This window comes from Amblyraja radiata, chromosome 27 (assembly GCF_010909765.2).
Source record: "Amblyraja radiata isolate CabotCenter1 chromosome 27, sAmbRad1.1.pri, whole genome shotgun sequence".
Taxonomy (NCBI): Eukaryota; Metazoa; Chordata; class Chondrichthyes; order Rajiformes; family Rajidae; genus Amblyraja; species Amblyraja radiata.
This window is the reverse complement of record NC_045982.1, coordinates 8,955,268-9,099,446: the sequence shown is the minus strand read 5'-3', so window position 1 is coordinate 9,099,446 and position 144,179 is coordinate 8,955,268. Positions and strand designations below refer to the sequence as shown.

The following is a 144,179-nucleotide window of genomic DNA, read 5'->3' as shown; positions in this document are numbered from 1 at the left end:
CCCTTCGAGCCTGCACCGCCATTCAATATGATCATGGCTGATCATCCAACACAAGGGCCACATCTAACTCCCTCTTAAATATAGTCAATGAACTGGCCTCAACTACCTTCTGTGGCAGAGAATTCCACAGATGTTTATTAGCCAATGATGCCAATTAGGAAAGTTTGTTAGCCGGTGATGATTGGGGTGTGTATAGAGTTTTGCTCCTTCTAACCCACCAGTAATACTGGCAGAAGATCCATTCATTCCACCCTATGTTGCCTGTCGCCATTCAACACCTGAGTTGTCAAGGCCCAGGAAAGCTAGCTGACCAACTTTAAAGCTCGGACAAGAAAAGAATACGAGACAGAACACCTGACCAAAATATCTAATAAATTGACCCACCTCCTGAGAACCTATTCTCTAGTTGTTAAGATCTGGACACCGTGCCTGAATGCAAGGTACACTTGAGATTTTACTACGATATCCAGGTCGATGCCCAACCACAATTAGTAGTACGATTAACAATTCTGCCCAACTTCTCAATTAGTACAGGTGTCAGAGATTATGGGGAGAAGGCAGGTGAATGGGGTTAGGAGGGAGTGCTAGATCAGCCATGATTGAAGGCGGAATAGACTTGAAGGGCTGAATGGCTTAATTCTACTCCCATCCCTTATGACCTTATGACAATATTGATCTGGTAATGTACTGATTCAATGGACCTCTTTCAGATGAGATATCAATTGGCAGCCAACCTTATTCTGACAGGTGGTACGATTGCGGACAAAGATGAAGGATTTTCCTCGATGTTCCATACAATTTTTGCTACAAGTCGTGGGAGATACAACATCTTGTGCAATATCACTTGCTGTTTGTGTCCGTGCTTGCTGTGAACAAATAGACTGCCAGTAATTGCCATGTGACAACTTAATATCCAGAGGGAAATTAAAGTTGATGCTGATAATTATCTCACTTTAGTGCTCACAAGCAAATTCATACAGTTTGGTGATTATTCTATTTATTGCCATTTCATTTAAGTAAATTGTTTGAGACTAAGTGACAGTTTTTGGACATTTGTCTTATTAACTACCTACAGGCGCTGAATGATCATATCAGTAAGATGCACATTTACAGTGGATTCACTTTCTCTCTTTCCTCCCTAAGAAATCAGCAGGTTGAGCTTCTGCCTCACAGCTCCAGAGATCTGGTTATGATCCTGACATTAGGTGTTCTCTGTGTGGAGTTTTGCATGTACTCCCTGGATGGGTGATTGATGGTCGACATGGACTCGGTGGACACAAGGCCCTATTTTCCATGCTGTATCTCTAAACTAAACTAAATTAAACTTGTTCATATTTTTAGTTTAGTTTAGCTTATTGCCACGTGTGAAAAGCTTTTTGTTTTTCGTTGCGTGCCAACCAGTCACTTTGCTGCTTGTCACTTGTGTAATATCACTTATTGTGCAATAACTAAATATTACTCACTTATGTATCTGTGCATTAATAAAGGGGAGGTCATTTAAGACTGAGGTGAGAAAAAAACTTTTCTCCCAGAGAGTTGTGAATTTATGGAATTCCCTGCCACAGAGGGCAGTGGAGGCCAAATCACTGGATGGATTTAAGAGAGAGTTAGATAGAACTCTATGGGCTAGTGGAGTCAAGGGATATGGGGAGAAGGCAGGCACGGGTTATTGATAGGGGACGATCAGCCAGGATCACAATGAATGGCGGTGCTGGCTCGAAGGGCCGAATGGCCTCCTCCCGCACCTATTTTCTATGTTTTCTATGTTTTCTATGCACTGTAAATGGCTCGTTTGTAATCATGTATTATTTTTCTGCTGACTGGTTAGCCCACAGCAAAAGCTGTTCACTGCACCTTGGTACACATGACAATGAACTAACCTGAACTGAGCTTGCTGCTAGTGTTGGAAGAAACTGCAGATGCTGGTTTAAACCGAAGATAGACACAAAATGCTGGAGTAACAGCGGGACAGGCAGCATCTATGGAGAGAAGGAATGGGTGATGTTGCAGGTCGAGACCCTTCTGCTTGTGTATGTGTTTACGAAGGAACTGCAGATGCTGGAAAATCGAAGGTACACAAAAATGCTGGAGAAACTCAGCGGGTGCATCTATGGAGCGAAGGAAATAGGCAACGTTTCGGGCTTGTTGTGAACAAATTGACTGTCTCAGTTCCCACATCGATCCCTCAAAATAATACCATAATGCATGACTTAACCTCTATAAGAGCAATAATTTTATTTATTTTGTAATACATACTTTTAGCAAATTAAAGATGATTTTGTGGCCTGCACTCAGGAGCTAGAATGAAGTTAATTTCACCATGGGCCTTTCAACCATTAGGAGGTGAACAAAGACCCTGATTTGTCTATCAATGTGTGACCCAGACCAGTTCTTGATGAACCTTGGATTTCAATGAGAATAGTACTTTGTCTTTCACATGAGAGTGGAGAAGTGGATCAGCAAGTCTACCAGAAATTGCCATGTGGCAACTTCATATCCAGAGGGCAATTGAAGTTGATGCAAATAATGATCTCAGTTTAATCCTCCCAAACAACTTCACACAATTAGGTAATTATTCTATTAATCGCCTTCTCATTTGAGTGAATTATTTTGAAACGAAGTGATAGTTGTTGGTCATTTAGCCCTTTAACTACACACAGGTGCTGAATGATGATATGATAAGATGGGCATTCACAGTGGCTTCATTGAGACACAACTTTCTCTCTTTCCTCTCTCCAAGAATTATTTAGTTTAGTTTAGCTTATTGTCACATGCACCGAGGTACAGTGAAAAGCTTTTAGTTTTTCATTGCCTGCTGACCAGCCACGTTGCTGCTTGTCACTTGTGCAGTATCAGTTATTGTGCAACAACTAAACATCATTCACTTGTCATGTATCTGTACACTGTAAATGGCTCGATTGCAATTATGTATTGTGTTTTCCGCTGAATGGTTAGCACACAATAAAACCTTTTCTCAGAACCTCGGTGCACGTGACAATAAAGCTGGGGCCGTGGAACATTTTTGAAAGTGGGGGGGGGTTGAGCGATCACTGATCACCGGCCTCGGGGGTACCCGGTGAGGGAGCAGAGCGACCAAGCGGGGGGGGGGGAGGGTGGCACAATAATTATTTTTTGTTGTTGCTCGACCTCCAAATACTGGGGGATAATACAGGCCTTCCCCAAACTCAAAAAGTGGGGGGATATATCCCCCTTCCCTCCACCCCCCCCCCCCCCCTCTCTCTCTCTCTCTCTCTCTCTGGCTCACTCTCTCTCTCTCTCTCTCCCTCTCGGGGCTGACTCTCTCTCTCTCCCTCTCTCCCTCTTTCAGGGCAGACTCTCTCCCTCTCTCTCTCTCTCTCTCCATCTCCCTCTCTCTCCCTCTCTCTCCCCCTCTCTCTCCCTCTCTCCCTCTCTCTCTCCCTCCCTCTCTCTCCCCCCCCCTCTCCCCCCCCCCCCCCCCTCCCTCCCCCCCTCCCCCTCCCCCCCCCCCCACCCCCCCCCCCCCCCCCCTCCTCCCTCCCCCTCTCCCTCTCCCTCTCTCTCTCCCTCTCGGCCCACGGCCCCACCCTCCCTCCCTTCTGCTCGGCGGCCAATCACAGCACTTCGTTCACTGCCCCATATCTCGACTGTGAACCGCGTTGTGATTGGCCGTTGAGCGGAGGGGAGGGAGGGAGGGTTTTTCTGGGGCAGTCGGCTTCCGCCATGGCTGGTCGTGGTTTAGCCCAAGATCAATAGAAAATAATAGACAATAAACAATAGGTGCAGGAGTAGGCCGTTCGGCCCTTCGAGCCAGCACCGCCATTCAATGTGATCATGGCTGATCATCCCCAATCAGTACCCCGTTCCTGCCTTCTCCCCATATCCCCTGACTCCGCTATTTTTAAGAGCCCTATCTACTTCTCTCTTGAAAGCATCCAGAGAACCTGCCTCCACCGCCCTCTGAGGCAGAGAATTCCACAGACTCACCACTCTCTGGGAGAAAAAGTGTTTCCCCGTCTCCGTTCTAAATGGCTTGCCCCTTATTCTTAAACTGTGGCCCCTGGTTCTGGACTCCCCCCAACATCGGGAACATGTTTCCTGCCTCTAGCGTGTCCAAGCCCATAGAGCTCCGCTCTATGATCTTTCATTTTGCCCACTCACTGTGCGTTTGTTCTGAGATTCTGGATGTCGGAGGTCCTCAGAAGGAGAGAAAAATATGCCTGTGGGCCGGATAATTTCGGGTTCTGAAGCATGTCTCGCCAAAAAAGTGGAGGGGCTGCAGCCCCCCCCCCCCCCCCCCCCCCCCCCCCCCGGTTCCGCGGCCCATGTAAAGTAAACTGAACTTAACTGAACTTGCTGCTTGTGTATGTGCTTGTTGTGAACAAATTGTCTGTCACAGTTCCCACATAGATCCTTCAAAATAATGCCATAGTGCACGACTTAACCTCCATGTGCAATAATATTTTTGGCTCTACCCGAGCCGGCTGCCTGCCCCTTTTCCGGGGATACGTCCGCGCCCAGGTGCGGATAGAAAGGGAATACGCCCTGTCTACGGGCACCCTGAGGCAGTTCCGCGACCGCTGGGCACCGAGGGGGTTTGAATGTATCCTGGACAAGGATTGTAATATAGTTGTTTAGCAGTTGCTTAGCATATTTGTTCGTCTTGTATTATGGTGGTGTTTTGTTTTATTGTATTGTAAATACTATTTTAATATTTGAATAAATATTTTTGATTAAAAAAAATAAAATTAAAAAAAGTTCAATAATTTTATTTATTTAATAATGCATACTGTTGGCAAATTAAAGATGATTTTGTGCTCTGCACTACGTAGCTGGAATGAAGTTAATTTCACTACAAGCCTTTCAGAGAGGGGAACAAAGACACTGAGCTGTCCAGATCGTTGTGTAAACCAGACCGATCATTCACAAGGCAACAACCTTGGATTTAAATGAGAATAGATCTTTGTCTTTCACATGAGAATGGAGAAGAGGTTCGGCAAGTCTACCAGAAATTGCCATGTGACAACTTCATATCCAGAGGGCAATTGAAGTTGATGCAAATAATTATCTCAGTTTAATGCTCACAAGCAAATTCATACAATTTGGCAATTATTCTTTTCATCACCTTTTCATTTGGAATAAATTATTTGAGAGTAAGTGATAGGTCTTTGTCATTTGGCCCATTAACTATCTACAGGTGCTGAATGATCATATCAGTGGATTCACTGAGGTAGGACTTTCTTTCTTTCCTCTCTCTAGAGAAATCAGCTGGTAAACTGCTGTCTCAGAGCGCCAGAGATCCTGGTTCGATCCTGACCTCGGGTGCTCCCTGTGTGGCGTTTTGCATGTATTCTCTGTGACCATGTGGGTACTCTGGTTTCCTCCCAGATCCCAAAGAGATGCGGAATTTAGGTCAATTGGCCTCTGTAAATAGTCCTTAGTGTGTAGGGAGTGGATGAGAAGTTGAGATAACAAAGAACTAGTGTGTGCCGGTGATTAATGGTCGCCATGGTCTCGGTGGGCCGAAGGGCCTGTTTCCAAGCTGTATCTCTCATCTAAACTAAACTTGTTAATATTTTTAGTTTAGTTTAGTTTATAGTCACATGTACCGAGGGACAATGAATAGCATTTTGTTTTTTGTTGCCTGCTAACCAGTCACTTTGCTGCTTGTCACGTGTATAGTATCACCTTGCCGCTAGTGTATGTGCTTGCTGCGAACACATTGGCTGCCACAGTTCCTACATTGTACCACCAAAATAATGCCATAAGGCATGACATAACCTCTACACGTGCAATAATTTAATTATTTTTACAATGCATAGTCGTGACAGATTAAAGATGATGCTGCACTAAGGAGCTAGAATGAAGTTAATTTCACCACGGGCTTTACAACCAGTAGGAAGGTGAAAAAAAGACCCTGAGCTGTCTAGATCACCGTGTGACCCAGACCTATCTTTGATAAGGCATCAACATTAGATTTAAATGAAAATGAATCTTTCACATGAAGGCAGAGAAGTGGATCAGCAAGTCTACCAGAAATTGTCACGTGTCAACTTCATATCCAGAGGGAAATTGTAGTTGATGCAAATAATTATCTCAGTTTAATACTCGCAAGCAACTTCATCCAATTTGGCAATTATTCTATTCATTGCCTTTTCATTTGAGTGAATTATTTGAAACTAAGTGATAGTTGTTGGCCATTTGGCCCATTAACTACATACAGGTGCTGAAGATCATATTAGTAAGATGCATGTTTACAATGGAATCACTGAGGTAGCACTTTCCCTCTCTCTAAGAAATCAGCTGGTAGAGCTGCTGCCACACAGTGCCGGAGATCCGTGTTCGATCCTGACCTCGGGTCCTCCCTGTGTGGTGTTTTGCATGTTTTCCCTGTGACCATGTGGGTTTCATAGAAACATAGAAACATAGAAAATAGGTGCAGGAGGAGGCCATTCGGCCCTTCGAGCCAGCACCGCCATTTATTGTGATCAAGGCTGATCGTCCCCTATCAATAACCCTTGCCTGCCTTCTTCCCATATCCCTTGACTCCATTAGCCCCTAGAGCTCTATCTAACTCTCTCTTAAATCCATCCAGTGACTTGGCCTCCACTGCCCTCTGTGGCAGGGAATTCCATAAATTCACAACTCTCTGGGTGAAAAAGTTTTTTCTCACCTCAGTCTTAAATGGCCTCCCCTTTATTCTAAGACTGTGGCCCCTAGTTCTGGACTCGCCCCACATTGGGAACATTTTTCCTGCATCTAGCTTGTCCAGTCCTTTTATAATTGTATATGTTTCTATAAGATACCCCCTCATCCTTCTAAACTCCAGTGAATACAAGTTTCCTCCCAGATCCTAAAGACAAGCAGGTTTGTAGGTTCATTGGCCTCTGTAAATAGCTCCCAGTGTGCAGGGAGTGGACCAGAAAGTGAGATAACGCAGAACTAGTGTGAACTGATGGTCGGTGTGGATTCGGTGGGCTGAAGGACCTGTTTCCATGCAGTATCTGTGAACTAAACCAAATCGTAATTTTGCCAATTCAAACAAGATCACTTTCTAAGGGCCGTTAGACCCGCCTTAACTAAAGAACCCTGAATCACTTAGGGCCAACCAGGGTCAAAGTGCAACCACATTGTTGGGGAGGGGGAATGTAGACTGTGGTCTATTGTATTCAGATGAGGTGGGGCGGGATGGAAGGCAATTGAGTCAGAAAATCTAGTTTAACTGTACGTTAAAAAAATATACAACCGCGTTAGTTCAATCCGTTGCCAATAAATTTGCGTTTAAGCCCAAAGCCAATGTCCTGGGGACATTGTGCTGTTGAGCTATTTTTTTTCTGCCCTTCCCTCCCAGGGACTTCTATGCTCTCTGTCGAACTTCTCAGAAAGTAACTTTTTTTAAATGATGGGCTGAGAAGATGAGAGAGATGAACCTGCCCCTCTATTTCTCACTGTTTAAAAAAAAAAAGTAGTTACGCTTCAACTGAGTTCAAATTCATTGAATGGTCTGATTGAGATTTGAACGTGATGCCTATGAATTGTTAGCCCATGTTTAGATCAGTTTAGCGATACAGGTCCTTTAGCCCACACATTCCACGCTATACTTGTTCACACTAGTTCCCTACAAGCCCAGCGGCAATTAACACCAGCCAATTAACCTACGCACCTGCACGTCTCTGGGACGTGGGAAAAAAGCTGGCATACCCGGAGAACACCCATGTGATCGCAGGGGGAACGTGCAAACTTTACATAGAGAACATTCGAGGTCAGGATCGAACCCGGACTTGTGCCGTTGTGAGGTAGGAGTTCGGAGCTCTACCTGCTGCACCACTGTTCCGCCAATCCCATGTCTTGGGATTACGACCAAGGCAGACGCTGTAGGTGCTGGAAGTCTTCAGTATAAACACAAAATGGTGGAAGCATTCAACACGCAGCAGAACGAGTTAATGGGGAAAGAAACATAATCTGACCTTTCGTCTCTATAGACTTCAAACTGGAACACTTTCTCTCCACGCAGGCGCTACCTGACTTACAAGATAGGACATAAGAAAAGGGAGCAGGAGTAGTCTACTTGGGCCAGCCCCACCATTCAATATGGACATCACAGTGGCACAGCTGGTAGAGATGCTGCCTCACAGTGCCAAAGACTTGAGTCTGATTCTAATCAGACGGATGCTATCTGTATGGAGTTCCCGTGTTCTCCTTGTGACTGCCAGGGTTTCCTCCAGATGCACCGGTTTCCTCCCACATCCCAAAGGTGTCATAAGGTCATAAGTGATAGGAGTAGAATTAGGCCATTCGGTCCATCAAGTCTACTCCGCCATTCAATCATGGCTGATGTATCTCTCCCTCCTAACCCCATTTCTCCTGCCTTCTCCCCATAGCCTCTGACACCTGTACTAATCAATAATCTCTGCCTTAAATATATCCACTGATTTGGCTTCCTTAGGTCCCCTCCTTATCCTTCTAAACTCCAGCTAGTAAAGGCCCAGTGCTAACAAACGCTCATCATAGGTTAACCCACTCAATCCTGGGATCATTCTTGTAAACCTCCTCTGGACCCTCTCCAGAGCCAGCACATCCTTCCTCAGATATGGTGCCCAAAATTGCTCACAATATTCCAAATGCGGCTTTATAGATCCTCAACAGTCCTTCCCTGTTTTTGAATACACGCCCTCTTGAAATAAATGCTAGCATTGAGTTTGCTTTCTTTACTACCGATTTGACTTGCAGATTAACTTTTGGGAATCCTGCACCAGCACTCCTAAGTCCCTTTGCAACTCCGGTTTCTGGATTCTCACCCCATTTAGAGAATATTCTACGCCTTTAGTCTTACTATCAAAATGCATGACTGACTCCACACTTTGCTACACTATATTCCATCTGCCACTTCTCTACCCACTCTCCCAACCTGTCGAAATCCTCCTGCAGAGACCCTGCTTTCTCTGCTCTTCCACCTATTTCCATATCATCCACAAACTTGGCCACAAAGTCTTCAATCCCCTCGTCCAAATCATTAATATACAATGTGAAGAGTAGCGGCCCCAGCACCGACCCCTGCGGAACTCCACTAGTCACTGGCAGCCAACCAGAAAAAGCCCCCTTTATTGCCACTCTTTGGATTCTGCCATCCAGCCAACCTACTATCCATGCTAGTATCTGCCCTTTGATACCATGGGCTCTCATCTTCCTCAGCAGCCTAATGTGTGGCACACACGGTGTGCAGTTTTGTAGTTTATTTGGACTCTGTAAATTGGCCCTAGTGTGTAGGGAGTGGATGCGAATGTGGGATAACATAGAACTAGAGTGAACGGGTGATCAATGGCGGATATGGACTTGGTGGGCCAAAGGGTCTGTTTCCATGATGTATCTTTCAATCAGTTAATCATTGCTGATCTTCTACCTGAATCAAGGTTTGCTGCTCTGTCCCCACATGCCTTGATTCATCAAATTACCTGAAGTCTATCAGTATCTGTTCTGGGTCCAATCAATGCCTGAACCACCCAGGGTAGAGAATTCTAACAATTCACCATCATCTGAGTCTGAAATGACCTGCTCCTTATTTTGAGGCTGTGATCTTGAGTTCTGCACCATCTACTTCACTCCGACACTATTGAGCAGTCCAGCATGAATTCTGCTGTCAAGCCATCCTGTTGTGTATTTTATTACATGTCTCTGCTTTACATTTTAGCTGCCTGGGTCCATGGTGCATCCAAGCATCTGAGGATCAGATGTACGTTGAGTCTGCAGGTTCTGATCAATCAGTCAGAATACATGTTGACTGAGAATCTAATTCTGTCAGCTGTTGTATGTGAGAGGGGGCCAAAGAGAAGCAGAGTGTAAAGGTGGGCAGAAGTGCAGTTTGTCCTTTCCTTTTTAACCTGGCTGTTAAAGCTGTCAACTGCAATATTGGGAGTTCACTTAGATCTATTATACATATATAATGTATACACAGTGGCGGACTGGGTCTAAAAATATTGGTTGCCAGGAGACAAAGGGGGCCCACTTCATCAGGAGCCACTTGCTTTTGGGCAAGCTGACATCCTGGCCAGTCCGCCACTGTGTATACACATATATACATATACACACACACACATACATATAAAAACAAACAAACAATTATAGTTCTATATAATTATAATATATATATATAAAGAACTGCAGATGCTGGTTTAAATCGAAGGTAGACACTAAATAACAAATAACTCAGCGGGTCACAGTAACTGTGGAGAAAAGGATTAGGTGATGTTTCGGGTCGAGACCCTTCTTCAGGCCAATAGCTGTTATGATTCTTTACAATAAAGCTAATAGTACTCCTGAGATAGGAATACAAAAAATCAAGGCTGATCATCACATTGTATCAACGTGCTACACTTAAATTTGCTCATTTTCAATTTTCAATTAAATCAGTCTGAAGACGGGTCTCGACCCGAAATGTCACCTATTCCTTCCCTCCAGAGATGGTGCCTGTCCCGCTGAGTTACTCCAGCATTTTGTGTCTACCTATATATATATATATATATATATATATATATGTATGTATGTATGTATATATATATATATATATATATATATATATATATATATATACGGAACTTTGTTTTCATTTATTGTATTGTTTACAGAGTACAGGTACTATGTTTATTTGCTGCCGTGATTCCTAGCTCCAACAATGATGACAAATGAACTTCATTAACTATGAAGGGATTTAGAGAACAAGAGGTTGGGAGAGATGCTATATACATGCAAAAAATATATTTTCTGGGAAATTTTAACGTGGCATTTGTGTTTTGATAGTCAATGGTTTCGCTCATAAATAATTGGGGGGCTTCAAAGCCCTACCCACTTGAAGAAATAGGAATTTAGTTAAGACGTCCCAAAATCTTTACAAGTGGATATTCTTTTGCACGTTGGGTGGGCATATTATGAAGACGTTTAATAGGAAATAATTATTTTACGTACATGTAGGTAAGGAGTCAGCATCTATTTTGGAACTACTTATGCTTATGAATGACAGGAGAAGATGTGAAGCAGAGGGACTGCCTGAGACCATTCACTGATGTCGTAAAGAAGAGTTGACATTCTGCCGATAATGCTGTCGAGGTGTTATGGAGGTCATGAGGATGGTTGAAGGTTTGATTGATTCCACTACTTGAAATGCTGTGGTTTATGTAATTATTGTGTGGTGTTCCATTATTACACTGTTTTTCACTACTTCACATTGCATTGCAATTAATGCAACCTTTTGCTGTGTTGCACTCATTATTGTTGTATCTATCATTTCCATGCACTGTTTAATCTTAAGAACAAGGAATTTCAACGTCATCCATCCACGTTCCTTCCATCGAGGGGATCTATCGCAGTCGCTGCCTCAAAAAGGTTGACAGCATCATCAAGGACCTACACCATCCTGGCCACACACTCATCTCCCCACTACCTTTAGGTAGAAGGTACAGGAGCCTGAAGACTGCAACAACCAGGTTCAGGAATAGCTACTTCCCCACAGCCATCAGGCTATTAAACCTGGCTCGGACAAAACTCTGAACATTTATAGCCCATAATCTGTTTATTTGCACTTTATCAGCTTATTTATTCATGTGTGTGTATATATGTATATAATGGTATATGGACACACTGATCTGTTCTGTAGTCATGCCTACTATGTTCTGTTGTGTTGAAGCAAAGCAAGAATTATCAGGGACACGGTACAATAAACTCTCTTGAATCTTGAATCTTGCCAGCATCTCAAGATTCAAGATTCAAGATTCAAGAGAGTTTATTGTCATGAGATCAAATAATACAAATTGCTGGAGTAACAACAATATTTTTCTTGTAAACCATCTGTAGGTCCTGGTATCTATAACGGAAATGGAGGAGGAAAGGAAGTAGCAGAGGCTGCTCGTTAAATGGTTTTAACCTTGGTATTAAAGAAGTCCAAGATGTTTTTGGAGATGAAGAAGGAAGAGATTAGAAGAATGTCAGCCTGGATTCTGAGCAAAACCCTTTGGAGAATGGAGCACAAGTGTGCTCACTACTAGGGTGACACAATGGCACTGAGGTAAAGTTGCTGCCTTACACCATCAGAGTCCCGGGTTCGATCCTGACTACGGGTGCTGTCTGTACAGAGTTTGTACGTTCTCCCTGTGACCACGTGGGTTTTCTCCGGGTGCTCCAGTTTCCTCCCACATTCCAAAGACGTACAGGTTTGTGAACTAATTGGCTTCGGTGAAATTGTAATATTGCCCCTTGCGTGCAGGATAACGCTAATGTCCAGGGTGATCGTTAGTCGGCGAGGGCTCGGTATGCCAAAGGGCCTATTTCCACGCTACGTCCAAAGTCTAAAGTAAAGACTAAATTCAGAATGGTATTTACTATCAGCTGCCGATTCCTCACTGCATTTTTCAATCTCCAATCCCATAAGGGATTCCCATTGCCTGAGGAATTAATCCCATAAGGTCTCCGTGAAAGCACAACAAATCCCAGCTGAACCTTTCTCCTCCTGCGGATCACTCACTCTGTGGGCTGAGTGGAAGGAGATTGGGAAACAAAGAAGTTAAGGAAAACCTGAATCCCAGTTTTTTTGGGAGGAAGGCAGAATACCCTGTTTCCTTTATCTAGCTCCAGATGACAAACCTAATATTCCTCCAATACATCATAAACATTTAGACGACTCCCATCTCTGATATTGTAAAATAAACCAACTCCCCAGTAAAGGCCATGAGAAACATCTTGAACGAACATATCAGGTTTAGTTTAGTTCAGAGATATATCACGGAAACAGGCCCTTTGTCCCTTCGAGTCCACGCCAATCATCGATTATCCATTCATCTAGTTCTGTGTCATTCCCATTTTCACATCCACTCTCTCCACAAGGGGCAATTTACAGAAGCCAATTGACCTACAAACACGCATGTCTTTGGGTTGTGGGAGGAAATGGGAGCACCCAGAGGAAACCCACACGGTCGCAGGGAGAACGTGCAAACTCCACACAGTGAGCCGCTGAGGACGGGTTCAAACCCAGTTCCCTGGCACTGTGGGATAGCAGCTCTACCAGCTGTGCCAATGTATTTGCATGTAACACTCTGCAATATAATATTTGAATCTCTGGAAGGACAGGATTAGATAATATCTAAGTAAATCAGACAATGCCATGAATCACTACCTGACGGTTACTCCCTCGTCTTCCCAGCCTTTAATCTACATCACTGCAAAGCCACTTATTTTTTCTTCCGGCTTCTCTTAGCACTGACAACAAATGTTAGAGCCTTCAACCCCTCTGCAAGTGCACCTGCCCTGTGAATACTTTTGGTCCCAGGCAAACTGGCTGTCTGCCAAAGGAGGAACTGCAGTGAAAAATATCAACCTCTGAGCAAGGTCATGAGTTTTGAATCGCGCTCTTGAGACCTGAACACAAAATCTGGGCTGCCCGTCCATTACTGGGGGGGGACATGAAATGGCAGAAGGTGATTTATGCATCCGATCCAACATTATGCCCAGGCCTCCTTTATCATCTCAGCTGGGTGTACAGATCCAAGGCTGTTCATCCAGCCTCACATTGGCAAGTTATCAGCTTGCTATTTCAAATCTTTGTTTAGTTTAGTTTAGTTTAGTTTAGAGATACAGCGCGGAAACAGGCCCTTCGGCCCACCGAGTCCGCACTGACCAGCACATTAACACTGTCCTACACAAACGAGGGATAATTTACACATACACCAAGCCACTTAACCTACATACCTGTACATCTTTGGAGTGTGGGAGGAAAGCGAAGACCTCGGAGAAAACCCATGCAGGTCACGGGGAGAACGTTCAAACTCCATACAGACAGCACCCGTGGTCGGGATTGAAACCGGGTCTCCAGCGCTGTCATTGCTATAATAATGCCCCTGTCCCAATTAGGAAACCTGAACATAAACCTCTGGAGACTTTGCGCCCCACCCAAGGTTTCCGTGCGGTTCCCGGAGGTTGCAGGTAGTGGAAGCAGGTAGGGAGACTGACAAAAACCTCCGGGAACCTCCAGGAACCGCACGGAAACCTTGGGTGGGGCACAAAGTCTCCAGAGGTTTCCGTTCAGGTTTCCTAAGTGGGACAGGGAGGCAGCAACTACCACTGCTCCACCATGACCGCCCTTGTTGTGTACTAATCGATATCTGCATTCTCTGCATTTCAACAGCAACTGTACATCAGATGTAGTTCAAATGCAGGACAGATGGGATTAATTTAATTGGGCATCTTGTTCAGCACAGATAATGTGGGCTAAGGGCCTGCTCCTCCTCCGTACTGTTCCTTGTTCTATGTTCTTCATTCATTTAGCTCGGAATGATACAGAACTGAAGACAGCTCTTGCTATACTTCTGAAAGAGCTGTCCAATTAATTCCAATTCCTTGATTCCTTGATTACATTTGATACTAATTCTATTGAAGATTATTACATACACTCCGGGATATTTTGGATAACAATTTGCTGCAGAGAGATTTTTATTTCCTCATCTCACTCCAGGTTATTTTGCCATTTGTCAGAAAACTTCCATCTTCTATCTTCCATCTTCCAAAAATTGTCCATCTTTCTGTCACCAGAAAATGTATTTTCATTTGCTCTGTCAATCTATTCAATATTTTGAATTCCTACATTAAATTCCTCTTCCTGTATTTCTGTTGTGCAGAATGCCATCATCTTGACTCAATACAATTCAATTTATTGTCATTTGGACCCCTTGAGGTCCAAACGAAATGCCGTTTCTGCAGCCATACATTACAAACAAATAGACCTAAGACACAACATATTTTACATAAACATCCATCAGATTGCTGTGATGGAAGGCCAAAAAAACTTTTCTCTCCACTGCACTCCCCCCCCCCCCCCCCCGATGTCAGAGTCAAAGTCAAAGCCCCCGGCGGGCGATGGCGATTGTCCCGTGGCCATTTAAGCCACGCCGGGTGATGCAAGGCCGCACACCGGGTTCTTGATGTTAGAGCCCCCGGCGTGCGCTCGCAAACTCCCGCGGCCATTCCAAGCCGCGCGGGGCGGTGCTGTAAGGCCCCGCTCCAGGAGCTCTTCAACCCCGCAACTCGGGCGGGAGAAGTCGCCGTTGCGGGAGCCCTGAAAAGCGGTCTCCCTCCAGGGACCCGCGGGCTCCCGGTGCCGTCCGCCAAGACTCATCACCCAAGTGAAGTCTTGCCTAGTTCATAGCATGGGGATAAATCATTCCTGCACACCACAAGGACCTGACTCCAGCTGTGGACAAAGTTGTTCTTAATTGACCTTTCCTAAGGTCCGTGATGCCTGAAGGATTCTATAAACATTTTTGACAACCTTCTCAAGAGAGGGGAAACATTTTAAACGAGGTGCGCTGAGCAAGTTATTTACACAATGAATGGCGTGGGTGCCTGGAATGCACTGCCAGGGGTGGTGATGGAGGTAGGTACAATTGCAGCATTTAAGAGGCTTTTAGAAAGGCACAAGGATTTGGAGGAAATGGAGGGAATTTGGATCACCTGCAGCGAGAGGAGATTAGTTCAACCTGGCGTCATGTTTGGCATGGACATTGTGGGCCGAAGGGCCTGTTCCTGTCCTGTCCCGTTCTATGTTCCATGTTCTACTGCTGACACTCTGCATTGCTCATTTTTTTAAACTGTGTCACTTAAATAATATTTTTAATTTGTTTGATTTATTCAATTTTCACAATACAGGTGTCAAAATGACGGCCATCTTTGCTTACCCATGGGAAGGTGGCAGCAAGCCATTTTCTTGAAGCACCACATTCTGTCACCTGAAGTTCATCCCACAACGCTGGGGTGGGACCTACAAAACCCAGCGACTATATTCAGCAGGTAGACAATAAATGCTTGAGTAACTCAGCAGCTCAGACAGCGACTCTGGAGAAAAGGAATAGGTGACGTTTTGTATTCTGGTGTTTTTCTCTTTGTTCTGTCTTTTGTACTTGTGTTTGGCTTGATAGTATTCTATAGTATTATCTGATTTGAACGGAGAGCAGGCAAACAAACGTTTATTACTGTACTTCGGTACCGGCAACAATGATAATCATAGAAACATAGACAATAGGTGCAGGAGTAGGCCATTAGGCCCTTCGAACCTGCACCACCATTCAATGTGATCATGGCTGATCATCCAACTCAGTATCCTGTACTTGCCTTCTCTCCATACCCCCTGGTCCCTTTAGCCACAAGGGCCACATCTAACTCCCTCTTAAATATAGCCAATGAACTGGCCTCAACTGTCTTCTGTGGCAGAGAATTCCACAGATTCACCAGTCTCTGTGTGAAAAATGTTTTTCTCATCTCGGTCCTAAAAGATTTCCCCCTTATCCTTAAACTGTGACCCCTTGTTCTGGACTTCCCCATCATCGGGAACAACCTTCCTGCATCTAGCCTGTCCAACCCCTTAAGAATGTTGTAAGTTTCTATAAGATCCCCCCTCAATCTTCTAAATTCTAGCGAGTACAAGCCGAGTCTGTATAGAAACTTTCTTCATATCCTAACACTAATTCTAACAATGAACAATCTAACAGTGAGATAGTTCGAGGTCAGAGTGTGTGTGTCCATGATACTTCTGCCCTTATACTTCTTGCTGCTAAATATGTCGGCGAGGGAGAGGGCCGTTGGCGAGCAAGAGCGCCGTTGCCGAGAGTGGAGGGCCGAGAGTGATATTGGAGCGCCGTTGGCGAGAGTGGAGGGCCGAGAGCGATATTGGAGCGCCGTTGGCGAGAGTGGAGGCCGTCGGAAAGTTGTCACCCGTGTCGAAAACAGGCTCACGTGAGTCCTGGCGGTCGGTGGAGGACGCGCCACCAAGAAAAAGTAGCATTCAGGCATCGATAGAGTGGATGTGGAGACGATGTTTCCACTGGTGGGAGAGTCTAGGACCAGAGGTCAGAGTCTCAGAATTAAAGGGCCCTCTTTTAGAAAGGAGGCGAGGAGGAACGTCTTTAGTCAGAGGTTAGTTAATCTGTTGAACTCATTGCCACAGAAAACTGTGGAGGCCAAGTCGGCGAATATTTTTAAGGCAGAGATAGACAAATTCTGGATTAGAACGGGTGTCAAGGATTATGGGGAGAAGGCAGGAAAATGGGATTAGGAGGCAGAGATCAGTCATGATTGAATGGCGGAGTAGACTCAATGGGCTGAATGGCCTAATTCTACTATAACTTGTAAACGTGAACTTGTGTGAGGTGAGGGGGGGGGACACCGAGAACAAAGAGGGATTGGGGGGGGGGGGGGGGGTGGTGGAGGAGAGAGGGGGTTCGGGGGAGAAGAGGGATATATATTGAATTATTTTGAAACTTTTCCAGCGCGCTTTACGTGGCAATTCTTGCATACTTGTACTGTAAGCAAACAAAGAATCTCATTCTACCATGGGGTACATGTGACAATAATGTATCATCAATCATATGCAATCACATTACATTGTCATGGTGGCACAGCGGTAGAGTTGCTGCCTTACAGCGAATGCAGCGCCGGAGACCCGGGTTCGATCCCGACTACGGGTGCTGCCTGTACGGCGTTTGTACGTTGTCCCCGTGACCTGCATGGGTTTTCTCCGAGATCTTCGGTTTCCTCCCACACTCCAAAGATGTACAGGTTTGTAGGTTAATTGGCTTGGGAAATGTAAATGTAGTAATTGTCCATAGAGGGTGTAGGATAGTGTTAATGTGCGGGGATCACTGGTCGGCACGGACCCGGTGGGCCGAAGGGCCTGTTTCCGCGCTGTATCTCTGTATCTCTGTGTATATAAATTTCACCTGAGGTCATAATTCTTCAGGGAACTAAGCTTGTGTCACTGTTTTGGTCTTTAGCCAAGACATTTAGTTGATCTCTGCAAGGGATTTATTTACAGACTTTGGCTGAGGAAGAATAATAACACTCCTACATGATGAAAATCAATTGCCAACTTCTTAATACGTTAAGAAATAAACTGTTGTTGACAGGGAAGGTCAGGTGGAATAAAGGAAAGCAAAACTCAACAGGCCGACCAGCATTTGTGGGGGTAAAGAAATAGTAAGATTAAACGAGAACTTACCAGTTTGAAGTTTGATCGTTATTTTATGAGGAGTAACGTTGAGGGAATACGTGAAGAACCCCGCCAGGACGCATGCGTGTCATTCTTCAAAGCAGCGGTGTGAAATCACAGATAACTGTAATGACTAAACATAGTAAGATTAGAGAAGAGATACCAGTTGAGTATATGATCAAGGGTGGGAGCGGAGGGCACGTATTCCCTCAATGTTACTCCTCATAAAATAACGATCAAACTTCAAACTGGTAAGTTCTCGTTTAATCTTACTATTTTACTTCGGAGTCACGTGAGTGACTACGTGAAGATTTTAAAGCTCTGTGATTTCATGCCGTGGAAACGAGTCCATGCATCACATCTGCCTTGATTATGGGGAGAATAGTGTTAACATCATTAGACATCAATACGATATTGAAAAACAACGATAAATTTATTAACACCAAATTATAGCCCCTATTTATGGGGTAAATTATATTACAGAACTTTAAATTGTTTCTGCAAATGTTCCAGGTTCAATTACTGGTTTGTTATAAAATCGTTGGAAAGTTTTCTCCGTTGACCATCCTGCTGTCTTGAGGATTTGGTCCATTGGAACATCCAACTTCATAGCTGCCGATGTAGCTGCAGCCCTGGTGGAGTGAGATTTTAAAATGTTAGTGTCTACTCCAGCCTTTATTAGGACCTGTTTTAGCCATCTCGAGATGGTCTGGACTGTCACTTTTTTGTGTGGCTGTTTGTAGCTGATTAAAAGTGCCATTTCTTTGCCTCTGATGATCTTAGTATACTCCATATATAATAGTAAGTGTGTTACAATACAGAGACGATCATCTGTCGGGTAGGCCCTGAATTCTATTTTTAGGCCTGCTGACCCCTGTCTGTTCTGTTTGACTAATTCCTTGATGTGAAAAGTTAAATTTCCAGATGAAATAGTCATGTTGTCCAGCCTTAGTTCCTGTAGCGACTGAACCCTTTGTGCCGTGACCAAGGCCATCAGCATGACTGTTTTCATAGTCAGTTTCTGTAGGGACAGAGCTGTAGGTGGAGACCAGTTTCTTAACATGGTCAGTACAATACTCACATCCCATATTTGGGAGTACCTGGTTCTTGGGGGATTAACATTAAAAATGCCCCTCATGAGTTTGGTTACCAGGGGGTGTGTACCAACAGAATGCCGCTCTGTTCCTTGCCACAGGTATGTTGACAGAGCACTTCTGGCGCAGTTGATGGCACTATAACTGTGCCCCTCATCGTAATGGAGGCTTGCCAGAAATTCCAGAACAGACGGGATGTTCATAGATCTGTGGATGATGTTATTGTTGTGACAGTACTTTTCCCATTTCTTGATGTACACCAAGTACTGTTTTTTGGTGGACTGTCTGTGGGCCGCTGAAATAATATCCACTGTTCGGTCCGTCAGTCCCAGGTGTAGTAGAGGTGCTTTCAAACTCTACAAATTAATAGGTTTGTATAATTATGACATGGGTGACTTTCCCTTGTTGCGGGATGAACCAGTAAATTAGGTCTATGATGGATGGTGATGCATGGTTCTAATACCATGTCGAGTATCACCGGGAACCATGGTTGAGTAGGCCAATCGGGTACTATCAAAATACCAGATGCAGAGTCTTGCTGTATTTTCCTTAATACCCGACTGATGAGGCAGAAAGGAGGGAATGCATAAATAAACAATTTCCCCCAAATGCAGCGAAAATGCATCTGTTGCCGCTGCCCCAGGGTCTGGTTCCCATGAAACATAATTCGATAACTGGTGATTGTGCCTGGATGCGAATAGATCGATATCTGGTGTTCCATACCGTGCTGTAATTTCAGCAAATACATTTTTATCCAACATCCATTCAGTGTTTTCATTGAATTTGCGTGACCTGGTGTCTGCCACTAAATTTAGTTTACCTGGTAAGTAGGTAGCTGATATCCAAATTTCTCTCTGGATACACCATTGCCAAATTGTGTTGGCCAGATTGTCACATGATGTCGATTTGTTTCCACCCATATGGTTGATATATGGTACCACGGTGGTGTTGTCAATTTGTAGTCTAACATGCTGGTGATATAACCCAGAACAATATGACTTAAGGCCATGGAATGCACTTAACATCTCCAGGTAGTTTATGCCCAGTGTTTGTAATAATGATGCCTCCTGTGCATTCCATCTCCCTCCACAGCTGGAGATGGAATTGGTAGCACCCCAACCAAGTGCACTGGCATCAGTTTGTAGTACCATAGACGGGTTGCTGATAATGATTGGATTGGAACAATGCCTAATGTTATCTTCCCACCATTTTAGTTCCATTATGGCTTCTGTTGGTAGCTTCATTGGTCTGTCAAAATGACCACCATTAATTTTGAGTGCTCTTATTTTCGCCCTCTGTAAATTTCGATAATGTAAAGGTCCGAATTGTGTGGCTGGAAACGCAGCCACTATTTTGCCAATTATTCTTGCTACCAGTCTGATCGATGGTATAGTGATGTCAATGATTTTGCTGCAAGCCTCTATTAAGGCTGTAACCTTTTCTTTCGGCAAAGTTACTGACATGTGAACTGAGTTAATGGTGAACCCCAGATAATCCATTGTGGTTGAAGGCGTTAATTTAGATTTAACTGGATGGATGATAAACCCCAGTTTTTCAAATAATTGTTTTGTGGCTGTTACTGCTTGTTTAGCCAATTCCAAAGTTTTGCCCACAATAAGTATGTCATCTAGATATGCCATTACCATGTGTTTTTGTTTCCACAGAAACGCTAGGGCTGGTTTCAAAATTTTAGTGAACAGCCTGGGGGCTGATGTTAGACCATTAGGTAGTGCCCTGTACTGCCAGAGCTGACCCATCCAGTTGAATTTTAAATAACATCTGTGGTCACCTCTTATGGGTACTGTATAGTAAGCATCTTTTAAATCGATGCTTGCCATGTAGTAACCTTTGGAAATCAATTGCTTAGCAGTAACAAAGGTTTCCATCTTGAAATGAATATATTGTACGAAAGTATTAAAATTTGTCAAATCGATGATGATGCGGCAACCACCATCTTTCTTGTTTTTGATTAAAATGTTGGACACGAATTCCTGTGATTCGTGTTGGGTTTTCTCAATTACTCCTTTTTTATAAAGCCGCTGTAGTTCAGCATGTGCTTTTGATTTTTCTTTGCCTGTAAGCACGAACATTCGGTTCGGTACATGCTGAACTGGAGGGTTATGTTTTTGTATGAATTCTATGGTATAACCCTGGATACTGCTTAAAATATAAGTGTCGGTAGTTAACTTATTCCATACATCCAGATACAAGTGTAACCTCCCACCAACCTCCATGCTCCCTTCAATTCGTAAGGAACCAGACCCACCTACCTCCATGGTTACCAGTGGTAGGTTTGTTACTTTTTCGGCATCCTCCGTCGACGTTGAGGCGCCGGTGTCTGGGTCTGTAGTTGGGTTGGTGTTGCGCATTTTCCAGGAAGGCCGGTCTGGGCCATGGCCTAAAAAAGACCGATGTTGAGTGTTCCTGGCCTTTGAGCTCTCACCAGTTTGTCTTGGCCGAATGGTGGGTGCGTAGGGGTGCTGTTTCTGGCTGAAGTAGTTTTTGGTCGCTGCTTTAATGAGCCCCAGGGTTTTAGCCTCTTCGTCAAGTTATTTTACCTGTTTGGATAAGTCCCCTCCAAATAGTAGTATTGGTGGTTTGGAGGTTCCAGGTTTGCAGAGGCGTGCAAATTTGGGTCTAATGCGGCTTTTTCACGGGGCGACTTGACGCAAGATGTAACCAGAGTGAAGTGGTCGTGGTCTAGCACGATATCACACGATATAACGGGGGGGTAGATAAAGAGTTCCCACGGTACTCGGCATTTCTGTTATTTGTGCGAGTGACTTGTCCGTCTCCCGAGCTTTCCCGTTAAATCTTGAATGAACATTGTGAAGTGTTGTTAAATCATCACGTGGCACAAATGATGTCACTTTTTTTTCACACACTATAAATATCCTCCCTTGGTTGAATTGGCTCATTTGGAGACATGTTTTACTGTGTATGTGGGAGACACAGATGGACTGAGCACAGTACCTCGGTCTTACTGTGTGTGGGAGAGGGGGAGAAAGAGACGTACACTCAGAGGCAGAGTCTCTCAGCCTGTGTAAGAGGGAGGGAGGGAGAGAGAGAGAGAGGCACACACAAGGTGGATGTGAAATCTCACCTGCCTGTTTCAGTGACAGACACCCGCCGCCAGTAAATGAAGACACCCCCATCTGTCTCCCCCTCCTCTCCCTCGACTCCCCCACCTTTCCCTCCCAACTCCAGTCCCGTCCCGACCCCCTGGGAAACTGAATAGAGCAACAATCAACTGCTGCCTGTGCGCTGATATGACAATAAAGGCTACTTTACTTTACTTTACTTTACTGAGTTAAAGAGTTCCCACGGTAGACTGTAAAACTGGGACCCTGGTTCTGGACTCCCCCAACATCGGGAACATTCTTCCTGCATCTAGCCTGTCCAATCCCGTAGATACTGATTAGACCGGTATCTATTTATTTACTTTATTAATGATTTCAATTAAATATTGGGAACATCAGGCCGCAAACGTTATTTCTTGAGTGTTAGTGCTGGACTTTGACTCGACCTTCCTAGTTAGCCGGCGCCTGAGACTGACCAAGCAATGTCCAGACCTGACTTCAACGCAAAGTGATGGAGAAACTCAAAGGGTCAGGCTCGTCCAACGCTCTGTGTTTTGCTCGTGATTCCTGCATCTGCAGTTCCTCGTGTCTACAGACCAGAGTTGCCACTTGACTCCGAGATGACCATCACAGAGCATACAGAAGATAGACACGAAATGCTGGAGTAACACAGCGGGACGGGCAGCATCTCTGGAGAGAAGGAATGTGTGACGTTTCGGTTCGAGACCCTTCTTCAGAGTCTCGTCCCGAAACGTCACCCATTCCTTTTATCCAGATGCTGCCCGTCCAGTATTTTATGTTTGTCTCCAGTATTACTGTGTCTATCATCGGCGCAAACCAACATCTACAGTTCTTTCTGACACATTAGAGGATACCGTCTCGCCATCACTCGGATTACCCGCTTCATTTCCATAACGTTGCCACCTCTATTTACTTTGCTTACTGAAGCCTGATCCTTGTCACACCCAGTGCTCTATCGCCCAGCCTCTCATCTTTCAATCGCGTTCGGCCAGGAAGGAACTGCAGATGTTGGATTAAAACGAAGATAGACACAACATATAGCTCAGCGGGACAGGCAGCATATCAGAAGGGTCTCGACCCGAAATGTCACCCATTCCTTCTCCCCAGAGATGCTGCCTGTTGCGCTGAGTTCCTCCATTTTGTGGCTACCTTGGGTTTATCCAGGATCTCCCCGTTGATGTCCTAACTCGCTTTGGTTTGTTATTATTGTCTCATATCGAGAACCAGCAGATACAGGTTTAGGTTCGGGGGGAATGATTTAATGAGAGCCTAAGGGGTAACTATTTTACGCAAAGGGTGGTGGGTGTATGGGATGAGCTATCCGTTAAGGTAGTTGAGGCAGGTACTGTCGCAATGTTTAAGACGCATTAGACTGAAGCATGGATAGGATAGGTTTAGATGGTTATGGGCCAAATTGGTCGGTGTGGGCAAGTTGGGTCGAAGGGCCTGTTCTACGCTGTATGATTCTATGCAGGGAATAAACTTTTGTTTGCGTGCTATACAATCATATCAGATAATGCTATACATGAATATAACCAAGCCACGTACAGTCTGAAGAAGGGCCTCGACCCGAAACGTCACCCGTTCCTTCTCTTAGAGATGCTGCATGTCCCGTTGAGTTACTCCAGCATTTTGAACCGTCGAGTTACTCCAGCATTCTCTTTAAACCGGCATCTGCTGTTCCTTCCGACACATGCACAAGAACACCAGGTAGAGCGAAGAGGAAAATACCAGAGTTCCGAATATATGTTTTCAGGACAGTTCCAGGGGGAAAAAGTCCAATGTCCGCATTGAGGTAGGTTGGTAGGTCGGGTCAGTGCCCAAACGAATGGAAGGAAGAACCGTTTTGAAGCCGGATAAGAATAGGTGGTCGGCGCGGACTCGGTGGGCCGAAGGGCCTGTTTCCGCGCTATATCTCTAAAATCTGAAGTTAGGTAATGTCTAAAGGAACTGCAGATGCTGGTTAATACGCACAAAAGGACACAAAATGTTGGTGTAACTCAGCAGGTAAGTCAGATCTGGGAAGAAAAACATAAAAAGCTGGAGTAAGTCAGTGGGTCAGGCAGCATCTCTGGAGAAAAAGAATAGGTGGCGATTCGAATCGGAACCCTTCTTCAGACATCCTAATCGGAATTGAGTCTGAAGATGTGTCTCGTCCCGAAACATCAGCTATGAGGACATCTCAGATGTCCTGGTGTTACTAAAAGAAGAAGGGTCTCAACCTGAAACAATACCTTTCTATTCCTTTTCTCCAGAGATGCTGCTTGACTCGCTGAGTTACTCCAGCTTTTTGTGTCTGTCTTCGGTTTAAACCAGCATGTGCAGTTCACTCCTTACACGGGTCTCTGGAGAACATTGATTGGTAGCGTTCCGGACCCTGCTTCGGAAAGGCATCGATCGCTAGTCGGCGAGGACTCCGAGCTGTATCTCTCAAAGAAGTACATATGAAAAATTCCTCACGGACCATAAAAATGCGGGACCTTTCAGTAAAGTCCCTTTTAAAGTCCCTTTTAAAGATTATAGTTATTTTCTGGAATCTCATTAACATAACTCATGAATAAGTTGATGTCCATATGCGGATGCAAATCTTTATTTTTTAAATTCAATCCCACAGAAGACAATTTTTACTCACCTTCTGTCCCCTCTGTCCAGCTTCCGGGTTCACCGTTCGCAGGAATTCCCACGGTAACCGCAAGAGTTATTACGGATATCGCACTGGCCACTACGTTCATATAATGTTGCAATGCTCAACCACAAGTGTACAAGTCACTCTTGGAGAAATTCAAACTTGCTTGAATTTTCTCCCGAGTCACCAAGTTACACGATTACCTGCCGTTAGCGCTACGGTGGTCCACGGTGGTCCACGAATGCCGTACTGTTATCGCACGAGGTTCCCACAATGTTAAACTCTGGTTAACTCTTGCGTCATGTCGCCCCGTGAAAAAGCCACTTAAAGCCGGTTGGATAGCACTCTTCCTAATACTATTTAACTCGTATTGGGAGTTGCAAAATAAAGCCAGTGCATCTTGGTGATCTTGTGTCATGTCTTGTTCATTCAATGTGCGGGCGAAAGCCGTAATTCCCGCTGTTAGGACTTTCAGAACTTTTTGTATTTTCAAGTCCCTGGCTCTGATTGATGCCCCGACATGTTTCCAAATACACTGGTTGACACTGGGAACATTTAGTGATTTGCAGTTCCCTGGTGGTAAATGTCTTGCTGTGGTGTCCAATAATGCCTGTCCTTGTAGCTGGTTGAATGACATGTAATCAATACTTGCAGCTATTTTGGGGTCCAGGTTTTGGCCAGTTTGGTCGGGTTGAATAAACTGGGACACCATATCCAATAGGTTTTCTTGCACCCCATGCACACTAGGGGTATGTTCTGCACACCCCTCTTCAGGGTCAGCCCAGAATTGACCCCCCGTACTCCCCTCTGATGAGGGAGAAACACTGTGCAGCCCCACAAGAGGTACTGCTGTAGGACTTACTAGCTGCCCACTGTGACTAGGCTCCCTCTCCCGGAGCCTGCCACTTTGGAGTATTTCCTCCAACAGCCGCTCCAACTGGCTCTTATGCTCTCGGGCACAGGCCACTCGCGGCTGCTCCTGTTCCTCCAGCCGCTCCAACCGGCTCCAATGCTCTCGGGCACTGGCCGCTCGCGGCTGCTCCTGTTCCCCCAGCCGCTCCAGCCGGCTCCAATGCTCACGGGCATTGGCCGCTCGCGGCTGCTCCTGAAGCCGCTCCAACCGGCCCCAATGCTCACGGGCACTGGCCGCTCGCGGCTGTTCTAAGTCGGACTCATCGGAGTCAACGACTCTGTCTGTTTTTTGCTTCGCTTTGCCGCCCGGCCGTGGTGTTGATTTGGCCGGTGCGGGAGCGAAGTCGGGCACAGCTGTTCCCATTACGGGAGATTGGTGTGCCGTTGGCTGCTGTTGGCTGCCCGCAACTCCGCGGTTCTCCCCTGCCAGCTTTTTCGCAGCCTTCTTGTTCCTCGTGGATCTGTCCATGCCTCCACCTGTAAGGTAAGTGGAAAGAACGCAGAGTCTCCTTACCTGCTGTTCCCGGCTTTTAAATTCTGCCGCTAAGGGGAACGTTGTTCCCCCTGCTGTGACTCGTTGCAATGCGTGTAGCGATATGACACGCATGCGTCCTAGCGGGGTTCTTCACGTAGTCACTCACGTGACTCCGAAGTAAAATAGTGGATGTTTCGGGACAGAAATCATGCAAGGTCGGTTTAACACAAAATATAATATAGATAGAACAAAACAGCACAGAAACAGACCCTTATGCCAACAATATCTGTGCCAAACATGATGCCAAAGTTAAACATCTGAACTGTACACGATCCACTTCTCTCCATTCCCAGCATATCCATGTGCCTATCCTAAAGCCTCTTAAATTGTATCTGCCTCCACTGGGTTACAGGCACTCACCACCATCTGTGTAAAGAAAATGTCCCACGTTAAACTATTCCCCTCTCAGCTTAAAGCTATGCCCTCTAGTCTTTGACATATCCACCCTGGGGAAAAGGTTCAGCCTGTCTAAGACCCCACGTAGGCCTCTAATGCTATACATACTTCTAACAGGTCTCCCCTCAACCTCCGGCGTTAGTGAAATGTCAACAATTCTCCCCCTTCCACAGATGCTGCTTGACCTGCTGAGTTCTTCCAGCAGTTTACTTCACACTCTGGGTTCCAGCATTTGCAGCCTTTTTGTGTCTCCAGAACAAGAGAGAACCATTCCTTCAAGTAGAGTGGAGCGAAGGCAAGTATCACATCAATAAAATAAGGAAAGAAAATCGGCCACAACTATTGCTTCAAATGCAGCATTTGACTCTCGGACCAAGACATGCAAACAAAATGGTGGAATATTGTTGCATCTCTTGATTGCAAACAGTATGATTAATGCAAATATGCAAAGTCTACCTTAATTAGTGTGGTGGGATCTGAGACAGATACTTTCTAGAGAAACCTGCTAATGCCAGAGATAAAACATAGAAGGAACTGGTGGGCATGTCGAAGAATCACTTTAATCCACAGCCAAGTGAGATCTTGCCTTAACTTTGTTTGACTTTGATTTATGGTTAAGAAGAGCCGAAAATCACGACGTCTGAGCCTGTAGCTGAATTGAGGAAGTTAGTGGGAGTCGGTAATTCAGATGCTAAGGGATCAGTCAGTGTTTACAATGAAAGAAGACCAGATTCAAAGGCGTGTGCTGTCGTTTTGTGCGTCTGACTTTTGAGATCACACTGAAGATTGTCCGAACCGTGAGCTGGCAAGTGAAAGCAAGAAGGAACTGCAAATGAGTCTGTCATTTAGCGTACAACAGCATGCAAGATGCACATGCAGCAAACACTACGTTCCCAAGCAAATGGTACATCATGTTAAAACAGTAAGTAAAGATGAGATTCGAGTTTAGTTTATTGTCACGTGTACCGAGGTACAGTGAAAAGCTTTTGTTGGGTGCTAACCTGTCAGTGGAAAGACAGCCCACTATTGCAATCGAGCCATCCACAGTGTACAGATACATGATAAAGGCAATAAGGTGAATAATGTTTAGTGCAAGAGAAAGCAAAGGTTCTTTATAGACACATACGCACAGCACAGTGCAATTTTACTTCGGAGTCACGTGAGTGACTACGTGAAGAACCCCGCTAGCACGCATGCGTGTCATATCGCTACACGCATTGCAACGAGTCACAGCAGGGGGAACGACGTTCCCTTAGCGGCAAAATTTGAAAGCCGGGAACAGCAGGTAAGGAGACTCAGCGTTCCAGAATTTGAAAGTCGGGAACAGCAGGTAAGAGACTCTGCGTTCCTTCCACTTACCTTTTAGGTGGAGACATGCACCGGATCCACGAAGGCTGCGGGAAAGCTGGCGGGGGAGAACCGCGGAGTTGCGGGCAGCCGGCAGTAGCAGCAAACGGCACGCTAATCTCCCGTAATGGGAACAGCTGTGCCCGACTTTCACTCCCGACTTCGCTCCCGCCCCGGCCGGTCGGGAGAGGTAAGCATAAACTAACAGAGTCGTTGCCTCCGAGGCGTCCGACTCTGAATAGCCGCGAGCGGCCAGTGCCCGTGCGCATGGGGGCCAGTTGGAGCAGCTTTAGGAGCAGCCGCGAGCGGCCAGTGCCCGTGAGCACGGGAGCCGGTTGGAGCGGCTGCAGGATGGGGCAACAGCAGCCGGGAGTGGCTTATGCCCGAGAGCATAAGAGCCAGTTGGAACGGCTGCTGGAGGAAATACCCCAAAGTGGCAGGAGATGGAGGCCAGCCACAATGGGCAGTTAGTAAGCCCCACAGCAGTACCTCGTGTAGGGCTGCACAGTGTTTCTCCCTCATCAGAGGGGAACACCGAGGGTCAATCCTGGACTGACTGCAGGAGCTGGAGCAGGAGAGGCTTCAGAAGCAGCCGTGACGGCCAGTGCCCGTGAGCATTGGAGCCGGATGGAGTGGCTGCAGGAACTGGAGCAGGAGCGGCCTCAGGAGTAGCGGCTTCAGGAGCAGCCGCGATGGCCAGTGACCATGTGCATTGGAGACGGTTGGGTGCCCGAGAGCATCGGGGCCAGCTGGAGCGGCTGTTGGAGCAGGTAAATGGCAGGCTCCGGGAGATGGAGACTAGTCACAGAGGGGCAGCTAGTAAGCCCCACAGCAGTACCTCTTGTAGGGCTGCGCAGTGTTCTCCCTCATCAGAGGGGAGTATAGGGGGTCAATTCTGGGCTGCACTTGAACAGGGGAGCAGAACATACCCCTAGTACACATAGGGTGCAGAAAACCTATTGGAAGACACTTACCATCAGGGAACTGCAAAACACTGAATGTTCCCAGTATCAACCAGTGTATTTGAAAACATGGTAAGGCAGGGAATTGAAACGAAAGAAAGTTCTAAGTCCTAACAGCGGGACGGGATCGGCCGCACTAAAAACAAAAAGACACTAGATCACCAGGATGCACTGGCCTTATATGCAAACCTGGAACCTCCCAACCTCCAATATTAAAATTTGGAGGCATCTTATCTTAACAGGTAAAGAACTTCACATAGAGGGAAACTCTGGGGCACATTAAGGAACGTCTTAAAAACTACTTCCTGGGAAATGCGCTAACCCTCATCACAGACACCGGCACCTCAACGACCACGGAGGATGCCGAAATAGTAACAAACCTACTAATAGTACCATGGAGGAAGGTGGGTTTGGCTCCTTACGAGGTTGGTGGGAGATAACAGATCTATCTGGATGCATAGAATATATTACTACCGACACTTAAATTTCAGAAGTATAGGGGTATACTTTAGAATTATTCATTGCATTATCCTCCAGTTCAGCATGTACCGAACTGAATGTTCATGCTTACAGGGAAAGAAACAAACAAAAGCGCAAACTGAACTACAGTGCCCAAATAAAATAGGAGTGATGGAGGACATCCAACACGAATCACAGGAATTCGTGTCCAAAAAATCCTTATCATAATATAGATGGTGGTTGCCACATCATCATAGATTTGACTAATTTGAATACTTTCGTACTTTATATTCATTACTAGATGGGAACCTTTGTTGCAACTAAGGTATTGATCCAAGGGTACTACATGGCAAGCATCGTATTAATATATGCTTGCTATATAGCACTCATTGGAGGTGCCCACAGATGTATTTAACACAACAGATCATCTGCGGTTCACCGAGGCCGAGGTGCTGGGCGGTCCCCGCCAGGAAACGGTGCTCCAAGCCCGCAGGTAGGCCACGAGGACGGGTCGACGGGCAGCCCGGAGAAAAGGCTGCCACACCGACCAGGTAGGGACCTAGAAATAAAGTTACACCTACCCCCCCACATTAAAAGACCATATCCCCTACAAACAAAAAATCAGGACTCACTAAAAACTATTAAAAAAAACGAATTTAAAACGGACGGCTGCTGGCTAGCAGCCGTACACCAAGATGGCTCCTCCTCCTACATGGAAAGAGCTGCCGGAGGAGCTAGTTAAGGCAAGTATTATGGCAACGTTTAAGAAAGATTTAGACAGGTTCATGGATGGGACATATTTAGGACTAGTGCGGATGGGACATATTGTTGAGTGCAGGCAGGTTGGCCTATTATTACACTATGACTGAGCACAAGCTAACTGAATTGAGTATCATCTCTGAAGCAGTAACACCTGGAATAGGTTTATTCAGGAGGCAGCAGTTGAAGTTGAAGCTCAATATGAGTCATAGATACCAACAAGCAATTTAAGACAACCTGCTTCAAAGTTTTTTGAATGACAGGACACAAACGTTTTCTTACACAGTATGCATCTGTGTGAAAAATATACATTTCCTAGATGCGCTGGGACGTGTCCTCAGTGATGTGACCTGGAGTCATCGGATGTTTCGGGTCTCACAACATCAGACACCCTCGCCCAGGCGACTCAGCCGGGATTGATCAGGCCCCGACGTGTCCCAGCAGCAACCGCCCACGGATAAGCCATCTTAATAACGACTCTGCAGGGGTTGGTTAGGAGACTCTAGTGCGTGGAGGGACAGGGCTCTGTAGGGTGAGTCCTGGCCAGGCTCCTCCTGCGTTTCACCAGGTTCAAGGCCTGTGCGTTGCACCTCTTTCTCCTCCTCCGACCATTTCATTCTTGCCTGATGGAGTTTTAGGCCATGGTGATTCATTAGGCCTTTCCGTATCTTTATTGGGTGCCTTTCTCACGAAAGACACATACTGGGCTAAACCTGATTAGTCTGATTATCTGATTAGTCACCTTCTGATCAGTCTGATTATCCTTCAGCGTTTCACAGTAACTGCTACTGTTTCGAGAGCTACGGAAGAATTGCTGCAGGGCATCCCAGGGCAGATGGTATCCTGCCTTACAGGAAATACAAGGCACAAGCAGAATCTGTAAGAATTGTCGTGCAGACTAGAAAAGGCAGGGCAGCGTGAGGCAGAGTCTGCTACGGGTGGTGGTGGTGGGGCAGATGCATAGTGGCATCTAAGATCATTGTGGATAGGAATAAGGATATGCATGAAATGGAGGGATATGGGTTATGTGCTGGTAGATAAGAGTTGGTCTTTGTATCATATTTGGCATAGACATTGTGGACTGAAGGGCCTGTTTCTATGTACTATTTACTCTTTCTATGTACTGTTCTGTTGCGGGGAAGAAAGTCTATTTAATTGCAGTAAACTCTCTCTCTCTCTCTCTCTTTTTTTTTTTAATTTAAATTCCAAGATTTTATTCAACACATCAAATAATACAACAGATCACGTCATACACAAAACGAAATTACATTATACCAAGTGTCATTATAGTACAACATTACAATCATTATTCACAATACTCTCAAGCCCACGCGGTGACCAGCGCCCACGGAATACCTCCAAAGTCCCCGTGAACACCGCATGTTCCCTCTCCAGGGACACACGTGCACGGACGTAGGCCCGAAAGAGGGGCAAGCAGCCGACCCTTGCCTGACCATCCATCGCCTGCTGCCTGGACCCGCATATGGCCATCTTGGCCAGGCCCAGGAGTAGACTGACCCACTTGGCTCTCCCCACACCCTGCCTTGTGTCCAAACACAAGAATCGTAGGACTAAAATGTAACCAGAACTTTAGGAACAACCCCTTCAGATATTGATACAGGGGCAGTAGCCTCTCACACTCCATATAAATGTGGAACACGGTCTCTTCCTCTCCACAGAAAATACAGGCAGCGGAAGAGTCCGTGAACCGACTCAAAAGTTTGTTACATGCCACCGCTCTGTGCAGCACTCTCCACCCCAGGTCCCCAATGTAAAGGGGGACAACTCCCTTGTAGAGGGACCCCCACTGGGGACCTTCCCCGCCTTCAGGTGGTAACACCGTCCGCCATGGTGTGTCGGGGCGGGAAACGAAGGCAAGGAGGTGCAGAATGTGCAGGAACATTCTATACAGTGAGCGTCTCTTCGCGTTACGAAACGGCACGCTAATCATCTCCGAAAGGCGGCTCAGGTTATGTGGAGCCGGTGCCCGAGATATATCCCGGAACCGAGGCCCGATGAGCAGATCTGACGGAGCGGGTAAGAGCTCATTCAAAACCACTCTAGGCGCACGCCTCTCCTCGACACCCGCCATGATTTGGTGAGGACCGGCCACTCCCGCAGCCGCAACATCCCTCTCCCCTCGTGGAGCAACACGCTGGCTGAAAACAACCAGATTCCTCACTCTTAACACATCCCGGTAGAAAACAGGCAAGCCCCTTAGGGCGGGTCGACTGATGCCCGCGTCCGGGAGCCGCGAGACCCCCCTTAGACAATGACCCCGTCGGAAAAAATACGTGGCCAAAACGTGCCATCTGGGGGGGTTCTCTATATACATATACCTCCTCAGAGTCCTGAGGCGGAGAGCCGCCACCTGGGTACGCACGCATACCAAGGACTGGCTGCCCTCCTCTAACGGGAGACGCAGGACCGCTGCGGAAACCCAGTGCTTCCTATTTCCCCAAAAGAAGTCCACCAGCTTCTTCTGTAAAGCATTTACAAAAATGGAAGGCGGGACAAGAGTAGCCAGCCGGTACCATAACATGGAGGCCACCAGCTGGTTTATGACCAACACCCTCCCCTGAAAAGAAAGAACTCCAAGCAGGCCTGACCAGCGCCCCAGCCTGGCAACCACCTTCGTCTCCAACTCCTGCCAGTTTGCCAGCCAAGCATCCTCAGTGGGACTCAGGTACACCCCCAGATAGAGGAGGTGCGTGGTGCTCCACGCAAACATTACCATCTCCTCTGGCAGAGAGTCCACCTGCCACTGACCCACTAAAAGTCCAGAGCACTTGCTCCAATTAATCCTGGCAGAAGATGAGCCGAGAATATCTTCTGGCAATCACGCATCCTCCGCAGGTCACCAGGATCGGTGAACATAAGGAGTACATCATCGGCATATGCCGAAAGAACCAACTCCACCCCGGGCCTGGTAGGGCCAGGCCTGTCAACCTCCTCCGAAGAAGACACAGGAACGGCTCCACACAGACCGCGTACAACTGACATGACATGGGGCATCACTGACGGACCCCCCTCCCAAAATGAAAGGGAGCCAACAACGCACCATTAACCTTCACAAGGCACTCCACTGCAGCATACAAGAGGCGGACCCGGGCCACAAAATGCGGTCCAAATCCGAACGCTTGCAACGTTCCGAAAAGGTATTCATGCTCTACCCTATCAAAAGCCTTCTCCTGATCAAGAGACAGAAAAGCAGCTGACTGACCAGTACCCTGTGCTAGATGAATCAGGTCCCTAACCAGGTGGATGTTATCCTGAATGGACCGACCAGAGACTGTGTAGGACTGGTCATGGTGAATCAACTGAGACAGCACGGAGCCCAGGCGATTTGCCATCGCCCGTGCAAAAACTTTATACTCTGTGCATAGGAGAGACCGGGCGCCAGTTTTTCAACAGGCGGAGTTCCCCCTTCTTGGGCAGCAGGACAACAACTGCTCTACGCCACGAGAGGGGCATCTCCCCGGTCGCCAGGCTCTCCCCCAGAACCAACATGTAATCACCCCCAGGATACCCCAGAAGGCTCTTACAAACTCTACCGTCAGCCCATCCAGCCGGGGGACTTACCCCTCCTGAGCTGATGCAATGCACGAGTCAACTCCTCCAAAGATAAAGGGCCATCAAGAAGATCGGCCACCTCCCTATCTATAATCGGTAGACTCTCCCACAGGTCCTGCTGAGCTTCCCCGCTGACTCCACCTGCGGAGAACAGGGATCCATAAAAGGACCTGACCAAGGCACTAATCCTCTCTGGATCCGTGACAGAGGAGCCATCATCCGCTAGCAGCTCCACGAGCTGTTTGCGGGCTCTCCGCCCTTTCTCCAGAGAGAAAAAGAAAGGCGAAGCTCGATCCAGATCGTGCAGCATCTGGACCCGCGCCCTCACATAAGCGCCTCGGGACCTCTCAAGCTGCAGGTTCCTCAAGGCTTCCTTCTTCTCATGAAACACACCCCATTCGCAAGAGTCACCTCCAACCTGACCCAGGCGAGACTCTGCGTCCATCAGCTCCCTCTCAAGCTTCTCAACCACTGAGTCCCGCCGCCCGGTCGACCCCCACGTGTATTCCTTACAAAAAATACGGATGTGAGCTTTCCCCACATCCCACCACTGCCTAAGGGAAGAGAAGCACCTCTGCCTCTCTCTCCACCTCACCCAAAACCGACTGAATGACTCCCGGAAACACCGATCCTCCAGCAGCCGGTTATTAAAGTGCCAGTACGCAGACCCGGCCCGAGCGCACGCTGGATTAAAATCCGCACGCACCAGACAATGGTCCGAGCATGGCACCAGCTGCATTGAGGCCGCTGAGACACGGGAAACAAACGCTCGGGAGATATATATTCGATCAATGTGGAACCACCGCCCTCAGACCTCCGCGAAAAAGCAGTGGAGTCTGGGTTGAGGTCCCGCCACGCATCAACCAACTCAAAGAATCAATCAACCCTCTCAGCTTCTTCGCTACAGCAGGGGCACACTGAGTACCAGAACGATCTTGCACCTCAAGTGTGCAGTTAAAGTAGCCCCCAAGGAAGACACACTCTCCCCGATCAATAGTGCTCAACAGAGCACTCACCTCCTGAAGTAGGCCGGCCTGCATCGTGCCGGAGCTGGGGGCATACACGTTAATGAAATGCAACGGCATGCCATCCAGGCTCACGGCCAGATGGAGCAAACGTCCTGGCACAACTTCTTGCACTTTTATAATATTGGGCAGGAAATTCTGAGCCAACAGAATGGCCACCCCACTCGAATTTGAGCTAAGATGACTCATATAGACCTCACCTTCCCACTCCAATCTCCAGGTGGGTTCATCACTGACAACAGTATGCGTCTCCTGCAGAAAACACACTGCAAATTTCCCCTCCCTAAGGACCGATAAAAGCTGTAATCTGCGAAAACGCGCTCTACTCCCGTATAAGTTTAGGGTAACTAACGTGAATGTACTGGTACATTAGATTGAAATCCTCCCACTTCTCCTCCTGGGCTCTGTAGCCCTCTCTCTTAGGAGCTCCAAAAAGCCCCTAAGCTGGCCCTGCTCAGAGCCTGGAAGACCACTATCCTCGGTGGCAAGGATAGCCTCGAGAGTTTCAACTAAGGCCGACAGATCAGCCCACCGTCTCTTAGCAGCATCAATCTTTTTCTTGTTGGTACGGCTTGTTTTTAAAAACTCCCGCACCTCACAGATAACAATTGCATGAGACTCGTCCTTGGTTCCTGGGCTATCGGCCAAGTTATTCGCACCTGACACAACACGCTCAGCATCACCAAGGTCATTTTCAGAAGTCGAAAGACCAGAGCTCTCTGGAATTTCGCTAACCCCTTCACACAAACTGGCCCCATCCCTCTCCCCCTCCTCCGACATGTCACCACCCCCAGGATCAATGCCGGGGAAGGGTCCCGAATCCCCTATCCGCATCACGCAGCCCACTGACTGGCTGGGCTCCTGCGCTCTGTCCTCACCCTCCACATCTTGGCCTGGGGAAGAGAAAACAAGAGGCACCCCCAGGGTCTGTGGTAAACTGGCACCCCCAGAATCCGAAAGAAGGTCGCTGCCCGAAACAACTCCGACCTCCACAGCACCGAAAGCACCCCCTCCACTGGCAACACCCAGAGGCTTTCCACCAGTCTTTTTTCTCTCCCCTGCCAACTCAGCCGGCAGTACAATACACACCTCGGCACCTCCACTGGCTCCAATATTGAGCACTGATTGGTACACCATTCCCCCCGGCCCCCCTTCCTCGGGCTGACTCTGCTCATCCCCCGTCTCAGGGTCCACACTACCAGGGGAGCTTGTCCCACCCTCCTGCGTGCTAACACCCTTAGTAGGCCTCTGAAACGAGGGGACCTCCTCCGACCCAGAGGACGCACCCCCAGGGGAGCCAAGATCAACACACGATGAGATACACGATATATCTCCCTCAGAGGGCCCCTGAGACGAAAGGACCTCCCCCCGCCCAGAGGACACAACTCCAGAGGGGTCTACCCCGTCACCTGACCCTGTGGTACCCTCGAGAGATCCCTGAAGCGGAGGCTCAACCTCCAACCCAGAAGACGTCATTTCCTGACCTCCACCCACATCGGTGGTGGAAGGACTGGAAAACTGCACCCCCCTTACTTTGGACTCACGTCTTTGCTCTTCCTCGCCAGGCCCAATCCTCCTTTTTGTCCCACTAGCATGCGGCGGTGTGGTGACCTCCATAAAGGAAGGGTCTTCCGCCTCCACACTACCCCCAGCCACTTTACCACCCGCACGTGTTACCTTCCCTACTCCCGTCAGAGCCACCTCAGCTCCTTGCTGGGCCACGGCAGTTTCACTCTGGGCCTCCCTGGAGCTGACAGGCACCCCTTGGGTGATCTCCGCACTCGGGCAGTTGCACACCCACCTGCTTTTGACTCGCTTGGGTAATCTTTTTCTGCTTATTCCGCTTCTTCTTCTGCTGCTCCCATTTCTCTCCACCCTCCCTCTGTGCCTCACCTTCAGCCACCCCCACAGGTTCAGGATGTAGGGGGCGGGGGCCCTGCTGCCCCGGGTCCCCAAGGCGGAAACTGCAGACCCAGAAGGGCTATCCCCGCTGCCCCGGATCACCGAGGAAGAGCCAGCAGCCCCAGCCAGGTCAGCGATTCCACCCCGCCCCTCCGAGGCATGACGAGCCACCGCTGATGGGCCAGCAGTGCATTCCTGGGCCGCTGCGCTAGAAGTTCTGACAGCGACCCCGTGATTAGGACATTCCCTACGGAGATGTCCATAACAACCGCACGCATGACACCGTGCCTTTTCCCAACTCCAACGCACGGTTCTAGGGAGACCCCTACACTCCACCTCGAAACTCCCCTCATTGCCTTCCCCCTCCCCCACCTTCACGAACACCCTCCTTTTGAAACTGAGAATCCCTTTTTCCTCCGGGTCCCCCCCAGGGTGCATGAGCCTAAAGCACTTAGACCGCACCTCCCCAATCTGAGACAGGTGTGGAATGAGTGTCGCATCCGGAATACATGTAGGGCAACTCCGCAGGAGAAACCGATCTCACCCTGGACACCCATGGGTCCACCTGTATATGGACCCCCCCCCACTGAAATCCCCCTCTCCACCACTGTGGCCACAGCCTCCCGGTTCTTCAATATCATCTCAACCTTTCCCCTCTCGAGCTCGGAAGAGACAATAGCCCCCCTACCAAGAAGGGCATTCATAGCCTTCGTAATTGCTCCCCTGGACATCTGGAGCCCAGTTTGAACCGAGATACCAAAACTGTCCCAGTCCAAGTCAACATGAGGCTCATGTTCAGATGGCCTCGCTTCCTCTGCTGATGTCACTGCTGCGTAGCTCCTCGCCTTCGGCCGCGCCCCCTCCATCGCCATCCGGGCAGAGGCACAAACCAGCTCCCAGCACTCCAGCAGCTCAGCAAATTAATTCCCAGGGACAGTCACAGTCCAAAGCAATCCTCAAAACGCAAAGTCCTCCAGCTGAAGAAGGAAAGTTCCAAAACTCGTCCACGCCAAAAAGCCAGCTCGCCCTGTCTTGCCGAACGCCAAAGCACCTTCTTCACAAAGCCAGGCAGCCGCACTGTGCAAAATGACTTTAGGGCAGAGAATCAGTGCCAAAAACACAGCAAAGGCACCGAAACACTTCAAACCCTCGATATCCAGGCACTCTTGGCAGTCCGCCAATGACAGCCGCACCCTGCTCCCTCGACAATGTAGAAAATTGTCAAGGGATTTTCACGCTAAATGGAGGAGTTTTTTAAAGCATTGGACAGTTTCAACAGTCCAACAATAAGTTAGACTATGAAGCCCCTCTGCCTCTGTTCCTTCCCAGCGACAGGATCCTTCAAAGGCTGCTTAAAACTTCCCAGCCACTGGAGCTGAGAAAGACAGCCTGCCTCTCTCTCTCTCCCTCTCTCTCTCTCTCTCTCTCTCCCATACTATCTCTCTCTCTAGGGCCTGTCCCACTTAGGGCAACTTTTAGGCGCATGCAGGAGATTCTTCGCTCGCCACATGGTCGCCACATGTTCGCTGGTGGTCTCTAGTGAGTCTCCTTCATGGTCGCGAGGATTCCCGCATTCTGGGAACTCTTCGCAGCCTCAGTATGGTCGCCGCAAATTTTTCAACATGTTGCCATGGAGAAAATGGATAATCCTGTAGTCGTAGGTGCAGTTGGAATGGGGTCGCCATGTAGTTGTAGGTAGTCAACGTAGGCGTAGGTAGTTTTAGGTTCATCGCCTTTGCTGACCGGGCATTTTCAAAAAACGTAAGCACGAGTTTTCAGAACCAAGGTTAACTGACGGGTAATGTTAAATGCCCACCAAACTTCACAGCTGTGTATCTCTGGCTCATTAAAAGGTGTCTGGCTTCTTAAAAGTGTCCCCCCTTCTCCCCCTTTCCCCCCCTTCTTCTCCCGTCTCCTCCCCCCTCCTCCCCCTCTATTAAAGGACTTACCGTACAATGTGCCAGCCATCTTAACCTTCCTGTTCATCGCGGTGTTTGTCTGTATCACCTTGGCTTTGCACCGTGTGAATTCAAACAGCGCTCCCCGATTTCCTGGCCCCCGCTTTACGATTTTTTGTGTGTGGGTGTGCGGTGTTGTGGTGTGTGTGTGTGTGGTGTGTGTGTGTGTGTGTGTGTGTGTGTTGTGTGTGGTGTGTGTGTTTCCATTCTGACAGTCGCTTGTTCCAGTTCCTGGTTTTTTCAGGCGACTGTAGGGAACTTGACAGGGGCCGCTGATAAATCGCCCAATATGGGAACAGCCTTCTCTCTTCTCGATCTTCGCTCGCGTCTAGCTCATATCTCTCTCTCTCTCTATCTCATCTGCTCTCTCCGTCTCTATCTCTCTCTCTCTCTCTATCTCTCGTCTCTCTCTCTCTCTCTCTCGCCTCTCGTAGCGGTCTCTCTCCTCTCTCACTCTCTCTCTCTCTCTCTCTCTCTCTCTCTCTCTCTCTCTCTCTCGCTCACTCTCTCTCTCTCTCTCTTCGCTCGTCTCAATACTCTCTCGGACTTCTATAGATATACATTAGAGAGCAGTCGACTAGATGCATCATGGTTCGGCATCTCGAAGGCCCAGGAATGAAGGCGATTACAAGAAGTGGCGAACACTGCCCAGTCCCTCACGGGTACTGACCTCCCCACCATCGAAGGGATCTACAGGAGGTGCTGCCTCAAAAGGGCAGCCAGCATCATCAAGGATCTCCACCAGCCTGGTCACAGTCCTGCCTTCGAGAAGGGTAGGAGTCTGAAAACGGTGACTTTGTGATTAAGGAACAGCTTCCTCCCAACAACCATCAGTCGCAGGCTACTGAACGCTGCGAACTCCAACTAAACTCTGAACTGTGAAATGTGTTGGGTTGCACCAGGGACTTCGGACTTTGTTTCGCTTTACATTTTATTGTATTTTTATTGAACTTTTATTTTGTTTGCTTATTAAATTACCTATGAGTACTGTGTTTACAAACCTGTTGAGGTGTGAAAAGTGAGAATTTCATTGTTCTGTTTCTTTACCTATGACAACCAAACACTCTTGACAATATTCCATACCTCTCTATATCACTGTCTATAGTTCTATATCTCCCTATCGCTTCACCGTCTATATCTCTCATTTCCCTTTACCCGGGACTCTCAGTCTGTAGAAGGGTCTTGACCTGAAACGTCACCTATTTGTTTTCTCCAGAGATCCTGTTTGACCCGCCGAGTTACTCCAACCACAATCACCTCCCTTTGTGCAAGGCAGGATTCCAATCATTGGAATATTATGGCCTTGATGTTCCTTGACTTCAGTTTAAACAGCACGCTTTGAAACCAACCCTGGTCAACCCTGTTGTCAAAGGCAGTCAGTCTCAAAGATCCTACAGCGAGCAAGATAGATCACTCGACGAAAAAGACGTAGTACGGTCATGGGCAGATTTATGGGTAATTTTCGGCCCCATTTCCGTAACCGGCTTCCGTCTCCACACAAAGATCCCGTAGGATACTAGTGTGGAGACGGAAGCCGGTTACAGAAACATCCTCGTAAAATAAAAGGTATTTGGTAAAAATCTTCTCCTCATTTTCAGAATTTTAAGTTATTAACACAAACTGTTCCCCCGCAACGTTGATTACACTGCGAGTCAGGGTCGGGTCGGGTTACGGAAATGGATGAAAAAAAGGCCCACATTCCATTCCGTTGCGTATTACACGTCAGCCCATTGCATTTAGAAGGAGTGGTCTATCTTGCTCCGCTATAGGATCTTTGGTCAGTCTCACCACACCTCTTTGTTCCATGTTTAATCAAGTACTATGAGATGTGGACCCCATCAATTCTTACAAAGCCCAAACTAGCTATCAATGAGCAATTTAGACTTTACTTAGACATCAGGGATACAGTGCGAAACAGGCCCTTTGGCCCACTGAGTCCGCGACGACTAGCAATCACCCCCGTGCACTAAGGGGCCTGTCCCACTTGGCGACTTTTTTGATGACTGCCAGGACCATTTCAGTGTCGCCAAAAGATTTTGAACATTTCAGAATCCAGCGGCGACAAAAAAAATGTTGCGGCACTTGAAAAACCACCGCGCGTCAATTATTCATCATGCCGCGTCACGCCGCGAATTTTCGGTGACCTGATACGTCAGTTAATGATGCCGGCAGTCGCCGAATAAAATCGCCAAGTGGGACAGGCCCTTAACACTATCCTATATACGAGGGACAATTTACAATTTTTACCGAAGTCAATTAACCTACAAACCTGTACATCTTTGGAGTGTGGAAGGAAACTGGAGGACCTGGAGAAAACCCACGCAGCCACAGGGGGGAGGTACAAACTCCGTGCAACAGCACCCGTAGTCAGGATTGAACCTGGGTCTCTGGCACTGTAAGGCAGCAACTCTACCGCTTCGCCACTGTGCTGCACAAATTTCTATCTTAACCTTTACCTATGATAATTTAGCCACAAATCCGCTACAGTTGTGCCAAACAGTTTGCAGCGACTTGCTTCTTTTTTCCTTTTAATAGAATCCATTTACAAAGTCTGAAAAGTCAGTTTATTGGAGAATTCTGTTGCTTGATAGCTCTTCTCATTCTACAAAGCAAAATACGTCACCATATTTGTCCAAATGCATATTCACACTGTGGATGTATTCTCCTTTTTTACTGCATTACCGAGTTTGATATCATCTCTGAATTTTGAAAGGAGACTCTGTATACTTTTTGCTAAGTCATGAATGGTCCGGAGGTCACCGACAGAGGTCCCAATATTGATCAAAGGAAACACCAGTAAATATCATCTTCAGTCTGAAGAATGAAAACTATTTCACTGCCCCCTGACTCTTATACCGATTTCATAGCCGTCACAGGTAGACAAAAATGCTGGAGAAACTCAGCGGGTGAGGCAGCATCTATGGAGCGAAGGAAATAGGCAACGTTTCGGGTCGAAACCCTTCTTCAGACCGATGTGAGGGTGGGTGGGGGGGGGGGGGGTGAGAAGAAAGGAAGAGGTGGAGCCAGTGGGCTGAGGGAGAGCTGAGAAGGGGAGGAGAAAGTAGGGACTACCTGAATTAGAGAAGTCATGTTCATACTGCTGGGGTGCAAACTGCCCAAGTGAAATATGAGGTGCTGCTCCTCTAATTTACAGTGGGACTCACTCTGGCAATGGAGGAGGCCCAGGACAGAAAGGTCGGATTCGGTATGGGAGGGGGAGTTGAAGTGCTGAGCCACCGGGAGATCAGGTTGGTTATTGCGAACCGAGTGGAGGTGTTATAACCATATTCATAACCGTCACCACTGCCCCATGTTTTCTGTTTCTGTGCCAAAGTTATACTAACCACACCGTTCTCTATCTCAAGGTCGAATGGAAAATTCTCAGGTCATGAAAGGTGCGACGGGGCCCTTTCTTGGAGCATTTAGTGAACATCTCATTTGGAGCCTTCGTGAAAAAGCCTAAAGGTGGTCAAATGGAATCCAGGACAGTGTTACTGGGAGAAAGAGTACAACCGGGACCTGCATGCTGGGGCAGATTTTTTGAACGTCGCTTCTGCCACTTTTCTATGTAACAATGTGAAAAGGGACATTGCAGGTGTTGGAATCTCGAATAAGTGCTGAAGGAATCCAGCAGGTCAGGCAGCATATGTGGAGGAAAATGGACAAACAATGCGTCCTTTCAGGCCCTTGCAATCGGTTCAATACGTTGGGCATTTTTTGATTAGTAAAGATTAGTAAATGATTCTTGATTAGTAAGGGTGTCGGGGGTTATGGGAGAAGACAGGAGAATGGGGTTGAGAGGGAAAGATAGATCAGCCATGATTGAATGGCGGAGTAAACTCGATGGGCCGAATGGCCTATGTCTGCTCCTATGACGTATGAATTTATATTTGAGGTTGCGGCCTACTCAGCATTGTGTCGTGAGCTGTCAAGCTGTACAGTTAGGTCCCTCAGTAAGGGCGGCATGGTGGCGCAGCGGTAGAGTTGCTGCCTTACAGCGCCAGAGACCCGGGTTCGATCCTGACTACGGGTACTGTCTGTATGGAGTCCGTATGTTCTCCCCGTGACCTGCGTGACCAGGAGTTCTGATTTCCTCCCACATTCCTACAGGTTTATAGGTTAATTGGCTTGGTAAAAATGTAAATTGTCCCCAGTGTGTGTAGGATGGTGTTAGTGTACGTGGATCGCTCGTCGGTGTAGACTCCGTGGGCCGAAGGGCCTGTTTCCATGCTGTATCACTAAGCCAAACTAAATCAGTGGAGGTTTAGCACACATTTGAGTCTGAAGAACGGCCTCAACCCGAAACGTCACACATTCCTTCTCTCCAGAGATGTTGCCTGGAGAGCAATTGGTGTCTATCTTCGGTTTAAACCAGCATGTGTAGTTCTTTCCTACACATATCAGTAGAGTGTCCTGTTAAATATCTAGAAAAGCAATGAAATAGTACATTATGCTCTTAGTTCTACAGAGATTGTTTGGTGTCAATTGTTGCTTGCAGTTTTGAGCTCCAATGTACGTTGGTACAAGGGGAATTGCATGGGGAGGGATGTCACAAGGCATGTGTCTGTTGTCAGGGAAATGTCCTACACACTGGTGTGGACTGAGACTAGACGAGTCCATTGCAATTATGTTACTGATGCAGTTTTACTCAGAAGTTAATACACTGGAGGAAATCAAAATTAGTTTGCATAATGTGGCGTATTGTTGAAGCAGTAAGCCATCTAGTTGTTCGGCATTTGTGCATGACAATCCCAATCCACCCTTCGTCAACATTAACAGACAGATTAGCAGGTCATTAATCTAATCATAATTGTGGGAATCTGATCAGAGAAAAACATTAAATGCAGCACAAGAGCTATTCTCTGACAAACCCTAAGGACACAATAAATGCAAATTCTTTCTTGTTCACGTTTGTAAATTAATCGTACACCATTATATATGTTTCCAGTACAGATTCAGGCTATTTCTACAATGTGAGTCAAGCAATGTTCTTTTTGAAACACGCTCAAGTGATTTGCTCTGTTTTGAAGTTGTAATATAGGCTGCAAAAATGCGAGGCTTGCTCGCTCTGGAGTACGTGGATAGGCAACGTTTTGTGACGAATTCACCTCCTCTTTAATTTAGCTACGCTTCTCTTTACGCATGTCTAGAAGCCCGTACGTCAATTTTTTGTTTTTATATTACGGGACAATACAGCACAGGAACAAGTCCTAGAGTGTAGGAACTTGAAGAAGGGTCTCGACCTGAAACGTCACCCATTCCCTCTCTCCAGAGATGCTGCCTGCCCCGCTGAGTTACTCCAGCATTTGGTGTCGACAGGAACAAGTCCTATTGGACACAAGTCTGTGCTGAACATTATACCAAGTTAAACCAATCTCTTCTGCCTGCACGTGGTCCATATCCCTCCATTCTCTGCATCAATATCAATCAATCAATATCAGTTTTATTCGTCACTTGCACATAAAGTGCAAGTGAAATGAATTTGCCAGAACGGTACAATGAAAAAAAGAACACACAAAAACACAATAAAAATGTAACACAAACATCAATGTCAATGTGTGCCTATCTGTCAATGTGTCAATGTGTGTGTATACGTATATAATGGTATATGGACACACTGATCTGTTTTGTAGTCAATGCCTACTATGTTCTGTTGTGCTGAAGCAAAGCAAGAATTTCATTGCCCTATCAGGGACACATGACAATAAACTCTCTTGAATCTTGAATCTTGAATCTATCTAAAAGCCTCTTGAGCTTTTGTATCTGGTTCCACCACCCCTGGCAGTGCCTTCCCAACACCCACCATTCCATGTGTAAAAAACCTGCCCTGCACACCTTCTTTGGACTTCCCCCTCTGACAATAATTATAAAACAATAATCTTTCTTTCCCAGGGTATCCTGTACTATGAAATAATGAATTATTCCCGGGCTCATCCCCCTCAACCATCAAAAATACCAGCATGAGGCATTGCCTCATCTATCAACTATCATCAGGGATTTGCACCATCTGTTTAAAGGGTTCTGACCCTAACGTCATCCATCTTTTTTCTCCAGAGATGTCACCTAACCCATTGACGTACTCCAGCACTTTGTGTCTACAAAGTGAATGAAGCAAATTGAAGGGTTTCGACCCGAAACGTTGCCTATTTCCTTCGCTCCGGAGATGCTGCCTCACCCGCTGAGTTTCTCCAGTATTTTTGTCTACTTTTGTGTCTACACATCTGGTTAATGCACTTTGTGTCTACACATCTGGTTAAGGCACAAGATAGGTCCTGTGGCTCAATTCTCCCATGCCAACCAAGATGCCCCATCTATACTAATCCAACCTGTCCATGTTCGGCCCATATCCCCCTAAACCTTCCCTATCCATGTAACTGCCCAAGTGTCTTTCTGCTCTTACCATTGGGCAGAAGGTAGAAAAGCCTGAAGCTTCAAACCATCAGGTTCAGAAACAGCTTCTTTCCTACATACATCGGGTTCTTGAACCGACCTGCACAACCCTAGTCTTACCTCAGCACCGAAACAGGTCCGAGACCTCTGCACTACCTTGGACTTACTTATCTAATTGTGTATTTTTACATCAATATGTTGGGATTGTTAATGCATTTTCTTTGCTGTCTTGAAAAATCTATATGTAATTTATATGTAATATAAATCGTATATGATTTATGTGATCGTATGTGATCGCTGTTCGATGCGGACTCAGGGGGGCGAAGGGGTTGTTTTCACGCTGCACCTGTAAAGTCTAAAGTGTAAAGAATTAAAAGACAAGAAACTAAGAACCAGGTTGGAAGACAAATTCTTTAATTTAAGGGAAAAGTCTCACTCCCACCATTGTTCAGCCGTTCCATTATGTTTAGACACAGAGTTATAACGTAACCAATGAAACTAAAAACCCTCATACAAAAAATGAATAAACTTTCTGGTTACATACAGGAACTAACAGCAACTGAGCTGATATTACCACTTTCACACCAAATCTTTACAGTCAGGCAGCACACAACGCCTGCCTTCAAGTCTATTTACATTAGTCTCGATGGTTGAAATGATAGGATTCTCTCTTGTCACATTGTTCAGGGATTCCTGCAGCTAAAATGAAGGGAGTGCAGAGGGCTGAGAGGTTCCAAGCAATGATATTTCTCTGAAATCTGAGACCTAAGTCAACGCACAGATCACTCTCTGAAACATAGAGATCTTAGACAATCCAAAGGTCTCTCTCCAAGAACTCAGTCATTGCACAGGTCTCTTGCTGTGGGACTGAGAAACCACACACAATGCACAGATTTGTGATCGAGAGACCCCAGGCAATGTGCAGATCTGTCTCTGTGCCCGAGTGACGGAGAGACCACACCCAACTGTACACATCTCTTTCTGAGGAACAGAGGGATCTCAATCGGTGGACTGATCTCATTCTGAGGGACTGAGATCTCAATCAATGTAGATCTCTTTCCGAGAGCCTTAAAGACTCCAGTTAATGCACAGATCTCTCTCCTGAGTGACCCCAATCAATGCTCTGATCTGGAGCTGGCAGACAGCGAGACCCAGCCAATGGACTAATCTTTCACTGAAGTAGCTACAAGCAAAGGAATACAAGTGGTCTGAAGAAGGTGTTTCGGCCCGAAATGTTGCCTATTTCCTTCGGTCCATAGATGCTGCTGCACCCGCTGAGTTTCTCCAGCATTTTTGTGCACCTTTGATTTTCCAGCATCTGGAACACACATTCGTAAACACAAGGAATACAAGTGATTGGTTTGTAGATATAACCCTGTAAAACAGGCAACTGAGAGATCCCCCTTGGTATATATTTACCATCCTGATGGAGGAACATTGTTTTATTTACAGTCTTGCTCAATAATTGCTAAAGCTTGGAACTTTACTACAAATTGCATCACTTTTTATGTTGCACTTTGGAGCAAGAATATGCATCAAATTAGCATGGTACCAAATTGTTGAAATTACAGGGGTACTAATCCAGAGATTCGATTTGCAATAAGGTATGTTGCCAAATTAAACCAAGCAATAGATCGAGCCCAGACAGTAACTGTAAAATATGTCGACCCATCTAGTTTACTCAAAGGCAGCATCACTCCTCACTGATGTAGCCTGAACATAATTCCATTCCCTTAGTAACATGGCTGATTCATAATACTCTCACCTGCACCAAGGTTTAACAATAAATATTTGCTTTGGCATTGATACACGTGTCTCAGGAACGTAAAGATATATTTGAAGAAAGAACGATGTGTTGCATTTACTTGGTGCTTACTCCAAAGAGTTTGTTGGAGGGAGATGCATCTTCTCTGCTGCCGACAGTTCCTGGAGCTGGTACCTGCAGTTGACTGAGCCATCGCATCCAGTGGGGTCTTGGTGCGGGGGCACTAGGTGATACTTGTCCTCGCCGTGGAAGGAATCTTTCAACTCACGGATTTTGATGAATCTTGTTGTTGGACGATTCCTAAAATTAAACCAAAGTACGAAAAATACCAATGTAAGAGAAGAAGGGTCTCGAACCTGAAACGTCACCCATCCACACTCTCCACAGCCTCCACCTGACTTGCTGAGTCTAGTTTAGAGATACAGCACAGGAAACAGGCCCTTCGGCCCACCGAGTCCGCGCCGACCAGCGATTCCCACACACCAACACTATCCGACACACACTACGGACAATTTACATTTTATCACACCAATTAGCCTACAAAACCTGTACGTCTTTGGAGTGTTAGGGGAAACTGGAGCACCCGGAGAAAACCCATGTAGGTCACGAGGAGAACGTGCAAACTCCATACAGATAGCACACATAAGGGACAAAGGTTTAGTGGCAACATGAGGGGGAACTTCTTTACTCAGAGGGTGGTAGCTGTGTGGAATGAGCTTCCAGTGGAAGTGGTGGAGGCAGGTTCGTTTTTATCATTTAAAAATAAATTGGATAGGTATATGGACGGGAAAGGAATAGAGGGTTATGGTCTGAGTGCAGGTAGATGGGACTAGGTGAGAGTAAGTGTTCGGCACGGACTAGAAGGGCCGAGATGGCCTGTTTCCGTGCTGTAATTGATATATGGTAATCAGGATCGAACCCGGGTCTCTGATTAGGTATGTTGCAAAGCCTACCTGAAGCGTCGCTGAAAATCTGTCGCTGCGGGTGTGCGCGATTTTGGCGCCGTTTAGAGGGGGGCGGGTTTAAAACGCGATTTTCTCTAGGCTGTTCAAATCGAAGATGTTCAGCCTAGTTAATTATTAACGAAAAATCGCTGAAAGACCCCGTCGCAAAAGCTATTATTAGTTTTAAAGGCCTCGTATAATAGTTATAGTAGTTTAAAAATCAATCTCTAAACTCGCGACCACCAGCAACCGCAGGGTCTCATAAAGCAAATAATAGAAGGTAAGCTGTATATTTTTACATTAAAAAGGGCTTCTAAAGATCCCTTTATACAAAGTTTAATATTGCGAGTAGCTCATTTTGGGCCCATTATATCCCGCAGTATTTTTCTCGGCATTTGGGGGCACAAATCTACCGCAATGTGAACGTTCTAAACCAGCGCGTTCACAGGATCCCACTGGAAAGCTGATTTAAATGGGCATTTATTTACAGCAATTGAACACTAAATTCCTTCCATTTGGTCTATAAATTAATGTAAATGAGATTTAAAAATCATGTTTTATTGTGAATTATTTGTGAATATTATTTGGACATTTAGGCTATTTAAAAATGTTAATCATTTATTAATAAATGGATAGATGTTTAGATCTAGTAATTGAAGTCTGAAATTAGCTACAATTAGGTAACTAACTAATTATATGCTTTAATTTCAGGTCATCCAAGTAAGATTATTTTATATTTGTTTCAGAATGCTTCAATCTATGATAACTGAAAATTTCATTCAGTTCTCTTAATTTTTAAGAAAGTTATGGGCTTTTGACTGTTCACGATCACAGCTTTTTTGTTATGTCCATAGAAAATCAATAGGGAACAAGATGCTAATTTCCCAGTATGAAAATGGCCATAGCTTTTTAAATACTTGAGATATGAAAGTGAATTAGGTGTCAAATTAAACTTATTTTTACGCTTTATCTGATGGGATAAATTGCAGACTTGATTTTTAAAATCTCAAAATTTTGTAACATTGCTACTCTGATGCTGTAAGGCAGCAACTCTACCGCTGCACCACCTTGCCACCTGGTGTTACTCCACCACTTGGTGTCCTTTTAAGAAAATATCCATGGCATAAGTATCTGATGTCAGAATTGCACAAGGGTCCTCGGTCTTTTGTTTTATTTTGCACTAATATTGGATTATTTCCATTTACTGAACTTTTTTTTTGTTTCGTATGTTATCTATCTTTACAGACCTGCTATGTTGCTGCAAGTAAGAATTTCTCTATAGGCCACAGGCTGCTCGGAGGCCTGATAGAAGTATATAAAATTAGAAAGGCATAGAGAGGGTAGGTAGTCAGAACCCTTACCCAGGATGTAAAAATCAAATACTACAGGGCATAGCTTTCAGGAGAGAGGAGCAAAGTTTAAAGGAGATGTGCAGGGCAACTTCTTGCACAGAACGTGGGGAGTGTCTAGAATGTGCTACCAGGGTTGGCAGTTGAGGCAGATATAACAGTGACGTTTAGTTTAGTTTAGAGATACAGCGCGGAAACAGGCCCTTCGGCCCACTGGGCCTGCGCCGCCCAGCGATCCCTGCACATTAGCACTATCCTACACACATAGGGACAATTTATACATTTACTAAGCCAATTTACCTACAAACCTGTAGGTCTTTGGAGTGTGGGAGGAAACCGAAGATCTCGTAGAAAACCTACGCAGATTACGGGGAAAACGTACAAACTCCATACTGACGGCACCCATAATTGGGATCGAAACAGGTCTCCTGCGCTGCATTCGCTGTAAGGCGGCAACTCTACGGCTGCGCCACCGTGACCGCTCTGAGGCTTTAAGAGGCTTTTGGATAGGCATGTGAATATGCAAGGAATGGAGGGATAGATTATGCCTGAAGGGTCTCGACCCAAAATATCACCCATTCCTTCTCTCCAGAGATGCTGCCTGTCCCACTGAGTTACTCCAGCTTTTTGTGCCTATCTTACATAATGCACAGGTAGTTAAGAGTTTAGTCTTGGCATCATATTCGGTGTGGATATTGTGGGCTGAAGGGCCTGTTCTTGTGCTGTACTTGTCTAAATATCTCATCGTTCCATTTCAGTACATATGACAATTAAACACTCTTGACTCTCTCTTGACTATTGGGTCAAGGTGCTTATGCTTTTGAGATTTGAGAGCAACACGAAAATAGTTTGACCTCTGTTGTATTCACACTGCACAGGAGTAGAAAAAAGTTAATTTAACCCAGTGCTTCTCAAACTGGTGAGTGGTTCACCCAAGGGTAAATGAAATTATTTGGGGTGAATTTATTCAGATATTATACACAAGGGAGAACAAGACGAAAATTACCAAAAAGCATCAGAAGATTTAGTCGAGGGTGAATTAAATTTTGTGATGAAGACTCAAGGGTGAATGACACTGAAATAGTTTAAGAAGAACTGGTTTAACCCATCAAACTTATTCAGTTATTCAATTAAATCATGGTTGGTACTTTAACCCTACCGAGTTGCCCAAAATCCATTATCTTTAGTTCAGTAACCTATTTCTATCTGTCTAATGCCCCTGTCCCACTTAGCAAACCTGAACGGACACCTCTGGAGACTTTGTGCCCCACCCAAGGTTTCCGTGCTGTTCCCGGAGGTTGCAGGTGGTTGCTGGAGGTTGCAGGTAGTGGAAGCAGGTAGGGAGACTGACAAAAACCTTCGGGAACCGCACGGAAACCTTGGGTGGGGCGCAACGTCTCCAGAGGTTTCCGTTCAGGTTTCCTAAGTGGGACAGGGGCATTAGTATTCAACTTTTGATTGCACCTCCCACCAGCAAATTCCAAGCAGCTTTTGGGAATAAGTTTCAGATTTCTAGATGAGAGGAACTTGTTAATGATATAACCCGCTCACAATCTACCTTTACAGTCATGTGTATTGTATTGTATTGTATTCAAATTTATTGTCATTGTCTCAATTAGAGACAACGAAATGAATTTCCCTTTACAGTCAGTATCATAAAAATAAATAAATAATAAATAATAAAACATATTAAAAATAAAATAGAATTTAAAAAAAAGCACAAACACAGAAAGTCCACGACACAACATAACACAGTGGCACCAAGGTGAGGAAGGCACCATAGTCCAGCCAGCCTCCCCTCCGATCTTCCCAGATGTTCACCCGTGGTCGGGGCCTTCCGAGCACCCGCAGTCGCCACCCCGGGCGGCCCGATGCTCAGGCCCTCTCGCCGGGCTGATGGGACGCCGACGCCGAACCCCGACGGTGAAAATCCTCCTCAGCGGCCCTCTGCCCAGGAAATAGTTTTTCCCCCCATCACTGCTACCTGTTCCACTATTCATCTCGACAACACCATTAGATAGTCTCCTCTATGCTGGAATGGAGTTGGCCACTGCCATGGAAGGAGAGTTTGTCTCCTGCCCAGTTAGACAGCAAGTCAGGCTGAGAAATCCTTCCTCTCATTCTCACAACATGAAGTTGTAAAATGATCCCACAGATCTGATGATCCTATCATCTAGGTTCCTTGGAGGAGAATTGCGGTCGGGTGGAGCAGTTAAAAGTTATCTACCTGTATAATATGGTGCAACATAACTCTGGTAATTAACCGTTTTAGAACTAGGTGTGGGGTGCGGAAAGACATGAAGTAGGTATATCCCTTGTCTTTTCTGTTTAGTTTTCTCTTCTTTTCTCGCCTTTTTTTTATCATTATGTATTTCTTTTTTTTGCTCTTTCTTTCTGGGCTCTTTTTTTCTACATCTCTATGGGCTCTTCCGCTCTACCTATCCACATATTACCAAACGTTAACTTTTGGGGCCTCCACATCACTACGTTCCTCAATCTCTTCTTCTTTCTTCTTTTTTTTGTGTCTATTAGTTTTATATTGTTAAATTTAAACCAATAAGTTGTACACGAGATGCAACATGTTATATTCCATGGTTTATACAACTGTACATTGCTTCTAATAAAAATAAAATTTAAATTAAAAGAAAAAAAAAAGTTATCTACCTGAATTACTTAATTCCCTGTGCAGCAAGGAACTGCAGGTGCTGGTTTACACCGAAGATAGACACAAAATGCTGGAGTAACTCAGCGGGACAGGCAGCACATCTCTGGGGAGAAGGAATGGGTGACGTTTCGGGTCGAGACCCTTCTTCTTAATGCCCTGACAGGCTAAATAGTTTGGTTTTAATTTAATCTAGAGATACATCATGGAATCAAGTATTTCGGCCCACCGAGCCCACGCCGACCATCGATCAGCCGTTCACACTAGTTCTTTGTTATCTCGCTTTGTCATCCACTCCCTATTGGCAATTTACAGAGGCCAATTAACTGACAAATCCGCACGTCTTTGGGATGTGGGAGGAAACCGGAGCACCCGGGGAAAACCCGTGTGGTCACAGGGAGAATGTGCAAACTCCACACAGACAGCACCCGAGGTTGGGATCGAACCCGGGTCTCTGGCACATTGAGGCAGCGGCTCTACCGGCTGAGCCACAGTGCTGCAGAAATAGTTTGGAATCCTGTTGCACCAGATATTGCAGGAGTATTGAGTCCATTCATTCCACAATGTGCCCATGAAGATGTGAAGGAGGAATCACAAAGTAATGATATTTCAAAGACGTCGGCAGTATGTTTGGATGAGGTTTGACCTGTATCATCACTGACTGACTGGCACATTTCACTGGATGCACTAGATGGCACAGATCGACTAAAATCCCCTTAGAGGGTTCCCAGTGTCTGATGAGATTGCAGTCAACATTGCCACCTGCTGGTATCTCAGAAGCAATGCGACTCTATAACTGCAGGCAGCACTGAGTTTGCATGGGTCTGCACAGCATAGGTCTATATTTTTCCGTGGATCCATGTGTCTGTGTGGGTCTGTGTGTCTCTTTGACTCTGTTGATCTATGTGTGTCTGTCTTCATTCCCATATCTCAGGGGCCATCTCTCAACAAAAGTAAAAGCCAATTCAGATTCACCTTGTCTTATATCAAAAAATAACCACAACAGCAAGTTGTATTTGTCCATTCAATGCAAAATTCCACAGCACCTCACAGGATTGTTATGAAAATATTGGGACAGCTTCGACAAAGCTTGGTCAATGGAGATGTATTTGAGCAATATTTTGAAGGAGGAGAGGCAGAGAGGTTAGAGTTAAAGGCAAAGCTGCCACAAGTGAAGCAATCGGGATTAAAGATCATCAGGAGGAAACACATAACTCAGTGTCAGAGGTCAAGAGTGTTTTATCGTCATATGTCCTAGACAGAGCAGTGAAATTCTTACTTGCAGCCGCACAACAGAATATGTAAACATAGTACTCAGTAAACAATATAATAAACAAGAAAAAAAGTTCAGTATATATATATAAATAAATAAATATATATACACACTCTGTATATACAATATATACATACATTATTTTGCATACTCTGTATGCTGTATATAATGTGTGTACATATAGTGTTTATACTGTATTATATATATATATATATATAGAAACATAGAAACATAGAAATTAGGTGCAGGAGTAGGCCATTCGGCCCTTCGAGCCTGCACCGCCATTCAATATGATCATGGCTGATCATCCAACTCAGTATCCCGTACCTGCCTTCTCTCCATACCCTCTGATCCCCTTAGCCACAAGGGCCACATCTAACTCCCTCTTAAATATAGCCAATGAACTGGCCTCGACTACCCTCTGTGGCAGGGAGTTCCAGAGATTCACCACTCTCTGTGTGAAAAAAGTTCTTCTCATCTCGGTTTTAAAGGATTTCCCCCTTATCCTTAAGCTGTGACCCCTTGTCCTGGACTTCCCCAACATCGGGAGCAATCTTCCTGCATCTAGCCTGTCCAACCCCTTAAGAATTTTGTAAGTTTATATAAGATCCCCTCTCAATCTCCTAAATTCTAGAGAGTATAAACCAAGTCTATCCAGTCTTTCTTCATAAGACAGTCCTGACATCCCAGGAATCAGTCTGGTGAACCTTCTCTGCACTCCCTCTATGGCAATAATGTCCTTCCTCAGATTTGGAGACCAAAACTGTACGCAATACTCCAGGTGTGGTCTCACCAAGACCCTGTACAACTGCAGTAGAACCTCCCTGCTCCTATACTCAAATCCTTTTGCTATGAAAGCTAACATACCATTCATTTTCTTCACTGCCTGCTGCACCTGCATGCCCACTTTCAATGACTGGTGTACCATGACACCCAGGTCTCGCTGCATCTCCCCTTTTCCTAGTCGGCCACCAGAGTATATATATAGTCATATGTCCATATACAAATGTTCTATATATATTGTCATTATTGTTACATATATATATATATAATACAATAATGATAATATACATATAGGACATTTGTATATGGACATATGACAATGTATATATGTAGTACGTACAGTATATGGTATATAGTAAATATGCAGTATATACACACCACACACATGCATACACATAAAAACAAACAAATAATAATAGTGCAAAAAGAAATGCATTCAAGTCTATGTCGTTCTGAGTTTATTTGGAGGCTGTAGTGTTTAATAGCCTGAAAGATGTAGGGTGAAGTTACAGAAATGGGGGATAAGTGAAAATAAGAATGAGAATTAAAAAATTGAGATGTTTCTTAATGTGGAACCAGTGTAGGTCATCGGGGTCTGGAGGTGAGGGGGAAGGGAAAAAGACTGCCTGATACTTGGCTGAAGGAGATGGTGGGCAATGGGACATGGTTCACAGCTGATAAACATGCTGTCACTTCTGACACACTCTCAGACACCTCCACACTCACTGAAGTCCCGAATGGGTTCCAAGTGGGTGCTAGTGAATCACCAAAAAAGCAGAACCTCTATCATCTCCTGCACAGTGAGAGGATTTGGTGGGGAGAATGATAGTGTCTGGCCCTCCCCTGAAGCAGCGAATATAAACAGCGGTGACCTGAAATCAGAGATCTTCATTTCCCCCCCCCCCCCCCCCACTCCTGTGCCCTCCTTGTTCCTTGTCTTTGGCCATGGCTCCCGAGGCATGCTGTTATCATCAAAAGGGTCTTTGTACACAGAAAGGAGGGGGAAATGACCAACAGAGTGATATCCTACGGAGATTCTGAATCAAAGTTCCCCCTCTCCATACACCAGAACCGCTGCCTCACTGTGCCAGAGTAATTATGATCCTCTTTGAACAGGGAAGGAAAGAGAAAGTATTAAAAAAGAGAGCAATTTGTTCTAATTAAATCTCGTCACAGAGCCGATGGCTGTGATGGCTGAATGCAGAGATTGCAGTCAAGCAAAGAGCTTGCAGCCTGCTGATAATGCTGCTGTTATTGCTCGTGCTCTCTGGCGCAGCCCTCCCCAGCATGAAGGCAGACACAAAATGCTGGAGTAACTCAGCGGGTCAGGCAGCATCTCTGGAGAAAAGGAATAGAAAGGTGTTGTTTCAGGTTGAGACCCTTCTTCTTTTAGTAACACCAGGACATCTGAGATGTCCTCATTCTTTGGGAGATGGAGGTTCCAAGCTTCTATCATAGATGAGGCCCTCACACGTGTCTCTTCGGTACCCTGTAGCTCCGCTCCGCCTTGCCCCCCTGGTCCTCACCTTTCACCCCATCAGCCGTCGCGTACAGCATATAATCCTCCGACATTTTCGCCACCTGAAAACAGGATCCCACCACAAGCCACATCTTCCCCTTTCATCTCCACCCCTTTCGCTTTCCACAGAGACTGTCCCCTCCGCAACTCTCTGGTTACATTTTAGTTCAGTTAGTTTAGTCCAGTTTATTGTCACGTGTACTGAGGTACAGTGAAAAGCTTTTGTTACGTGCTATCCAGTCAGTGGAAAGACAATACGTGTTTTCAATCGAGCCATTTACAGTGTATAGATACATGATAAGGGAATAACGTTTAGTGCAAGGTAAAGCCAGCAAAGTCCGATCAAGGATAGTCCAAGGGGGTCACCAATGAGGTAGACAGTAGTTCAGGACTACTCTCTGGTTGTGGTAGGATGATTCAGTTGCCTGATAACAACTGGGTACAAACAGTCCCTGAATCTGGAGGTGTGCGTTTTCACACTTCTGTACCTTTCGCCTGAAGGGAGAGGGGAGAAGAGGGAGTGGCCAGGGTGCGACTCATCCTTGATTATGCTGCTGGCCTTGCCGAGGCAGCGTGAGGAATAAATGGAGTCCATGGAAGGGAGGTTGGTTTGTGTGATGGTCTGGTCTGGTCTGCGTCCACAATTCGCTGCAATTTCTTGTGGTCTTGGACGAAGATGTTCCCCAACCAAGTTTCTCCTCCTCTCCCCAGCAAGGTTCTCTTTCATCGTTCAGCCATAAATTAACGGCAGTCATGCAATTGCTGCCCCCAAGCAGTGTCCTCAGCATGCCGATGATGGCGATTCCCTCCCAGCACAAACCTTGTTGTGTGATGATTCACACGCAGGCTCCAGGTAAAGCCACTGTTGTCTCTCCACCCAGATTCTCACCTCAATCCGGCACCCATGGACAATGTGATGGGGAGCACATTTTTCAGCAGCTAACAGGAGGGGGTTGTAATGGGAGACCCAAGAGAGAGAGAAAGCAATGCCACAAAATGCTGGAGTAACTTAGCTGGCCAGGCAGCATCTTGGGACAAAATGTTCTCCAGAGATGTTGCCTGACCCATTGAGTCAGTTGCTCTCATATAACCATATAACAATTACAGCACAGAAACAGGCCATCTCGACCCTTCTAGTCCATGCCGAACACATAATCTCCCCTAGTCCCATATACCTGCGCTCAGACCATAACCCTCCATTCCTTTCCCATCCATATAACTATCCAATTTATTTTTAAATGATAAAAACGAACCTGCCTCCACCACCTTCACTGGAAGCTCATTCCACATAGGTACCACTCTCTGAGTAAAGAAGTTCCCCCTCATGTTACCCCTAAACTTCAGTCCCTTAATTCTCAAGTCATGTCCCCTTGTTTGACAATTACTCTCATCATTGTTACGGTGGTATCATTAGGGCGGCATGGTGACACAGCGGTAGAGCTACTGCCTTACAGCGCCAGAGACCCCGGTTCGATCCTGATGACGGGTGCTTGCCTATATGGAGTTTGTACCTTCTCCCCACTTGTGGCATTCTCTGAGATCTTCGATTTCCTCCCACACTCCAAAGAAGTACAGGTTTGCAGGTTAATTGGCTTGGAAGAACTGCAGAATTGGCCCTTGTGCGTGTGGGATAGTGTTAGTGTGCGGGGACCGCTGGTCGGTGCCGAAGGGGCCTGTTTCACCGTGTTATCTCTAAAACTAAAAACTAAATTTGCCAACGCATAAATGGAGTTAAAATAGAATTTGGCTGCACAGACGCGGGTGTATAGGAAGTTTAGTCGGGGGTAGGAGGGAGCACCTTTGCAGGGAGGGTTTCCAATGATGAGAATTATCATGGAGGTTGTTCTGTGGCCTATCCTATGGAATATTTCCCCGTCACCTTACACCTATGTCCTCTGGTTCTCGATTTCCCTACTCTGGGCAAGATACTTTATTTTCCAAGATTCCCTGAGCCTTGCCCACATTCAATCAAGCCTCAAATTAAATGGTAATGAAACCTCTTGGAAAAACATGCAGCCCAGAATCAGTGTGCTATTAGTGCACCTGGATCATGGTGTAACAAGGCGCGCTCCGGAATAACACTGCTAAAAACAAGCTCCGCTGAAAGCAACAGCTGTGTTCGGACAATGCCAGTAATTACTATACTGCGGGGCCTGCTGTAATTATGGAGTTGATTAAAGCCTGCAAGTCACACAACTGCAAGGGTGGCAGCTTTTAAAGGCATGGCAACACTCCCGCCCGCCATCGTTCTCACACACAACTCCCCCCCCTCTCCCCCATCCCTGACACAAAACAACAATCCATTGAAGGGTACAGGGTGGCGAAAGCAGCCAAGACACCCAGGGAAGACTTGCTTGCCCGACTTTGTGATAGTAACCGTGGGATTGTTTACAGTCACTTGTGAGTGGAAAGCCATCTCATCTGCAAGGTGGTACCTCTGGCACTGGAAGGAGTCCTCTCGGAGTGTCACCCTGTATTATGTCTGTAAGCCTCTGGAGTGTGCCTTGAACCTACAGCCATCTAACCCAACTGTAACACTGCTACCTACCAAATGATGCTGACACCAGTAAAATTGGCATCGCACTCAGAACAGGCATCAGGTGAGGATCAGTCAAGCTAATGTCCAAGATTGCGCAGTTAAACAAAAATTCCTTCATAGCATTGAGGGAACCATCCTCTTAATATTTATTTTTTTGGATATGGCTGTCATTGGAATGGTTGGCATTTATTAGTCATTTTGCCAGGACATTTCAAAGATGAGTTAACAGACAACACATTACTGAAGTTACATAGGGTGGCAAGATGGCGTAGCGGTAGAGTTGCTGCCTTATGCCCCTATCCCACTTAGGAAACCTGAACAGAAACCTCTGGAGACGTTGCGCCCCATCCAAGGTTTCCGTGCGGTTCCCGGAGGTTTTTGTCAGTCTCCCTACCTGCTTCCACTACCTGCAACCTCCGGCAACCACCTGCAACCTCCGGGAACCGCACGGAAACCTTGGGTGGGGCGCAAAGTCTCCAGAGGTTTCCGTTCAGGTTTCCTAAGTGGGACAGGGGCATTACAGTGCCAGAGACCCGGGTTCACTCCTGACTGCGGGTGCTGTCTGTACAGTGTTTACATATTCTCCCCGTGACCGCGTGGGTTTTCCACAGGCGCTCCAGTTTCCTCCCACTCTTCAAAGACGTACAGGTTTTTTAGGTTAATTGGCTTTGGTAAAAATTGTGGATTGTTCCTAGTGTGTAGTGTGTGCTGGTCAGCGCAGACTCGGTGGGCCGAAGGGCCTGTTTCCACGCTGCATCTCTAAACTAAAGTAAGCTAAACTAAGGCAGACCAGTTTTGCATCCTTAAAGGATATCAACGAGCCTGGTCAAGTTCTAGACCATTCCACCTGCTCATGATCATCATTACCGTTACTGGCTCCTCAATTGCAAATTAATTATCAGAATCTAAACTCCCAAACTGCTGTGGTGTGAATTTCAACTCATCTTTCCAGATCATTAGATACTGAGTCACTGGTCGAATAACATAATCACTCTGCCACTTCACCCCGTAAGACCAGGAAGAATCTCCGATGGGCAAGATTTTTTTGGGAGGTTGTGAGTTTGGTTATATTGTTTCAGTCAGATATCTGTGACTCTGGAGGGATCCATGACTATATGACTTACAAAAGATAGACAGAAAAATCTGGGGTAACTCAGCGGGACAGGCAGCATCTCTGGAGAGAAGGAATTGGTGACGTTTCGGGTCAAGGCCCTTCTTCAGACTTACAAAGATTTACAAAGTTCCCTAACGCCTGATTTCAAATTGGTCCAGAAATGCCAACTCCAGACGCATTGGCATCGAAATATCTGAGGATATAGCTGGAATATGGGATCCCTTCTGGGATTTTAGTTTAGTTTAGAGATACAGCGCGGAATCAGGCCCTTCGGCCCACTGAGTCCACGCCGACCAGCGATCCACGTACATTAACACTACCCTACACACTAAGGGCAATTTACATTTATACCAAGCCAATTAAGCTACAAACCTGGACGTCTTTGGAGTGCGGGAGAAAAACGGAAGATCTCTGAGAAATCTCACGGCGGTCATGGGGAGAATTTACAACCCCGTACTGACAACAGCCGTCACCAGGATCGAACCGGGGTCTCTGGCGCTGTAAGGCAGCAGCTCAGCCGCTGCATCACCATGCCCCCCTGATGATATCAATGACAAAATGATACCACTGTTGTGAGGTGTATCTCAAACAATGATGAGAGCAACTGACTCAATGGGTCAGGCAACATCTCTGGAGAACATTTTGTCCGGAGATGCTGCCTGACCCGCTAAGTTACTCCAGCGTTTTTCACCGTGCCGCCCACCAGGTGAATCAGGTCTGGAAGGAGGTTGATCGATGAACGGCATTCTTTCCCTTAACATCTGGAGTTGGAGGGTTGGTATCAGATTTCATAATTTGGATTAAAGCTGCTTGCGCGGATTGAGGGGGTGTTGCATTGTTAGAAGCAACAATTTCAAAAGGAGGTGTTAACCTGAGATGTTGTGGGTGACATCGTGACACAGAAACAAAGCTGCTTCCTCACAAACTCCAGTGATTCAAGTCAATCTGGTGCTGTCTGTGCACATTCCTCCTACATCCTCCTCCTTGGCGCAGCGGTAGAGTTGCAGCCTTACAGTGCCAGGGACCCGGGTTTGATCCAGACCACGGGCGCTATCTGTATGGAGCTTGTACGTTCTCCTCATGACCGCGTGCGTTTTCCCCAGGTGCTCCGGTTTCCTCCCACACTCCAAAGACGTACAAGTTTGTAGATGAATTGGCTTCAGTAAAACTTGTAAATTGTCCCTAGCGTGTCGTATAATGTTAGTAGAAGGAGATCGCTGGTCGGCACGGAGTGGGTGGTCTGAAAGGCCTATTTCCACGCTTTATGTCCAACCCAACCTAGCCTTATCCCAAAGATGCGCCATTTGGTAGGTTAATTATTCAGCCTAAAGTGCCCCTAGTGTAGATGGGTGGTGGAATGAATGGGAATGTGGGATGAACAGGTTACAGGGAAAAATAGTGGAGGGGATGAGATTACTCTGTCAACCGTTATACACTTAACACGTGGCTTCCTTTTTCATCGTATGTAAATATGAAGGAGCTCATCATATGAACGTTGAAGAGGTTGTGGCAGCAACGAGCAAAGCAGAAATGGTGTTCCCACCCATATTTACCACAACTCAAAACATCATCATTGATTTTCTAAGGGAGATAAAAATGCTGGCAAAACTCAGCGGGTGAGGCAGCATCTATGGAGCGAAGGAAATAGGCGACGTTTCGCGTCGAGACCCTTCTTCAGACTGATGTGGGGGTGAGGGGGGGGGGGTGGGGGGGGGGGAAGAAGAAAGGAAGAAGAAATGAAGAGGCAGTGGGCTGTGGGAGAGCTGGGAAGGGGAGGGGAAAGAGGGAGAAAGCAAGGACTACCTGAAATTGGAGAAGTCAATGTTCATGCCGCTGGGGTGTAGACTACCCAAGCAAGATATGAGGTGCTGCTCCTCCAATTCACGGTGGGACTCACTCTGGCCATGGAGGAGGCCCAGGACAGAAAGGTCGGATTCGGAATGGGAGGGGGAGTTGAAGTGCTGAGCCACCGGGAGATCAGGTTGGATATTTGCGAACCGAGCGGAGGTGTTGGGCGAAGTGATCGCCAAGCATACGCTTGGTCTCACCGATGTAGAGCAGCTGACACCTAGAGCAGCGGATGCAATAGATGAGTTTGGAGGAGGTGCAGGTGAACCTCTGCTGCATCTGGAAAGACTGTTTAGGTCCTTGGATGGGGTCGAGGGGGGGGGTAAAGCGACAAGTGTAGCATTTCTTGCGATTGCAAGGGAAAGTACCAGGGGCGGAGGTGTTTTGTGTGGGAAGGGACGAATAATCATTGATTTTCTGGTCATCGTCATAGATACATAGATACATAGAAAATAGGTGCAGGAGTCGGCCATTCGGCCCTTCGAGCCTGCACCGCCATTCAATATGATCATGGCTGATCATCCAACTCAGTAACCCGTACCTGCCTTCTCGCCATACCCCCTGATCCCTTTAGCCACAAGGGCCACATCTAACTCCCTCTTAAATATAGCCAATGAACTGGCCTCAACTACCCTCTGTGGCAGAGAGTTCCAGAGATTCACCACTCTCTGTGTGAAAAAGTTTCTTCTCATCTTGGTCCTAAAGGATTTCCCCCTTATCCTTGAGCTGTGACCTCTTGTCCTGGACTTCCCCAACATCGGGAACAATCTTCCTGCATCTAGCCTGTCCAACCCCATAAGAATTTTGTACGTTTCTATAAGAGCCCCCCCAAAATCTCCTAAATTCTAGCGAGTATAAGCCAAGTCTATCCAGTCTTTCTTCATATGAAAGTCCTGACATCCCAGGAATCAGTCATATTTCCTTGAGGACCCTTGCCATGTGCACATTGGTAGCTGTATTTAATGAGTCATAAAGATATATAGTCATACAGCATGGAAACAGGCCCATTAGCCCGCATTGCCCATACTGACCATGAAGCGCCATCTATGCTGGTCCCACCTGCCAGCATTGCCCCATATATCCATCTAAACTTTTCTTATCCATGTACCTTTCCAAATGTCTTTTAAACGTTGTTATAGCACCTACCCAACTATGTTCTCTGGAAGGTACACAAAAATGGTGGAGAAACTCAGCGGGTGCAGCAGCATCTATGGAGCGAAGGAAATAGGCTTCGGCCCGAAACGTTGCCTATTTCCTTCGCTCCATAGATGCTGCTGCACCCGCTGAGTTTCTCCACCATTTTTGTGTACCTTTGATTTTCCAGCATCTGCAGTTCCTTCTTAAACGCAATGTTCTCTGGAAGCTCGTTCCATATGCCCACCACATTCTGTGTGAAAATATTTCCCCTCAGGTTCCTTTTTTTAGTTTTTAGTTCAGTTCAGAGATACAGTGCCACCGAGTGTGCACTGGCCAGCGATCCCTGCTCACTATTGCTTGGTTCCACACACGAGGGACAATTTACAATGACACCCAGCCAATTTTTTAAAAAGCTAAAAAATGCAAAGTACAGAGAAGACTACTTAAACCTGAGGTTGGTGGGAGAGGGTGAATTCAAAAAATGGGTCTCATCCTCAGCATCCGATGCAAATAGCCTTGCCAGCAGGTGTCACTAGTTAGCGCAGATAATCCATCTCAGCTTTGTATCGTGAGGTTGTGTGGATGAGCACGAGCAGAATAAAAGGACGTACCTTCAGAAAGGAGATGAGAAGGATCGTTTTCAGTCATAGGATGGTGAATCTGTGGAATTCATTGCCACAGATGGCGGTGGAGGCCTAGTCAATTGATATTTTTAAGGCGGAGATTGACAGATTCTTGATTAGTACGGGTGTCAGGGGTTATGGGGTGAATGTAGGGGAATGGGGATGGGATAGATCAGCCATAATTGAATGGCAGAATAGACGTGACGGGCCACATGGCCTAATTCTGTTCCTAGAATTTATTGACTATGAACTTATGTAGGGACCAGCTATGGAGCCTCCCACAGACAATGCCAATCCCACTCCATTCCCAACCCTCCTGGGCCAGTTCCGTGGCTTGAAAATGACCACATAGCATCCTCTAACACTACACACCACCACTCACATTACCCTGATCTCTTTCCTCGCCATTTAATCCCAACAAACACAAACCGAATTTATTGAGTAAATCTGAAAGTGTGAAATAAAGTAAACGATGTCCAGGTTCAATGCTTTGTGACGTGTTTCATTCCCCTCTCTCACGTAAGGGTGCTGCCCGTGCGTTGGGCTTCAATATTGTAACATGACAAATCTGAGGTGGGAGAAGAGGATGTGGGATGGAGATTAGGGTGGGTGAGGGGAAGGAGGCGGGTAGGACTAATAATGAAGCCATTTACTGGCGATGGACTTGAACAAAAAGAGCTTCTAGAATTTACTCTAATGTCTGTCAAAGAGGGTAAAGCCCCTGTCCCACTTTCACGACCTAATTGGCGACCTCTGCCGAGTTTGCCCTTGACTCATACTCGCAGCATGGTCGTCACAAGGTTGTAGGAGGTTGTAGGAGGTCTTCGTAACTCTTCCTCATGCTCGTGAGTGGTCTCCGCGTACTCGTGGCCTCAAGCAGGTTGCGGCGTTTTTTCCAGCCTGATAAAAATTGTCCACGAATAAAAAAAAGGTTGGCATGGAAAAAATGTATACTTTTTACTCGTAGGTAGGTCGTAGATAGGTCATGATGGTAAGCGTGGGTAGTCGTAGGTCGGTAACTGGCCCGAGAAAAAAAATGCAAACATTACATCATTTTATCATGTGATCATTTCCACTCGTAGCTAGTCGTAGTTGGTCTTAGGTGTGGAAGACTGAGGTCGAGTTGGGTCGTAGGAGGTCGTAGACATAGTCGTAGGAGGTCGTAGACGTAGTCGTAGGAGGTCTTTTACTTCGGCGAGTCAACACGACCTTGACATTTTTCTCAACTCGTCTAGAGTCTTCTAAACTCGTGGATTAGGTCGTCCAAGTGGGACTGGCCCTTTAAGAAATCAGATGAATGACAAATGAAGGTCAAGGCTGCAAGTTTCATGGATAGAAAAGCAGACGTACAATTGAAATAAAAAATCTCCCTAGGGTAACAGGTAAGATAAAATGGGTGCCATTTATCGATTATCATTTCATTCATGTATACAGAAGTGGTATTCATCTTTCTTTATTCATTATTCCATTAATTTAATTTGTTCTCTTACTATGCATCAAACAAGAGGCCACAAACTCCACGATGTTAGGCCGCATACGACACGGAAAAAGCCGCATCTCCGTCAAGAACCAACCAAGATATGGCATGAGGTGAATAAAATGTATCTATTTTTCTGTTCTGTCCCTCTTGAAACTAACACCAGAACTTGCACGTCTTTTGTTTTTGCGTTACTAACGGCGCTCAAGTTTTACACATTACATTGTGATCTTGGAGCTATTAAGAAAGACTTCTAAATACTGTGGCGTTTTTATTTCCCCCCGCAAGATAAAAAATGGCTAAGAGAGGGCCGTGAGATTAAAGGGCAGTGGATCAATTGACTTGCAGGCAGCAGAAAACTTGGGGGCCATAAATAAGAGATAAATCTAATTTTGAATTCAGCAGAGAGTAGTTAGACCATGGAACTCTCCACCACACGGAGTAATCACGGCAAAGGGCATGTCTGCATTTAAGGGGGAGCTGGGTTTATTATCTGGAGGAAAGTTAGATGAAGAGGGATGGGAGACGACCTGAAGCATAAAAGCCAACACAGACCAGCTGTGCCAAATTGCTTATTTGTGTTCAGTACATCCTATCCAATATAATGTATCTCTTTGAGGATATCACCAGCAAAGCTCAGTGCAGATTTGGACAGTATGTCAATATGTAACATGGAACTTAAAGTGTTGAAGTGGTGGTGTACCATTTATATGATGATGGGTGACAAACCAAGTAATTTTGTTAGGACAGTATCTGTGATAACACAGTGCATCATAGAACCAGATTTATTGTTTTATGTTTCTGCGCTTGCCATTACGTTTTGTAGCAAAACAAAATACTTCTGAATGATGTGGAACACATTTTTGGAATGAGAGTTTGAACGCAATATTTTTTCTTGTGAGTTTGAGTTAGGAAGCAGGAGTGTGATTTACACTAGAGGATCTGAGTGAACAGCAGGGCTCGTCAAACTAACAAAAGGAGCAAATTCATCATTCAGGCAGCAACCAGGCCGAATCTTCCCCTCTTATTGTGTCCACACAACAGCTGGTTTCATTTCAGCACACATGGGCACTACATGAACCTGGCACTGAAAGCTAACAGAACCTGATGCAAAGATAGACACAAAAAGCTGGAGTAACTCAGCGGGTCAGGCAGCATCTCTGGAGAAAAGGCATAGGTGACATTTCAGGGCGAGACCCTTCTTCAGACTGAGTCAGGGGAAAGGGGAAAATATATATATATATACACACACACACACACACACACACACACACACACACACTTATATATATATATATATATAGTGATATGGAGAGATATAGAACAAATGAATGAAAGATATGCAAAAAGTAACAATGAACTTGATAAGTTTTGCTGCACAGAGAATCTTATTAAACCACCAATCTAGAGAAAGCTTTCAGGGTACACAAAAATGCTGGAGAAACTCAGCGGGTGCAGCAGCATCTATGGAGCGAAGGAAATAGACAACGTTTCGGGCCGAAACCCTTCTTCAGACTGATGGGGGCTGGGGGGGGAGAAGGAAGGAAAAAGGGAGGAGGAGGATCCCGGGGGCGGGGGGATGGGAGGAGAAAGCTTTCAATTGCTGACGTTATTCCTGCAAGGCAGCTATAGATTGGGAGGTGCAAACTCCAACTAACCGACACCTCTTTGAGATTAAATACAGTCCATTATGTATACATTCCTCTGGAAAACACTGTGATATGAGAGCTTAAAACACGTCCATTTTGCAGAACTTTGAGTTTAGAGGAGAACAGTCTGAGAGGATAAAGGCCCACAGCATTCTTGACTTTAATATACATAATAAAAGAGCAGAGGTAATGATACATTTCTACAAGACCCAGGTTGGTCCATAATTTTGGACATGTTGTTTTAGGAATATATAAATAAGCAGCTAATCCAATACACATGGGTGTCACAGTGGCACAGCTGGAAGAGCTGCTGCTTCACAGCGCCAGAGACGCAGGCTCAATCTTGAATCGGGTGCTGTCTGTGTGGAGTTTGCATGTTCTCCCTGTGCCCGACTGGGTTTCCTCCCACATCCCAAAGACGTGCGGGTTTGTAGGTTAATCGAACGCTGTAAATTGCCCTTAGCGTGTAGGGAGTGGATGAGCAATACAATACAATACAATACAATACAATACCTTTTATTTGTCATTTGAACCTCACATGAGGTTCAAACGAAATTTGGTTTCTGCAGCCATACAAAAAAAGAACCAAGACACACACCAACACAATTCAATTCACACAAACATCCATCACAGTGAGTCCTCCTCACTGTGATGGAAGGCAAAAACTTGTCTCTCCCCTGCTCTCCATTCCTCTCCCGAAGTCGAGGTCAAAGCCCCCGGCGGGCGCAAGCAAGTCCGCGGCCACTCAAAGCCACGCCGGGCGATGTAAGACCCTGCCCCGGGTCTTGATGTTGGAGCCCCCGGCGGGCGCTAGCAAGTCCGCGGCAATTTACAGCCGCGCCGGGCGTTGTAAGGCCCCGCTCCAGGTCACTCTCAACCCCGCAATTCGGGCGGGAGAAGTCGCCGTTGCCGGTGCCCCGCAAAGCAGTCTCCCACCGGGGACCCGCGAGCTCCCGGTGTCACCATCCACCGGAGTTGGGTCGCAGCAGCTCGCCGCCGCAGCTCTCCACGCTCCGAAGCTGGCCAGCTCCACGGAGGTAGGTCCACAGCTCCACAGCTCCACAGGCTCCGTGACTTGAGCCCCCAGGTCGCTCCGGTTGGAGGCTGCTCCACGGCGCTAGGCCCCAACGGCAACGGAGACCTGACAGGGAAAAGGTCGGGTCTCCATGCAGGGAAGAGATTTAAAAGTTTCCCCCCCACCCCCCACACATACACATTTAAAAACCCACTACAAACTAAACCCTCAACAGGACAAAAAAATAAAAAATACACAGACAGACTGCAGAGGCCGCTGCGAGTGGGATAACCTAGCACTGGTGTGAATAGTGATTGATGTTCGGCGTTGACTCTGTGGGCCGAATGCCTGCTTCCATCTCTAAACTAAACTCAAGGTGCTTATTTTGCCATTCAGTGAAATTATGTCAGATCTGTGTCTTAATTGCTTTTATCTCAATGGCTGCATATTTTCCCTTATGACAAGGTAACATAGCAGCTACTGGACCAGCAACCAGAGGTCTGGATCATTGATCCGGAGACATGAGTTTGATTCTCACCAGACATCTGGGAATTTAAATCCAAGTAATTAAATAAATCAATGATTTTTTGAAAATCTAGCCTCTGTAACAGGGTGTATGAAATAACCAGATTATTGCATGGGAGAAAATCTGCCATTTTTAGCAGGTATACACTTTATGTGACTTAGATCCACCAATATGGTTGGCATTTATCTGCCTCCTCACTTCTGGGGCGATTAGGAAAGGCATGAAGTGCCAGCACTGCCAGCAACATTCATATCCTTAGAACAAATACTTGAAACATATTCTCAGTCCCTGAATGAAACCTAATGATCGGGGTGGCATCTGCTGCTTTTCATTGCTTGTTAGTTCCAAACTTCTATGATCTTTTATTTATTTGAAATGGAATAAACTTGATTCATTTTTGTGTTAACACTCAGAATAGATTAACTGCACTTTTGACATTTAGTTTAGTTTAGTTTGGAGATACGGCATGGAAACAGGACTTCAATCCACCAAGTCCAAGCCAACCATCGTTGACCCATTACATTACTTATTACCTTGAGAAAATTATAATGGATCATCTAATAGAACTGAGCTGTGAACGCAGTCAGTCCATCACGCAAAGCAGCCTCACCACCCCCCCCCCCACCCACAATTGACTCCATCTACACTTGGTAGTGTAGGTACAAGGGAATGCACATGCTGGTTTACCAACGAAGACACAAAATGCTGGAGTAATTCAGCAGGTCAGGCAGCATCCATCCTGAGATGTGTGCCTACACTTGATACTGCTCGGGGAAGCAGCCAACATAATCAAGGACCGCTCACACTCCTGTCATTCCTTCCTCTCCCCACTCCTGTTGGGCACAAGATGCCAAAGCTTGCAAGCACCTACTACCAGATACATAAAACAGCTTCTGTTATGAGTCTTCCTATTCCAATTCAAATCTCCAAAGGGTGGCACAGTGGCCTAGCAGTAGGGTTGCTGCCTTACAGTGCCAGAGATCTGGGTTCAATCCTGCCTACAGGTGCTGTCTGTACGGAGTTTGTGGGTTTACTCCGAGATCTTCAGTTTCCTCCCACATCCCAAAGACGTACAGGTTTGCAGGTGAATTGCCTTGGTATAAATGTAAATTGTCCCTAGTGTGTGGGTGTGATAGTGTTGATGTGCGGGGATCACTGGTCGGCTCGGACTCAGTGGGCCGAAGGGCCTGTTTCAACGCTGTATTTATAAATTTAAAAAAATTAATTAAACTCTAAACATCATTGTGGCCCTTGCAAATGTTCTTACCTGCTCTTCCTCTGTAGCTGTGAACTATATTCTGAACTCTTACTCTCTCTTTGAATACAGTCTCTGACATCCACATTCCCTAGTGTAGCAGGCCAGGACTTCAGATTAACTTCATCCTCGTAAAACAAACCATTTGTGAAATATATGCTCCAGTCAAATTAAGTTTTATTAGAGTGTAGTGTCAAACAGTCTCGCTTTCATGCATATTGTTCACTCCACTAAAACGCCAGGGCTTCATAAGCTAAAGATTAAAAGTCTGCTGGCATTGGACTAAGCTCTCCGGCTTCAAAACAAAAATAAAGTCAAACTCTGGGTCCATTTCCAGAACGATCGAATTGTTAAACTGGAATAAAGCCACGATCACTGGTTAAACACTAGTCCCATGTTATCCCACTTTCCCAGTTCTCCCACTCGTCTTACTGCCTCCGACTACATTCTATCTTTGTCCCCACCCTCCACAATATAAGCCTGGAGAAGGGTCTCGACCTGAAATGTCGCCCATTCCTTTTCTCCAGAGATGCTGTCTCACCTGCTGAGTTACTCCAGCCTTTTGTGCCTACCTTCGATTTAAACCAGCATCTGTAGTTACATAGAAACATAGAAAATAGGTGCAGGAGGAGGCCATTTGGCCCTTCGAGCCAGCACCACCATTCATTGTGATCATGGCTGATCGTCCCCAATCAATAACCCGTGCCTGCCTTCTCCCCATATCCCTTGATTCCACTAGCCCCTAGAGCTCTATCTAACTCTCTCTTAAATCCATCCAGTAGTTTGGCCTCCACTGCCCTCTGTGGCAGGGAATTTCACAAATTCACAACTCTCTGGGTGAAAAAGTTTTTTCTCACCTCAGTCTTAAATGGCCTCCCCTTTATTCTAAGACTGTGGCCCCTGGTTCTGGACTCGCCCCACATTGGGAACATCTTTCCTGCATCTAGCTTGTCCAGTCCTTTTATAATTTTATATGTTTCTATAAGATCTCCCCCTCATCCTTCTAAACTCCAGTGAATACAAGCCTAGTCTTTTCAATCTTTCCTCATATGACAGTCCCGCCATCCCAGGGATCAATCTCGTGAACCTGCGCTGCACTGCCTCAATCACAAGGATGTCCTTCCTCAAATTAGGGATGTCCTTCCTCAAATTAGGGATGTCCTTCCTCAAATTAGTTCTTTTTGCACATTTTATACCACTTTCTCATCCACTCCCTATTTTACAGAGGCCAATTGAGCTACAAATGTGTATATTTGGGATGTGGGAGTTATGCAAAAAAAATTATCATGGGGCATTTGGTAAAGATGCAACAAAAAAAACACATTTACAAAACTGGAAGTTGTGAAGAACAAGGAAACAATGCTGAGAAATGAACTGAACGATGTCTTTAAAATACGCAACGGTATAGTGGGACAAATCTAGGGAAATATTATTACTTGTCCAAAGAGGAAACAAAATGTTACCAGTGAATCCATAGGCAATTGAAAAGAAGCCTCTACCAGATACCATCTCTCTTAAGTAAAGATCCCAGGGCATTTTATTGAAAAGCAGCAAGAGGATTCATCGTGGTATTCCAGCCAACATTAACCCTTCACCGTCGTTACAGAAACAGATTAGCTGGGCATTTATTTCACTACTGTTTATGGAAGCTGCCTGTATACAGAGTGGCTCCCACTTCTCCTACATTACAGTAATGTCATGTAACTATATGTTACTGCATGCCTATATTGGGTTGCACGAGTGTGCAAGCTGGTAGAGTTCTTGCTTCACACCGCCAGAGACCCATTCGATCCTAACCTCGTGTGCTGTCTTTGCCGAGTTTGCACATTCTCCCTGTGTGACCACGTGGGTTTCCTCCGGGTGCTCCGGTTTCCTCCCACATCCCAACAACGTGCTGGGTTTGGAGGTTAATCGGACACCGTAAATCGCCCTCCAGTGCGCAGGGAGTAGACGCAAAGGTGGGACAACAGAGAACTAGTGTGAACGGGCGATCGATGGTCGTCGTGGACTTGGTGGGCCGAAGGGCCTCTTCTCCACGCTGCATCTCTAAACCATAGCTAAGCTACAGACAACATGTCATTCATGGCTGTGATGGGCTTTGGGACACCTCGATAAGTAATACTAGTTTTTACTTCTCTCTTGGTAACAAACGCGAGGATCTTTGGGTGGAATTGGTCTGGGGCTGTGGTTAAGAAAATCAAGCAGAATTACAGAGAAATAAAATAGAAGTCATGGGAATGGTTGATTAGAATGGAACAAGAAAGAAAGCAGAAAAACTCTGACATTTTTTCCCCCAAAATTAATGACACCCAGACTGGCGATGCCTCTTTATAGAAATGAATGTGCTCACAGATCAGAGAGCTGCGCTCCTCAGCATTTCGGAAGAGCTGAATAGACAGCTGGCTTTCCTTTGGGCTCAAACAATGGCTTATCAGAGGCAGGAGTTAATTCCCTTTCTCTATGTACCGTGTGTGTCGGAGCTGATAAGGTGGCACAGTTAATTAGCTGCAACCCAACAAGGGCCTAAAAGCAGAGCCAAGGCTAGATTCAGGAGCTGGGACTGATTTCATCATAATGTATTATAGATTAATGTCCCAACGGAACTGTAAATTTCTTCGCATAAATCAAACCTTTTTATTCGCCATGAAAGCGGGCTCCATGAAACAATGGTTGCATTAACTCTTTCACCACTGAAGCATTTCTTGGGTGTGGGAAGGAACTGCAGATGCTGGTTTGTACCGAAGGTAAGACGCAAAATGCTGGAGTAACTCGGGCAGCATGAAGGGGGAATAAGGAACTGGGTGGCTGTACTAGTTTGTGGTACTCTCGCTTCAACGGTTCTCCACTCAGCAGCGACACAAAAACCGATGCAAACATTCCACTGTGGTCCAGAGAGCTCTGCTTCTTGGCACCGCTATCTTTTGGAATGTATGTTAAAGCAAGGCTCAATTTAGACTCTCAGACCCAGGCGCTAGGTGTGCAGAAGGGTCTCGACCCGAAATGTCACCTATTCCTTTTCTCCAGCGATGTCTGTCGCCTGACCTGCTGAGTTACTCCAGCATTTTGTGTCTATCTTCAGTGTAAACCAGCATCTGCAGTTCCCTCCTGCACACAAGGCTCAATGGACCTTGCGTAATGAAGGAAGTCTTTAGACCGATGATAGACACAAAATGCTGCAGTAACTCAGCGGGTCAGGCAGCATCTCTGGAGAAAAGGAATAGATGACGTTTCGGGTCGAGACCTCAATTGCCTTTGCAGGTAGATGTAGAAAATCTCATGAAACGGTTTGGAAGAAAAAATACCAAAGCAATCGCAACCAACCCCCTACCGCCTTTCCCCCACCCGCCTCTCTTCCCAGTGCCCCATCTGGATGCACACCCATTTCTCCCTTTACCCACTCCCCCCCCCCCCCCCCTCCACTTCCACCCACATTCCTACATTTGGCTTCACATTTCACACCTCTTTTGTCCTTATCTCTTTATCTCTTTTTATCTTTTCATCACTGGCCTTTGTCGAACTATCTGCCAATCAATAAAAAACGCTCACCAGTATCCACCTATCTAGTTTATTTTAAAGTTACACAGTGGAAACAGGCCCTTCGGCCCACCGAGTCCGCACCAACCCCCTTAGAATAAAGGGGAAGTTATTTAATTGAAGACTGAGGTGAGAAAAAACTTTTTCACCCAGAGAGTTGTGAATTTATGTAATTCCCTGCCACAGAGGGCAGTGGAGACCAAGTCACTAGATGGATTTAAGAGAGAGTTAGATAGAGCTCTAGGGGCTAGTGGAGTCAAGGGATATGGGGGGAAGGCAGGCACGGGTTATTGATAGGGGACGATCAGCCATGATCACAATGAATAGCGGTGCTGGCTCGAAGGGCCGAACGGCCTCCTCCTGCACCTGTTTTCTATGTTTCTATGTTAACCAGTACTCACCCAAACACACCTTCTATCCTACACACAAGGGACAATTTGCAGAAGACAATTAACCTACCAACCTGCATGTCTTTGGAATGTGGGAGAAAACCAGAGCGCCCAGAGGAAACCCACACGGTCACAGGGAGAATGTACAAACTCCATAGTCAGGGTCGAACCCGGATCTCTGGCACTGTAAGGCAGAAGCCACCATGCTGCCCCACTTGCCAGTATTTGTCCTGCTCCCACCTCTCTTCTCAAAGTCAAAAGTCAAAGTAGCCTTTATTGTCATTCAGACCTTGCGGTCTGAACGAAATGTTGTTGCCTTGCAGTCCTACATATAGTACAAAATGACAAAAACACACAATAAACACAAATTAACATCCACCACAGTGAGTTCACCAGGCACCTCCTCACTGTGATGGAAGGCAAACGTCTTAAGTCTTTGTCTCATCCCTTCATTATTCTCCCTCTGCGCCGAGGCGATCCAGGCTTCAGATGTTGTGACCCCACCGGGCGATGGTCAGTCCCGCGGCTGAATCCGAGCTCCGCGAACGGGCCGGTTCAAACTCCTACCGCCCGGGGTGGTCGAAGCTGCGGAAGCTGCAACCTTCCAGTCCAGCGGACGCAGCTGTTGTTGCGGGAGCTCCGGAGAACAGGTCGGCAACTCTGTACCACAACAATCACTCTGAAGAAGGGTCGTGGCCCAAGACAACACTTGTCCATGTTCTCTGGAGATGCTGCCAGACCTTTCGAGTTACTTTTGGCCAGCTTCTCGTAGTCACCCGACAAACAGCTAACAACGGCCTGTTTCCTTTATCATCATTACCTTTTCGCATATCTTTTATTTATTGTTCTTTATCTCTCCACATCATCGTCTATAACTCTCATTGGCCTTATCCCTAACCAGTCTGAAGAAGGGTCTCGACCCAAAACGTCACCCATTCCTTCTCTCCAGAGATGCTGCCTGTCCCGCTAAGTTACTGCAGGTTTTTGTGTCCACCTGCAGTTCCTTGTGTCTACCGTGACACAATCTCTATTGTTCTGGCCAATACTAATTCTTCAGCCAACGTCGTAAAAACAGACTTTCACTGCACTGTTTGTGGGGGCTCCCTGCACACAAATATTGCAGGTTTTTTCTGCTTTGCACTGGCCATTGTAGTGCAAGAGTATCATAGTGGCTCCCAAGGCTTTGAAAATTGTTATTTAAACAAGTCATTTATTTCCTGTAATATATATTTCACTCTCTATTGGTGAATGGATAGGACGAATAGCTTAATGACGGTATTACATTGGTAATATTGTCATTGCTTTCTTCAGAGCGGCAGGGTCTGATTCAGATTATAAGGAGTATTATTGTAGGTGTAGAGATGACTAGTTCAGTAACAAAACCATTATACTCTCACATCCATGTTGTGGATGTGCAGACTGTAAAACACTTCTTGGCCTTTAATGAAAGGTGTCATATAAATGCACGCCTTTCTATTCGATTAATCTGCTGCATCACCTCAATGTCCACAGTGAATTGTCTCAAACATGCACAAGGTTTTTGAGGAAAGTGGAATGAGTCACACCGTTAAATAGTCTGATGACACTTACAGGCCTGGTGCAGTATGGAGGAATGATGAGGATACCAAGAAAACATCTTCCTCCTCCACTCTTCATCACTCCCCATATACGACTATATGACTATACCACAGGGCATAGGCGCAGAATTAGACCGTTCGGCCCATTGAGTCTACTCCACCATTCAATCATGGCTGATCTATTTTTCTCCACCCCATTCTCAGCCTTCTCCCTGTAGCCTCGAGGACCTATCATTCTCTGCCTTAAAAATACCCAATGTCTTGGGCCTCCATAGCCATCCGTGGCAGCGAATTCTGCAGATTTGCTGCCGTCTGGCTAAAGAAATTCCTCCTCGTTTCCATTTTGAAGGTACGTCCTTTTATTCAGAATCCGTGCCCTCAAATTTAAATAGTAAATTGAACAAGGAGTGAACTCGACAACTAATCCCATCTGGTTGAGAAGTGGAGGGGAGCAGGGAGAAAGTAAAAGTAATGGTGGTCTTCTTTCACCAAGAGTGTTGAAGCATGCTGATGGTTTTAGTATTAACACAAATTCAAACTTACTCTGTCTACTTAATCAAACAGGCCTTACGGCTCACCGAGTCCAGGCCGACCAGCGATCCACCTGCCTTCTCCCCACAGCACGTATGAAATAATCCCATCCTATTGCTTAAAGTTAGGTACAAGGCTCAAGGTTCAAGGTTTGTATCTACTGCAACTTGCGTTCTTCAAAAGCAGTCCCTCTATAGTTCATCAGGCATCCAAACCTCCAAGATGACCACAAGAGTTGTGCAGTAACTGGCATTACAGACCAGCAAGACACAAGCTTAGTTTAGTGTTTAAGAAGGAACTGCAGATGTTGGAAAATCGAAGGTACACAAAAATGCTGGAGAAACTCAGCAGGTGCAGCAGCATCCATGGAGCGAAGGAAATAGGCAACGTTTCAGGCCGAAACCCTTCTTCAGACTCAGTTTAGTTTTGTTTAGAGATGCAGCATAGAAACAGGTCCTTCGGCCACGCCGACCGGCGATTCTCCTGCCTTCTCCAGGGCAATTTATAATCTTTATCAAAGCCAATTAACCTACGAACCTGCACATCATTGGAGTGTGGGAGGAAACAGGAACCCTGGGGAAAACCCACGCGATCCCGGGGAGAACGTACAAACTCTGTACAGGCAGCACCGGTAGTCAGGATCGAACCCGGGTCTCTGTCGCTGTAAGGCAGCAACTCTACCGCTGCGCCACCGTGCTGCCCTGTGATCTTTTATCACAACAGAGAGATTGAAGCTGGAGTCTTGAGAAAATAAGTCACCGGCACAAACTTGAAACTGACTCGAAATATTCAAGGGCCGTGAGTCAGTATTCAGAACTTGACTTGTAGTAAGTCAAGGTATATTGCTAATATTGTAAAATGTAAACTGCAATAATGACCAGATACAAATTGGATGGATGGTGGAGGTGGTGTATTGATGGTGCACCTTGTTACGGACCATGGGGTTTGAGAGACTTTACATCAGAATGCACACCATGAGCATCAAGAGTAGCGTTATGGTCACAGTAATATGAAGAGGTGAATCATGTAGAATATTAATCACAGGACATTGAACAGTACAGCATAGGAATAATAATGGATGGGATTTATATAGCGCCTTTCTAATACTCAAGGCGCTTTACATCGCATTATTCATTCACTCCTCAGTCACACTCGGTGGTGGTAAGCTACTTCTGTAGCCACAGCTGCCCTGGGGCAGACTGACGGAAGCGTGGCTGCCATTCTGCGCCCACGGCCCCTCCGACCACCACCAATCACTCACACACATTCACACACATTCACACACAGGCAAAGGTGGGTGAAGTGTCTTGCCCAAGGACACAACGACAGTATGCACTCCAAGCGGGATTCAAACCGGCCACCTTCCGGTCGCCAGCCGAACACTTAGCACATTGCGCCATCTGTCGTCCATTGGGAATGGGGCCCTATGGCCCACTATGTTTGTGCCGCACTTGATGCCAAGTTAAGTTGATCTCCCCTGCTGGTACATGATCCACACCCCTCTATTCCCAGAACTTCCAAGAGTCAAGAGTGTTTTATTGTCTTATGTCCCAGGTAGAACAATGAAATTCTTATTTGCAGCAACACAACAGAATATTTGCCTCCACCACCACCTCTGGCAAAGCATTCCAGGCCCCCGCCACTCTCTCTGTAAAATAACTTGCCCCCACACATCACCATTCATGTTCTGACTGTCTACTCTGGCGTAATTTTATATGCATCTATCAAATCTCCCCTCAACCACTGAAGTTCCAGAGAAAATAATCCAAGTTTATCCAACCTGAAACTCTCTAAACCAGGCAGATTTTTTGGTAAATCTCATCTGCATCCTCTCCAAAGCCTCCACATTCTTTCTGTAATGGGGTGACCAGAACTGGACGCAATGCTCCAAATGCAGCCTAGCCAAATTCTTATAGAGTTGCATCATGACTTCCTGACTCTTATACTCGATACCCCTGACATTGAAGGCAAACATATTACACGCCTTCTTTACCACCCTATCTACTTGCACTGCTTCAGTGAGCTTTGAACTTGGAGTCCAGGATCCCTCTGCACATCAATACCATTAATGGTCTTGCCATTAACTGTATACTTTCGCCGTACATTCAACCTCCCAAGTGCAACACCTCACACTTGCTCGGATTAAACTCCATCTGCCATTTCTCCGCCCGTTTCTGCAGCTGATCCATATCGCGCTGTACCTTCTGACGGTCTTTCTCATTGTCTGCAACTCCTCCAATGTTGACGCTGTCAGCAAACCTACTCGCCTACCTACCTAAATCTACGTCCAAGCCATTGATATATGTCACAACCAGCACAGGTCCCTGCAGTATTCCACTGGTCACAGACCTCCAGCCAGAATATCTTCCTTCCACCACAATCAAGCTCACAATTAATGGAGATATCTATCTTGGTTCTTCTGCTCCATCTCCTATATCCTCCTTAAAATCACTCTCTGGTTTTCTCTTCTTTAAGGCATAGCTTTAAGGTGATAGGGGCATAAATTCAAAGACGTGTTTTTGCTCTACACAGAGAGGGGTGGGTGCCTGGAACGTGCGGCCAGTGGCGGTGGTTTCAGTTTCAGTTTAGTTTATTGTCATGTACACCGAGGGACAGTGAAAAGGTGGTGGAGGCAGCTACAATAGTGGCATTTAGGAGGTTTTTAGATAGAAACATAGAAACATAGAAAATAGGTGCAGGAGGAGGCCATTTGGCCTTTCGAGCCAGAACCGCCATTCATTGTGATCATGGCTGATCGTCCCCAATCAATAACTCGTGCCTGCCTTCTCCCCATATCCCTTGATTCCACTCCCTTGATAGGCAAAGTGATATGCAGGGAATGGAGAGGTATGGATCAGGAGCAATCAGTGGAGATTAGTTTAACCTGACCTCGTGTTCAACACGGGCATCGTGGGCTGAAGGGCCTGTTCTTGTGCCGTACTGTTCTATGTTCAATGTCCCAAATTACTCTTTTTTATCGCGTTACTTAAAACCCTGTGTTTTTGACCACATCTTTGGTCATCCGTCTTAATTGTTCCTCCTTGGCTCAGCGTCAGTTTGAATTATCCGTGAACTCTCCTGTGAAGGACCTTGGAACGTTTCCAAAGATCATTCCATTTCATTTACTTTCAGACGCAAGCAGCCTGAAGTGCCGCACAACGTTGCGCCTGGAATGGAATGGAGGTGGACTTTGTCTCCACGTTCAGTCGGAGAGGTAGAGATGTCGGAGCCCAAACTCTGTACGGGGAAAAAAGACCAGCCTGCACTAAAAGGCAGTATTTTGGGGGCTTTAAAAAAAAAAGGTCTCGCGCAACAGGGATGCTGGACTAAAGCTACTCTGTGACAGATGGCAGCCACAAAGAAGCCAAGGCACGCTGGGTCAGGTATCACTGCAGCCACATCACCTTAACCAGCTCTGACAAACCATCCACACAATCACTCTGCTAGTCATTCTGATGCAGAAGCATAGTCCGTGAGACAGACCGGGGGAAAGAGCAGCAGTCAGTGACACAGAAAGCTCGGGACTAGCTCCAGAGAGATATCTACAGAGAAGCAGGGAGTGAAAGAGTGCCCGGTCCAGAAGAATAAAACATAAGGCATGGTGGAGGCAGACATGGAGAGATGGACCAGGTGGAGTGATGCGGAGATAGGGAACAGTGAAGGGAGATATACGTTACAAATTGAGAGTAAGACTGAGACATAAAGTAGTAGAGAATTAGTGATAAAGAGAGAGAGAGAGACTACGGGAGTTAGGGGTTGGGGTGAGTGAGGCAGGCAAGAGATGGGAGTAGAGAGGGGGGAGAGAGAGGGGTGGATAAGGAGGGAGAGAGAGGAGGTAGAGAGAGGGGGAAGAGAGGGGGGAGATAGATGGGGATAGGGGAAGAGAGGAGAGAGGAGGAGAGAGGGGGAGAGAGAAGGGGAGAGAGAAGGGCAAAGAGGAGGGGAGAAAGAGAGGGAGGGGGAAGGGGGGGAGAGAGGGGGGGAGAGAGGGGGGGAGAGAGAGGAGGGAGAGAGAGGAGGGAGAGAGAGGAGGGAGAGAGAGGGCGGAGAGAGAGGGCGGAGATAGATGGGGATAGGGGGAAGAGGAGAGAGGAGGAGAGAGGGGGAGAGAGAAGGGGAGAGAGAAGGGCAAAGAGGAGGGGAGAAAGAGAGGGAGGGGGAAGGGGGGGAAAGAGAGGGGGAGACAGAGGGAAGGAGAATACAAGAGGGAATAAAACAAATGGTTGGGAGAACGAAAGATTTGTATTTGCATTCACATTCCTTTCAAGACATTCCAAACCATTATAGACAATGATGCTTACTGTCTGATGGGAGAATGGCAGTCCCAGCAATGTGATCTTGAGCAGATAATCAATTGTAATAATTTTCAACGGTTTCAAAGGTCTTTTCTTGTCACGTGTGCCAATTAAGGTTCAGTTAAATGTGAATTACCATACAGCCACACTAAAAAAAGGTTAACGTAAACATCCACCACAGCGGGCTCCCCACATTCCCCACTGTGATGGAAAGCAGTAAAGTCCAAGCTTCTTCCTCTTTATTCTCCCGCGGTCGGGGCGGCCGAACCATTCGCAGTCGCGGTGATCGAAGCTCCCACAGCCGGCGGTCGAAGCTCCCGCATTGGGGCGTTCGAAGCTCCTGCGACTTGGAGCCCCCGAAGTCGGTCTCCAACCAGAGAACGCGAGCGCCGCGGTGTTAAAGTCCACAAGCTCCCGCGGTTGAATCCCCTAAGTCGACCCCCAACAAGGATCGGGAGCTCTGTGATGTGAAGTCCGCGGGCTGCCAACTACTCGATGTTAGGCCTCAGTGCAGACGGAGCTGCGATACGACCTCCGTCGCGGTAAGAGATTAGAAAAAGTTTCCCCCAACTCCCTCCCACCTCCCATAAAACAAGCTAAAGAACACTAAAAACATACATTTAACACATACTATATAAACAACAAGGAAGGAAGGGACAGACAGACTGTTGGTGAGGCAGCCATTGCTGGCGCCACCCAGTGGTCACCAGCGAGTGACCAATTTTGGGCAGCAGAAGACTGGAGAATCTATCCCATTCAGACATCAAAATAGTACTGTAGGATCTCTTATGTCTATCTATGCAAGCAGCCAAGACCTCAATTATATATTTCATCCAACGACTCTTGTGTACAGCCTAGGTGGGGGCTGCTGTATGATTTTACCAGGTTGCATGCAAAACAAAGCATTTCACTGTACCTAGGTACATGTGACAATAAAATATCATTGAATCATTGAAATGGCACATGATGAAAAAAAACAGATAGAAATGACAGAGAGAGAGAGATAGAAATTGGGAGTAGGATAAAAGAGAGATTTTGGAATAAATAAAGATGGAGAGATAAATGAGATATATGGAGAATAAAAATAAAGGAGCATTTCCTTGACTATTCGCAGTGTTGGTGACATTGTGAATTCATGCAGCTGGCACACCCAGGGCTGATGAATAAATCACTGCTACATGATTGCATGCAGCAAAGTAATGGTCTCTTCCTGACCTCTGTTCTCAGTCAAGTGTGTCCAAGACAAAAGAGCAGTGGGGGTGGGGTGGGTGGGGGGGGGGGATTGAGAAGTGGCTGTGATTACAGCTCTCCAGAGGGGCTGGCCGGTTTATGTGTAGGGGCAAAGCCATATTCCCATTCTCACGTTGAAATCCGCAAGTAATTGCAGAAAATTGTGGCCGCATCCCAGGCCATCGCACAAACCGACCTCCCTTCCATTGACTCCATCAACACTTCACGCTGCCACGGCAAGGCCAGCAGCACGATCAAGGGTGAGTCGCACCCTGGACACTCTCTCTTCTCCCCACTCCCATCGGGCTAAAGATATAGAAGTGGGAAAACGCACTCTTTGCAGGTTCGGGTACAATCTCTTCCCAGCTGTTGTCAGGCAACTGAACCATTCTACCAACAACTAGAGAACAGTCCTAAGCAACTATTTACCTCATAGAAACATAGACGTAGAAACATAGAAAATAGGTGCAGGAGGAGGCCATTCGGCCCTTCGAGCCAGCACCGCCATTCATTGTGATCATGGCTGATCGTCCCCTATCAATAACCCGTGTCTGCCTTCTCCCCATATCCCTTGACTCCACTAGCCCCTAGATCTCTATCTAACTCTCTCTTAAATCCATCCAGTGATTTGGCCTCCACTGCCCTCTGTGGCAGGGAATTCCATAAATTCACAACTCCCTGGGTGAAAACGTTTTTTTCACCCCAGTCTTAAATGGCCTCCCCTTTATTCTAAGACTGTGGCCCCTGGTTCTGGACTCGCCCAACATTGGAGACCCTCGATTATCTTTGATCGGACTTTACTGACTTTATCTTGCACTAAACATTATTCACGTTATTCCCTTTATCCTGTATCTGTACACTGTGGATGGCTCGATTGCAATCATGTATTGTCTTTCTGCTGACTGGTTAGCACGCCACAACAGCTTTACACTGTAACTCAGTACATGTGACAATAAACGAAACAAAATTCCTTCAATGGCTTCCCTGCCTCTGTAACCTCCTGCAGCCTCCATGCTCCTCTTCCATGCCTCTTGCACGCCCCTGTCTCCTTTGCGTCATTACTGGCAGTCAAGAATTCTGCAACATGTCCCCAAGCTCCGGGTTTCTCTTCCTAAGCAGCGCCAGAGACCCGGGTTCGATCCTGACTACAGGTGCTGTCTGAATGGAGTATGAACAGTCTCCCCGTGACCAAGTGGGTTTTCTCCAGGTGCTCCAGTTTCCTCCCACACTCCAAAGACATGTAGGTTTGTAGGTTTATTGGCTTCTGTAAATTGCCCCTTGCATGTAGGATGCGAAAGTGGGACAACATGGAACTAGTGTGCATCTGATGGTTGGTCGGCATGGACTCAGTGGGCCAAAGGGCTTGTTTCCACACTGCATCTCTACACTCCAAACATTCTCCTCTCTATACCTTCTACTTTAAGGCCTTCCCTTTTTGTAACCTTTACTAGGCCTCCTCATGGGCACAATGGTACATTTTGCTTCATGATGCAGAACCTTGCAGCACCCAAAACCCATTCATACTTCTCACAAACCTCCTCTCCTCTGACCAGCTCCTGTGGAAGCCCCTTGTGTTATTTTACTATGCATTGTAAACACAAGCCGTTATTAATGTCAGAGTTGGGTGAGTGGATGTAATGGCAGCCATCTGAGTGACTCATTAGATTGGTAACTGGCTATTAGATTGGTAACTGGTTATTGACAAGTTTTATGGATACGGATGGATAGATATTCAGCTGAATACCTAACAAGGGATTATTGGTCTTCATTGGTCAATATGCTGATATCTAGTTCCTAATACATCTTTTGAGATAAATATCAAAATATCCTCACAATTACTTAAAGCAGTTGAAATGGAATTCCTTTTACCCAGCCTTTAACAACGGATCACTTTTCCCATTGGGTTTTGTACTTCAAATGTACACTATTGCTTATTTAGTTATTTTCAACTCATTAAATAAACCTGAAGGTCATTTTTATATTTAACATAATCAACAATCCTTTCTTCAATGTAGTGGTTCAAGATGCAAAGTAAATGACAGTGGAACTCACCAATGAGGATATGTCCCTCCATCTGCCTCGGTACTCTGTAGAACAATCTTCATCTGATCCTTGATCTTACCAATCGGTTCTGAGTGTCAATACTCATGGTCTGATCCAGACCTGCATGAAAAGAACCATAAGCCTCAGTCTCAACACATCCAAGGGGCTTAAAGCTAGTAAACAATTACAGCTTTCAAAAACCACCAGGGTTTATCAGCACAGTTCAAACTTTCTTGAGTTGGTTAGTCACTTCTTCTGAAATTTGTTTGCAATTGACTTTAACTTATTTTTTCCAAAGAGCTCAAAGTTTCAGACTGCCTCAACCTCTCTGTGCCCCAGTCCATAACTACATATATCCAATAACTTAGACATGTTGAATGTGATTTACTTTTCATAAATCCATACTGACACAGCCTGGTACTATTATTATCCTCTAAGTGCTCTGAGCTACCAGTTGAACAATAGATCCCAGCATTTTTCCTGACCACTGATTTAGGTCAATTGGCCTGTTAGGGTAAATTACCCTACTCCCTCCTTTCTTAAACTGTGGGATTACCTTTGATTTCTTACATTAACATTTCTAACCTTTCTCTTTTTACTTATCTATAGAAGATTTTATGGCCTGTTTTCATATTTGTTGCCCAGTTCCTCTTCTTCTCTCTTTTCTCTTTCTTAATCAATGTCTTGACCCCTCTCAGATGGACACAAAATGGCAGAGTAACTTAGGGGGGTCAGGCAGCATCTCAGGAGAAAAGGAATCGGTGACGTTTTGGGTCGGGACCCTTCTTCAGACTGAGAGTTAGGAGAGGGGAGGGGATCCCTCTTTGCAATAGACTGAGATTTTCTCCATGCTACACAAAAATGCTGGAGAAACTCAGCAGGTGCAGCAGCATCTATGGAGCGAAGGAGATAGGCAACGTTTCGGGCCGAAACCCTTCTTCAGACTCCATGCTCATTTTGACAACTTAAAATATAGTTTTTTATGATATAAGTCTGCTTTTCACTTATTCATTGAACCAAAACGGAATCACGTTTCCCATTGGGTTTTGTACTTTAAATTTAAACTTTTGCTTATTTAGTAATTCTTTTCAACATATTTTCCCAATTCATCTTTGCCATTGCATGCTCCATTCCTGATTTCAGATTGAATAAAGTCACTTTCAATCTTTATATAAAATTCTATCGAATTATGATTCTTCATCCCCAAAATTTCTTTAAACATCAGATTATAAATTAACTCTTTCTCAAAGCACAAAACACATTTAAAATTGTCGCTTTCTTCACTGGTTCTTCAAGACACTGATTTAAATAAATGATGTCTAATATAATTACAAAGAACTGCAGGTGTTGCTTTATACCAAACATAGACACAAAGTGCTAGAGTAACTCAGCAGGTCAGGCAGCATCTCCGTAGTACATGGATCAGCATTGTTTTGGGTCTGAAGAAGAGTTCCAACCTGTAACGTCACCCATCCATGTTCTCCAGAGATGCTGCCTGACGCACCTAAGTTACTCCAGCACTTTGTGTCGATCTATGTCTAACATAAATTAATTCTTCACATTATTACAGTTAATTTGGTTGACGCAGTCCATGTGTCAAATATTCCTGTCTTTAACTTTCTAAATTTCCTTCCACCAGACCCTGCTCTGACAATTAAGTTTAAAGCTTTATCTATAATCCTAACTATTCAATTCCCTCATCACAGAATTAGGTGAAACCCATCCTGGCACAAAGACCCCACTCCTTCCTCAACTTGATACAAAGTGCTGGAGTAACTCAGCGGGTCACGCAGCATCTCTGGAGAAAAAGGACGGGTGACGTTTCAGGTCAGGACGCTCCTTCAGAAGAAGGGTCTCAACCCAACCCAACCTGACCCGATGGCTCACCCATCCTTTTTCTCCAGAGATGCTGCCTGACCCGCTGAGTTGCTCCAGCACTTTGTGTTTATCTTTGGTGTAAATCAGCATCTGCAGATCTTTGTTTCAACTCCTTCCTCAGTACTGACGCCAATGCCCCGTGAATTGAAGCTCATTCCTCCCACACCAATCTTTTCGATGCATAATTAATTCTCTGACCTTATTGACCCTATGCCAATTTGCGTGCAGCTGATAGAGTCGTTCTGAGCTTACTACCTTTCTGGTTCCGTTTTTCAATTTGCACTCAAGCTGCTCACCCTCTTTTGTCTTATCTATGTCATAGTTTACCACACAGACCAAACAACTAAAGTGGCCTTAAACATCAGACTCTTAATAAGGCCCTGTCTACTTAATCTCTCCTTGTGTGACAACCCTACCATTCCAGGAATCAAGGTGGTTTAACTTTGATGCAGTCCATATATCGTATCTATCCTTCTTGAGCTAGAGAGACCAGATATATACGTACTATTCAAGATATGGTTTCACCATGGTTTTATGTAATTAGACTTTATTCTGGTACTCAAATCCCCAGTCTTGCTGTTGAGTTAAGGGCCTGTCCCACTGTACGAGGTAATTCAAGAGTTCTCCCGAGTTTCCCATGATTCGAACTCGGAGAATTACGGTAATAGCCGCTCGTAGGTACTCGGGGCTCTCGTGGACATTTTTCAACATGTTGAAAAAACTTCGCGAGCTTACCGTGTTTCCCGAGTACCTGGCGTTAGCGTTACGCGCCGCTAAGAGACGTCCCGAGCTCCGACGTACCCGCTACGTACATTCCACGTACTTACCACGAGTTTGATTTTTTTTTAAACTCGGGAGAGTTTTTAAAAACTTGGATAGTGGGACAGGCCCTTTAACTTTCACTCTAATTTTTTTAATGAGGATTAATTTGTAGCAGATCCTCAAAATGCCTGTGAAAGTTAACCTCAGTTGATGAGATCAGGATGGGTCTGACGACATCTCACTGATCTTGAACAGCCATGAAAAGATTGCAGGAGACACACAAAGTGGTTAGCAGCTTCCTAAAAGCCCGGATCCTTTCCATTGATTTGGCCCTCTTTTCCCCACAATCCAATGATATTGCTGGTATTAAAAAGAGGGAAATGAACCCCATGTATAGATTTAGATTTTATGCCTTAAAGATGCAGATCTAGCGCGGAAACCAGGCCCTTCGATCCACTGAGTCCACATCGACCAGTGATCACCCCACACACTAGCACTATCCTACACACTAGGGACAATTTTATACATCTTGCTGAAGCCAATTAACCTACAAATCTATACGTCTTTGAGTGTGGGAGGAAACCCGAGCACCTGGAGAAAACCCACACGGTCACAAGGAGAATGTACAAAATCAGCTCAGCCAGCACTCGTAGTCAGGATTGAACCCGGGTCTCTGGCGCTGTAAGGCAGCAACTCGACCACTGGGCCAATGCCGACTCAAATATCAGATTAATTCAGATTAGCTTTGATACCCCACAGAGTTGAATATTTTACTGACACTCACTGTTAAGAAGATAGACTCCTTGGAGATGACACCAAAGGATATCTGGCCACTTCATGTTGGGAAAGTACCCAAAATTTATCAATATCAAAGACCAAAGACCTTTATTTATTTATGGAATGCGTAATTCACTGGCAAGGCCAGCTTTTATGGACAGTTTCAAATTATCATTGTGGAGAACATATTTCCACAGCCCTGCTGGTTAGAGCACATGTTCCAGCAATTAGACTGAGGGAAAACTGAGTCATTTTCAGGTTGAGATTTTGTGTGATATCTTGTTGGGTAAGTGATAAGTTGAGGTGTTCCCTTGCATCTGGATCCTCCTGTTCTCTAGATGATAGATGTTTATATGTTTATATCTTATGTTTATATATCTGTTGTGCTGCTGCAAGTGTGAATGTTATTGTTCTGCTTTGGGACATATGACAATAATACATTCTTGACTTGACTCTTAATTTTTCCCCTAGATCATTGTGTGCAAATTATAATAGGTAACCTGATCCATTTGAGTGCTCCTCAACAATATTGTTGCCTTACAGCAACCAGAGCCTCTTGTACGATCCTGACTATGAGTACCGTTGGTGCTGAGTTTGTACATTCTCCCTGTGACCACATGGGTTCTCTCTGGGTGCTCTGGCTTCCTTCCACATTCCAAAGACGTGCATATTTGCAGGTTAGCTGGCTTCTATAAATTGCCCCTAGTGTGTAGGGTGCAAAGCTGGGGAAACAGAACTTCTGTGCAGGTGATTAATACTTGGACTCGGTGGGTCGAAGGTCCTGTTTCCACGCTGTATCTCTAATCTAACGTAACTAAACTAAACTAAACTAAAAATTAAACTAAACTAAACTAATTTAATATAAAGCACCTGAAACACAATGCTGTTAAATGTATTTCACACGTTAGCATTACAAACATTTATCATCTTATATTAATCAGCAAAGTAAAGCACTCATGCTAATGAGAAACTATTCCGTATCTTTTCATTTTCCTAACAAATGTGCAAAAATGTTAAAGTTCACTCAAATAAATATACAATAGAATGCTGAGATTACAAGACCAATAACACTGCCTATTAATTTGGCCTTTTAATGTATTAATCAGCAATGGCATTAGCCACAACCAGATCTTGAAACAGCCACATGAGTCTCGTGGTGAACGTATTGGTCAACACTGTCCTAATGCATCCATTAGTTACTTATCTGTTTAAGTCCTATGCGACGGAATGATACACCAGACACAAGTCAATATTGGAAAATAAAACGCAATGCTGGAAAGAAACACAGAAATGAAATGTAAGTTGCCGGTGGATATTGTGCCTTCTGCTCTCACCCCAACCATGGACTGTTTACCCTCCTACCATCCGGGAGAATTCTGCTTCTTCCCCATCTTCTTCCTGGCGGCTGTCACTCTACTCAACAACGTACCTCGGTGACTGCCAATCACCCCCCCCCCCCCCCCCCCCGGACACTTATTATTATTTATTCAAATCATTTGCTATGTCGCTCTTCCAGGGAGATGCTAAATGCATTTCGTTGTCTCTGTACTGTACACTGACAATGACAATTAAAATTGAATCTGAATCTGAATCTGAATCTGCAGGGTAATCCAGCCGACTTTAAAACCATTGAATTATCTGCATAAATTGTGTGCATGCAAACATGATCAGCAATTCACACACAACATAAACAAACTGCGATTCCATTTATTGATCGATTTAGGCGTAGAAGTAAGCTTTATGGGCAAAACTTAAAGACTTAAATAAGGAACGGGAGGTTAAAGATCGAGAGGTTGAAGGATTGATCTGCAGAGCTGCGGGCTAGATGGCTAAAGGCATAGCAGATAAAAGGGAGAGAGAGAGAGAGGGGTGCCCCTTCAGAGATTGGTTAGTTTCTTGCAATAGCAATCCAGCATGAGGCCAGGGGAGAGGGGGTACACCCCATGTTTGCTCCCAGACCAGGGTTCAGCTGATGGTCCCCACACTCACACTGATGGCACTCTGCAACCGTTCCTCTTCCTGCACGTTTAATTAGCCTTGGCGAGAGACAGTAGCTGATAATTATCGCATCATTCCAAACAACAGCTGTTAACCCAATTAAAAAAGGACCAAAGCTATCAATTACTGCTGAGGTACAGTAAATGTTTAATTAGCTTGCTATAGGCACAGATAGAGAAAACAGATGCAAACTATCCCTTGGAGGCCAGGTCACTGGGGAGAGAAGAGTGACTTTTGGATCCTGTAAACTTTCCAATTACATTAACACCTCCTCCTCAACACACTGCCCCCCCTCCCCTGTCCTCCCCCACATTCTTCCAGGAAAGTTGAATATACTTGCATATGTAACGATTGGAATTTGATAAAACAGTGTGGAGATAAACAAAGCACCTCAAGGGTGAACTGGGAGCACAGCCATTAATGGCCGCCCATCAAGGGAGTGAGAAGTACAGCGGGGAATAGCTATGTTGGTCCCTGCCTGCAAAAGGACAATCATCCATATAAATACTCCTTTACTCAATTTCCCCTTGAAATTGCTAGCACCTCAGCAGATGCTGGCTTTATGCCAGCCGGGCAAATTCGACAGCCCCTGTTCCAGTGACCAACGTCTCACTTGCCAAATGTGCCTGACCCACAACTGGCCGGCACGGTGGAGCAGCGGTAGAGTTGCTGCCTTACAGCACCAGAGGCCCCGTTTCGATCCTGACCGCAGGTGCTGGTCAGTACGGAGTTTGTACGTTCTCACCGTGACTGCATGGGTCTCCCCCCCCCCCCGGTTTGCCCCCCACACTTCAAAGACGTGCGGGTTTGTAGGTTAATTGGCTTCGGTAAAGATTGTAAATTGTCCCTCGTGTGCAGGACAGTGGTAGTGAGCGGGGATCGCTGGTCGGCATGGATTCAGTGGGCCGAAGGGCCTGTTTCCGCGCTGTATCTCTAAACTGAACTAGTGTAAACATTTTTGTGATTGCTGCTAACCAATTAGAACAGGTTAAATGTCTTGAACATGTGGGTCTAACGCCAATTTCTGGACCTCCTCAAGGAGAGGGAAACAGGATGGAGTCTTGCTCTCCTTAGCCAGCAGTCTCTGCAACTGCCAGTGTCAAATCTTCACGCAGTCTCCTTTGCTCTAAGGAGAACGTCTCAGCTTCTCCAAACTAATCTTCAAGCTAAAATCCCTCAGCTGTGGCAATGTTCTGGCAAATCTGTGCCACACACATGCATGGACTATTACACCCTTCCTAATGCGAGGTGCCAATCTGGATATAATGCTCTGGAACTAGCCAAAATAGAGCTTGATAAAACAATACAATACAATACAATTTATTTGTTGTCATTTGAACCCAGAGCTTCAAACGAAATTTGGTTTCTGCAGTCATACAAACAAGAAGAAGAACCAAGACACAATACAATTTACACATAAAACATCCATCACAGTGAATCTCCTCCTCACTGTGATGGAAGGCAAAGTCTTATCTCTCCCCTGCACTCCTCGTTCTCCTCCCGATGTCAGAGTCGGGACCAGGCAAATCATTCACGTTCCCACCTAAAAAATGTGACCTTGTCCATTACCTCTCCCACCTCTACCCCCTACCTTCGTGAACGGTGATAGAAAACATTCTAGGTATTCGAGTTATGCCCTGCTCCTCTAATCATGTATAACGTTCTGGATAGATACTAGGGTCCATCTCTTATCTTCCCCTTACTATTTCCATTCCAGCAGAAGGGTCTTGGGTTCCCTTTTATGTTAACTGCCATCCTCCTCATATTCTCTTTTTGTGTCTAAATTTCCTCTTCACTTTCCAACTCAGTTTAACATATATTGGCTCTTGTTGAAGAGTTCATCCAGCATTTTTATTAGTTCACTATATCCCCTGTCTCTCATCTCATTGCTCTTCCATGACTGTACTCGATTTGTTCTTGCAACATCTCCTCCGTCATGGTCTTCAATTGTTCCACTACATTTTCTCCTGACAATCTTTGACTTCATTCTACACTGGCTAGGACTCCTCTTGTGCATTGAAGAGAGCTCTCTTCCTGCTTTAGGCTGATCCTTGCCCCATTCCATTACTAAACTAACCTGACGTATTATTGTTTGATGGGTGAAAAATTGTTAGCATACATCAAACATGTTAATAGTTGATAGACTCCAAAATACATCAAGTATTTGGTTTAGTTTGGTTTAGCTGAGAGATACAACGTTGAAATAGGCCCTTTGGCCCACCAAGTCCATGCCGACCAGTGATCACCCATACACTAGTTCTATCCTACACACTAGGGTGAATTTACTGAGACCAATTAACCTACAAAACTGCAAGTCTTCAGGATGTGGGAGGAAACCGGAGTACCTGGAGGAAACCCACGTGGTCACGGGGAGAACGTACAAACCATACAGACAGCACCCGTAGGTAAGATCGGACTCGGGTCTCTGGCGCTGTAAGGCAGCAACTCAACCACTGCATCATTGTACAGCCCCTTAATACTGTAAAATGCCATGGAATATTCTGATAGGAGAGCAGGGATTGCAGAAATACAAACTGTTTTTAATCTTGTTTCATGGTTCTGTTTTAATTCAACCTATAATGAGGCAGCGGGTAGTGCTGGTACCCCAGAACTCCAAGGATTCAACTTTGATCCTGACGTTGGGTGTTACCTGTGCATTCTCCCTATGGCTGTGCGAGCTTTCACCTTATGCTGTGGTTACCTCCCATTTCGTAACAATGTGTGGGGGGGTAGGTTAGTTGGTGACTAAAAACTGCCACCAATGTAGGTTAGTGGTAGGTGAATCAGGGAATGATGAGCATGTGAGGAAAAACTAGTTATTGGCAAATACTTTGGGGATTGGGAATAATGTCCTCCCACGTCTTCCTATGTCATGTAAAATATGATTATGAATGCCCTGATAATCTTAATTACTCAGTGACTCCTAGTTCTGTGTGTGTGAATGTGTGTGAGTGATTGGTGGTGGTCGGAGGGGCCGTAGGCGCAGATTGGCAGCCACGCTTCCGTCAGTCTGCCCCAGGGCAGCTGTGGCTACAGAAGTAGCTCACCACCACCGAGTGTGACTGAGGAGTGAATGAATAATGCGATGTAAAGCGCCTTGAGTATTAGAAAGGCGCTATATAAATCCCATCCATTATTATTATTATTACATATCAATGAAATCGAGAGCTTCATTAAACAGAAAAGGTTGTGAATTTACCTCCCTTACAAGGAAATACTCCAAGTTTCATAGTGACAGCATCATGCCACATCACTCATTCCACCAGATTTTTCTTTATGAAGAGAATTCATGAGATATGTCTTCCCTGGTCTCTTGGCTGAAGATGCCAATGGATTCTGGTGCCAGTTTCGAAAATCAGCCTCTGCTTCGCCATCTGGCTGTGGAACGTACTCGTGGGACACATTACAATTGCATTCCAGAACTCATGGTCTTTGATGGTGGGTTGGGGGAGAAAAGAACAAGGCTGAAATGTTCAGGAATCTTCAGGAATTATATTATGAAACTGCAGAGAAAAATTCTACCAAAACCCAATTCCTCAATGGGCACAACAAAGAACGGTTACTTATGAAACTTACCAAAGAGCAGTAATACAGTGGAGCCATGTCTAAAAATTAAATCAGCAACAACGAACTGCAGATGCTGGTTTACAAAAAAGACACAAAGTGCTGGAGTAACTCAACGGGTCAGGCAGCGTCTCTAGAGAACGTGGATAGTTGATGCATGGGGTCGAGACCCTTTCATAAACTTAGGAAGCCGAGGAAATGGGGGAAAGAAAACTGGCTCACAAAGAATATCAACTTGTTATCAGATGCAAAATGTAATATAATCTCGAAGGTTTGATTGACTAAATCAAGGTAAATCAGTTGAGGAGGAGGCAGACAGAGGGAGATAGGATGGGAATAGAGCCAAAAGTAAAGAGGCAAAGCCAGTGATTCAGAAGAGGCCAAGAGGTCAGTCAGATTTAAAGAATTGGAAAGATCGGGGAATGGAGAAGCTCAGCTCCATCCGATAGTTCTTGCAATGGCTCCAGCAGATTAGAAGCTAGTAAAGGTCAACCTGCTATTTAAGAATGAAGGAAGAGGGAAATTGGTGATTTAACTGAATATTAATTTGACAATAGTTGTTGATGGCACAAAACTTGTAGACTACGAGATAGCCACAAAATGCCGGAGTAACTCAGTGGGTCGGGCAGCATCTCTGAAGAAACAAAGTAGGTGACGTTTCAGGTCATTCTCCAGAGATGCTGCCTGATCCACAGAGTTACTCCAGCACTTTGTGTTTATCTTTGATATGCAGTTGCAGTTCTTTGTTTCTATATTTGTAGACTATACGTACAGGAAAAGAAGCTTCAGGAGGACAGAGACAAGGTGACAAGTGGCAAATGCAGCGCATTGCAGAAAAAATGTGACGTTATACAAATCAGCAAAACAAAACATAAATCCCGAGTATTTGTTAAATGGTCCTAGTTTGGGAAGTGTTAAATATTCAAAGGGACCTGACAAGTCACAAAGAGCAGGCAGCTACGAAGACAATGGCACGTTTGGTCTGGATTGCAAGAAGATTTTAGTACAAGCATAAACATATAGAATTGATATAGACCAATCCATCACACGAAGCAGCCTCCCCCCCCCCTACTGATTCCATCAATATTTCATGTTGCCTTGAGAAGGAACACTTACACCCCAATAATACTCCCATCTCCCCTCTCTCGTCAGGCAGAAGATACAAAAACATGAAAGCACGTAACACCAGGTTCAGGAGCAGCTTCTTCCCCGCTATTGTCAGACTACTGAACGGTCCTCACATAACCTAAGTGTATAGTCCTGATCTTCCTACCTACCTCATTGCGGCTGCTGCACATTTTTTTATCATCTGCACTTTCTCTGTAGAGAACATTGACACTGTAACACCATGTTCTGCACTCTGTTATTTTACCTCTGCCGTTGCCTGTTGTACTTGTATATGGCCTGATTGTATTCATGCATGGTAAGTATGACTGGATAGCATGCAAACAAAGTTTCTCACTGTATCTCGGTACACATGACAATAATAAACTAACACCAATACTCATATCTCCCTACAATTATGTTAGACCATGTTGAGAACGCACCTGGCATATTGTGTGCCATTTTGATCTCTTCACCTGGAAAAAGGATAATATTTTGATAAAGAAAGTGTAGCAAAGATTCATCAGACTGATTTCTGAGACAAGAATATCCTACGGAGATAGATTGAGAATGTCACCCCTACTCTCTTTGGAGTTTAGAATAATGAGCGGTTGTAAAAACAATCTTCTAATAGCTCGATAGGAAATTGGAAAAGGATTTTTCTCCTGGATGCAGAGTCCAGAAATTGTAGTGCCTGCATCAAAATAAGTTGAAGGCATTTGGGATTTAAATGAGGCAACTATTCTTTGCACAAGTTTGGTGAATCTTTCAAATTTGCCACCTCAGAGAGCTATGGAGGCTTAGACATTGATTTCATTCAAATTGAAAATTCAAACATAGACTCTTGCTTCTGTGAAGAATCAAATTATGGGAGTAAAGTGGAAAACATATGAAATTATCCATTTTGGAAGGAAGAATTCAAAAGTAAGTTATTATTTAAATGGATGCAAAATGCTGGAGTAACTCAGCGGGTCAGGCAGCATCTCTGGAGAGAAGGAATAGGTGACGTTTCAGGTCGGGATTGAGAGTCAGGGAAAAGGGAAACTAGAGGTATGAAAAGGTACAGAACAATTAGAGCCGGCACTGATGGCCAAGGAGCCCACAATGGTTCGTTGTTGGCTGTGGAGGAGGTGATAAAGTGGAGTAGGACTACAAAATGCTGGAGAAACTCAGCGGGTGAGGTAGCATCTATGGAGCGAAGGAAATAGGCAACGTTTCGGGACGAAACCAAAGGGTTTCGGCCCGAAACGTTGCCTATTTCCTTCGCTCCATAGATGCTGCCTCACCCGCTGAGTTTCTCCAGCATTTTTGTCTATCTTCAATTTTCCAGCATCTGCAGTTCCTTCTTAAACATTTAGGACTACAAAATGTTGTTGCACAAAAGAAACCATGTCTGAAACTACTGTATGAAACGGCGAGTTTGGTATTTCAGGTACAGCGGGTCATTTGGAGGTTAATGGAATTTGGCCTTGTATTGTAACAAGCCAGGGTGGAAGTGTAGAGTCGCCAGTGTATTCAGCGCCACTAATTGTCGATATACAACATGACAAACGGGAGAAAATAAAGTGTGAAAATGAAGCTTGTGGATTCTCATTGAAGGGAAGCTGGTTCATAAGGAGCAGAGTCTGTCTCCTGCCGGCCTTTGCAGCATAGGCTCTGAATGCACAACAAGGGCTGCGCATCTAACGCCGGTCGCCGGCAATGGTGCAACAAACACAGCACACGCATATAGCCCGACCTTGGGGTTAGCTGGTGAAATGGGAAAGGGCAACAGTGAACGAGAGGCCGGAGGGAGGGATTCTCGACGTTCTCCGGAGTTCACACTAAACTCAAAACCATACTTTGCAGGGTCATGATGGGATCAGAGGGAGGAGGGTGGTGGAGGAGGGCCAGATGGGCGATAGCAGAGCAGGGAGGGAGCAGAAAGATAGGGACATTACTTGCTGGGAGAAAAATCTGGCAGCATTCTGTGCTGCAGTGTTCAAAGCCTGCCCGTCTTTAAACTCCTTAGTGGCAAATTAAAATGCAGTAAGCATCTCTCGCACCCCCCACCCCTCATTCAAGGTCATTTGTACCAGTCATAACCCTTCCCCCAACCCATTCTGTCTGTTTTTCTGTCAGACCACGATAAACTCTAAAAGACTCCCCCTTCTTGACACGGTCTTGTGAGTTGGGTTTTTTTTGTGCCTTAATTGGAGAATTGGAGAATTGGAGAATTGGGTCCTTTTTAAAAAATATATATATATTTTTAAATGACCTAATTCTCCAATTAAGGCAACAACAAAAAAACATCACAAGACCGTCTTGTGTATATATATATATAATTCTATATATATTATATATATATAATTATATATATATTTTATATATATATATAATTTTAGAATAAAATCCCAGTTCCTGACCACGACTGGCTCCATCAGTCAGAACCACAGCCAATGGGAAGACGGTCGTTGGGCAGATTTCTGACCCGGTTATGGGTTAACTGAACGAGGATTAAGTCGCTTCTTGCTGCAGCCTTCCGAAGCTGCAAATGCGATCAGGAGCAGTGACTGCGTGAGAGATTGCAGCCACCGTGTGCGGTTAACCCACTCTTTTCCAGCCGATCTCAGTGCTTGGGACATTATATTAGATTTCTTATCATTAGGCAGCATTCCTATGCATTATCTAGCAATCGGAAAACGTGGTGTGCAAAAAGAACCAGAGCGCGACACAACATGCTGGAGTAACTCAGTGGGACAGGCAGCAGCATCTCTGGAGGAAAGGAATGGGTGACGTTTCGGGGCGAGACCCTTCTTCAGACCTATCTTCGGTGTAAACCAGCATCTGCAGTTCCTTCCTACCCATTCCTTCTCTCCAGAGATGCTGCCTGTCCCGTTGAGTTACTCCAGCACTTTGTGTCTGCCTTCGGTGTAAACCAGCATCTGCAGTTCCTTCCTACCCATTCCTTCTCTCCAGAGATGCTGCCTGTCCCGTTGAGTTACTCCAGCACTTTGTGTCTGCCTTCGGTGTAAACCAGCATCTGCAGTTCCTTCCCATACATCTCTGGAGAACATGGATAGAAATGTGGCGTGGCGTTCAGGGTCAGGACACTTCTTCAAACTCGACCCGAAACGTCACCTATTTCCTATCTCCAGCGAAGCTGCTTGTCCCGCCGAGTTACTCCTGCATGGAGGGATATGGACCAAAGGCAGGCAGGCAGGTGAGACTAGTGTAGCTGGGACATTTTGGCAGGTGTGGGCAAGTTGGGCCGAAGGGCCTGTTTCCACGCTGTATCACTCTACATGTACATAACATGCCACACTCCCTCTGTGGAAGTAGAGGAGGAAGTTGCCATGGCCAACATTTATCATAGAACCATTAAGTCCAAGAATGCTTCAGAACTAAAGCTGAAATGCAATGCACTGACGTAAGCACCTACTCCCACGGTGCCAAAAAACGAGTGTTCAATTATCATGTGTACTAAAGCAGAGAAATGAAATGTGTATTTGCAACAACATAACAGGTCTCTTAAAGCAGTACTCAATAGTTAACATAATATACCAAACTCAAAAAACATTCTAAAAATGTTTTAAACACAATATTAGTGCAAAACAAAACAAAAGCCTAAAGTCCCTAATGCAACCAAGAGAGTTCATAGTTCAGATTTTGTGGTGGCAAAAAAGAACTACTTACATAGAAACATAGAAAATAGGGGCAGGAGGAGGTCATTCGGCCCTTCGAGCCAGCACCGCCATTCATTGTGATCATGGCTGATCGTTCCGTATCAATAACCCGTGCCTGCCTTCTCCCCATATCCCTTGACTTCACTAGCCCCTAGAGCTCTATCTAACTTAGCTACTCCAACATCCCAGTACTCAGACCATGATGTTGGACAAAATTCTACAAATGCTCATCCAAACCTTTTTTAAATATGACCTAGGTTTCTACATCCACTCAGCTCAGGCAGCGAGTTCCAAAATTCCTGGGGAGGAAAAATCCTACAAAACTCCTCAAAACCTCCTACAAGTCGCCTCAAATTTATGGAGACACGAGAAATTGCTGATGCTGGGATCTTGAGGAAAACACAAAGTGTTGGAGAAACTCAGCAGGTCAGGCAGCATCTGTGGGGGGGAATGACAAGCGAGGTTTCAGGTCGGGAAGCCACATCAGTCTGAAAATGGGTCCCAGTTTAAGGATAGGGGGAAATCTTTTAGGACCGAGATGAGAAAAACATTTTTCACACAGAGAGTGGTGAATCTCTGGAATTCTCTGCCACAGAAGGTAGTTGAGGCCAGTTCATTGGCTATATTTATGAGGGAGTTAGATGTGGCCCTTGTGGCTAAAGGAATCAGGGGGTATGGAGAGAAGGCAGGTACAGGATACTGAGTTGGATGATCAGCCATGATCATATTGAATGGCGGTGCAGGCTCCAAGGGCCGAATGGCCTACTCCTGCACCTATTTTCTATAATTCTATGTTTCTATGACCCTAAACGGCGCCAGTCCATTCCCTTCGAGATGCTGCCTGCCCCATTGACTTCCTCCGGCAATTTGTGCTTTGCCTTACATTTATGTCGGCTTTCCACTCTTTTCTGAGAAATTCATCTTTTCATTTTCCTTTCATCCTCTTTTTATTCTAATACACATTAATTAAATTTCCCCTCTTCCTAAAAACCAAATCTCGTTTTCTCCTCAAAATGTATTCTCTCCAGCCCAGACAATATGTGTATGAACTGTCTCTGCAGCCTGACGTAAATGCTGCTTTAGAGAAGAATTTTATAAAGTTCAAGCACAATCTCCATGCTTCTATATTTTACACTTTAGTCAATAAAATAAAACAGTTTCGTAAAAATAGAAGTAAAAGGAGTAAAAATGCAAGTATGGTTTTTTAACTTTGGAAAAAATATTTGTAAAAATATCACACTGACGTAGTATAGAATATTCAGGACATTATAAACCATGTTAGTCCAATGACAATAATATCAAAGATTTATTTTATTATTTAGCAATGACATTGTGCAAATAGTTTGGGGTCACTTCACCTTCTCACATTGTTCTCCCAACCTGTACTATTCCACTTTTCCTCTCAAACCACAATAACATCTGATCCTTTTTAACATGTTGTTGATTTTGGCCACAATTCTAAAAATCACTCAGGTTAAAAAAATAATTTAAGACTTAAAAATAATTTAGTTCGATACCATGGCCAGCTTCATCAATCGGGTTGAACATGGATTTTAGCCACTTGGCCTGAAGTGGCAGGAATACTTTAAACTGTAGCCCTTCTCCATGAAGGCTTTGTATAAGGTGTACAGTGTACATGCTCCTCAGCACACATTCCTAGGCCTTAGAGCCTGTCAATTTACAACACTTGGCCATAGACAACATTTTGCGCTCAAATACAAGTTTCAGGCAGGCCAGAGGATATCTTTCTACCTTCTTAACCAAACTATGTCTTTACCCAGCTGCCTAGAACATACATTCCAAGATCCATCTGTTCATCTTCATTGTGCACGATTCTACCACTCATTATGCATTGTCCTTTTTGTACTCCACAAACGTAATGAATCACACTCTTTGAATTGAATTCTATTTGCCATTCTCCCCCCCCCCCCCTCCACCCCTCCCCCCCCCCCCCCCACCCCACCCCAGACGGATCAGCATCTGCAACTTATGTCTATTTTTGTAAACCAGCATCTGCAGTTCCTTGTGTCTCCAATTTAAGTCTTTCTTCCCCTCTGACCAAACATCAAATTCTTGACATCATCCGGGGAAACATTTGAAGTAAACACCCTACACGTACGTCCATTTTATTGAGATGTACCACATTTATTCCTCAAACAATATCACTAAAATAGTTACCAAATTTCTGTTAGATATTTGTTAGTGTGACTACTGTACCCAAATTTACTGCGTTTTTTATTCTGTATTTATAATAGCGACCAGTTCAAAGTATGTCATTGACTGCAAAGTACTTTGATATGTTCTAAATTCATGAAATACACTTTATAAATCACGGGTTTACTTAAAAAATTCAACGCTGCTCCAAATAAGAAAAGGTGCGGACAGTGAACCAGAGGTCTGGTCGAGGGTGTTAAAGGGTACTGTGAAGGAGAGGAGTATGGCTGTGACAGGGGAAGCTCAGGAGGAAATTATGAGGAACCTAGGCTGTGAAAAACACAGCTGTCAACTGTAGGGAAATGGCAGAATTTAATAGTGATGCTTCCACTGGTTAAATATTCTGCTTACATAACCTAGGAATAGCATATCAAGATCGGACAAAGAACTTAAATAAAACACTTCACCATGCTTCCAATGTTTGTGTTATCTGGAAACATTTAAATAAGGGGCCCTCCATTTAAATGAAAATCAATTGTCTAAGCCCAAGTTGACTTTAATTGCTCTGCTTCTGTAACACTCTTGTCTATTCGAGACATCCCTGATAATATACCTCTTTAACTAAACATGTGGTCAAATGTTTCAATATCTCCTTATGTGGCTTCGACATCAATGCTTCTCTGAAAGCAAGCTGATGAAGTGGTTTGGAAATCCTTGCTCTGTTACAGGAGGCACATAAATAGAAGGTGTTGCCAAAACAAATTAAGAATCTCCTTTCACACAAAATATTTTGATATTGGAACGCACTGATGCTGGGTGCTGGTGCAAAGCAGATCAATTTAATCCACTTAATGTGAGGTTCACTGGGAAGTCCAGTTGGTCCCCCAGTGGCCCAGGGGTGGGTGTGCTGGTGTTGGCCACATAATGTTTCTATAGCAGTGCATTCAATCACTAACAATATTCATGATGAAATATGCAGCTAAAGCTAGTGTGTGTGTATGTTTGTGAGTGTGTTTAAACTCTGTGTGTGTGTGTGTGTTTAAACTCTGTGTATATGTGTCTGTGTGTTTAGACTCTGTGTGTGTTTAAACTCTTTGTGAGTGTGTGTGTGTGTGTGTGTTTACACTCTATGTGAGTATGTATGTGTGGGTGTAAGTGTTTAACGGTTTTCAAACGGTGTGTATGTGTGTGGTACACAAAAAAGCTGGAGAAACTCAGCGGGTGCAGCAGCATCTATGGAGCGAAGGAAATAGGCAACGTTTCGGGCCGAAACCGTTCTTCAGACGTGTGTGTGTGTGTGTGTGTAAGTATGTGTTTAAACTCTGTGTGTGGGTGTGTTGTTTGTGTGTATATATATGAATGTTTTAAGTGTGTGCGTGTGCATGCATGCATGCATGTGCCCCTGTGTGCGCGTCTATGTGTATCAATGTTTGTCTCTGCAATTTCTTGTTAGTGCATGCGTGTTTGTGTATTTGTAGGATGAGTGTCTTAAATAGAATGACTGCACAACACTTCAAGGGAACGCAAAATGCCCATCAACGCATGTTCGGTCCTAAAATCACATACGTTTTCCTTGCATGATATTACAAATGTACAATCCTTACTCGTTCATAATATAACTACCTACATTTCCCCTCGTGGTATTAAATGCACGAATGTGGCCGGGTGAGCTAATGCAGTCTCCTCAGACTGTTCTATCCTAGACATTGCTCACAAAGTAATTTCAGACAACGTGCACATTCGGCAGACATAGACGGGAATTTGGCATGGTAGGTACAGGACAAAGGGCAGTTAGTTGACTGTAATCAACTATTAACCACACGTTCTACCAATCGCCGTGTGTTTATTTTTGTTTACAGTTGTTTACAATTGCGAGCTGAATTGAACCGAGCCGTTCAGGTTGAGGAGAAAAGACTCGCATTTCTACTGCCCTTCCCCGTGTTCATTTCAGAATACACTGCAACTGTTTACACCAAACAAAGTAATTTCGAAGTGAAGTCACTGATGTAATGTCAATGAACCTTCTCGGAGTTCAAAGATGCGCCCTGAATCCAATCCATTCAGGCTGCCGCAAATCACTACGGCCAATAATTATATATTGTAGCTGTTGTGTAGTCTCTGCTGTGTGTACCGTGGTGAGCAGGAGACAGTTTCTGCACTGCAAACTCAAAAAAATAACAGCAATGCGGTACAGACCAGATAATCCACATTAATGATGTCGACTGGGTGGGTATTAGCTGAGACAGCAGGATTAACTCCATATTCCTATTTAATGCAAGCCCACACATTTTTCTTTCACGTCCAAAAAAAAAAAAAAAAATGGAATTGTAGACTTAATCTGCCCCTTGATGCCCAGTTTCAAAATTCTAGCCCGGACAATTCAAGGGGAGGCCGCTTCGATTTTTGTATCTGAACTGTGACTGGAACCAGATAAAACAAAACCCCGCTTTGGTATGTTGGTCAGTCATTTCAGGCACTGCGAGTTCCTGTGAAGTTGAAGCGTATGGTAGGTGGTGAGGGAAAGGGGAGGCTAACAGGACACGAAACCTCTCTCTCCCCCAACACACACGGATCATGGGCTTTGAACGGTGGCCCTCCGCCTGTGTCAGTTAAGCAATGGGTCCCTGTATTAAAGTTCTGGTGCATTCTTGTTTTAACCAATGTCTCCCCTTAGTCACCCACAGTCGTTTTATGATCTCCAACCCTACAACAATGCGATATATCTCCAGCTTCGGCCTCCTCAGCGCCCCTGTATTTAATCAACTCCCAACAACTTTCTGCTTCGGAATTCACAGACTAAACCTTTTCACCTCTACCCCTCTCATCAAAACATGAACCTCACAACGACCTTAATCAAGCTTTTGATCATTTTACTTAATATCTTCCTAAGATGCCCTTTTTTTTAACATGTAGCAAGCACTGCTGTTACTCGCCTTGGGAATTCATTTTGTTCTCAAAGGTGCTATGGAATTGGGATTCATATATTTTTTTAATTTGTTGATGATATTGACTGGAGTTTAAAAAAGGGCATTGCAGGCGGTGTTTCCAAAGCAGGTTGTCGAGAGATCCGCAATGCTGAAGGCGGCAATCCACACCCCAACCAAACCACGCAGAGAAACAAATATGTCCAATGCAAATTAAAGCGAATAATGAAGCAGCGGAACGAGCGAGGCAGTGGGAGAGAGGGAGCGAAAGAGGGGGAGGGGAGGGAGGAAGAGAGGGGGAGTGGAGGGGGAAGAAAGAGGGAGGGGAGAGGGAGAAAAAGGTAGGGGAGGGGGAGTGGGGAGAGAGGAACGGGGAGAGAGAGAGGGGAGAGAGAGAGAGAGATGGGAGGGGGAAGAGAGGGAGGGGAAGATAGTGGGGAGGGAAGGAGAGGAGGAGGGGAGGGGAGGGGGAAGAGAGAGAGGGGAGAGATAGGGGAGGGGGAAGAGAGGGAGGAGAGGGGGAAGAGAGGGAGAGATAGGGAGGTGAGAGAGGGAAAGAGAGGGGGAGGGGAGGCTGGAGGGGAGGGGAGGGGAGGACACGGGGAAGAGAGGGAGTGGTCGGGAGGAGAGAGGGGGGGGAAGAGAGAGGGAAAGGGCGAAGATAGAGGGAGGGAAGGGAAGGGAGGGGAAGAGAGAGGGGAAGGAAAGGGGAGTTGACGAAGAGAGGGGGGGAGTGTGAAGGGGAGGGGAGAGGAGGGGGGAGATAGATGGATAGGAAGAGATGGATGGGAAGAGAGCGAGGGGGGAGAGTGAGTAAAGGGAGGAGATAGAGAAATGGGGGAAGAGAGAGGGAGATGGAGGAAGAGAGGGAGGGGAGGAAGAGAGAGGGGAGGAGAGAGGGAGGAAGGGGAGGAAGAATGAGGGAGGAGAAAGAGATAGGAAATGGGAGGAGAGGAGGATTGGGGGAGATGAGGGGTAGTGGGGAGGGATAGAGAGAGAGAGAGTAGTGGGATAGACGAGGTGGGGGGGGAGACAGGAGAAGGAGATACCCCCCCCCCCCCTTGCTACAGGAAGGAGACACACTTAAAGCGGTCGCGAGGATAGCTCAGACGGAATTTTAATTCACTTCAATATTTACAGTAATTTAGCAATACGTCGGCTGAGAAGCTGTGAAGTTGCCATTTGCCTCCTCCCTCCCCAATTCCCCACGGGCTGCTCGCGTCGCTTCGCTGCCTTTTTTTCCGGGGCTGCAGCCTGAGGCGTGTAATTTAACAAGGGAGGGGGGTTGGGGAGATCATTTTCATCCTTTTGTATTTCCAGTGCTAATTACGAAACAGTAATTAGGGAGCGTAATGAGAAACGGGCACCTTGATTATCATACCTCGTGTCGGGGTGGCGGTGGTCATGGTCGCTGGAGGAAACTTCAGCGAGAATCCATTGTCCGTGACTAGTCGCGGTCCCACACACACGGACACATAGAGATACACACGAACACACAGACACACAAACAGACACACACACATACAAACAGACACACACACATACACACAGAGACACACACACAACCAGACAGACACACAATCACACACAGACAGACACACACACATACACATACACACACACACACCACACAGTTTAAACACACACACACACACACACAGACACACACACAAACACAGACAGACACACACACAGACACACACACACACTCCCCTTTCACTCAGTCCCGACAAACACTTGAGAGTGATACCGGACAGCAATGTCCCACAGACACCACCACAAGAAAAAATAAAACCCTGTTCAAGTCTTATTAACCATTTTTAGTTATTGTCCCAAGCTCCAGCCTCTATGTGCAAACTCATATCGGTTGCTCCTCGTGTGTTTCAGGAGCTCCTGAGAGAGCCCTCAGGCTACGCTTTATTGCTGCTGCACAAATACATCTGCATTGCTCCTTAACACACGGAGCCGCCGCTAGGGAACAGATATGTTGAGGGTTCGTTAAAAAAATAACAATACAATCCAACTCCACGCCGATTTTCTCCTTGTCTTCAAGGTTAACTGCGAGTACACGGAACCCTCCGGCGGTCGGAGGGGGGGAGGAGGGGGAGAGAGAGGAGAGGGAGGGGGGCGAGAGAGGGGGGATAGAGAGAGGAGGGGGAGTGTGAGAGAGAGGAGGGGGTTGGTGAATGGAAAACGCAGAGTGAAGATAAGATTTTTTTAAATTGAGAGAAAAAATGGGGGTGTTGAAAGAGGAGGGGAATTCACGAAGATAAATTATTAAGGAAAGATGGGGTGATGAAACGGGAGAGAAACTCTGAGAAGATAAGGATTTGTTTTAATAAGGGGGAGGGAGAACAGAGAGGACAGGGGGAGAGAGGGCGAGGGCTGGAACGTGTGGAAAGGGGAAATATCAGAGGAAAGAGAGGCGGACAGGGGTGCAGAGAAAAGTGACAGAAAGGCGAGTGGCTGAAACTGCAGCGGGAAACGGGAGTGAAAGTCATTATTGACGATAAGAGGTGATGGAAAAGTAACAGGCGTTGAGGGGAAAAAAGACTGGAAGAGAGAACAAGGGGGACAAAGGGACAAAGAAAGCGCAGGCAAGCGAGGAAGATAAGAGCTGCGCGAAAATTAGGCAATGGAGATTGTTTGAGGCAAGTGGAGTGGATAATTTAAGTTGCCATGCAATGGCCCAAATTGATAACCGTCAGAAATTAGCCGAGGCAAAGCGGTCACTTTATACATTGACACATGTGGTTTCAGGCAAAGATTTGAGATCTCAATTTTACTCTGCCTCTTGTTTTATAGAAACATAGAAACATGGAAAATAGGTGCAGGAGTAGGCCATTCGAGCCTGCACCGCCATTCAATATGATCATGGCTGATCATCCAACTCAGTACCCTGTACCTGCCTTCTCTCCATACTCCCTGATCCCTATAGCCTGTCCAAATGTTTCTTAAGTGTTGTGAAACTACCTGCATCAACTACCTCATCCAGCAGCTTGTTCCATACACTCACCACTCTCTGTGTGAAAAAGTTACCCCTCAGATCCCTATGAAATATTCCCCCCCTCACCTTAAACCTATATCCTTTGGTTCTTGATTCCCATAGTCTGAGCAAGAAACTCTGTGCATCTACCCGATCTATCCCTCTCTTCATTTTGTACACGATTTGTACATGGGTTTGTTATTGAATGGTAGAAAAGGCTTAAAAGGGGGAACAAATGTCCTCCTGCCATTCCTGTGTTTCCTAGTAGGTCCTGCTGGACAAGTCCCATGTCCTTATTAAACTCTATTTGCTCACTCTGAAGAAAGGTCCCGACCTGAAACTTCAACTGACCATTTCCCTCCACGGAGGCTGCCCGACCCGCCGAGTTCCCTCAGCAGTTTTGCTCTTTGCTCAAGATTCCAACCTCTGATGTCTTGTGTCTCTGTTGGTTCTTTACAGCAGCCAATTAACCTATAGATCTGCACGTCTTTGGAATGTGGAAGGAAACTGAAGCACCTGGAGAAACCCCCCATGGTCACAGGGAGAACGTGCAAACTCTGCACAGAAAGCACCCGCAGTCAGGATCAAATCCAGGTCTCTGGTGCCGTAAGGCAGCAACTCCACCACTGCACCACTGTGCTGCCTTAACTGTGAAATACATTACACATTAAAGATACTTAAATATATGTTGTCATTGCTTAATTTTGGAAAGTTATGGCTATAGGACATGTTTCTGTTGAGGGGGAAATATTTAATACGAGCCTGAAGGCCATCCTTTTTGCACAAAGGATGGTTAGTATATGGAATGGGCTGCAGGAGGAAGTAGATGAGATGGGTACAATCACAACATTTGAGAAACATTTAGACAGGTATATGAATAGGATAAGTTAATAGGGACATGGGCCAAATGCAGGCAGGTGTGACTATTGCAGATGGGGCATGCTGTTTGGCTAAAGCAAGTTGGTCCAAAGAGCCTGTTTTCACACTGTATGACTCTAGGACTCTAAATGGAATTGAAGTGCCCATACAAGTGTCTTTGCAGCCTGCATCAAGTGGAAAATGTCATGAGTTAGTTATAAATACAGGTCTAAATGTCCTAGTTTCATAAACCTGAGCTAATCTAATCTCTTATCCTAACTTACATCTATTATATAGCTTCTGATCCAGAAATATCTGTTTAAATATTTTCCACACTTTTCCTCAATTCTCACCTCAGAAACCTCCTCAAGAACATCTGGATTGATATTGATTGATATTGGTCATGTGGGTTCAGAACTGTCTTACTGATAGAAGTCAGAGGGTTCAGCTGGAAGGACAATATTCAGGCTGGAAGTCCTTGACCAGCGGGGTTCTGCAGGGAACTGTGCTGGGACTTACGTGGCTTGTGATATATATCTATATATAAATGACTTGGATGTAAATATAGACGGGTTGGTTAGTAAGTTCACAAATGTCGCCAAGATTGCTGCCATCACGGACAGTGAGGAAGGCTGTCAAAGTATAGAACTGGACATAGATCAGCTACAGAAATGGGCAGAGAAATGGAAGATAAAGTTTAATCCAAGCAAGTGTGAAGTCCTGAACCATGCGAGGTTAAATGTAAAGGTGAAGTTACAATTAATGGAACAATCCTTTTAATGCACAGAGGGATCTTGGGGTCCAAGTCCATAACCCCCTGAAAGTGGCAACACAAGTGGACAGAGTGGTAAAGATGGCACATGGTATGCTTGCTTTCATAGGTCAGGGCATTGAGTATAAGAGTCAGGAAGTCACAGCGCAGCTTTATAGCACTTTGGTTCGGTCACATTTATAGTATTGCATGGAGTTCTGGTCACCCCAGAATGGAAGGACATGGATTATGTGCAGGCTGATAAGAGTTGGTCATGGCATCATATTCAGCACAGACACTGTGGGCCAAACAATCTGTTCTTGTGCTGTACTCCTCTATGTTCTTAGAGCCCCATAACTGATAAGGTTGTGTGATAGTAGAATTAGGCCATTCGGCCCATCAAGTCTACTCCACCATTCAATCATGACTGATCTAACTCTCCCTCCTAACCCCGTTCTCCTGCTTCTCCCCATAACCTCTGACAGTATTCAAGGATTCTGTGCACCTCCTTTTCTGGCCCTGTACACATCTGCAGTTTTTATGCTGGTATAGACAATAGACAATAGACAATAGGTGCAGGAGTAGGCCATTCGGCCCTTCGAGCCAGCACCGCCACTCAATGTGGTCATGGCTGATCATCCCCAATCAGTACCCCATTCATGCCTTCTCCCCATATCCCCTGGCTCCACTATTTTTAAGAGCCCTATCTAGCTCTCTCTTGAAAGCATCCAGAGAACTGGATGTAACTGGAGTATCTGCCTCTTTGACCAAGTCTGAGACCACTTACCCTAGAATGTGGCTCAGAATTAGCTTTTATTGGATAATGTTTCCATAAAATGTTTTTGAAGCATTAAAATAAAGTGATTTTGTGAAGAACCATCTGTGTATTTCCTGGATCTCTAAAATAAGTGAGTCTTTAGGGCATTCACTAAAAATACACTGGATAAAGATTACACTGAAACAACAGGAATATTCCCTGAATTTTGGGTGAATTGATGAAAGTTCTGCATGCAAGAGCTGACATTGCCCAATGTAGGTGTTACCAAGCATGAGGCTTCCACCTCTAAGTTGGAATTCATTAAACCAATGTGCCACCTGGCAAAGGGAATTACTCTTCATTGATCTTGAGGGAAAGGTCAGTGTTAGTATGGTATTGCCATCTCCAAATGTATTTCCCTGGATTCTATGTCTTGTACACTGGGAAATGTGGATTCAAAATTTGAGTGTGGTGATCAGGATGTCAGTTTAGTTTAGAGACACAGCGTAGAAATGGCCCTTCAGCCCACTGAGCTCGTGCTGACCATCGATCACCAGCCCACACTAGTTCCATGTTATCCAACTTTCCACAAACATTAGGGGCAATTTTTACAGAGGCCATTTAACCTACAAACCCACACATATCTTTGGGATGTGGGAGGAAACTGGAGCAGGTGGAAGAAATCGATGTGGTCTCAGGGAGAAGATGCCAACTACAGAAGATAGATGCAAAGTACTGGAGTAACTCAGAGTTTCAGGCAACATCTCTGGAGAAAAAGGATGGGTGAAGTTTCAGGTCAGAGTCCTTCTTCAGAAGGGCCTACAGAAGGGTCCTGACCCAAAATGTTACCCATGCTTTTTCTCCAGTGATGTTCCCTGACCCGCTGAGTTACCCCAGCACTTCGTGCCTATCTTCGGTAAAAAACAGCGTATGCCGTTCCTTTCTATACTTGCAAACTCCACATATGCTGAGGTCTGGAAAAACAAATTACAATGCCTCACGCAGCATCTGTGAAGGAAAATGACAGACAATGTTTTAGCTAGACAAAAATGCTGGAGAAACTCAGCGGGTGAGGCAGCATCTATGGAGCGAAGGAAATAGGAAATAGGCCTTCGCTTCTTTGCGAAATTGGCCTATTTCCTTCCGCTCCCTCACCCGCTGAGTTTCTCCAGCATTTTTGTCTACCTTTGATTTTCGAGCATCTGCAGTTCCTTCTTAGACAATGTTTTAGATCAGGTTTCTAGCGTTGCGAGGTAACAGCTCTGCACTGTGCCACTCCAAAGGTGTGGTGAATTCCGGAGCCCACCATCAACTATTTCCAACGTACATTTCCCAGAACATGTGCCTCAAGTCGATGTCTTGACCCAAAACCTCACCTATTACTTTTCCCCAGAGAGGCTGCCTGACCTGCTGAGTTATTCCAGCATGTTGTGTCTATCTTCAGTGTAAACCAGCATCTGCAGTTCCTTCCTACGCACATCGCCCTTCTGGGCTTGGAAGCAGATATTGTTAGCCTAGTCAGCACCAAAGCTCTTGCTCTAGTATCTTTGGTTAGCACTCTCACAGCTACATTACCATGTTGTGGTTTCTGTGCCTGACTGGCATTCACAGTGCTCTGTGGGAATGCCACACCATCAAAGGAGCATCATTTCAACGAGGCATTCAACTGAAGAGCCATCTGCCCCCTCAGGTAGATGCAAGAGATCACAAATGATTATATCAAAGAAGAAGCAGCTCGTCACAAAATGCTGGAGTAGCTCAGTGGGTCAGGCAGTGTCGTTGCAGAAAAGGAATAGGTGACGAAGGGTCTAAAGAAGGGTTTTGATCAGAAACGTCAACTATTCCTTTTCCGCAGACATGCTGCCTGACCTGCTGAGCTACTCCAGCATTTTGTGTCTATATTCGGTGTAAATCTGCAGTTCCTTCCTACACTTGAACAAGCTAGTGTCCCGGTGAATATTTACTCATCGACCAGCGGCTGTGAAAACAGTTGTCACGTGATAATAACATTGATGTGTATGGGATCAGTGACTGCAATTCAAAAGTACTTGGTTGACTATGGGGTGTTTGTAGCTGATCATATGGTTCAATTTGTGATTTAGATTAAAGGAAATGGGCTTGGACACCAGGAGCATTTTGTAAAGGACGTTGAAAGAACAGGTAATCCATCATTAAAATTCTGATCAATCCTGACTACGTTTAATCTGAGTTTTTTGCTTTGAGATTTTTGTGCTGACTGACCTCAAGGAACATGAGATCCGAATGAACAGCAAATCAATCCTAAAATGTATAGGTTGATTAATGTTATATCACATTCTTTTAGACATGGTTTTCTGATCCGAGTGCTGGAAACTCGACCACCTTGCCCTGGGGACAGAACAAGTGGCTTGCATTAAAAACAATTTAAAGTGTGCAAAACAAGAGGTAATCTCCATCTCCCCAGCTACTGTAAAAGGTGACAAAATAGGTTTATAATCACTTATTTAGCAAGCGTTCTTAGTGGTGTTTTCAGATTGTAAGCTTTAGTCAGGGTCACTTGCTGTCACTTTAGTCCCCTTCAGTGGAAATGGTTTGATCACTTCCAACTGTTCTTTCTTGCCATTTTTATAAATTGGTGAATTTGCTTCATATTAAAACAAAATGAAGGGCACCAAAGGTCCCAGGATGGGACTAAGGTATACGGAAGAGACCTAGTGTCTCCAATTCAGATGTCTCAGAGATGGCAATAAATACGGACACACACACACACACACGGACAGGCACACACACACACACACACACACACACACACACACACACACACACACACACACACACACACACACACACACACATAGACATACGCATACACACACATAGACATACACACACACACACACACACACACACACACACACACACACACACACACACACACACAGACATACGCAAACACACACATAGACACACACACACACACACACACACACACATAGACATACGCATACACACACATAGACACACACACACACACACACACACACACACACACATAGACATACGCATACACACACATAGACATACACACACACACACACACACACACATGCACATGGGCATACACACACACAGACACAGATACATACCCATACAAACAAAGACACACACACACAATACAGACACACACACACACGCACGTTACATACACTAAATGTTACACACTAAAATGTTATTCCCTTTATCATGTATCTCTACACTGTGAATGGCTCGATTGTAATCATGTTTTGTCTTTCCGCTGACTGGTTAGCACACAACAAAAGCTTTTCACTGTACCTCGGTACATGTGATAATAAACTAAACTCAAACACACACACACACATATACACATTCGGTGCATCAACACACAGACACCGACACAGCCACACACACACACTCACACACACACGCATACGCACAAACACACATATATACACACTAGTGCATCAATCTATAAATGGTACATTCTGGCACAAAAGTAGAAGCCAGCAACCTTGAGCCTGGTTGACAAAGTTGCATGTTGCGAAAGTTTCAGCTGCAATTCAGATGCACAATATCAAACTGAATGTGGACTCAGCAGGAGATGATCTGCCTTATGGCATCCTCTGCAGGTCTGGTCAGCCAACAGACAATACAACTCAAAGGCGGCAGATGCAAGGGACTGACATTGGGAGGGGTCAGTGAGGCAAATCAGGTCAGACTGAACAATGGAACAGAGCAGTAAAATACAAGAGGAAGGGACATCATATTGTATAACAGAGGGGAGGTTGAAATTGGAGTATAAACAGTCCACTGTAGTTAAGAATATCAATCACGAATCAAACTACATTTAGATCGGATGGATTGTACTATTTTAGATAATTGAGCACAAACATGCAGATTAATGCACGATGCAGAACTGAGGCTGTGTCACATTCTCAATTGCCATCTTTCCTTTGTGTTATAAAGCTCTTTCCGCCCTCTCAAGCAGGTGCAAAAGATCCAAATAAATAGGTCTGCTTATTGCAGCACAATGTGCTGAAGGAACTCAGCAGGTCAGGCAGCATCTGTGGAGGGAATGGACAAACAGCATTTCGGATCAGGACCTAATGTCATCTGCCCATTCCCTCTGAAGATGCTGCCTGACCCAGTGAGTTCCTCCAGCACTTTGTTATTTTACTCCATCTGTAGTTTCTTGAGTTTGCATCTGTTTATCATTATTTGTTCTTTTTTTTGGGGTATCCAGGCATTGCCGAAAAGGTCACTATTTATTCCCCAGCCCTACAGAAGGTGGTGTTCAGTTTCCCTTTTGAACATTCACAGTCATTCAGGTGAATTATTCCTATGATGCTGTTGGGCAGGAGTTCCAGTAGTCAAATCCAGCAATAATTGAGGGACAGTGATATCATCCTGCAGCAGCTCCCATCCTGCGTTTGGACTGTTCGACCTGCTGCCCTCTGGAAGGCGCTATAGGTGCATCAAAACTAGGACAAATAGACTCAGGAACAGTTGTTTTCCAAAAGTCATAACTACTCTTAACTCACACATGCACTGATTTCACAGGCCAACACCCGGACTTCCATCTACTCTATCCACGTACTGAAATTTGGAATTGTAATGTGTATTGTAATTGTAATTTTTAATATTTCTTTTAAATATTTTTTAATATTTTAATATAACTTTAAAAATCTGCCTAAGAATACTACCTATTCATCCTTCACCATTTTGCCTTTATAGATATGTATATAGCGCCGCAGAATTGTGCACCTATCCCCCCCCCCCTTGTTTTGTTTTCTGTTTCTTGTTTTTTGTACTAAATTATATGTATGCACTGAGTACGAGATGCTTTTAATCTCATTGTACATGTATAGTGACAATAAATGGCATATCTATCTATCTATCTATCTATTTACAAATCAGCATGCGATGATCTTCCGATGAATCTGCTCCCCTTGTACTCCTTGGTGACAGAGGTTAACGGTTTGGGAGGCATTGTTGGAGTAGACACAGTGTTGCACAGTGGCGCAGCGGTAGAGTTGCTGCCTTACAGCACCAGAGACCCGGGGTCGATCCTGACTACGGGTGCTGTTTGTACGGAGTTTGCATGCTCTTCCGTGACCATGTAGGTTTACTCATCCCTGATACGATTTCCTTCCACACTCCAAGGACGTACAGGTTTGGAGGTTAATTGGCTTCTGTAAATTGTATCAGATTGGTCTAATTGAGTTTCTGGTCAATGATAACCCCGATGATATTGATCATTGAATCTTGGCATCTATTGGTATCTTGATTATGGTATTGCCATCAATGTCAAGGATAGGAGGTGGGAGTCTCTGTTGGAAATGGTCATTGCTTAGCCTTTTAGTCACATGCCACCTAATTGGCTTAAGTCTGAACTTTAACTCGTCTTGATGCATGCAGGCAAGGCCATTTTATTAGCTGAAGGGTTGCAAGTGGAATGGAACATTGTCCAATTGTTAATCATCCCCACCTGACCCGATGATGGAAGGATAGCCATGCAATGGGTTCGGCAGTCATGTCCAGGGCTGTGATGATTGCCCTAGAGCAGCACAACAGCCTTCTTTCTTATGAGGGATGCCTCTGACCCATTGGAGTGTTATCTCCATCATGCCCACCTACTCTTATCCAGAGTTACCAGAGCTCAGTGATGCCAAGGACAATTGCTCTGCTCTCACCTCTGGAATTCATATCCTTGGGCCATGTTTAGATGATGGATGTGCCGAGATTGGTACATCCATCAAATTTAACATGGGCACTAGTGAGCAGGTTATTGGTGAGAAGGATGGTGCCCATCCCTTTAATGATTGCGACCAAACAGCCTTTCACCATTTGTTTAAGAAGAAACTGCAGATGCTGGAAAATCGAAGGTACACAAAAATGCTGGAGAAACTCAGCGGGTGCAGCAGAATCTATGGAGCGAAGGAGATAGGCAACGTTTCGGGCCGAAACCCTTCTTCAGACTGATAGGGGGTGGGGGGAGCCTTTAACCATTTACCAGTTGATAGTGATCTAAGGATGTTGGGGGGTTGGATGGGTACCAGCGACAAGCCTGTGGAATTTAATGAGTAGTGTGAACTAAATTGTCACACTCTTCACCTACTTATACGTGAAGGATAACATTGAGCTAAAGAACAGTGCCTGAAAGGGGTGTAGAAATGAACTGCAGGTGCAGGTTTATACCGATGATACACACAAAGTGCTGGACGAACTCAGCGGATCAGGCAGCATCTCTGGAGGAAAAGGAATTCTTCAGGGTCGGGTCCCACCTTCAATGGTGGATCATTATAGTAAGTGTGGAGACAGGGGTCAAAGTTGCCCTGGTCTTATTGATTGGCCATAATTCCCATACCTTCTCTCCAGAGATGCTGCCTGTCCCGCTGAGTTACTCCAGCATTTTGTGTCTACCTTCGATTTAAACCAGCATCTGCAGTTCTTTCCTACGCATAAGTGTAAATGTTGATTTTTTATGGGGGGGGAAATAACCCTTTAAACGCTGTGCATTTTACATCTTTCTAGGTTGGTATTGCAGCTGAAACCGAGCGAATCTCACACAGAACGGCGCCCTGCACACATCCCAGCTCCTAGCTATTCACTTGCAGAAACGCTCTGTCCCTCCACCACCGCAGCGCGAAGCATCCTTTCTCTATTTTTTTTTAATATCAGGGCAATTTACCTAACAGGAAAATTAAACCGAGAGAAAAAAAAATATTAAAATAAATTATCCACATGAATTCATTTTCAGTACATTCACATTATTAGCTTGGACTGGGAGTTATCTTACAGTGTAAGTGTAGCGAGAGATGGGGGTGACATATACTGGTTTGGTACCTCGCGATTTGTCATTGATGGATTACCCCTACGTTGTAATCAATCAACAGCGCTGTCGTCAATGTCCCCCCCCCCCCCCCCCCCCCCCCCCCCCCCCCCCCTATCCCAGTTCGGCGTTTAAAATGGGCGCACCACTTTCCTTTGTTACATCCTTTTTTCATCCTGTGCAAGTTTCAATATCCAAAGCACTGGCGTTATTAAATAAAGCCCCAATGTTTTGATATAACACTCTCCCTCCCAGATTTTTATCCCGAATTCGACATTGAGCAGAGTGAGAATCTGTGGTCTGTGATAAAAGTTGAAAGCTTTAATCATCGCCTCACAAGTAGAACAGGGAGAAAAGACTGTGTGTTTTTGTTTTTAAAGAACAATACATTTCCTAATCTTTCCAGCCTTTTTATCCCGTTTAAGATTGGGGCGATTTTTGCTCACAACACACACATCACAGTGGTGCGCTCTCTCTATCGCATACACACACACATACACACACACACACACACACACACACACACACACACACACATTGCAGCGTTGGGGCTGGATTAGCCCACGCCATCGTTTTAACTGCAAAGACTGCGAGGCAGTTTAATATTTCGCGAGACCAGCACAACCCACTCACTCAAACACCCTCGAAATCTAACCGCTGCGACGCCCTCGTCCCCCCATCACTTGCCTCGAATTCTGCACTAGGGGACCGAACAAAAGCAGGGATTAACATCTTGAGTCGGCACAAGACACCACAAGCAAAATAAAAAGCCCCAGCGATGAAAGACGCAACGGCCTTAATCACACGCGTTAATCAGAAGGAGAGAAAGCACATTGCAAATTTACAGATTTGCACATCAAAAGGTTAAATTGCCCACTTAAAACATGATTCCAATTTCCATATTCATATGCTAATAACCTAGCCCCCTTTCGTTTGCGGTAGAATATATTTTGTAAAAGACAATCTAAATGTCCCCCCACTTTCCCCTTCCAGGTTCCGACTGTTTCGCTGTTAAATTCCATCATTTTTAATCCCTTCCTTTCCAGATTTCTTGGACTTCTGTTTTCTCACCTTTCCAAACAAAACAAAAACAAAAATCGTTTAAAATCAATGCTTTGGGTATTAAGATTTAACGGAGCGAATGACTTGTCAACTCAGCAATGTCAACCTGCACACACTTCTGTGTCTGGGTTTTCCTGTGGACTTCTTGTACTCGGTGAGATGTGGTGATGTGGAGGTTTGGGAGAGTTGGGGCTGTCGCCGGCAGTTACTCCTGATGTGACCATTCAGTAACTCTCAGGAAACCACTGGAATACCTCTAGCTCTTGGTCGTGCTTACAAAAGGCGGGGTGGGGTGGGGTGGGGGGAGAGTAAGGGAGATGCTGGAAATCAAATGTAAATCAAGATATGCTGAAAAGCACTGGGCAGGTCAGGCACCATCTGACCTTCACGTTGACCTAAAACGTTGACTCCCATTGTCCTCCCAGACCCCCAGCTAGCTTGGTTCAATGGTCCAATAGTTCCCTTATTACCACGTGTACCAATGTACAGTCAGATTCTCTTTTTTTTTCTGTATCTCTTTTGTGAAGGGTGCCTGTCCGAAAAGCCACCTATCCACGTTCGCCAGAGCTGCTGCCTGGCCCGCTCAGTTACTGCAGCACTTTTTGTGTCCTTTTAGGTCAATGTCTTTCCGTCAAAACTGGAAGACGTTTACCACCTGGGTGTGGGACCGCCCACGTGGAATCAGAGGCATTGTTGGTGGGAGAGGTCCCAGTGAACTTGGAAGTCAATCACTTTTAGTCGTCATGGAGAGATCCGATGGAGGACCAAGGACAAATCTTGCATTTGCCAGGATGTCAATCTTCACTGAGGTTGGAGGTGATCGCTCTTTAAATGGCTTGTACTGCTTGAGTACCAAACGCAAGCTGGGGTTCGAAGTTTGTTCTCGACCAACATCCATATCCTCTCTTCCCCGTGGCTATAACTAGTCAGATCCCACTTAACATCCAGAACTGGGTTCTGACCACACCGCCTCAGAAAGGATATTGGAAGAGGTACGCTACATATTCAGCAGAATGACACCTAAACTTAAAGAGATAAACTTCAATAGCAGATTCCATTGTCCAGGCTTGTATTCCACCTGAATACGACTACTTTGAGCTGATCTAATTCAGGTGTTTAAGATGATTAAACGAGTTGACAAACTGGATATCCAGAAACTATTTCCTGTGGTGGAAGAATTCAGCATCAGATGGTATGACCTTGATTCGCTTTTGACTGTTGAATGATGATTTTAAGGAGCTCTTCTTTCTTCAAAGGGTCAGAAAAATTGGGGACTCTCTTCCCCCAAAAGATGATGTAGATAGGAGGGTAGGTTGTCAAAACTGAGCACCAAAGCATGAGTATAAAGTGCTGGAATAACTCGGTAGGTCAGGCAGTATCCTTGGAGAACATGATAGGCAACATTTTAGGCCAGGACCCTTCTACAGACTGTATAGAGGTTTCTAGGACTGAAGCTGTCATGGTGCATTTAGATCAGCCACAGTTTAATTATATTGTGGAATCACTTCCAGCTGCTCGCAGGTTAGGCCACAAAAGCTTTTCACTGAGCCTCGGTACATGTGACAATAAACCAAACTCATATTCAAACTCAAGATCTGCCCCGACGCTATCCCTCCCTATCCCCGAGTTTCGCTGATCAGCTGTTTAGTGAAATAATCGGAGCTTCGAGGAAGTATAGGGAGCGAGTATGGTAAAACTGCCTTGGTACATCCTGCCAGATAAATGAATGTCAGTGTCTGCTCCCAGGCAGTTTTAAAAACACAGGAGACTGGAAGAAGACCTGGAGGTTAAGGTTTGTCCTCAGTCTCTTGCTGGGCATCACTGTAGCGGTTACAGAATCTATTCCACTTCTCGGTCAGTTGCATTGCCTTCTGCGAAATGCGATTTTGGAAGCAGAGTACAATTTTTGCCACCTTAACAACATTGAGTATTTAGTGCAAACACCTCCATCTCAGTTAAAGTGGCCGTATAGCTCCCAGATTGATGTAAACCCCCAGTTTGTTTACCATTAATGCCTGCCTAACCATGTAACAAAAGAGCTGATGGTAAAAATCCATCTTCTGGTACATATACCACTCACACAAAAGATGATCCATCTGAATTGAGTTTAATCCTGAAACACTGATACCAATGAATTGAATTTCTAACCCACTGCCACTTATCTGCGCTTTGAGATGATCAGTACATCACCCATTGCCCCTGTGGATGAGTACTAAATGTTCTCGCTAACCATGTCCAGAGTCCAAAAATTAATATATTTTAAAATATTAAAAAAATCTTTGCTACACTTTTTTAAAAATAGCCTTGCTATTTCTCACCTTCAAAGAGAAAAGAGAATCAATTTGATGAAAAGTCATTGACCTGATCTGTCAGTTATTTCTATCGCCAAAGGTGTGTCCAACCAGCTGAGTACTTTCAGCGTGTTATGTTTTAAAATCAAAACTGCTCATGTACAAAACCCACAAACTTCTTCCTATTGAATTCAATTGTGTGGAATCACCACGGAATCTCCTTTCCTATTCCGATTCATTTGATAGTATCCCAATGGAAGAAAAAAATATTTATCTGTTGTATAGAAAGCACTGTGGTAAATCTCAGAGAATTACAATGAGGCAAATCACTTTCCTTTCACCCCCCGTATCTAGAGACCAGCTAATTCTAACGTATAGAATTCTAATGATCCAAATCTCTTCCTTCCCGTTGATCTAAGGACGAGGCTTTCCTTAATTAACTGTTTTATTTTGATGCTTGGTTGCAGACTGCTGCCAAATTTCATCAGGACAGTTTAGAGTTTTAATGAATTTTATGTCAAATATATATTCCTATTCACGGTACTTCCGTCTGGTTTGGAGTGGGCCATTGTGGCGGAGGATTCAACGGGCTGTGGTACACAAAAGCTCGCACATTGTTCATTTTTAATCAGCAGATTTTCTTGAAGCTCGTTTTAATTTTTGGAATATTAAGTGCATGTTTATCTGGACACGGGTGTGTCTGTGTTCAAACAGATATGTAAATGTTATGTAAATTATCGGTGGCCCGTTGTCTTTGTATTTGAAAGTGGTTTCACAACAGCTTTCTCCAGACAAGAGGGGGAGGGTGGTTCCTACTTATCCTCCTGACATTTGCAAGAGGTCACTGATGTCAGTACCTTGACGCTTTGATCAGCGCTGGCTATGATAACCAGTCGATGTAACAATCCCACTTCCATTTTGCTGGTGCCACTGTAAGGCAACATTCGCTACTCATGATGCCACTGAAATGAAATGTTCATTGAATTTTTATTGAATTATCTGGCCGAATGATCTAGTTTAAAAATCGGCCAACTCGCCACTAGGATGTGGAGACACAAAATGCTGGAGTAACTCAGCGGGTCAGGCAGCATCTTTGGAGAAAAGGAAGAGGTGACGTTTCTGGTCGAGATCCTTCTTTAAGGGAAAGGGGAACGAGAGATGTAGATGGTATTTAGGGGCCTGTCCCACTTAGGTGATTTTTTGGGCGACTACTGGTGACTGTAGTAAAATGTAACGTGTTGAAACATTTTTCAGTCACAGTGGCGACAATTTTTGCTGTCGTTGGTTGTCGCCAGGTGTCGTGGGTGAATTCCATTATAACTAGTCCCTGGCAGTCGCCTAGAGAGTCGCCAAAGTGGGACAGGCCCATTAGGCGAGTGGGTTAAAATGTGGTTGTAGCGCCGGAGAGCAGGAGGAATCCCAGAGGGGGGGGGGTGCAGCAAGAGAGAGTGACGCTGAACTCTCCTCGAAGAGAGGAGGAGGACAACTTCTTCAAAGTCGGCAAAACCTCGAGGAGATTTCGGAGTGGAGCAGGATGTGCATGTTTTGTGGAGCTATCCCTGCTAACAATCCCTTGCAATCAGCATGTTGAAAATCTACCCTTAAAGTGATCTGATCACATAGAAACATAGAAACATAGAACATTGGTGCAGGAGTAGGCCATTCGGCCCTTCGAGCCTGCACCGCCATTCAATATGATCGTGGCTGATCAACCAACTCAGTATCCTGTACCTGCCTTCTCTCCATACCCCTGATCCCTTTAGCCACAAGGGCCACATCTAACTCCCTCTTAAATATAGGCAATGAACTGGCCTCAACTACCTTCTGTGTAAAAGAGGAAATTACAGAAAATAGTGGCTTTTAAAGCTTGAACAATGCATAAAGTGCTGGAAGAACTCAGCGGGTCAGGCAGCATCTGTGGAAGGAACGGACAGATGATGTTTCGGGTCTGGATCATTCTTCAGCCCAGAAAGTTTACTTAGATTAGAGATACTTATTGCAGAGATAATTTAGAGATGTCCATTCTCTAGCAATCCAACACATCACCGCACTGGAAATACGTGATTTAAACAAAAGCTCCACGCATACAACTCTATTCAAACAAACTCGTTAAAATTTAACCCACTCTTCAAAACTGGTGAGTGAGATACCGTTTGAAGGCTGCTTTCTTCTTTAAAGATGTGAATCAAAAAGATTCTGACTGAAAGATCCATATGTAGTTTTAACCCGAGACTTGTACAGCAAATCATTCCTGGCCCCCCCCCCACCGAGGCAAATCTGTCACAAGACGGTCCCGAGCCAGAATAATGCACAACATTTCAATTGTACTCTAATTATCATTCTATTAAAGTTTAACAAAACTTTCTCTGCTTTTCAAATCAAAGACTAATCTGAGGGATAAGTGGTGGAACAGGCTCAGTGGTCTGTGGTCTTCTCCAGTCAGATGGAAAAAGGGGAAGAAAACTCAGTGCAAAGGTAGGCCCAAGGTTTACAGCATGTATAAAACTGGGCCAGATGGCCTATTCCTTTGCTGTAAATTCTATCTGATGAGCGACCTATATCTTAATTCCATCGAGCCAGCTGGAACAGCAATCTCTAATATCCTACCATAAATGAATGACGCTTATTTTCCTTTTATGTTTGATTTCCAACATTAGTAACCTCTCGTGTAGGATTGGATTGCAGATGCTGGTTTAAACCGAAGATAGACACAAAATACTGGAGTAACTCAGCGGGACAGGCAGCATCTCTGGAGAGAAGGAATGGGTGACGTTTCGGGTCGAAAGCTGTCTAAAGAAGGGTCTCGACCCGAAACGTCATCCATTTCTTCTCACCAGAGATGCTGCCTGTCCCGCTGAGTTATTCCAGCATTTTGTGTCTATTAGTAGCTTCTCCCTGGCCCTAAACATAGAAACATAGAAACATAGAAATTAGGTGCAGGAGTAGGCCCTTCGAGCCTGCACCGCCATTCAATATGATCATGGCTGATCATCCAACTCAGTTTCCCGTACCTGCCTTCTCTCCATACCCCCTGATCTCCTTAGCCACAAGGGCCACATCTAACTCCCTCTTAAATATAGCCAATGAACTAGCCTCAACTACCTTCTGTGGCAGAGAATTCCAGAGATTCACCACTCTCTGTGTGAAAAATGTTTTTCTCATCTCGGTCCTAAAAGATTTCCCCTCTTATCCTTAAAGATCATGTCTTTCTGTTGTCAGTGAACACATACTCTGGATGCAAGCACTGAAATCATCCTGGCGTTGTGTAGCATCCATTTGTACCCTGATCTCCCCGATTATCGTAGGTTCTAATGTTTTAATTTTTTTAATTCATTTACAGGATGTACCACTGCAAAGCTCGTCTTTAATGCACACCCTAAATTGGCTTTGAGGAAGAGGTGATGAGGGAATCAATTGAATTGAATTGAATCGAAAGATACAACATGGAAACAGACCCTTTGGCCCACAGAGTCTACATCAATCACACGTTCACTCCAATCCTATGTTATCCCACTTTTGCATCCACTCCCCACACACTAGGGGTGATTTACAGAGGCCAATTAAACTCCAATCCCACACGTCTTTGGGAATCGGGAGGAAACCAGAGCACCCGGATGAAACCCACATGGTCGCAGGGAACAGGTGCAAACTCTACACCCCCTTGAATCACCGTGATCCTTCTAGTGTGTGTACACCCACAGTGCAGCAGGGTAGGGACTTCCAGAATTTGGACTCAGCCATGATCAAAGCACAGTGATGTATTTTCTGGGGAAACCTGCAGGTGGCGGTATGCCTGTGAATGTGCTGTCCTCTTCCTGGTTGGTTGAGTTCACAGAGTTGAGAGATGCTGTTGAAGATGTCTTAACAATTTGCTACAATGAATTACTTGGTTGTTAATACACCCTGTGGCAACGGTGGTGATGGGAGCACAGATTCAGCCTGAAGATAGACACAAAATGCTGGATTAACTCAGCGGCTCAGACTTCATCTCTGGAGACAAGGAATAGGTGACGTTTCGGGTCGAGACCCTTCCATCTTTGTTTTAAACCAGCATCTGCAGTTCCTTCCTACACATTCAGCCTGGAGAATTGCAAGCCTTCAAATGGGCTCGGGGGTGTTGCACGTTGAAGCTACACTCATTCAGGCAGCTGGACAGTATTTCCATATGCCACTGGTTCCATACATGTTAAAAAAAACTTTGTGTGGACTAGATGTATGTCCCTCACTACAAGATGCCCGACTGGGGACTTGATCTTCCAGCAATTAGAGGGCAAAGCTTTATGGTAAAAGGGGCGGCATTTAAAGAAGATATGTGGGGTAATTTTTTTACCCAGTGTGTGCCAGGAACTGTGCTGTTAGGGGCGACGGTGGAGGTAGATGCGTAGTGGCATTTAAGAGACTTTTGGATAGGCATTTGGTTATGCAGGGAATGGGGGGGGATATAGATTACGTACAGGCAGATAAGAGTTGGCCTTGGCATCATGTTTGTCACAGATGTTATGGGCCAAAGGGCCTGTTCCTGTGTTGTACTGTTCTATATTTGTAACAAGGCCACTTAAGTTCCTTCCAGGACATTGCTGGCCATTGGGGCTTGTTGAAGAAAGAATCATTGACTGCCAAGAGAAGGCCAACACTCTCTTTTGGTGGAAATATTGAGTAAATGTATGTCCTTAATTGACTGAAACCAATATCTTGAGTTTATCCTGTATTTACCATTTAACATTTCACATTATTTCATTTAACCAAATGTTATACTGTTTCTGGCTCCATAGATGCTGCCTTACACACAACGAATTTGCAGCAACTTCTGACTTCATATCCGATGTCTTTCTCAGCGCAAACCTTACATCAATTTCCTCAATGCTCACCCTAGAATCACACCGTCCTCCAGCACATTGTGCCACCACTTTGAAGGAATTCTCCGAGAACTTACATTTACTCAACCTTAGTACCTTTCACAACTTTAATCCTCTTTACAGTCGATAAAGTGAATTCAGAACAACAGTCATTGTTTTAAAGTAGAACAGTTATCCAATACAACTAGGAACAAAGTGTTCTGATAAGGGCAGAATATTGTATTTAAGTGAATCATTGGTTGAGAAATAAATGTTGATTCTTGCTATTAGTCTTTTCCTTACAGATCTATCATCTTGAAGTTGATGCCCATTGTCTTTTTTTAAAGTTTCCATTGAATCTGATGCTACCGCTTTCTCAAGGAGGGCGTTCCTGATCCTGACACCTCACTGCATGAAATATTATTCCTCATTCCATTCCAGTACTGTTGCCCATTATTCTAAATCTATGGGCTCTTTTGCTCTTGTCTGGATCTCTTCTGATGCACATGTGATCGTTAAATAATGTGATGAATGTTCGCACAATGCATTCTAAGTGGGACGCGATCAGCTTGAAATAAGCAAACGCACTTACACCATGCTTAGAATAAAGACTGTAGCTACTTTTCACAAATTTAGGATATCCTAACTTGTTTTGCAGTTGCCAATTAAGTATTCCTTTTGAGTTTAGTTTTTTTTTAATGCAGGAAATGCTTAGTTTAGTTTAGGGGAGTTTAGTTAAGTTTATTGTCGGGTGTACCGAGGTACAGTGAAAAGCTTTTGTTGCGTGCCAACCAGTCAGCGGAAAGAGAATACACGTTTGGACATTACTTGAAATGCGGTGGCTTAATTTGGCTGTCCCCACAAATAGACATGTCCATCGCATTATGTTTCCATACAAAAGAAAGGCATTAATCCCAGTTTAACTAAAGGGCAAGAAGATCTTTTGCATCCGCCGTTAAAAGCCTGATTCTATAAAGTCGATGATTCTAATATGGCTCCTCAACAGCTTTTCAAGGGCACCTAGAAATAAGCAATAAATGCCGACCTTGTCTGAAACGCCCATGTCCTAAATAACAAAAAATATCTTTCAACCAATTAATAAAACAATATCCAGTAATTAATACATTACTTTTTTTGTGGCAGATTCCACCAATGGCTCTATGCCCAAGATTAATTTACTGATGACACATTAAAAATTCATTGATTGATGGCTATAATCGGAAAGAATAGATGGGTTTTTTTTTGTCTTCCAAGCAGATCTTAACAATCAGTTATTTCGGAACAATTGCTGGTTTTAGTCAACGAGAAGAGGTAGAGAGTAGCAAGTTCTTCCTTCTAGGTTATTATGGTTTGGCTACGTTTATCGTTCAGGGGTTCTATTTTCGAATCAGACTTTTGTATTATGTTGTACAGAGCCCTAGTGAGACCACACCTGGAGTATTGTGTGCAGTTTTGGTCCCCTAATTTGAGGAAGGACATTCTTGCCATTGAGGGAGTGCAACGTAGGTTTACAAGGTTAATTCCTGGGATGGCAGGACTGTCATATGCTGAGAGAATGGTGCAACTGGGCTTGTATACTCTGGAGTTTAGAAGGATGAGAGGGATTCTCATTGAAACATATAAGATTGTTAAGGGCTTGGACACGCTAGAGGCAGGAAACATGTTCCCGATGTTGGGGGAGTCCAGAACCAGGGGCCACAGTTTAAGAATAAGTAGTAAGCCATTTAGAACGGAGACGAGGAAACAATTTTTCTCACAGAGAGTGGTGAGTCTGTGGAATTCTCTGCCTCAGGAGGCAGGTTCTCTGGATGCTTTAAAGAGAGAGCTAGATAGGGCTCTTAAAAATAGCTGAGTCAGGGGATATGGGGAGAAGGCAGGAACGGGGTACTGATTGGGGATGATCAGCTATGATCACATTGAATGGCGGTGCTGACTCAAAGGGCCGAATGGCCTACTCCTGCACCTATTGTCTATTGTCTATTGATGTCTGTTGTACAACTTGGAAAGGTGCAGAAAATTATAATTAATATATTCATTCTAGTTTGTTTGATGGTTCAGTCAAAATGTGAATTCAACTTCCTGTTCTCCAGCTATAGCCCTGTGTCTTTCTCAGCTTCAGAGTTTATTTATTTAACGTAAATAATACATTTGCCTTTGCTTTCACTACTCAAACCATAGTGACTCAGTCATAGGGTCACAGAATTATAGAGCTATATACAGCTCACAAACAAGTTTCATTTGGCCATGCTGACTGAGTTGCTAGTCTAACTTGCCTGTGCCCAGTCCATAATCCTCCAAATCTTTCCTATGACGTTCCTGTCTGTCTCTTTTAAATGATGTAAATGTATTGGCTTCGAACAATTCCTTGCTCGTTCCATGTATCCACCACTCACCTCCGTATGAAAAAGTTGCCCCTTGAATTACTTTCAAAGTATTTTCCTATCACCTTAAACCTATCACAGAGTCCTCTGTTTTAAAATCCCCCACCCTGGAAAAAAAACACCATTCACATTACCTCTACCCCTTATGATCTTATATAACTCTGTAAGGTCACCTCCCTGCTTCCTAATTCAGGGGAAAAAAGACTCAGCCAGTGCAGCCTCTTCGTAAAACGTAGGTCCTCCATCCCTAGTAACATCCTTGTCAATCATTTTTGGACCCTTTCCAGTTTAATGACATCCTTCCTGTAGCAGAGAGACCAGAACTGTACACTGGACTCCTAACCACATTCCATACAGCTGTAACATGATAACCTAGGCCCTGTAGTGAATATCCTGATCGATATACTGTAGGTAAGTGTGTCAAATGCTTTCTTCACCACTCTGTCTCTCTGTGTTGCCACCTTCGTAGAACAATGTACCTGTCCCCCTAAATCTCTCTGTTCAATAATACTCCCCAGAGCCCCACCATACACTGTGTACATCATGCCCTGGTTTATCCAACCAAAGTGCAAGACCTCGCATTTATCTGAATTAAACTCCATCTACCATTCGTCCGCCCATTGGCCTAGTCGATCAAGATCCCATTTTAACTGGAGATAACTTTCTTCACTGTTTGTGACATCACCAATTTTAGTGGCATCCACAAACTTACTGATGATGTCATTTACTGTCACATCTAAGACTGATGAACAACAGCAGACCTAGCACCAATCCCTATAGTTAGATACAAAATGCTGGAATAACTCAGCAGGCCAGGCAACACACCTGGAGGAAAGGTAGAGGTGATATTTTGGGTCGTAACCCTTCTTCAAACTGGGTTTTACCAATCGCTGTGGTACATGTTCCAGGACTCTAGTCAGAGAAACAAACCTCCATGATCACCCTCTGTTTCCTACCTTCAAGCCCAGTTTGTATCCACTTGGCTAGCTGGCCAGGATCCCATGTGATCTAACCTTCCAGACCAGCCTACCATGTGGTACCTTGTTAAAGGCTTTGCTGAAGGCCTTGTATTGTCCATAAACGGTCATGAATAAATAAACCCCATGATCCGTAAATATTCACCGCACTGACATCACCAGTCTCCTTTGTCATCTGTTCAAAAAAACTCAATCAAGTTAATGAGACACAATTTCCCACACAGAAAGCCAAGCTGTCTATTCCCTAATCAGTCCTTGCCTTTCCAAATGCATGTAGATCCTGTCTCTCAGAATGCCCATCACCGATGTAAGGCTGAAGAAACACACAACATGCTGTTGTAACCAGACTGATTCCTGGGATGTCAGGACTTTCATATGAAGAAAGACTGGATAGACTCGGCTTGTACTCACTAGAATTTAGAAGATTGAGTGGGGATCTTATAGAAACTTACAAAATTCTTAAGGGATTGGACAGGCTAGATGCAGGAAGATTGTTCCCGATGTTGGGGAAGTCCAGAACAAGGGGTCACAGTTTAAGGATAAGGGGGAAATCTTTTAGGACCGAGATGAGAAAAACATTTTTCACACAGAGAGTGGCGAATCTCTGGAATTCTCTGCCACAGAAGGTAGTTGAGGCCAGTTCATTGGCTATATTTAAGAGGGAGTTAGATGTGGCCCTCGTGGCTAAAGGTATCAGAGGGTATGGAGAGAAGGCAGGTACAGGATACTGAGTTGGATGATCAGCCATGATCATATTGAATGGCGGTGCAGGCACGAAAGGCCGAATGGCCTACTCCTGCACCTATATTCTATGTTTCTATGTAACTGAACAGAACAGGCAGCATCTCTGGATAGAAGGGATGGGAGACGTTCCTGGTCAAAGAAAGGTAACAAGGTAACAAGGGTCGAGACCCGAAACGTCACCCATTCCTTCTCTCCAGAGATGCTGCCTGTCCCGCTGAGTTACTCCATCATTTTGTGTCTATCTTCAGTGTAAACCAGCATCTGCAGTTCCTTCCTACAAATTGATGTAAGGCTCACTGGCTTGTAGTTGTTTCCTTGCAGCGTATCTCAAATAAATGAACAACATTAGCAGCTATACCTCACCCATGCTTATCGATGATATAACTATCGCTCCTCGTGGCCCTGCGATTTCTTCCTTGGCTTTCTCCGAAGAAAAGGCAGAGAAATGTCAAAAAATGGTACAAAAGCACACTTTCGGCTGCAGGCAGGTCCTGCAATATGCAAGTCTTAAGGAAGGGCTCTCATTTAAATGACTTATTTCACCATTTTAGGATTTCCCAAGCAATCAGTGTTCTGCGAAGTACCTTTGATGTGCAGTCAACATTGCTTTGTTTCAACCAATTGCTAACTATCTTTTCATACCCCACAGTGAACCTGTACTGGTAACTCTTCTCATCAAAACTGCCCTCCCTTTCCCAGAACCTGCAGCATCACATTTCCTTTCAAAAGGACTAATCCTTGAATGCTCCAATCTTGTCCAATCTCACTTTTCTCTTGAACGTTCCTCGCCAAGCCCTTGAACGTATTATCTTGAACTACCTTTCCAACCTTAACTACAACCTTCCATCATCACCAAAATACTATGGACTTTGTATAAGGTTGCATTATGTGCTTCAGTCTGCACTGTTATGGCCTGGTTACCTAGTATAACTGATAATTTAATGTATGTTTGTTTATCATTTATTTCCTTTTTTGTGTTGTGTGTTAATGGGCCTGTAAAGCTACATCATGTAAGAATTTCATCGATCCAGTCCGAGTGCATACTGTAATTAAATACTCTTGAGCTCTACATCATAGCTCACAAAATTCATACCCATTTTTACCCTATTTGAAGCACTTCTATCAGTTGCAGCCCCAACAGCAGAACCACAATGGCTTTTCTCAAGGTTAACAATGAAATCTGGTGTTATTATGGCTAAACTAATGTATCCCCGCTCAACATATCTGCAGCGTGTGTCATGGCAGAAGGTGCCAGCATCCTCCGGACTCCCAGCTGCAAAGGACCACGCTCTCTTTTTATCTATCGTTATCAGTCAAGTGGTTTCCTTTCCCAAGACTGCACCAAAATTCCTGGTATCCCCAAAGGATCTATTGGTAGCCCATGCCGTCATGCATATACATACTGCCCCATGACCACACAGTCTGAACATATAATATCAGTGCCCACAGTTAGGCTGATGATAGCTAGTTCTAACAACGGACCACATCCTTTGATTAAACCAAGCCTCTTGCCTCTTTGATCCCCATCAAAAATTCCACCTACACTGCTGATTCATTCCACTGCCTGGCACCTGTCTGAAACTGAACCGGTGTTTGCTGTCCCAGTGGCATATCTAACCTTGAAATTAACCTTGCATCACACATCCGCTCCATTAGCAAGGTTGCCCTATTCCACCCACACAACATCTCATGATTCCATTCCTTTTCTAGCTCACAAAATGTGTAGGAAGGAACAACAGATGCTGGTTTACACCGAAGATAGACACAAAATGCTGGAGTAACTCCGCGGGCCGGGCAGCATCTCTGGAGAAAAGGAATAGGTGACGTTTTGGGTCAGAACCCTTCTTCAGTCAAGTTAGAGGAAGGTGTTCCGATTCGAAACGTCACCCATCCCTTGTCTCCAGAGATGCAGCCTGACCTGCTGAGTTACTCCAGCATTTTGTGTCCCTTTTCTAGCTCACCTATTGGTAGCATAAATACAGGTTCAGGTCTCCAGTTTTAACCCACAGGTTCTGACGGAGATGAGAGGGCTGCTCAGGAGACCACAATAGGCTAAAAAAAAAACTCTTTGCCTCTTTGCCACATTAAAAAAAAAACACATTTCGTTCATGTTCTTTCTGGTCTTTCATTCAAAGTTAACCAGAGAAATTCCCGGTTATGGTGGGGAGATGGAGGGTGGGGGTTGGTGTTCACTTCCTTGAACGTGTCGGGTGACTACCTCCATCATGAATCTCGGTGCCAGCCGAGGGGAAGAAATAAATTAATCCGTCAGCTCCTGGCAAGAAACGAACGGCAGCTTTCACAAAATGAAATGAGTCCTTGAGCGATGCCAAGAGTGAGTTGGCACGCACCACCCAAAGCAATCTGCTCCTTGAGCAAACTGCACAATCCAACACAGCGGGCACGGAGCGCTCCAAGATCCCGCTCTGCCACTGACAGCCAGCTCGCCATTGTTCCACTGGCAATAAGGCACCATCAAACCAAGCCGGTGAGTTACTATTAGTGGGCCCACTGCGGGTGAGGATGAAATAACACAGCGACAAAAATTAACCCTTCCGCTGATTGATCGGGACATCAGGACACTTGCCCAGCTGGCACAATGACTGGCATGGTGCCCAGAGGGTTAAGGTTCATTGAATACCAGTTTGATGTGCAGTTTAATATGTCATTCTAGTGTTTAGATCCAAGTATCCTTCCTGTCTTCTGTGCAGATAATCATGGGAATCTAAATGAACTGTGCAATTATAAGTACATCAACTCTGCTCCACAGCGAACTAAGATAGATTTGTTTAGTAACGAGAAATTGAATCCATAAAGTGCATATTGTTCTTAAACTGTCTGGGAAGTCCCATTGATTCTAAGGTTGGTCACCAGCTTTATGTGCTATTATTTTGCAAGGTCTTTGGCACGCTATATTGGAAGCCTGTCCATTTCTTTCAATGCTTACCCCCTATCAAACAGGCGTATATAGAATGAAATATAGTATTTAATGTGATAGATGCAGATGTGTGCAAGCATTTGTTTACACATGTGTGTGTGTGTGCGTGGTTGTGTTTGTGTGGTGCATTAATGTGTGTGTGGCCATGCATGGATGCGTGTGTGTGTGCAGGTGAGTGTATGTATGTGAATGTGCGTGACTGTGCATGTATGTGTGTGTATGCACGGGTGTGTGTATGTGTGAGTTTGCGTGTGTGGGTGAATGTGCGTGTGTGGGTGAGTGTGCGTGAGTATCTCTATGAGTGTGAGCGCGCGTGAGTGTGATTATGAGCGCGGCCACTGGTTGGCCGGGCTTCGTCATTGCTGCCTCTCCTGTTCTCACTGTGTTTCTTCCACTGGAGGCAACCCAGCTTGGCAACCCTCCCAACGCAAGCCCTTGGCACCTTGCCAACAGAGTGCCAGTTTATTCTCTGCAATCCGCAACCCAGCCACTTTTCTCTGAGAATGCTAACTGTTCCTTTGCCAGGAGATCAGCTCAAACACAGCGCACTTGTTTACAAAAACTTGGGACGTGAAGGGGGATGGAAAAAAAAAAAACCAGGGGGAACAAAAGTATAGATCGCACATGAGAAACGAAGAGAGAGAAAAAAAGCCCGCAATCGAATCACTCACCATGCGAGACTCCCGATCTTTTCTTCCCTGCCCTCTGAGGGCGGCAGCTTACCTTAATAAAACCTGAGCCATCGCTCGGCGAGTCCACGCGGGGGCTTCACGAGGACAATATTTACATTTACATAAACACGCACGTCGCACTGAAAAAAAGTGAAACGCACAACAAAAATAAATAAATAGGAACGTGCCAAAAGTCCTGTTATACAATCTTTACCCAAACATGACAGACCCAACACCTGCCGTCAATAGCATTTTGGTGGGCAAGAGAAGCACATCGCTTTATATGGCACAAGACTGCTGTTCTGTGCCGTGAAGGACTCTGGGAAGTCTATGGTGCCGAAGCTTTGCTCATGTATATTTTATAAAGGTGCCCTGATGAATCTGATTAGAACCTGCGCAACACACACACACACACACACACACACACACACACACACAACAGCCTTTCCCAGCCCTAGTTCGCTCTCGGTATTTCAGAAGATATCCAGCAGCACATCAACACGGGGAGGAGGGGTGCGGGCAGATTATGTCTGCCGCCCCTTTTATTCTCCCTCATCTTCCTCCTTCTTGTTTTTTATATGGACGGCTTCGTGAGTTTGGGGAGAAATAAGACGCAGCTGATTTCCCAGCCCCAGCTGCCAGGCTACAATGACCATTCAGAGGACCTGCCCCTATCTGATGGTCATTAATCAGGGGGGCAAACAAACAGATGTCCTTCTTTGCCGCCGCAGGTTCAGAGGGGGTGATGTTCCTTCCCCATGCCGCCCATTCCCCCCACTTCCAACTTTGTCCACTTTTAGTGCCAATCTGTGTTACCCGAGCCATCTGGCTCGACAATAGGCACAGCGAGATTGCATGTCAGGGAATTCAAAGTGAAGCAAGAAGTTTAACTCCTTCAACCCTGAAGGAACACAGCAAAGCATCAGCATCAATATGCAGCGTCCCTTTTGGTGCTTTAAGGGGTCGTTATCAGATGAAACTTGGCACCAAACCCTGCAAGGGATCAGTTGCCTAGAAATTCAATTACACACAGGTCATCATTCTTATTAAGCAACCGAAAATTGATCTATTTTTTCCAGAGTCAAATGCAACAGCGACTATTTCCAGGGCAATTCATATCATTCTGGAAGGTTGACGGGGTATTCTCTGCGCAAGTCACCTTTGACCTGTCTCAGCTTCGAGGCTGCAGGCCCTAACTTCATGCCCCATTCAAAGCTCTTCTTAGAATACTGCAGGGGGACTGAGATCAGGTCAATTTTGAGGTCCTGCCACACCACCACTGAAAACTCCTGGGACAATGTTGCCTTACCATTAAATGTCTGCAGCTTTGATCCTTGGTTCTTTTCCCTGGACCGCACTGATTACCCACTACTACCAATTTGACCTTCAGTCCACCCGTTCTCCTGCCCCCCTCAGACACTGTGATGGCCGCCTTTAAAAGGCCAATCCCTGCTCCCTTCCCTATGTCCCCATGGGGCACATGCGGAACCTTGCCAGTCCCATCGCCAATCTTCCTTTAAAATAAAAACCTGTCCATCCCATTTCCCACAGCACAGCCACCACTGAGACCCAATGGGGTCCATGGCCATTCACCATGAGTGTTTTCACCAGGGGAAACACAATTAACAGTAGTTATAGTGCCATCTAGAGTCATACAGTCATTGAGTCTTACAGCATGGAAACAGGCCCTTTGGCCCAATTTGCCCAACACCGACCAACATGTCCCACCTACACTCGTTCCACCTGCTGTGGCGCAGTGGTAGAGTTGCTGCCTTACAGCGCCAGAGACCCGGGTGTGAGCCTGACTGTGGGTGCTGTGTACGGAATTTGTATGTTCTCCCCGTGGGTTTTCTCCGGGTGCTCCGGTTTCCTCCAGCACTCCAAATATGTACAGATTTGTAGGTTAATTGACTTTGGTAAAATTGTAAATAGTCCCTACTGTGTAGGATAGTGCGAGTGAACGGGGTGATCACTGGTCGGCATGGACTCGTGGGCTGAAGGGCCTCTGTCCACGGTGTATGTCTAAAGTCTAAAGTGTGAAGATTCACATGTGGTCTCACCAGGGCTCCATATATTGAGCAATCCGTCTCTTTAATGTGTTCAAATCCTCTTTCATTAAGGGCCAAACAGTTTGTCTTCCAAAGCATTAAAAGAAAATGAACCAAACTCATGATTTTTACATGGTTTTTCTTCAAAGTTTGGTTGAAAGATTAATTCTTGATGTGTCCACATCCTCCCTGTGAGTCAGCAACCCTTGTAGTTCATCTGTTTCTTTTCTACTTCATCAAACCATCTTTTCTTTTTGTAGTTTTGTAGAATCATGGTCTCGCCCCTTGTTCTTTATTTCTTGCCCACAGCATCTTGGACCACTGTTGCAATTGTTTCTTAAACCGAAGTGCAAAGTCAAGTTTTAGACTTTAATTCAGACTTTAGAGATACAGCATGAAAGTGAGCCCTTCGGCCCATCGCGTCCATGCCGACCAGCGACCGCTGTTTTCTTACACATTAGGGACAATTCACCATTTTTTTAACCAAAACCAATTAACCTACAAAAACGTATGCCTTTGGAGTGTGGATGGAAACCAGAGCTCCTGCAGAAAACCCACGCAGTCACAGGGAGAACTTACAAACTCCGTCCCGACAGCACCTGTAGCAGGATGAAACCCAGGTCTCAGGCGCTGTAAGGCAGCAACTCTACTGCTGCATCACTGTTCTTCTTCTCCTGATATTTATTTCCTTATGTTCCCATCCAACTCCTGCAACCCAATGTTGTGATGGAGCTCGGAATATTCTCCCATCTCGGAGGTAGCCATCAGCAGGTAGAACCTTTAGCAGGGTTCACTGGCCTTGGAATTATAGGACGATGCAGCACAAAGCAAACCAGTTGGCCACCTTGGCCGTGCCAGCCTTTGGTCAAGAATTGCCATCATATCGACTCATGTGTCTTTTTGCCAAAGTACTTTGATGTGTGCCCATGAATATGAACCATATTTAGGATGTAGTGCATCAAAAAAGGGTGAAGATTGTCGAATAAATAAATTGCAGGGCAAGTTTCAGCTCACAGCCTACATAGAATCCTGCAGGAGGCTGCACAGTGGCACAGTGGTAGAGTTACTGCCTTACAGCACCAGATACCCCGGTTCAATCCTTACTATGGGTGCTGTCCAGAGTTTGTACCCTCTCCCTGTGGCTGCCTGGGTTCCCTCCGGATGCATCAATTTCCTCCCACATCTGAAAGATGTGCAGGTTTGTTGGTCAATTGACTTCTGTAAATTGTCCCTAGTGTGTAGGACAATAGACAATAGACAATAGACAATAGACAATAGACAATAGGTGCAGGAGTAGGCCATTTGGCCCTTCGAGCCAGCACCGCCATTCAATGTGATCATGGCTGATCATCCCCAATCAGTACCCCATTCCTGCCTTCTCCCCGTATCCCCTGACTCCACTATTTTTAAGAGCTCTATCTAGCTCTCTCTTGAAAGCATCCAGAGAACCTGCCTCCACCGCCCTCTGAGGTAGAGAATTCCACAGACTCACCACTCTCTGTGAGAAAAAGTGGTTCCTCGTCTCCGTTCTAAATGGCTTACTCCTTATTCTTAAACTGTGGCTCCTGGTTCTGGACTCCCCCAACATCGGGAACATGTTTCCTGCCTCTAGCGTGTCCAAGCCCTTAACAATCTTATACGTTTCAATGACTAGGATAGAACTATTATGCGGGTGATTGTTGGTCGGTGCGGACTCGATTAAGCCGAAGGGTCTGTTTCCATCCTGTATCTCTAAACTAAACTGAACTAAACATGCGGGTGAGTTATATGAATAGTTTAGATGCTGGTGAGTCTCCAAAGATGACCAAAATGGGACTTAAGGGACAACATTGGCTTGGCCTTCATTTAGCACAGGATGTCCTCTTGGTAAAGGAATCAAGGCAGTTAATGCCTGTCTGGAGGCTCTTTAAAGGGCTGATTAAATGCCTACCCTCCACATCCAGTAGGTACACAGAATTTTGGTTGCCAGCATTTGGCTTAAATCCCGATCCAAAACTGCCCAGCTGTCAACAGCAAACATGTCATTTTTGTTGATGTTAAACAATACTTAAAGCTTCTGCTAGAACAAGGAACAAGAGGATAAAGAGGACGCGTTGGCCTATGTCTGCTCTGCAGTCACATCTCCCCTCTTCTGGACCTCTTCCGCCACAATCTTCAGTGCCGGTGATATCCTTCACAAGATGCACATGAGGAATGAATCTGTACTTATGGCAGATAAATTAATAGCATCACAGTGTCATAGAGCAGGAAAGCAGACACTTTGGCTCACCAAGTCAACATCTGAGATGTCTGAAGAAGGGTTTCGACCCAAAACGTTGCCTATTTACTTCGCTCCATAGATGCTGCCTCACCCGCTGAGTTTCTCCAGCATTTTTTGTCTGCCTTCGATTTTCCAGCATCTGCAGTTCCTTCTTAAACATCTGAGATGTCCTCATTCTTTAGGGAATGGGGGTTCCCCTATTCCATCATAGTTGAGGCCCTCACACGGGTCTCCTCTGTATCCTGCAGTTCCTTCCTTGCTCCCTCTCCACCTAGTCACAACAAGGAAAGAGTCTCCCTTGGTCCTCACCTTTCATCCCATCAGCCATCGCGTGCAGCACAAAATCCTCCGACATTTTCGCCACCTGCAACGGGATCCCACCGCTAGCCACATCTACCCATCTCCACCCTTTTCCGCCATCCGCAGAAACTATTCCCTCTGCAAATTCTTGGTTAACTCATCCATTCCCACGCAAACCACTCCCTCCCCAGGTACTTTTGACCCAAACCGTCACCTATTCCTTTTCTCCAGAGATGCTGCCTGACCCGTTGAGTTAGCCCAGCTTTGTGTGTCTGTCTTTGGTTTAATCCAGCATCTGCAGTTCCTCCCTACACATATTTACATCAGTAATTTAGTGTAGGTTAGCCTAGTTTAGATTAGTTTAGTTTAGTTTAGTTTAGTTTAGTTTAGTTTAGTTTAGTTTAGTTTAGTTTAGTTTAGTTTAGTTTAGTTTAGATTAGAGATAGAACATTGAAGCAAGTCTTTCGGCCACCGACTTCACACTCAGCATCAATTATCCCTACACATCAGTTCTATGTTTTCTCACTTCCCCACACCAGGGGCAATTTACAGAGGTCAGTTATCCTAAAACCCACAGGTCTTCGGGATGTGGGAGGAAACCGGAGCACCTGGGGGAAAACAAGCGGTCACAGGGAGAACATGCAAACTTCACACAGACAGCACCCAAGGTCAGGATTGAATCTGGGTCTCTGGTGCTGTGAGACAGCAGGCACAGTGGCTTTTCGGCCAAAATAATCCACTCTTCCCCTTGTAGAAGAGAAAAGGTTGAGGAGGTTTAATGGAAAAGTTCAAAATCCTAAAGCATTTTGATAAAGTAAGTAAGAAACAGTTGTTTCCACTGGCAGGCAGTCTGATAACCATGGGATAAAGATCTTAACTCCATGGCACCTGCACCCGAGGGGAATTGACGAGAAATGAACTGTTGTGAGGAATTTCAAAGAAGAATCAGTTAAATGCTTGCAGGTGGAATAAACTGAGGTGCTGGAAGATCAGTGGAACTAATCTGAGAATCAACATTGACATGATGGGCTGAATGGCCTCCATTTGTGTTGTCTGACTACAAGCTGTTAATGGTCAACAGGGTTGAGATCTGCTATACAGAGGAGACATCAAACATTGATGCTTCAAGTCAAGGAGGTTTCTTCCGAGTGGAAAACCATCAGCAAAACATTGACGCTAACTCTGTCTTACACGTGTAGAGCAAGTATAAGGGCAAGAATGTGGATATCTGGAGTTCCCAAAGTACCATTTCCCTTAGTGAGGTGTAGGAGGTAACGAGGAACATTCAACTCAGTGAATAATTGTATCAGAGGAGATCTTTTGTCGAGTCATGCTATGTAGACCTACCTTTACAACGAACACTTAATTTATCAATAATTAAAAGCTCTCTCTATACATTATGCCAAAGTGTGGAGTGCTTGTTCAACTAGAAAGCCAAAGCACTCAACTTGCACAGCCTTCTAGCAGTGGGAAAGTTTACTCCCCCAAATCTGTTATAGAAACATAGAAACATAGAAATTAGGTGCAGGAGTAGGCCATTCGGCCCTTCGAGCCTGCACCGCCATTCAATATGATCATGGCTGATCATCCAACTCAGTATCCCGTACCTGCCTTCTCTCCATACCCTCTGATCCCCTTAGCCACAAGGGCCACATCTAACTCCCTCTTAAATATAGCCAATGAACTGGCCTCGACTACCCTCTGTGGCAGGGAGTTCCAGAGATTCACCACTCTCTGTGTGAAAAAAGTTCTTCTCATCTCGGTTTTAAAGGATTTCCCCCTTATCCTTAAGCTGTGACCCCTTGTCCTGGACTTCCCCAACATCGGGAGCAATCTTCCTGCATCTAGCCTGCCCAACCCCTTAAGAATTTTGTAAGTTTCTATAAGATCCCCTCTCAATCTCCTAAATTCTAGAGAGTATAAACCAAGTCTATCCAGTCTTTCTTCATAAGACAGTCCTGACATCCCAGGAATCAGTCTGGTGAACCTTCTCTGCACTCCCTCTATGGCAATAATGTCCTTCCTCAGATTTGGAGACCAAAACTGTACGCAATACTCCAGGTGTGGTCTCACCAAGACCCTGTACAACTGCAGTAGAACCTCCCTGCTCCTATACTCAAATCCTTTTGCTATGAAAGCTAACATACCATTCGCTTTCTTCACTGCCTGCTGCACCTGCATGCCCACTTTCAATGACTGGTGTACCATGACACCCAGGTCTCGCTGCATCTCCCCTTTTCCTAGTCGGCCACCATTTAGATAATAGTCTGCTTTCCTGTTTTTGCCACCAAAATGGATAACCTCACATTTATTGATATTTATAAAATTTATAACATTTATAAAAGAAGCTATCACTTGGTGTGGTTCACTTTGTTTTTATCGAGTCATAGAGTGATACAGTGTGGAAACAGGCCCCTTTGGCCCAATTTGCCCACACCGGCCAACATGTCCCAGCTACCCATGTCTCATCTGTCCGCCTTTGGTCCATATCCCTCCAAACCTGTCCTGTCCACGTACCTGTCTAACTGTTTCTTAAATGTTGGGATAGTCCCTGCCTCAACTACATCCTCTGGCAGCTTGTTCCGCACACCCACCAACCTTTGTGTGAAAAGGTTACCCCTCAGATTCCTATAAAATCTTTAACCCATTCACCTTAAACCTATGTCCTCTGGTCCTCGATTCACCTACTCAGGGTGAGAGAGTTTTAGTTTAGTTTAGTTTAGAGATGTGGTGCAGAAACAGGCCCTTCGACCACCGAGTCTGCTCCAACCAGCGATCCCCGCACACTAACACTATCCTACACACACTGGGGACAATTTACAATTTTACCAAGCCAATTACCCAACAAACCTACACGTCTTTGGAGTGTGGGGGGGACACCGATCTCAGAGAAAACCCATGTGGTCACGTGGAGAATGTACAAACTCCATACAGATAAGAACCCATAGTCAGGATCGAACCCGGGTTGCTGGTGCTTTAAGGCAGCAACTCTACCGCTGAGCCACCATGCTGCCCTCTTTACCGCCACGTTTCCTTGGCTCTCGCCCCTCTGCCTTGTGCGCTGGCCCTTGCTGGGGTATGGCTTGGGGGCTGCCTGCAGTCAGTGGCGGACTGGGTCTAAAAGTATTGGTTGCCAGGAGACAAAGGGGGCCCACTTCATCAGGGGCCCACTTGCCATCGGGCAAGCTGACACCCTGGCCAGTCCGCCACAGCCTGTTGTGCATCTTCCTGAAGAACCCCCTGCACTCACACTCTCTGTGCTGTTAGATAACAGAAGGCTCTTTTCATATCAGTTGCACCTCCGTAATGCCTGAGAAACAAAAGCCGATTCCAACAAAAAACCTTTGCTATCAAACCATCTCAACTGAACGCCACCCCTTTTTCCCTCTCACACTGCATCCATAGACAGATCAATAAAATCGCAGCAGCGTTCCGTCTACTTAAATTGGACTGAGTGTTGTCGGTGCTCAGGAGAAGAACAGAAAAGGTTCAAAAACAAAGCTGTTCTTATCATTACCATCTCTGACTCCCACAGTGGGGTACCTTACTTGGGTCAGATAAATAAATAATAATGCTTATTGTAAAATAGATCCACGTGAATCTCCTCCACTATGATTTTTCAGTGATTTGGATGTTCCTTGTTACCTGGAATAGATGGGAGTTACAGAGTCGCACAGCACGGAAACAAGCCCATCAGCCAAACCTGCCCATGCCGATCAAGATGCCCCATCTACAGTAGTCTCACCTGTGTAGATGGGCTGTCTTGAATGCACAGAGTCTTCTACCCAGAATAGAGGAATCAAGAACCAGAGGGTATAGGGGGTGATTTAATGTAAACCTGTGGGCAAAATCTTCACGCAGTGGGTAAAGGGTATAAGGAATGTTGCCTGGGGAAGTGGTTGAGGTAGGCACTATCACAACATTTCTACGCTATTTGCACAGGTACATGAATAGGAAAGTTTTAGAGGGATATGGGTCAAACACGGGCAGGTGGGACCCAGGTGGGGTAGATGAGGCATTTTGGTCAGCATGGGCAAATTGGACTGAAGAACCTGTTTCCATGCTGTTTGACTATAACTCCTGCACCTGACAATGGTATATGTTCATAAGTTCATAAGTGATAGGAGCAGAATTTGATTATTTAGCCCATCAAGTCTACTCCGCAATTCAATTATGCCTGATCTATCTTTCCCTCTTAACCCCATTCTCCATCCTTCTCCTGACACCTGCACTAATCAAGTATCTCTGCCTTAAAAATATCCAGTTGACCAGGTCTCCACACCCCTCTATGGCAACGAATTCCACAAATTCACCACCCTCTGACTAAAGAAATGTCTTCCTCATCTCCTTCCGAAAGGAACGTTCTTTTATTCTGAACCTATGGCCTCTGGTCCTGGACTCTCCCAGTAGTGGAAACATCCTCTCCACACCCACTCTATCCAGGCCTTTCACTATTCGGTAAGTTTCAATTGGGTTTCCCCCTCATCCTTCGATACTCACACACCGGGGTTGATTGCATTTGTCGAAACAGGGCGGACCACGTGAACGTACACTTGTCCACTATGTTCTGTGTGCTGAAGCAAAGCAAGAATTTCATTGTCCTATACTGGGACACATGACAATAAACTCTCTTGAACTTGAACTTGAAGGTTGCAATCTCCCACCCCCTTCGATACTCCAGCGAGTAGAGGTCCAGCGCCTTCAAACGTTCACCTTATGCTCATCATATGGTACTTTGGGAACTGCAGGTGTCCACATTCTAGACTTAGTTCTCATTCTACACATGTAGGATAGAGTGAGCTGGTTCACTGCAGGCAGGCAGCATTAAGGCCCAGCATTGCCCTTTCCACATCTGGCTTGCACTAATGATACATAGTCACTGGGCTGGGATGTATGCGGTGTGTCCACAGCTGTCTGCCCCGATATTAATACCGGTCTTTACATGACGGGGGGGGAGAAGTCGAGTGGAGAATTAGCAGTTCACCAGAAGGTCTGTAATTCCCTCAGTTGTGGTTGTACATCACTTGTCTCAAGACATCTGATTAGACTAATCTGAACTGAAAAGTTCCTTCCACTGAAATGACTGAGGTAGCACCTGTATCCTCAGTTCTTCCTGAGACATGGTTCTTGGTTCTTTATCCCCCTCAGTACCACACTGGGGGTGGCAGCTATTGTACGCATTAGATTGATCCTGACCTCATTGGAGACCTTTGGACTATCTTTAATTGGACTTTACTGGAGTTTATCCTGCACTAAACTTTACAGCCTTGATCCTGTATCTGTACACTGTGGACGGCTTGATTGTAATCACGTGGAGCTTTCTCGCTGACTGGACAGCACGCAACAAAAAGATTCTCGCCGCACCTCGGTACACGTGAATATAATAAATAAAATTCAACTAAACTAGGTCTCGGCCAACAAACCGTGCTCATTCGCAATCTCCTTTCCTCAGACTTTTCTAGTTTGTCTGTCGGCCACGGTGGAGCAGCGGTGGAGTTGCTGCCTTAAAGCGCATGCAACGCCGGAGACTTGGGTTCGATCCTGATTATGGGTGCTGTCTGTATGGAGTTTGTACGTTCTCACCGTGACTGCGTGGCTTTTCTCCGATATCTTTGGTTTCCTCCCACACTCCAAAGACATACAGGTATGTAGGTTAGACAATAGACAATAGACAATAGGTGCAGGAGTAGGCCATTTGGCCCTTCGAGCCAGCACCACCATTCAATGTGATCATGGCTGATCATCCCCAATCAGTTCCTGCCTTCTCCCCATATCCCCTGTCTCCGCTATTTTTAAGAGCCCTATCTAGCTCTCTCTTGAAAGCATCCAGAGAACCGGCCTCCACCGCCCTCTGAGGCAGAGAATTCCAGGTTAATTGTGTATATGTGTAAATTGCCCCTAGTGTGTGTAGTAGGATAGTATTATTGTGTGGGGATCGCTGGTCGGTGCGGTCTCGGTGGGCCGAAGGGCCTGTTTCTGCGCTGTATCTCTAAACTAAACTAAACTAGACTGAAGTTGCTAATTTTGTCCAAGTCACTGCTGAATAGGTGGAAGAATGTTGCTGGCCCCCATGTACACAAGCAGTGGGTGAGAATTCTCCAGATTTTTACCATTGACACCTCCAATGGATACAGTTCAGTCATAATAAGTAAAGAGTTGCATCGAAGTGCAAGTTGACAACTTAGAACAGCTTGAAGTGCCTGAAAGCCAATGTAGCAGGCAGTACTATTGTAATGTAGGATACAGAACAAACTGTTTGTGCTCAGCAAGCTCCCACTGATAGCAATGTGATAATGACCTGATTGTGTGGTCTTCAATGCTATTTGAGCAGTAAAAGTTGATCAGGACACTGGGAAGTCAGGCTATGTTTTTCTTCCCGATAGCACTGTGGGAACTTTAACAACCAGCTGAAATAAGATACAGTGTGTAATGAGGAACTACAGATGCTGGTTTACACCGTAGATAGACACAAAATGCTGGAGGAACTCAGCGGGTCAGGCAGCATCTCTGGAGAAAAGAAATAGGTGATGTTATCGACTCGTCCCCAGCCAACAACAGACCATTGTGGGCTCCACCTTTCCTGAGTCATCGATGCAGACTGGAGAAAAAGGATGGGTGATGTTTTGCAGTCTGAAGAAGGGTTCTGACCCGAAACATCACCTATCCTTTTATCTCCAGAGATGCTGCCTGACCCGCTGAGTTACGCCAGCACTTTGGATCTATCTGCGGTATAAACGAGCATCTGCAGTTCCTTTCTACACGTCTACATATGAGCTTTTGTCTCCAACAATCCTACCCTCACACACCCACCACCAGCCCCTTGCACATATTCATCATTCTCCTGGCTAAACAAAGTGATAACAGCTTGTTAGTCAACTTATTCGATGATTCTTGATTGTCACGCTAGATTTTCCTCTTCATCTCTCATATGGCAAAAACTAATAAGCACATCTTTGCAAGGAAAATGAACAAAAAGCAATTATTTTACAATTCAGCTGTGGTTTCCCCTCCGGGTTTACTCCTGGTGCGGGTTGGGGATTAATCATCAATTTCTGGAGACACTGAATGGCGGCATGATGGCGTAGCAGTAGAGTCGCTGGCGGAGACCCGGGTTCGATCCCGACTACGGGTGCTGTCCGTACAGAGTTTGCATGTTGGCCGCGTGGGTTTTCTCCGAGATCTTCAGTTTCCTCCCACATTCTAAAGACGTGCAGGTTTGTAGGTTAATTGGCTTGTTACAAAATAAAATGGAAATTGTCCCTAGTGTGTGTAGGATCGTGTTAATGTACAGGGATCACAGGTCAGTGTGGACATGGTGGGCTGAAGGGCCTGTTTTCTCACCATATTTCTAAACTAAACTAAACTAAACTAAACTGAGGCAATCCTGGAGAAACAACAACCCAAGTGGAACTGTGGAAGATGGCACACTGCGAGACAGCCCCTTTAATCTACAGATACATATTTGATAAATGAAGGCAATTCAGAAAGCTTGAACTTCCCTTTTAACCAAGAACTGCCAGATTGTGATTCATTCTGCGCCTATAAACTAGTTCATTTCTGGGCTGTAGGGATTGAACCAACCTTCACCATTGTCCTTGAAATGGGGCAGATGAAACAGATTTGTTCCATCAAGGGTATCTTGGTGAAGACCGATTGAAAAGTCAAACGGAGCTCAAAAGCAAAGCCCATCAAAATCAAGATGTCAGCAAGATGCATTGTCATGCTCGTAAAACTCGAAACATCACAGTCATGCACATGAACCCGCAAGAAATAATAATGTTGACAGCAATGATTTAGAGGAATATCCGAGGGAAGATGTCCACCAAATCCCTGGGTCCCTCTGACTATCATTGCCAGGAGCACTGTGGCGCAGCTGTAAAGCAACTGCCTTGCAGCACCAGAAACCCAGGTTCAATCCTGACTATGGGCGCTGCCTGTGTGGAGTTTGTACGTTCTCCCTGTAACCATGTGGGTTTTCTCTATGTGCTCTGGCTTGCTCCCGTGCAGATTTGTTGGTTAATTGGCTTCTGTAAATTGCCCCTAGTGTTTTGGATGCAAAAGTGAGATAACATGGAATTAGTGTAGGGGTGGTCGATGGTCAGTGTGGACTTGGTGGGCCGGAAAGGCCTGTTTCCACGCTGTATCTGTGAAATAAACTAAACCCCTTTAAATGGCCCACTGTTACAGAATACACCAAATCATTTATAATCCAGTTTAAAATATTGACAGTGACAGAAACTGCTGGGCATTTATCCAGTTCTTCCAGTAATGTGGTATCTTAGCAACTGCTGCGTTGCTATGGTGAGGCCCTGATGGTTGCGGCAATCAACGTGAAGCACAGCGCTGTAGGCAAATCTTAGTTTTGCAGATCCTCATTCCAATGCATGATGTGCTGTGTGTGCTGCATGCTAAAGTGGGCCCAATGGATTATCAAAGAGCAAATGTTGACTTTTGAGCAAGCACAAAATTCTTTGTCTCTCTCTTTCATTCACTCTCTCTCTCTCTCCCTCTCTCTCCCTCTCTCTCCCTCTCGCTCTCACTCTCACTCTCACTCACTCTCTCTCTCTCTAACCCTGTCTATCCCTCCCCCACTGCAGTCAACAGCCCATATAAACAGGCCTAGTCAGTAAAGAACAGAAAAGCCATTTGGTTGCCACACATTTTGGCTGTCGGGGCTGCTGGGTGGCGCAGCGGTAGAGTTGCTGCCTTACACCGCTTGCAGCGAGGGAGACCCGGGTTCGTCTACGGGCGCTGTCTGTACTGAGTTTGTACGTTCTCTCTGTGACCGCTTGGATTTTCTCCGAGATCTTCGGTTACCTCCCACACTCCAAAGACATACAGAATTTTTTGGGTTAGTTGGATGGTGTATGTGTGTAAATTGTCCCTAGTGTGTGTCGGATAGTGTTAATGTGGGGGGATCGCTGGTCGGTGTGGACTCGGTGGGCCGAAGGGCCTGTTTCTGCGCTGTATCTCAAAACTAAACTAAACACGGGCAGCTTCTAACAGTTTCCCTTTCTCCATTCATAGAAACATAGAAACATAGAAAATAGGTGCAGGAGTAGGCCATTCCGCCCTTCGAGCCTGCACCGCCATTCAATATGATCATGGCTGATCATCCAACTCAGTATCCTGTACCTGCCTTCTCTCCATACCCCCTGATCCCTTTAGCCACAAGGGCCACATCTAACTCCCTCTTAAATCTAGCCAATGAACTGGCCTCAACTACCTTCTGTGGTAGAGAGCTCCAGAGATTCACCACTCTCTGTGTGAATTTTTTTTTTCTCATCTCGCTCTATTTACAGTTTGGCATCCCTTCCACTATAGCTGACCAGCATACTATGTTGAGTCCAGCTCCAAATCAGCAAGAAACACCAACACACCATGAGTGCCCTGCTATCAGACTGCCACTGACATGTCCAATGCACTACTGTGGGCATATCTCAGACAAATTACCCTTTATGTCCCTTTATATTAAAATGTATGTATAATTTTTCTATTAATCATTACAAGTAATAGTGATGTGTAATGAGGCTGTTTGACTGGTGAGGTGATTGCACAAATGGGATTACATTATGTGACCATGAGAAATACATCTAACCAGAACAGGGAACCCTTTGCCAAACAAATGGGCACCTGACTTCCTTTCTACACAATGGGCCATCATGCTCGGTTCTCCCAGCTTTTTTTCCCCCCCTATGTTGGGACCAGTTCCACTGATACAAAAAGCTCACTTCAATAACCTTTGAAAGGATAGACATTAAAAGCTGGAGTAACTGGCTTAGAGCAACTGGGAGAATCAAATGGCATCAGCAACAATGAGGTGGGAGAAGGGAAGCACAATGTTACAACAACTCTATGTGAGTGTGAATTTTCTACTGAATTTTCACATTGCCATCTGTATCTCTGTACAGGGCTCTCTTTTTGGATGACTGACCCTATCTTCTGCATACGACTCAAACCTTTTAACCTACTTTCCATTTGGTTGTCAATACTCTGTACAAAGCCATCCACATATGTTGCCATTTTGTCAGCTGACGTATCAGTATTATCGTTCCCGATAACAGATCCTTCTGTTCCCAGAATGTTCCGCTATCTTTAGCCCTTTTTCTACTTTGACATTTATGCCCCTGTCCCTCCTAGGAAACCTGAACGGAAACCTCTGGAGACTTTGCGCCCCACCCAAGGTTTCCGTGCGGTTCCCGGAGGTTTTTGTCAGACACCCTACCTGCTTCCACTACCTGCAACCTCCGGCAACCACCTGCAACCTCCGGGAACCGCACGGAAACCTTGGGTGGGGCGCAGGTTTCCGTTCAGGTTTCCTAAGTGGGACAGGGGCATAACTCTCACACCCACTCTCGTTCCCTATTTTCCCTGTTTTCCTTTCTGGTCGGATGGTGCACAAGTCCAGATGAAATTACAGATGAGTAGTGCAAGGACAAGTAACATTCGCACAAGGAAAGAATTAGCCAAAAAGAAGGCTTGCTGTGTTACCTCACATGATACGGCCCCAAGATATTCAAAGGAACTCCGCAGCCAATAAAGTACCTTTAT

The 144,179-nt window shown here is 45.4% G+C and overlaps 1 long non-coding RNA gene across 2 annotated transcripts; it reads right to left on the bottom strand.

The window, feature by feature from the left end:
• Window positions 1-45,430: 45,430 nt before the first annotated feature.
• LOC116988396 lies at window positions 45,431-102,573 on the bottom strand. Of its 2 annotated transcripts, none has more exons than XR_004415926.1 (3): window positions 102,322-102,573; window positions 82,124-82,234; window positions 45,431-47,102 (listed from the first exon to the last, which is right to left on the bottom strand). It is a non-coding gene; the product is annotated as an uncharacterized LOC116988396 (long non-coding RNA). The 2 variants fall into 2 exon arrangements; XR_004415927.1 differs by lacking the exon at window positions 45,431-47,102 and adding an exon at window positions 62,308-62,581.
• Between the last annotated feature and the right edge of the window lie 41,606 nt (window positions 102,574-144,179).